The sequence below is a fragment of the Ziziphus jujuba genome, chromosome 9 (assembly GCF_031755915.1).
Source record: "Ziziphus jujuba cultivar Dongzao chromosome 9, ASM3175591v1".
Lineage (NCBI taxonomy): Eukaryota > Viridiplantae > Streptophyta > Magnoliopsida > Rosales > Rhamnaceae > Ziziphus > Ziziphus jujuba.
In genome coordinates, this window is record NC_083387.1 from 22594757 (window position 1) to 22737467 (window position 142711).

Below are 142711 nucleotides of genomic sequence, written 5' to 3' on the forward strand. Positions count from 1 at the left end.
AGGTTTTTTTTTTCTTTGGCCTCTAAAATACTTTTAATTGACAAATATCAGGTTAATGTCGTATTTAATGTCCTTTATTAGAAGAAAATTTTGACTCATAAAAGGAAATCAGTACACGATTCACAATTGAAATACCTCATCATTAAAATAAACATTCAATTTTTTTTATTTTAATTTTAAATTTTCCCTCCTTTACAGGGCTTAGATAGTAGTGGAGATTGAGCTTCATCCCTGATAGTTTTCCCTTTTTTTTTTTTTTTTTCTTTTTGTTATAGTTAGCTTCAACCTTGATATGGATTTGCTAGAAAATCCTTCAAAACAAAAAAAAAAAAAAACTAAAACCCAATTAATTATTTAATTTAATTTCTTCGGTAGGGCCGGATGATGGAGAGGCCCAGACCAATTCTGAACAAGAACAATGAACTACTACTATTGAGTACTGTCATAAGCTCGAAATTCAAGAGCCAGCTTTGTTTTGTTTTTAGCTGGGATATAATCCAAAACAGTCGAACAGACTTAAAATACAATACCGGTATTCTGGCTTTGGCCTCTGTTATACTCTCTAATTCATATTCCGCAACCCCAATAAAGCTGAAAAAGCACCCAATGAAGGCTTTTTATTTTTTTTATATATAAAAGGGGGGATAAGACCCTCATATGTACTTGAGGCATATAAAATACCTCAACTTTCTTTTGGACTATCCTCAACTTCTAATGACCCAAGACTAATCAAATCAGTTGTTTTCCCTATGCTACCTAAAAAAGAGCTCAAATTCCAAAAAATTAAAAAAAGGGCATCAGTATAGCTTTTAATCATCGTACATTTGAATTGAAGCATCTAAATATAATGAATAATGCTCTGTTCCCAAATGTCTGGTTACATTTTTTATAGTCTAAAGTAGAAGATGGCTTTTCTACGTGGTTAGTGAGGCAAGCTATATGGTAAAAAAAATATTATAGCATAAATAACAAGCCTGTGGTTTTGTGAAGATTACCAGCAAGAGAGATTGGATTTGTCTAGCTTGCAATAATAGTTTTCCCCTCCTCTTTCACACTCTTCATGATTCATGCGCTAAATGAAAGTCCCAACTCCGGGATTTCTCTTGCAAAGTGAAGATTTTTAACTATGGGAAGATCAATTAGCAAAATTCTGACCGGGTTTACTGAATCAAAGAAACCTGCTTTGAAAACTCTTGCATGGAAAGCTTAAGCAACCATGTCACTTGTGCACAAAACATGTTATGATCCAGTGAATCTGCCATCGGAGAAAAGCAAACAAGAAATGAATATTGTGAAATATTAGGTGAGGTGGACTTCTGGAAAAATAGTAGTTGACTGTCGATGCTTACAATGTTATTTTCAGGATGACGCCAGTAAAATCCCTGAATTACAATAATGGCTAGGTTAGAAGTAATGAGAACAAAAATTGATAAGGCATGAACTCCCATCCATTCTAGCACCGATGTCAAACGCCTTAAACCATAGAAATCCACCTGCAGCAGAGGGCGGAAAATGTGGTTATTTCATTGGGGTTGTAAGACTTGTTAAATAAATACCATAACATTTCAACTCATTAGACCTGCTTGAGAATGTCACACAAACATGCAATGGCAAAAGGTAAATGGCATAATTTCACTCTAAACCATTACAAATTATGCAGATAAAGACTGACTTGCATGGACTTTTAATCTTTTAGTATAAAGAGCTTCAATCATCAACAAAGTTAACTTGCTTCAACTGAGGGAGCCAAGAGTTCCATTGAAAGTGTAAGAACCAGTTTGGGAGTGCTTTTGGTATGGCTAAAAGTGCTACAAGCAGAAGGAAAAACACAGTATAAACGGTCCGAGGGAAAAAACTGAAGTGCTTCTAGAAGAAGCACCTAGCGTGCTTCTCAACATGGGAGGCACTCGGGGTTCTTTGATGAAAATTTTGAAATACCCATAATGTTATCTGTATTACCGTATTATGAACATATAGTTGATAATCATCAATAGTTGAATAAGCTGGCTACCCTTTGAATGAATTGAACCTTAAAGACTCACCAGTAAATATAATGCGCAGAAAGTGATTCCCGCAGATGCAGATGTAATTAGCATATAACTGATAGTATACAGAGATTTATTTACAGGGATTCCTGAAAAGAAAATATAACAGAAGAGAAAAGGAGTTAGCATCAAATCAAAGTATACTAAAGTACAACAATTTATCAAATTTGTCAATAGCCTGAAATTCAAGTGAACATACTGCTGATTAATCTCAACCAATATAGCTTACAAGCCAAAAGATTATTTCAGAGGGGGTGCATACCTACGAAGGCTAGAAACAGCCCAAGAATAAAAATTGAAACTGAAAACACAGACCAATTATGAAGCCGCCTTTTATGATCCTGAAAATCATTTCAGTAACATTAGATATATTGAACCAATGCCAAAATGATCATAGCTTATGTAATGTATCAAGAAGCTGGTCAAGCCAGTTAAAAGTCTGTTAACGACACTACTTTTAGATGTGATAGTCAGCATAAAATGAATAAGCTGCAGTATATAGATGAGATAATTTTTCAAAGATTCTACTTTAATGTATATTGTGTTCAACTAGAAAATGAGCTGTGCTAGATTTAAGAAAAGGGATTCCACCTGTAAGTGAGCGAGGATATGACCATATTGAAGTCCAATTATGCAGGTTATTCCAGCAGTTAGAGAGCTGAGACAACACAATCATGATTTTAAAATAAATATTTGTGATGAGCACTGCATTGCAAAAATCAGTTACAAAGGAAAGGAAGCTAACCCATAAATGCAGTTAAGAGTCAATATGCTTTCATTACAGATGTTCAAACATTCACACCGTCTGGAACACTAAAGGAACCTTTGTTCTTGTTAGTTGTTACAGATAGAAATGGATGACAGTGATTTTTCTAATAGGCAGAAATGAGAACAGAGAAAATGGTCTATCACTACAGCAGGCTGAATCATGCAGGATTTCCTTTTATGTTTACATTTCGTTGTCTTTAACTGCATCCAACTTGTTATCATTATAAAATGCTATCTCTTAAAGATGTTTGTTTACATACATTGAGGGTAGAGCAAGTTAGGAGCAAGGGAAGAATCGCTAGACAGTTTGGTAAAATATGACTGCAATGTTTTAGATGAGAAGATGGGGGATAAATATAAATTAGTCTAACATATTTACACAAAAAGTATTGAGTATATTGTAAACTAAAACAAAATAAAGATTAAGCAAATTAAGACCCTACTAAAATTTCTCTAAATTGAAACTAATAAACGCTGTTTAATAATATAGTGAAGTCATAATTCTTTAACCACTTACTACATAGCTGACCAACTTCTTTAATCTCTAGCTCTGTATATTTTGTTTTATATGCTAAATAAAATCTGTAGATTGAGGAATCTCTTTCCATGTTCTGTTCACTCTCATAAGGCTTGACTGAAACCATTGTTCAATAGTTAGTTTCTCCGACAATATTCTAATCCTAAAGTTTGTAAATTATATGTTCAGCAACAGGATCACTATTAAATTACAGTGCACCAAACAACACCTGTGAAATAGGAGAAGAAAAAGTTTAGAATGACCACCTTAAAATACCTTCAGGATCAAAAGGAGCATGACACCATGCAGGTGAACTCTTGGGAACTTGGCCATTGGAAGATATATTGCATTCCTGTAAATTAGAAATTAAATAAGGCATCAATATATGACAAGCATAATACAGCAGGTTTTGATAAGTGGTAAGGTAAGCATTATACAATAGATTAGCTCAACTTATAGATACCTTCAAGTTTCTGTACACAGGTTTTGCATACAGATGATCAACACCAAGAACATAACGATCAATCATTCCAGCAGAACTACAGGCAGGTCCAAGATCTCCTCTGACAGAGCATTTCACCTATGATATTGGCAAAGGAATAAGAAAGATAGGAAAATTATGATGTAAGTTCAAGTATCATACTACAGGCAAGTACTTACTGTATAATTGACACAGAACAATTGAATTCAAAACATATGACTAACTGTATCACTTTTATATTGTCAAATATGTAAAGAAACTAATGTAAGAAATGACTAATGCAGCTGCATATCGGACTTATTATTATCATATAGCAAATACACCTTCCTTTCCCAAATTTGTTTTAGGTAGATTACCACCAAGAAATATAACTGCTATCAGAATTCTTCTGGTGAATTACCTGCTCTATGTAGAGAGTTTGCAACCATAAACATATCATGACAACTTCAGACTAGTTTTCTCATTTGCTTTGTGATATTTTAGAACAAAATATCACTTGGCTCATACTAAATTAATGGCTTATCAGTTTAAAATTATTGAAACTCAGAAAACAAAAGCAAGTAAAAGTTAGAAAGAAAGAAGCAATAAGCATGTACTCACCTTGTAAGAATAACTAGCATTTGAAGGGAGCTCAGAGATTGCAGGTGATGCATTGAATTGCCAATCTGGAACATATAGACCGTATAATAATCCCGCATATATTGCTGATAGTGCAAACACAATACACCTAGAAAGTGGAAAAAAAAAATTGATGGTACATGTTAGCATAAAGAATAACAACAATTCCATTTCCTGAGAATACCATACTCGATGAAATACTTTATCAGAGAGAAGAAGTTCAACTGAGCCAAATAATTCATAGATATCACTTGAGTTACTTTTGGCTTTAGACAACCATGGCAGATGGACAATGCTAAGTGGCATAATTTGATTTGTTGGGTTTTATATAGTTTCTACAAGAGGAACCACAATTTCCCTGCATGGTTACATTCAACCATCTAGTAAATGCTAGTAGACAAACTGTAGATCAAGGTGGTGATTCCAATACATTATTTTTATCAAATCATCAAAGGGAATAAATGAGGTTCAAGTAGTATAATGCAGTTCGAAAACCAGTTATGTGCCACAAACAAGGGTGTGCACACACTATAAACACATGATCTTTCATGTTTCCATAATTATTTTAGGTGAATTTTCTGGTTTCTTAATTAGATCAAAAGCTCACCAAAGCTATTATCAACCTATGTGCAGAAGATAAGAATTAATCAAGGGCTGCTAGTCATGTAATCACTGCTTCACTTTGCCAGTCATTGAGATAATATGAGGAGATTATCAAGTTAAATAAATAACACTTTTTGTAGAAATAGATCATCCTTACTGTGCATCAAGTTATAAAATGCTCCCCTTTTTCTTTGGGAGTTGGAGAAAGAGAAGGGGGCAGAGAAACAGTATACTATTGTGATCAACTTTACTTAATCCTTTATTCTATTAACTTAAATACATTAACCCATTATTCTGGGCGGACAGCAGGAGAATTCTTAGTTCAGTTCTCCACCTTAACGACAGAAAAAAAGGATTGATCAAATGATAAAAAGACCTACCAATGCCAGTAATAACCCTTGAAAAGTCCTACTTCTCTCCTTGTTCGACGTGAAAGCCAGATTTCACATAAAGCAGCAACAATGTATCCAATAGAGATCCTCTGGATTAAATGACAAAAACAAATAATACCAATTTAATATTCTGCATATTTAAAATTGAAGCCGAAGTGAAGATTTAAATTCTCTAATGACTAATTCTCCAGTACATTGACTTTTCTAGCAAGGATCTAAGCTAAAGGCTAAGGCAGTTAGTGATAAACAAAGACAAGAGGATTGCAAGATACATGCAGGCATGTAGCATTACTAAACAAGTCATTAATAGTGATTTTGATATTGGAATTTATGGTCACACACAAACAGCATATTTATATGCATTTGTGTGTGTACATTTGCAAACATGTAAATGAGTATTAAATGTCTCAACAAATTTTTGAACCACATGGTTAGCACTTGTGTTCAAACTTGGTAATGTACTTGTCCAATCATTCTATCATGTAAAGTACCTCAAGAATATTGAATAAAAATACCAAACCTGTAAAATGCCAAGCCAGCGTATTCTTTTGATGTCAACACCATATGTCAGGGAAGTTACTCCATGGAAATAACCCCCTGAAATCAAAATGAATAGAGACAATTATTCATTATTTGATATTTCTTAATAATCAGTAAAGCAAGAGCAAAAATGACATAAAAAATCCAAACCAAATAACGATAAGAAAAGATCCTCAAGAGAATATATATATATATATATATACACACACATATAAATATATATGAAACGGAAAGTGAATTTCAGGATTGTGCAAATAATTCTTTCAGTTCAAAGGTGTAATCATCATCTAGATGATGGTTAAACTGTTTACAGTTTATGCATATGAATACAGATAAAAGCTGAAACGAAGGGCTCTTCAGTTTCAATCAAGAAGTTAAACAGAATATATATTTTATATGAAAGTTATTTACAAAGCTACCTTGAAGAAGAACACCTAGAAGAAAAAGTTTCCCTGCCCTTAACACTGCTTTCCATGTAGCTTCTATTCGGTTAGGCACTTTCTGCAATCAAAAATAGAATGCACGGCTTCAAAATCCTAATCAATGAAGCATTGAAATTGACAACCTTTTGACAAATGGAAATCAAATACGGGTAGATAGAGGATAAAGTAGGATCAAGATGCACAATTTTGTTATTATGATTATTATTATTATTATTTCGGACATAGCACAAAAATTCATGTTTTTTCTTGTTTGGACCGCAATGAAATTGAACTTTTTTATGGTGTTAAAGAAGAAGAAAGACACAGTATAAAATGAAAATGAAAAGTACCTTGTAGACAAGTGCCGGCGATATTCCGGCGATGAAGAGGAAAAACGGCATCACAAAATCGGCCAAATGAACACCGTTCCACGGCGAATGAGCAATTAACGGACTAATCGAGCCGCCATAATCAGCCACCATCATCAGCTGAAAGAAAGAAAATTAAGCAAAGTTACAAATATGCATTTATCTGCAGACAAAAAGAAAAAGTCGAGGGGAAAAAAAAAATCCACTCCATCCAAGCTCTGTTTTTCAGAGTTTAAAACCAAAAAAAAACAACAACAAAGAAATCAGTTTTATCTTTCCACACTTTCTTAGTAACCAAACAGTCCATCATCAGAATGTCGATGCCGTTGACAGGAAAAAATACTTCCATTGACAGAAAACAGAGCAAAGACATTCAAATTACTACCAAGAAAACAAAAATCAAAAACCGAATTTGATACAAAATTCCAAACTCTTTTGCTCAGATTTAAGAAAAATGGAGCTCACAAAGACGCAGAGACCACGGAAAACATCGAGAGAAGCGACCCGCGTGGGCTTAACGTGATCGATTATCCTCTTCTCCGGCAGCTGGCTTTCTTCTTCGTAAGACAACGGCTTGTAATTCTCCATTTTTGGAACCAAAAAAAGAAAAAAAATCTCGGCCGAGTCGGAAACCAAACGAGGATTCCGAATCGTTACAAATTTTCTGCTCCAGCTTCCAAGCGAAATATCGCGCTGTTTATTGGTCTGGCACAGAAGAAGAAGACGACGAAACACAAAAACGACGTGGTTTTTTACTGCCCTGAGCAGCAATATCCTACCCTCCGGAACATTATCCGATTGTCTCGTGGTCTTTAATAATTATATTAAATATCAAATATCTTCTCAGCTACCAAACCGAAAGTTCGGTTGGTCTCAGTGAAAGTTAGAAAAGCTACTCCACAGCCGTTCGATGATAGTGGGTCCCAGATTTCCTGATCCAACGGTGAGAAAAATATCATCACTTTCCTAAAAACAACACCTCTTATACTGGACACGAAACCATGCAATTAGTTTACATTCCACATTAGCAAAAGCATATGCTTTTTTGAATTAATTAATAGTATACTCTTGCTAATTATATATTAGTGGAAGTAAAAGATTTGAAGTAATCAGCAATTTTGTCTTTATCTGATAAGGAGTTTGGGATATATCTGGAATTATTAAAAAAAAAAAAAGAAAAAAAAAAGAAGGAAATTATAGTTTTCTAAATGCAAAATAGAAATAGAATTTTGTTGGAAGTAAAATATCTTTTTTTTTTTCTTTTCCTTTTTTAATTTGAATTAGGAAATATCTATGTATATATAAAAGAGTATAACCTAGCTAGTTTCTGAAGGCAGACACTGAAGAGAAATAGAAACTGGCGCAAGACAAAAAAAAGCATTATAAACATTCTTCGTTGTCGTCACACTGTTTTCTCAGAGCCTTTCGAGGGATCATTGGTACGTATATACTTTTCGATGGATTTTGTAAATTTAAATGCAAATTAATTAATATAGATTTTGATCAATTTGGTAATTATAGGTTGTGAGACTGTTACAATGATGTGCACAAATAAACCAGTACCCTTGGTCGCTAATGTGAGAGTGAACTTCCATTCAATCTTATATATTGTAATACTAATGGAAAAATTAGTAACTTTGAATGCCAAACTGATGTGTTATTATTTTTATTTTTGACCAATAAAAACCTCTAATGATGAATGTAATTAATTCAGTTTTCTCAGCAAGAAAACAACTATTTGAAAAAGAAAAAAAAAAAAAAAACTATAGCCAACTTATTTATTTGATTTTTTTTTTATTATTATTCTATAGGAAACTAATTTGTAGAAAGAAAAAGCAGAGGTTGGGAGTGACAAAGAGAACATGATGATGATGAAGGAACAGAGGAAAACAGAGCTGTGGATGGTTGAGAAAATATTACGTTATTCACTGGGATTTGCATTCTTGTTTATGTTATGCTTCTCTTCAAATCCAACTCATTTGCATTTTGCGTTACTCTACTGTTACGTCCTCTGGTCATCATGCTTCGCCATTCGATATTTACAGGGTCATCTTCTACCAACTGTAAGTAGTATATACTAAAGCTTTTTTACTTAATTGGCTCCATTAAAAATTTGAATTGTACTAATTTTTATTTATTTATTTATTTATGGTTTGCAGTATTATTCTAGAGTCCTACCGTTTGAAATATTGGCCACAACAATTGTGCTATGCTTCAATCGGTATGGAATTAGATCCTTCAAGGTCATCCCATCACTAGTCTTTGTTGTACCCAATTTGGTGTACATTATCAAGACCTGCGTAATACCCTACCTGGAGCACCTGAAGCAAGAATTAAATAAGGAGATAACTAATTTTATTTCTGGAGCTCCCACCAACCTAAACTCTAATAAAGTAAGTATCATATACCCAAAAAAAAAGAACAGTGCAAATAATTAAATTCCTATGTCGTGTATTATGTTTTATGTAATATAGTTTTCATTTTTATTTATCACTGAGAAAATTTTTGCAGGAATCATTGGTGAAACAGGGTTTGAAAGTAGATGCAGAGCAGCAAGTTGAAGATGTTGGGGTTATTGAAAAGAGTGATGTCTATGGCAGGGATGGCACTGAGATATCTGATGATGAGGATGTTGTGAAGGCAACGCCAACAGCAACAGCAGCAGCTAAAAGTGATGATCATTTTTTTCATGTACAAGTCGATGACAATCATCAAATAATGGTTGCTTCTCAAGAAGAAGAAGAAGATAGCGTCAAATCTTTTTCTCTTGAAGAAGAAGAAGAAGAAAAAGATAGCCTCAGATCCTTTTCGAAAGATAGCCTCAGATCCTTTTCTAAAGATAGCATCAGATCCTTTTCTCTTGATTTTAACATGGACAATGAAGGATATAGTGATGATGATCTGCTCAGCTGGCCGGAGGAATTAGTTTCGGCTCTTATAGCAGAAACTGGTGCTGCTGCTGCAAATCCAACACCAATTTCCAATGAACAACACCAAACAGCTAATTTGCTTAATCATCAACAACAAGTTGATGAAGATGATGATGATAATGACTACAAAAGATCTGAACAAACAATTGAAGATCTCAAAAAGGAAAAACAGGAATGGGAAGAAGAGAAAAAACACCTGGTGTCAGAGCTCAACGATGCCAAATCTTCCCTCCAACACCACAAGGACATGTTCAACGAAGAACGATGCAAGTGGGAAGAGGAAAAAGCCCAACTGATCCTTAATATTTCTTCCCAAGAATGGTTAGATGTTGAAAACCAGAAATGGAAGGAAGAGAGAAACCAGCTCAATGCAAAGCTCAACTATACCACATCCCTACTTCAAATACAGAAAGAAGCATTCGACAAAGATCGATGCAAATGGGAAGAGGAAAAAGCACAAGCACAACAACTAGGTGAAGATAGAAAGGAGCTCATTTCGATGCTCAACGATACCATGTCTTCTCTTAAAATGCAGAGAGAAGCATTCGAGATATATCGATCCAAGGAAAAAGCAAAACTAATGGTTCTTAATTCTAATTCCAAAAAGAAAGAAGAAGAGAAGCACAAAGAGGATATTTACTTCTTCGACAAGGAACATCGAGCTAAGTGGGAATTAGAAGACAAAGCTTCTTCTTCTTCTTCTTCTTTTTCATCCGACGAGGAAGAAGAAGAAGAAAAGCGGAAGTGGGAGGAAGAGAAAAAGGATCTGATTTTGGAGCTCAACAATGCGAAAACTCTGCTGGAAAACCACAAAGACACCGTGGATTCGTTCAACGAAGATCGATGCAAATGGGAAGAAGAGAAAGCTAAGCTGAAAGAGGAAATGCTGGAATTGACCAGCCAACACGAACAAAACGCTGCGAATTTGATCAAGGGATACCAAGTAGAAAGCGAGAAGTGGAAGCAAGAGAAAGAAGAGCTCCTTGATAAGCTGCAAGGTGCGAAAGAGAGCTCCAAGTATTACAAACGGGCAATGATTGAAGCAGAAAACCTGCGCATCACGTTAACTGACCAGTACAACGACGTCGTTTTCAGACTTTCGCATGCCAATGCGCATGTTGCGCACTACTACAGGCTTTTGCATCTGTATTATGATCGCTACTACCATTATCAGCAGGAGCAGAACCAAACCGCTTTCACCGCTCAAACTCAACCACCACCACCACAACAACAACAACAACAACAACAACAACAGCAACCTTGTGCCTATTATAATAATAACACACCCGCTTGCTATGAAGCTTAAGATTATTAATGTTGCTTAATTAGAACTTAATTATTACTATTATTTTAATTTTTTATTATTAAATTAAAATTTTAATGATGGATTGGATTGTTTTATGGGATTTTTAATTTACCTATTTTGTTCTTTTTTTCTTTTTTAAGATTTTGATACTTTCATAAATGTTTTTTAATATGTGGTAAAGATTAACTTTGATATGATCTATTGATCCGGGTTCCTTGTTCAAGAAATTCAATTTCTAACACCTTCAATATTATGAAAAAATAAAATAAAATTGTGACATTTGTGGTATACTTTTATTGAGATTTTTCTTCAATGTTAGATTTTAACTACGAAATATGCAATGAACTAATCTTTCAGAAGGCTAAAGCATCGAAGTGCTACACACACTATACCTCACCTTTTTGTCCTCTAATAAACAAATTTCGAAATATAATAGTCTTGAATGATACCTTTTGCCTAATCTTTGTGTGCATAAGTTAGAATATAATTCTCAAAGGTGACATCACGTTAGTGCAAAATAAGCTTCGGAATTTTTGAAGAAAAGAAATAGACTGAATATTCATTCGAGCACCTCTAAATCACTTTTATTTTATTATTATTATTTTTAAAAAAATAAAATACTTAATCTAACAATCGTCTTTTAGGTTATTTCAATCAATCCAATAAGATAAAAGTGTTTTCAAGACTTTCAAATATTAGTTTAACGTTCATAATAACAATATTTTCCATCAACAAATTCAATAATTCATTATGGAGATGCATATATTTAAAAATAATAATAATAATTTGTACAACACATGTATCCTTGTTTTTGACAAGGAGATCCACATAATTTGAATAAAATCTAATAAGGTCAATGTTTAATTTAAGGCCTTTGATAATAAATCTAAATTCTTTTTATTGATGATAAGAAGTAAATCTTAAATTCTAACCAAAAAGAAGTAAATCTTTAGTACAATAGACGACTTGCAAGCATACGTGGACAGTATATGTGGGGTCTACTGTATGTGAATGTGGAAGTATATTGGCACAAGACTTTTGAAGCAATAAAAGAGCTTATCAAAACTCAAACTACAATTTTGTAGATGCGATGATTGAGTGGTTTCAAAAATTTCATTAAAAATTCATATTTAGTTTATATTAATTTCAACCAATAATATATATTTGTCACATCATTTAATAAATGAATCTGGTATTTATAAAACTACTTTGTAGCACTAGTAATAAAAATAATACCTGGTTCAAACTCATTATTTACTTTTATTTTTTTGGAAAAAAATTACACAAGTGCCAAATAATTTTCAAAATTTTATCTATAAGATTGTAGAGGGAAATAAAGCACTAATTTATGTCTTGTGCATCAATGATAAAATTTATAATTACTGCTGTTCTTACAAACTCATGACCAATACATATATCACCAACAATAATTGGTCTTACAAAATTTACAGTCACTACTCTTTAGAATTGCATAATTATCTGAGCCTTCTGTCACATCATCCAGTAAACATTCTATCTTGTAATTGCACCAGAAGGCCCAAAATGTGTTTAAGCATCCATGCTCACAGCTTTGAGACTGGTAAACCTGAGATGACAAAAAGAAATTTCAGTGAAGAGAATTCCCAATGTTGTATTATGTACTGGTCTGAGAATTATTAATAAAAGCAATACCCAAGGCTTTGGCATTGACAATGCTAGGACATGCAGCTGGTGGTGGAGCGTTCTCATTGAGGAATGGTTCTACCCGGTTTGGATCTGACCAAATTGGATATCCTTTGATCTTCCCCTGAAATATTTAGAGAAGTAAAGGTTTCAGTCTTTCCGGTATAGCTTTAAGCCAGAGAATAGCAGAACAAATTATTGCTCTAGACAAAATTTGATCATGAAAAGATTTTTAATTGCATACCAGGACATTAAGAGCTGCTAGTGTTGCCATTCCTTCACGAGTCCACTGCATAAAAACCATAAGATATTGCTATTACTCTCTCAACTAAGTAACTGTGAACCTACTGCCTTGTAGTTTGATAGGATAGGACAATATTTATATTTGTAAATTCAAAAAAATGAAAAGAAAAAAAAAAAATCCACCAAAATTACCTTCGAAGCAGAAGCTATGTGAGGTACCACTATAGCATTCTTTAGGTCAGCAAGCCCAGGTTTCATAAAAGGTTCATCCTGATGCAATTAGTTGAACTAGTTATTACATAACTTAATATAGTGTTGGTGTTTATGATCCCAATTTGAATAGAGAAGGTGTGTTCGTTTACCTCGAAGACATCAAGACCAACTCTAAACATAGGATTCTCTTTCAAATGCTCTACAAGAGCTACTTCATCAATCACAGGTCCCCTACTGCAGTTGATAAGGATTGCTTCCTACAGTGCAGATTGAATATTACTTAACAAGGAAGATATATATTTGTGCATGCTTTAGCATATTTGTTTGTCTGTGTGTGCACTTCCATATAAATCTTTACATGAGAGAAATTCATCCAAACAATCAAAATTCACCTTCTTCATCCTTGAGAGACTTTCTTTGTTGACGAGGTGATATGTGGTTTTATCCAGAATAGGGTGAAGACTTATCTAGAAAGTACATAAATAACAAACATTTAGCTTGTAGAAATGAGAAATGGAAAAAGACTCCTACCATATCTCAAAAATTGGTTTTAGGGAGAACTGAGAAGAGATCAAGTTTGTTTGCTTACCACATCAGCTTCTCGAAGCACCTCATCCATGCTAGCTGCTCGTTTCCAAGTTACTGGCTTTTCACCATTGGCTTTTAAGAATGCCCCATAAGCTGCAATGGCATAGCAATGTGTCAGAGACAAGTTGGCATTGATTATTCTCAATAAATTGACTTGGACATGCCTGTAACAAACTTCTCTAGCCGTGTGGCTTGGTACAGATCATAATAGATTAGATTCATCTTGAAACCTTCAACCTGTTACAGCAATAATTTAGTCCTGTCAGTACTAATTTGTAAAGGGTACACTTGCTAAATCTTTAATCAAATGAATCACAGGTTTTGAGTACTAAGTCACTTTTAAAATTCAGCAAGGACAATTTTTTGGGGAAAAGAAATTTAAACCAACGAGACTATGAGTCACCTAAAATTTGGAGACATATAAAATAGAAAATTAAAAAAAAAAAAAAAAATTCTAGAATAGAGTTTGATCTAGTGACAATGTTCGAAAATTTCAATCAGCAAAAAGCAGCATGTGCAAATTCAAGCACTATATCTCTTATCCAAGAGTTGAGTTTAACATTTGCAACATCAAGGTTTTAGCAATACTAAATAATGCAGTGCTTCGTTCATATTGTACTTCAATAAGAAACATATTTTTAAAACTAGATTCCACACCTTGGAATTCCCTACTCTCTTCTCTATGTTTCCCTCTTGGTAAATGATATTTACTATTAATCAACTTTCTAGTAAATGAGTCTTATCAATTTTTAGTTTCAATCAATATGTCAAGGTGCATAGAAAGTCCATGAATGTTAACACATTAAGCCATTAGCAAAATACCAACTAGAGGAAATAGTTCTTAATTTTAATTATAAATTCATACTTAGTCAATTATAACACGGATTCCGATATCATTAATTAAAGCATTAAGCATAATACCATCATTCTGGCATATGCAGATCCAATACGACCAGCTCCAATCACACCAACAGTCTGTCCCTTAAGCAAGTTCCCCACAAATCTGGCATAGATAGACAAAACAAGCGATTGTCACCGTATGAAGCATTTGAAATCCATAATTCAAGAAAATCCATGTATTGTAAAGACAAATCAAGAAGTCAAATTTTTTTTTGGTTTACTGTGGTAGTCTTACAGATGAGGAAGCCATCCATCATATAAGCCTGCTCTCATAAACTCATCCGCTTCAACTATTCTTCTTGCGGCTGCTACTGATAGTGAAGCTGCCAGCTCCGCTGTAGTTTCTGTAAGTACTCCCTAAACATATATATGAACAAAGAATTTAAGTATTGATTACAATATCTCTAACATTTTCCTCACAAACCATCATACAAATTTTCCACCTATATGTGCATTTCTAGTGCATCATAGATCATTGGATTTGAGCAGACTTACTGAGAAACCAATTGAATTCCATTCCATGGGGACAAATGCATTGCCTAATGGTCAAATGCTCATGCATCTTCCATTCAATTACTTTCCATTATTGAAAATGTGTGAAGGCCCAATTAATGGAAATTAATCTTTTAATAACGCTGCCATTTTTAATAAATAAATAAATAAAACGAATCTAAGCTCCAAAATGGAACTTGACTTACAGGAGTATTCCCAACAGCAACGCCATACTTGTTGGCAGCATTAACATCAACATTGTTATAACCCACAGCCATGTTACTGAAAGCTTTGCCTCCTGCTCTGCTCAGTGCAGAAAACAAAGTCTCTCCCCAATCTTCTGTCAACTACGGAAAAACAAAAAATCAAATTCAAACAACCCCAAATTCAAACATTTACACACAAAAAAATATCATCTATAAAAAATTAATTTACCTGTCCAATAACTCCATCACACCTATCTCCTATAAGAGTAACGATATCTTCAACAGAAAGTATTGTTTTCTTCTGGGTACATATCTGAACTCAACACAAATTTGAAAATTTCCATCATTTGTGCACAGCAAAACACCAAATTTTTTCCAAGAAAAAAACACTAGAGCCTAGAGTTTGAAAAAAATAAATAAATAAATTACTTCGACCCGGCAATCTTGTTCAACTAAGAGATTGATCCAGCGAGTTCCGGGCATGGATTTGGTGCTAATAACTCTGTATTTGCCATTTGGGTTCCACACCTCAATTGAAACTGGTTTAGCCATTGAAGCATAGAGTAGCTCACTGGCTCAGAGTTTTCAGACTTTCAAGGACTGCTGCCAAAGTGAGACGAACTGTTTTTAAATTCCCAAGTCACCGAATTTTTTTTCTATGATATAGTGTGGTCCAGAACACCATAAAGATGTAGTCTTTCACTTGCAAGATTGGTCACACACGAAGACTGTTGACTTTTTATGCCATTGACCAATTGATTTTGGAATCATAGAGGTTCATATGGTAGCTAATGTAGTTTATTGGATGGTGCTTGGCTTTGGAATATACAGATAGTGTGTGGGGAATGAGAGGTAGAGATGAGTTGGAGAGTGGTCTTTGGAGCTTGGAGTTCTTGGACCTCACATAATGTATAGGATAATGGATGATGTGGCAGCATACTATGGATGACACGTAGTACGTGTGGACCCTAATGACAATGACTCCTTTTTCGTTGGTACCACTTTTAGTATAGACAGATGGCAGAGATTCATTGTTAAGAAGGTTGTACGTGGGTCATGAGATTAGATAGGGGTACGTGGCGCTATATGGTTAAACATGTGAATTGATGGTCTTGGATGAACAGCTATTCACCACATTATCTGATCCGCAAGGGCTACTGTTATTGCGTTATTTTATTTATTTATTTATATTTGGTCCTAAGGGTTCTAAATCTACAAATATAAATAATTTTTGGATGTAATTTTACCATAAAATATATATTTTGATGTGATTTTGCAGGGGGGGAAAAGCAGTGAAAAATTTTATTTAAACATTTCTAATTTTATTCTAGTTACAGTTAATTTTAAATTTTTAAAAAATTATACTCAATTAATTTATACAATTAAAATTCATAAATGTGGTTATAATAAAATTAAAAAGATTTAAATAGAATTTATCCTTTAAGAAAAATAAAAAATAAAAAAATTCCAAAACGACCTTGGGAGCAACTCATGCTAATCGCTAGCCCATTGCCCTTGGACTAGTGAGGGATCGACGTGATTGGACCAGAACCTTATATTTCATTTACAGAGTAATCATACGTCGATTCGAAGTACACCATGCAATTGTCATGGACGGTGAAAAACAGTTTGACAACCAGAGATATATAGAGAAATAGAAATGTGCCCGAAGCTTGGAATAATAACATTCTTCTCATACCAAGTACATCCTCAAGCCAATGGAGCAAGTGGGAATAGTAAACAAGATGATAAAAGCGAACCTAAAAGCAAAGCTAGATAAGCTAAAGATTTTAAGGCTGACGAGCTCCAAAATGTCTTGTGGGCCTACAGGATACCTAGAAAACATTGCGACTTGAGAAACCCCATTCTACCTGTCTTTTAATTCGGAGGCAGTCATACTGATGGAAGTAGGAATTCCAAGTTATCAAATTTAACATTTACCCCTTAAAAGGAAATGATAAGCTAATGCGCAATGGACCTCGATCTAGTTGGAGAGAAAAGGGCTCTTGCACTCATTCAACTCGCTGCATACCGACAATAATCAACCTGAATTTATAACTCAACGGTCAAGCCTAGGTCTTTTTTTTTTTTTTTTTTTTTTTGCTAGTGAGGTTCGAATCCAATTTATAGACTGAAATGTTGGTGTCTCTAACCATCAAAATTATCACACGATCTTAGTCAAACCTAAATTTTTTATTCTAGTATTGTACATAAAAACATGTCACATAAGTCCATGATTAGTTTTTAATTAATAACAATGGAAAAATAAAGTTGTCATACTTCAGGAATTGATTTAATATGAATTTTTTTTATTAAAATTAGCAATAATATGGATTCATAATTTTGGAAACGAGAAAATTCAAAATCAAATCAAACTAAATTAACTTTGCAAATTGAAATTAAAGAAGATCTCAAGACAAGGAAAATGCAATGATTATGAAACCTAGAGCATAGAATCTACCATTAGTTACTTCAATTTAATTATGAATTAAACCTATTTTACTAGCAATATTTGTTTATCAAACTTAATCCTCTAAATTATTAAAAGCTATTTCATGCTCTTTTGAAATTATTCATATAAACATAAATGAATTCCTTTCAGATGAAAAACCTAAATTTAATGCAAATATCATCAAGCAAAGATTAAATCCATATCAATCGTAAGCAATATGCAACATGTAAATTAGCATAGAGTTTAACATGTGTCATAATGTCTTCCTATTAAAAGGCATACATGAAAATTATTGAGATTTTAATATGTTTCTCTTCCAAATGCAAACAAAACTAAATCATTCCTAATTTTCAAATCTATGAAAACATTAAAAATACAATAACTCATAAACAAAAAATTGTACATTGCTGGTAAACATAGATCCAAACATATGCTGTGTAAATATTAAAATAGATTACAGAGCCACTGAACGTGGAGAGTTTTTTTGCTTTGTGAAAAATTGTGACATTTTGGGCCTTACATGTTGGCCATGTCAAACCCATGATATTTTCTGGGTAGGGGCAATGCAGTCCATTTGACAACAGTAGGTATCTGGACGAGGCTTCTTTACAATTTTGATTTAATGGGCCTGCAACCCGATTGATTAGCTTAAGTAAGCAACCATATGTAGTTATTGGACAGTTGAGCAGGCTTATATACATATATACTGAAATGATTTAGTAATATAGCTAACTCATTTTTTATTATTATTTAGAGGTAAATTAGTAAATTATATATAGTAATATTAATTTTTTTTTAAATTATTCTTGTTTTTAAACATTAAAAATGGATTAAGGAAAAGGGAATCTTTAATAAAAGCCAATTAAATTTTTATATGGTGTTTAAATAACATTAAATTTTTTTAAAAAAATTAAAACTTAAAGCATTTTTATCATTTCCACATTTAGTTTTATATCACATAATATCTAGCATCATAAAATAAGTTAAATAGTTTATTAGATCAAAAGTCTCTTTTTATTTATATATATATATATATATATATATATGTATATGTATATATAAAAAGAGAGAGAGAGAGTTTTTACGACATGATCCGTATGCAGACGATCTGCACTGTAAAATTATTATATATATATATATATATATGTATTATATAAATTGATAAGGAAGATTTTAATATTAAACTTTGGATTTAGAATTTGAAAGTTATTAGTCATAGTTAGTGCTAATTGAACTGTTGAGCAATTGATGAGAAAATACAAAGCATGGTGAATATAGTATTATACTAAATAATATAAATGCTAGTATTATATTACATATAATATAATAGTTCTTAGCCAAGAATATATATATATATATATATGTATAGAGACTATAGTCAACTTTGATATAGTAAAGAATGAAATGAATGTAAAGAATAACATCTATAATTATTAAATCTATATAATTTAATGATTGAAAATTATTATCGTTCATGATCCCTCCTAGTAAATCCATTCTTATATTAAACCCCATATTATAGAATGTTTGAATTTTTCTAGTCAAAGTCCAAAGTAAATTAAGTCCAATGGAAGGAAGCCCAAGAAAACTTCCCCCCTCCCCTCTTTTTCCCCACGAATAACCAACAAAATGACATAGAAGACTATGAATAGTCATCATCACATTCATGTAAAAGAGACTTAAATTTCCATTTGCATGATTAAAAATAATCAGTTCCATTCAATCTCAAGTAGTTTGGATAATAAGAGTCGATTGGTTATAGCTGAAAGACCATTAGTGAACCCGTTGGAATATGTTATTAAAAAAATATATATATATATCATATTTCATACAAGAAACGCGTTACTTCAAAACCCATATGCTTGAATTTAATGAATTCCACTGCCAATGTCCCAAAATATTCAGATTAATTCATTGTTATGGAACTAAATTTTTAGGCTCTTCAAACTGTTAAAAGCCTGTGGAAATATAGAAAATTGAATTGGAAATGAACCAAACATCAACCAATCTGGAAAAGAAAATCTCATTTGAAAACATCAACTAGCAACCAAAAAAAAAAAAAAGGAAAAAAAAAAAGAGAAATAACTATTTTAATAAAGCAGAACATGATTAGGTTGCGTCTGAAAATGGATATTTATTAGACTAGACAAAATCATTCATAACTTTATTTACGCAATGAATAATAAGTATAATAGAATAACCAAAAAATATAATAAAATCAAAGTACAACAGAGAATGAAGCGCTTAGATTAGCCATGTGATTAAAAGGCTGTTGTGGAAAAAATGAGGCCTCAAGTTTTTGAAGAAGAAGTCAAAGTAACAAACCAAGGTTTAAATAGAAATTTCAGGTTCATTGCATTTGAATTTGATTGATTATCCTATGCCTCTAATTCTCAATATGCCTCTCACCGTATCTTTTCTTATTGAGAGACATGAAGATTCTTCCTTTTCTAGATCAATTGACAAAAAATATTGTGATTTGTCAATTTAATTAGTATATTAAATCTTTACGGAAACATATGGATAAGAACTTCCAAAACCAAAAGCATTCAAATTGTTATGGGCACCAAAATATTTATTTTAACTTCTTTTTTTTTATAACCTATAAAACGATACAGCTCATTTTGCAAAATTAATTGACATATATTTTGATAAATCGGGAGATTTTTAATATAAGGTTTTATCAAATATAGACCTGAAAATTATTCAGGTGGTTATTGGCATCTAGTTGTCCCAAAGGAATTTGTTATTAAATAACGTAATATTATTGTTATGGGCTTGAATCCTCTATTTATTTTTTAAATGCTTGTTTATATTTACTTTTAAATTATAACCATTTATTTTAATTTCATCTAACATAATAGCTATTGTTGATGACACATTATTTAAATGGTACATGGTTTTCGCATAATCATTAAAACCCAGCAATATGCAATACACATTTGAAACTTACAAACCCACAAAAAATCAAAGAACCAAAAATCAGGGATAGAGAAGGATAAGTGTGATCAATTTGATTATAAAGGTCGATGCCATGTACAAACTTAAGAAATTTTGAATTTTCCAATTTGTGATCAAGAAAACCAAAATCTTCAGTTACTTCTCAATTTCATATTACCATTTTAATGATGACAATCAATAAGTTGAAGAGTGGAGGGAATGTAATGTGTGATAAGAGAGCCAAGTGCTACTTTCTCTCTGATAAAATGATAGTCAATAGCAATGTGTTTGGTACGGGTATGGAATATAGGATTGACTGTCATATGACGGGCACTTATATTATCACAAAAGAGCTAAGGTGGTTGATGTAAAGGAATGCCCATATCACGTAAAAGGAAGGAAATCCAAGTAAGCTCAGCGGCAATGGAGGCCATGGACCTACATTCAACTTCAGCACGGGACCTCAACACAGTGGATTGTTTCTTTGAGCTCCAGGATATGCAATTTGCACCAAGATAGATACAGAAACCGGTTGTACTTCGTCTGATAGTTTGGCAGCCTGCCCAATCGGCATCACTAAAGCCATATAAATTAATAGGATTGTGTGAGAGATACCGCAAGCCATAATCAGAAGTGCCCTATAAGTATCGTAAAATACACTTGACAGCACGCATATGGAGTGGTGTCAGATTATTGAAATGCTGACAGACTTGATTTAGAGCAAAGGTGATGTTGAGTCTGGTAAAAGCAAGGTATTGGAGAGCCCCGACAAGACTTCTGTAAGTAGAGATATCAATTGGGCCTTCATTGGTGGGTCGAAATTTTGATTTGATGGTGGTTGGTGTTGCAATGGCAGAGCAAGTGCTCATGCCTGCACGTTGAAGAAGATCTTTGATGTATTGTTTTTTAGACAAAAAAGCACCACCTGGAAAATATTGAACTGAGATACCAAGAAAATATCGTAGTTTCCCGAGGTCATTAATAGCAAATTCATAACTAAGTTGCTACATGAGCTACTGAGTAAAATTGCTTGTATTGTCAGCAATTATAATATCATCAACATATATGAGAAGAATACTAATAATGGAATTGGAATGATACACAAATAAGTAAGGATCAAACTTACTACATAGAAAACCAAGATGTAAAAGAAATTGGGAAAGACAATCATACCAGGCACGAGGAGCTTATTTGAGGCTATAAATGGTTTTATACAAAAGACAAACATGTTCAGGATATTGAACATCTACAAATCCTGGTGGTTATTCCATGTAAACGGCTCCTTTGAGAGTGTTATGTAGGAAGGCATTTTTTACGTCAAGTTGATTAAGATACCAACCTTGTGATAGAGATAGAGTAAGAAGTAGTCTGATAGTAGTAGCCTTAACTATGGAACTGAAAGTATCAGAGAACTCTTGTCCAGGAATTTGAGCGAACCCTTTAGCTACTAAACAAGTTTTAAAACGATCAAGGGAACCATCATCTTTGTATTTTAGCCTATACACCCACTTAGAGCCAATCACATTGATATTAGATAGACGCGGAACTAAAGTCCAAGTGTGATTTTTATATAAAGCACTAAGTTCATCTGTCATGGCATCTACCCAACGGGAATCCTTAAGGGCAGTTTTTAAAGTTTTCGATTCAACTGGAGAAGAGTGGGTCGTAAGAAGCATGTGTGAGGCAAAAGAAGGTTCACGATGCAGCTTATGATGAGTCACCATTGGATGAGTGTTCATTGATGGTTGTGTCTACTGTTCAATTGGAATACGGACAAATAATTGGTTAGTTAAATCATTATTGGTGTGAGGAACAACAATACTTACCTCATGTGAAACATGTGAAGTCCAGCCGCACCAACCACACCAACCTCACCAACCACTGTCAGGACCCGTCCAAAGTTCCCCACCGGAACCCTAGACAAGCCCTGATCCCAGGGAAACCCTACCGGACCCTTCTGTGGAAGATCCGGCAGAACCTCCCCTAAGGGATGGACTTACCACAAAATTTCCTGCACTGAAAACACACTTCTATAATTGTTCCCTTATTCCTCCCACAGTACGACGAACTGGTTCCATAAATTTCAGCACTCCAAAATAAAAATACAGTAATCCAGTGCAATACAAATACATAAGTGTCCCATACAGTATACAGAGCTTTATGAAGTACTACAAAATACAGAATACAGCAAAAGTGAACGAAATATTACAACTGCAGTAAAAGAAGAACAAGGTACTGCACGAACAAATACAGCGAGGAAGATCGAGTCCGCTCCGAGTGAACACCGACAACCTGGTACCTAGAGGAACGGAATTTAAGAGTGTGAGATGCTAATCATCTCAGTGAGCGACCCTACTACTCTACACTATCATACCACGGTAATAGGTATATAAATAATAATTATTTGGAAATAATAATGTCTCTCAAAACCCTTACAATTCTCTCAGTTGGAAAGGTTCCCCTTTTAAAACATTTTCACAAAACCCTTTATTCATATTTCCCGAAAACCAAGACATCAATTAAATACCAGAACAGTAATATTATATTTTTAATTCCAATACAGTTTCCAAACATTTTATTTTTAAAACACAGTTCTGAAAATCATTTGATGCACCCACTATATACCAGTGGCGCCAACAGTACCCAGCGTCCCAAGGTACCGCCAGACAGGAGGTTATAGAAAGAAACCGGCATACGGTCGCGTGGCGTCCCACTGCGCCGCTGCTAACCTGGTGTCCCGGCCAAAGGGGGGTGGCCGCCCTCTCCGATGGCATCCACAGGACACCCTCATAATATCAACCGCGCGCTACTCACACCCACCTGCGCGCTAATCACAACCGTGTGCACACTAACCATATCACATATACCATATCACATAATCAGAACACCAGTACGTGCACGGTGCATCTAAAAATTATAAAATCCATAAATTTAAATCATAAAACAAATTTCACATTTTTCATAAGCATAGCGGGCATAATCCATCCGCTTGAACCGGGAAATTCTCCACAATTTCCTTATAATCCATACCATAAATTCCATGATTTTCAAATCCACCAACTCCCAAATCCATCAATTCAAATATCCACATTTTTTTTTTCCAAGCATAAATAATTTCTCGAAATATCATAATCAAATCCCATAATATTTTATGGGCATATTTCATAAAAATTGAAATCACCAACATAACCAAATATTTTCCTTGAAATATTTGAAAATCAAATCGTGCCCAATTTACCATTAAAACCACACCAATTTCAAAATCCTCAAAACCATAAAATAATTCCACATGGCATAAATTGGTGAAATACACATTTTCTTAAATCCGATAAATTCACAAATAATTCCACAATAATTCAAATAAATATTTGGCACATAGAAATTAAATTCCAAATATTTAAATCACACATTATATATTCACCAATTAAATTCCCAAAATTAATTTGAAGGTGGGTCACTCACCTTGTGCACGTATCTCAATCAAGATCCTCCGCAGGATCGACTCCGCTACTTGCACGTGCACCTAAAACATCCACAGTACCAAAACCACAAATATTAATATTTTATTCGGGTAATCCCCAAATGGGTACCCGAGGAGCGAACACCAAACGATAACTAAAATTTACGAATGATATACCGAATCGAAGCTCGAGTGATGCTAATCACAGATCCGGTCTTAATTTCTGATGATCGTACCCGACGGGGTCGGAATTTTATCGGGAAGCTTTTCGGGTTTCGGCTCCGCAATTCTCCCAAACCGTCGCGAATTGGTGGAAACGGAAGTCGGATTTGGGTTCAGGAGGTCGAACACTGCGGACTGGAGCTGGCCGGAATTTTCAGGGTACTCGCCGGAACAGTACTTTCCGGCGGCCGCCACGTCACCGGCAACCGTCGCCGGAACAGTAATTTCCGACGGTGGCCGTTTGCTGTGAAATTTTGCAGATTTGTAGATCGTGAGGAGAGCAATCCAACGGGACCGACGGTGAGCAAAACGGAGGTCGGACGGCGGAGAAATCACCGTTTGAAGATTTTCGACCCCTCGCCGGAAAACGCTCCGATCCCGGCGCGTCGGTGGTCCGATGGTCGTGATTTTTGGTGGGTAGGCCGGACTTGAGGAGAGGATCAAGGCTGTCAGGCGCGTGTACTGTTTATAGGCCGGAATAGTGCCGATTCGCGGTGGCCGGCGGTGGAGGGGAAAAATCGCCGCCAAACTTCGGACGTCCGATCCGGGCGCGTCCGGCGGCCGTTCGCCGTGAAATTTGGAGGTTTTGCCGGAAATGAGGTGGGCAATCTGGCTGGCCGGCGCGTGTACAGTAACTAGGCCGGAAAAACGTGAAAATGGCCGGCGGCCGGCGGGTCCTCTTTCTCTCTTTCTCTCTCCTCTCTCTCTTTCTCTCTCTTCTCTCTCTTTCTCTCTCTTCCCCGAGAGTTTTTCAAAATTAAAACCCTGTGTGACACTGTTCATGCCACGTGGACCACTCAGAAGCTGACACGTGGCATTTCACTGTTCACGACCCAAAAACATTAAAATAATACGGTATCCGGTAAACTTCAAACGTCCATAACTTTTTAACCGGATGTCCGTTTTGAGCGTGCCGCTAGTCTGTGAACTCGTATCGACGAGTACTTTACAACCATACAAGAGTCAACTCACAATTACATCACAAGAAAAAGTCAACTCCCGGCACCTTTTAGACAGTTTACACTTCAACTTGTTTTGCCCATAACTTTCAAACCGTAGCTCCGTTTTCGACGTGCTACTAGTCTACGAACTCAGGGCGTCATGCACTTCGCCACGGTACCCTGGTCAACTCGAAATTCCCACCGAGTCAAAAAGTCAACTTTGACCCCTTCGGTCAACGGTCAACGGTCAACCTCGGTCAACGTGCACGGATTCCGGTGCGATTCGGGACGGGGTGTTACAGCCTTCCCCCCTTACAAAAATTTCGTCCTCGAAATTTCCGCACGTCACTGGAACAGATACGGGTACTGCTCACACATCTGTGCTTCGGGTTCCCACGTTGCTTCCTCGACCAAGTGGTTCCGCCATAAGACCTTAACTAGAGGAATAGTCTTGTTGCGTAGCGTGCGTTCCTCGTGATCCAAAATCTGTACTGGCTGCTCCACATACGAAAGATCTTCCCTTATCTCTATATCCGGACTCTCGAGTACGTGCGAAGGGTCTGCAATATACTTCCGTAGCATCGACACATGAAACACGTTGTGTACTCGAGCTAGCTCTTCCGGTAACGCCAACCTATACGCCACCGGGCCAATCCTCTCCGTAACCTCGTAAGGCCCAATATAACGAGGACCCAACTTACCTCGTCGTCCAAAACGTACTACTCCTTTCCATGGAGATAGTTTTAGGAATACCCAATCTCCTACCTCGAATTCCAAATCCTTTCTACGCACATCGGCGTAACTCTTCTGTCTATCTTGGGCAACCTTCAATCGATCCCTAATGATCTTCACCTTGTCCAAGGTCATCCTTAAATACTCAAATCCGACCGCATTAGTTGTTGCAAGGAGCCTCTCTTCTCCTACCTCACTCCAACACAAAGGTGTCCGACACTGCCTCCCATATAAAGCTTCATACGGGGACATTCCAGTACTCGCTTGATAACTGTTGTTGTAGACAAACTCTATCAGTGGCAGTTGTTCATCCCAGCTACCGCTAAATTGCATAATGCAAGACCTTAGCATGTCTTCTAATGTCTGGATTGTGCGCTCTGCTTGTCCATCAGATTGTGGGTGAAAAGCGGTGCTGTAGTTAAGTCTTGCTCCTAGTGCATCAGCCAACTTCCGCCATAGTCGTGAAGTAAAGCGCGGATCTCGATCGGAGACGATGGCTAACGGTACTCCATGAAGACTTACAATGCGTTGCACGAACAACTGGGCTAACTTCTCGGGCGAAAAACGTTCTCGTACCGGTAGGAAGTGTGCCGACTTGGTGAGACGATCAATGATTACCCAAATGCCGTCGTACCTTCTAGGTGTGGAAGGAAGCTTGAATACGAAGTCCATGTTGAGTTCTTCCCACTTCCACACGGGAATCGGTAAAGGTTGGAGTAGTCCCGAAGGCTTCTGTCTTTCTGCTTTCACTTGTTGACAAATCAAACACTTTGATACAAAGTCTGCCACTTCTCTCTTCATACCAATCCACCAATAATACTTAACAAGCGTCCGATACATCTTGGTACTCCCAGGATGCATCGCATACATCGAGCTATGCGCCTCCTCCAACATCTCCTTCTTGAGTCCTGGGATATCCGGAACGCAAAGTCGTCCTTTATACACGAGGGCTCCATCCCTCCTTATGGAAAATTCCGGATCAAGACCTTCTTGTACCTTGCCCTTAATTGTCCTCAACTTAGGATCTTCCATTTGGGTCTCTACTATACGATCCACCAACACCGGTCGTACCTGGAAGCTAGCCATGAGAACTCCTGAAGGATGCATATGCATTAACACCCCCATCTTCTTCAACTCCACCATGAGAGGTAGTTGGATGACTTGGATGTGAGCAAGGGATCCAGTAGCCTTCCTACTCAAAGCATCTGCCACTACATTCGCCTTACCCGGGTGATAGTCAATCACACAGTCATAATCCTTTAACAACTCCATCCATCGCCTTTGCCTCATATTTAACTCCTTCTGAGTGAAAATATACTTGAGGCTCTTGTGGTCGGTATAGATTTGGCACGTGGCCCCATACAAGTAGTGCCTCCACTTCTTTAGAGCAAAGACTACCGCCGCCAATTCTAAGTCGTGCGTAGGGTAATTCTGTTCGTGCTGCTTCAATTGCCGAGATGCATACGCTACCACCCTTTGATTCTGCATTAGCACGCAACCCAACCCTTGATGGGATGCATCACAATAAACTTCAAAACCTTCATTCCCATCAGGTAAAGTTAAAACAGGTGCGGATGTCAACTTTTGCTTCAACTCCTGAAAACTCTGTTCACACCTGTCCGTCCAACTAAATTCAACATTCTTTCGGGTCAATCTATGAAGCGGCCCGGCAATCCTTGAAAACCCTTCAATAAAACGACGGTAGTAACCCGCTAATCCAAGAAAACTTCGTACCTCCCTCACAGTGGTAGGGCGCTCCCAACTCAACACTGCCTTTACCTTATCAGGGTCCACATAGATACCTTCTGCCGACACGATATGTCCGAGAAAACCCACTTGATTCAACCAGAATTCACACTTGTCGAATTTAGCATATAGCTGATGCTGCCTTAGAGTTTGGAGCACTCTCTTCAAATGTCTCACGTGCTCTTCTTGGCTCCTTGAATAGATCAGAATGTCATCGATAAATACAATGACAAAATGATCCAAGTACGGACGAAACACCCTATTCATCAAGTCCATGAAAGCTGCTGGGGCATTGGTGAGTCCGAACGACATCACTAGGAATTCATAATGTCCGTACCTCGTCCTAAAGGCAGTCTTAGGAATGTCCGACTCTCGGATCCTTAACTGATGGTATCCCGACCTCAAGTCGATCTTGGAGAACACCTTGGCACCTTGGAGTTGGTCGAATAGATCATCTATCCTTGGCAACGGATAGCGATTAGGAATGGTGACCTTATTAAGTTGTCGGTAGTCTATACACAGCCTTAGACTACCATCCTTTTTCTTTACAAACAAAACTGGGGCTCCCCACGGCGATATACTTGGTCTAATAAACCCCTTATCTACCAAATCTTGCAACTGGACCTTTAGCTCCCTTAACTCCGCTGGAGCCATCCGATACGGTGGTAGAGAAATAGGCACGGTGCCTGGAATCAATTCAATGGGAAAGTCAACTTCCCTTTCCGGAGGCAATCCTGGTAACTCCTTAGGAAACACGTCCGGGAAATCCCTCACAACGGGCATGTCTTCCAACCTGACCCCACTTACTCGGGTATCTATCACATGAGCCAAATACCCCTGGCAACCTTTATTCAGTAGCTTCTTGGCGGTAAAGGTAGATATCAACCTCGGTAAGGGCCTTCCAACTCCTCCACGGAATACTACTTCTGGCAACCCTGGCCTCCTGAATGTAACTTCCTTGCTGAAACAGTCTACAGATGCATGGTTCCTTGCCAACCAATCCATGCCCAAAATTACATCAAGTCCGGACAGATCCAACAGGATCAAGTCCGCCTCCATCACTTGATCTTCGATGCTGAAGAAACATTCCTTGATTAACTGGCTAGGCCACAAGGATTCTCCTGCAGGAGTGGCTATCTCTACTAGACATTCTAAAGAAGTAGGGGTCATACCGACCCGAGTGACGAATTCCTTGGAGATGAATGAATGTGTTGCTCCCGGGTCTATAAGTACTAATGCATCATTACCAAATATATTCAACGTACCTGCCACGATGTCCGGTGTAGCTAGGGCCTCCTGCTGCGTCATCGCAAACACTCGACCCTGCCCTGTCTGCTGGGGCCTCCGTCCTCTACCCCTGCTCGGTCCAACAGGCTGTGGGACTGATCCCGATGAACCTCCTACTGCATAACTCCCTCGGGAACTCTGACCCCGCGATCCACTGGCCTGATGTGATGGTGGGCTCGCCCCTAACACTCCCGCCTCTCCATAAGGGCAATTTCTCTTAATATGTCCCGCCTGTCCACACTGAAAGCACACACCCTCAAACTGGCAAATCCCATGGTGTGCTCTATTGCAACGTCTGCAGAATGGCTTGGGGCTAAACCCAGAGTGCTGATATGAGCTCGTGCCGCCGCTGATGGAATGGCGCGCTGGTTGGGGCATACGATAGCCGCCTCTCCTCTGAAATCTGCCTCGAGGGCTGAACCCACCACTGTCTGAGCCTGAACTATGACTCTTCTTAGATGCCCCCTGTCGAGGTACCCCGCTATACGAACCTTCGAACGGTCTGCGCCTCAAGGGTCTGTGTATCTCCGCCTGTCTCTCTAGCTCGAGCGCTGCATCCCTGGCGGACTGATAGGTGGGGTGTACTGACCCAGAAAAGGTGTAGCCGATGCTCTCGTTCAACCCGTCTATGAACCTCACCTTCTTCGCGTGATCGTCGGGAATCAAGTGCATGCAGAACTCTGACAGCTCCCGGAACCTCCTCTCGTACTCTGTCACCGTCATGTTTCCCTGGCGCAGTCCCTCGAACTCTCTCCTTCTCGCCTCACGGTAGGCAGGAGGACAGAACTCAGTAGAGAAGGCAATCTTGAACTGGTCCCACGTATGCCTTCTGCGGGTCTTCTCCATTTGCCACCACTTCCGGGCGTCTCCCTCTAACATGAACCCAGAAATCCTCACCATATCCTCATCGGGGCACTGCATCCCCTCTTCCAAGATTTTCTCCATGCTGGATAGCCACTTCAAGGCTGCAGCTGGGCCTTGGCTTCCATCGAACTCCACGGCTCCTAAACGTCGAGCCTGATCCACGGATCGGTTACTAGAGCTTGAACCTCCTAAGGCTCTAGTTAGCTGAGAGACCAGATCTCTAAGGCTTGATCGACTCCCGGAACTCTCAGCCGAGCGTTCCCGAGTTCTACGTGTGTCCCGTCGACTCATCGTAGTCGATTACTGAAGAAACAAACAAGAGTTTAGAAACAGGGACACTTAAGCACGATTACAAAAGGAAGGAATTTACGGATGGGCTGTACAGCAATGCACAGTCCCTAAGGATTACAAGAACCTATGCTTTGATACCAACTGTCAGGACCCGTCCAAAGTTCCCCACCGGAACCCTAGACAAGCCCTGATCCCAGGGAAACCCTACCGGACCCTTCTGTGGAAGATCCGGCAGAACCTCCCCTAAGGGATGGACTTACCACAAAATTTCCTGCACTGAAAACACACTTCTATAATTGTTCCCTTATTCCTCCCACAGTACGACGAACTGGTTCCATAAATTTCAGCACTCCAAAATAAAAATACAGTAATCCAGTGCAATACAAATACATAAGTGTCCCATACAGTATACAGAGCTTTATGAAGTACTACAAAATACAGAATACAGCAAAAGTGAACGAAATATTACAACTGCAGTAAAAGAAGAACAAGGTACTGCACGAACAAATACAGCGAGGAAGATCGAGTCCGCTCCGAGTGAACACCGACAACCTGGTACCTAGAGGAACGGAATTTAAGAGTGTGAGATGCTAATCATCTCAGTGAGCGACCCTACTACTCTACACTATCATACCACGGTAATAGGTATATAAATAATAATTATTTGGAAATAATAATGTCTCTCAAAACCCTTACAATTCTCTCAGTTGGAAAGGTTCCCCTTTTAAAACATTTTCACAAAACCCTTTATTCATATTTCCCGAAAACCAAGACATCAATTAAATACCAGAACAGTAATATTATATTTTTAATTCCAATACAGTTTCCAAACATTTTATTTTTAAAACACAGTTCTGAAAATCATTTGATGCACCCACTATATACCAGTGGCGCCAACAGTACCCAGCGTCCCAAGGTACCGCCAGACAGGAGGTTATAGAAAGAAACCGGCATACGGTCGCGTGGCGTCCCACTGCGCCGCTGCTAACCTGGTGTCCCGGCCAAAGGGGGGTGGCCGCCCTCTCCGATGGCATCCACAGGACACCCTCATAATATCAACCGCGCGCTACTCACACCCACCTGCGCGCTAATCACAACCGTGTGCACACTAACCATATCACATATACCATATCACATAATCAGAACACCAGTACGTGCACGGTGCATCTAAAAATTATAAAATCCATAAATTTAAATCATAAAACAAATTTCACATTTTTCATAAGCATAGCGGGCATAATCCATCCGCTTGAACCGGGAAATTCTCCACAATTTCCTTATAATCCATACCATAAATTCCATGATTTTCAAATCCACCAACTCCCAAATCCATCAATTCAAATATCCACATTTTTTTTTTCCAAGCATAAATAATTTCTCGAAATATCATAATCAAATCCCATAATATTTTATGGGCATATTTCATAAAAATTGAAATCACCAACATAACCAAATATTTTCCTTGAAATATTTGAAAATCAAATCGTGCCCAATTTACCATTAAAACCACACCAATTTCAAAATCCTCAAAACCATAAAATAATTCCACATGGCATAAATTGGTGAAATACACATTTTCTTAAATCCGATAAATTCACAAATAATTCCACAATAATTCAAATAAATATTTGGCACATAGAAATTAAATTCCAAATATTTAAATCACACATTATATATTCACCAATTAAATTCCCAAAATTAATTTGAAGGTGGGTCACTCACCTTGTGCACGTATCTCAATCAAGATCCTCCGCAGGATCGACTCCGCTACTTGCACGTGCACCTAAAACATCCACAGTACCAAAACCACAAATATTAATATTTTATTCGGGTAATCCCCAAATGGGTACCCGAGGAGCGAACACCAAACGATAACTAAAATTTACGAATGATATACCGAATCGAAGCTCGAGTGATGCTAATCACAGATCCGGTCTTAATTTCTGATGATCGTACCCGACGGGGTCGGAATTTTATCGGGAAGCTTTTCGGGTTTCGGCTCCGCAATTCTCCCAAACCGTCGCGAATTGGTGGAAACGGAAGTCGGATTTGGGTTCAGGAGGTCGAACACTGCGGACTGGAGCTGGCCGGAATTTTCAGGGTACTCGCCGGAACAGTACTTTCCGGCGGCCGCCACGTCACCGGCAACCGTCGCCGGAACAGTAATTTCCGACGGTGGCCGTTTGCTGTGAAATTTTGCAGATTTGTAGATCGTGAGGAGAGCAATCCAACGGGACCGACGGTGAGCAAAACGGAGGTCGGACGGCGGAGAAATCACCGTTTGAAGATTTTCGACCCCTCGCCGGAAAACGCTCCGATCCCGGCGCGTCGGTGGTCCGATGGTCGTGATTTTTGGTGGGTAGGCCGGACTTGAGGAGAGGATCAAGGCTGTCAGGCGCGTGTACTGTTTATAGGCCGGAATAGTGCCGATTCGCGGTGGCCGGCGGTGGAGGGGAAAAATCGCCGCCAAACTTCGGACGTCCGATCCGGGCGCGTCCGGCGGCCGTTCGCCGTGAAATTTGGAGGTTTTGCCGGAAATGAGGTGGGCAATCTGGCTGGCCGGCGCGTGTACAGTAACTAGGCCGGAAAAACGTGAAAATGGCCGGCGGCCGGCGGGTCCTCTTTCTCTCTTTCTCTCTCCTCTCTCTCTTTCTCTCTCTTCTCTCTCTTTCTCTCTCTTCCCCGAGAGTTTTTCAAAATTAAAACCCTGTGTGACACTGTTCATGCCACGTGGACCACTCAGAAGCTGACACGTGGCATTTCACTGTTCACGACCCAAAAACATTAAAATAATACGGTATCCGGTAAACTTCAAACGTCCATAACTTTTTAACCGGATGTCCGTTTTGAGCGTGCCGCTAGTCTGTGAACTCGTATCGACGAGTACTTTACAACCATACAAGAGTCAACTCACAATTACATCACAAGAAAAAGTCAACTCCCGGCACCTTTTAGACAGTTTACACTTCAACTTGTTTTGCCCATAACTTTCAAACCGTAGCTCCGTTTTCGACGTGCTACTAGTCTACGAACTCAGGGCGTCATGCACTTCGCCACGGTACCCTGGTCAACTCGAAATTCCCACCGAGTCAAAAAGTCAACTTTGACCCCTTCGGTCAACGGTCAACCTCGGTCAACGTGCACGGATTCCGGTGCGATTCGGGACGGGGTGTTACAACCACAGCCACACCAACCACAGCCACCATTGTTGACAGCCACCATTGTTGACACCATTGCTGCACCGATCAACAATTGTGGGCTAAGATGTTGAAAAGTGTGGCCTTGTAAGCCTATAAATAGGCTCCTTACCTTTGCATGAAAACCAAGCCAAGAGAGCAATCTCAAGCCTCCCAAGTGAGGAGAATTGAGAGAAAACTCCAAGAGTGAGAGTTGTTTAAGTTCCAGAGAGAACTTGAGAGAAGAGTGAGCAATTCCAGAGAGAATTGGAGAGTGCAGAGAGAGGTTCCACGAGAGAATCCTCCATGAGAGAAGTTTTTATTTTTGTATTCTATTTTTAAAAGATTAATAGAATTCTTTTATTTTCTTCTCATATTTCTTCTCTAAAGTGGTCAGAGAACCACAACAAGTGGTATCAGAGACCCAGATCGAGAGCTTGGGTTCAAAATTTGAAGAAACAGAGCCATTGTTCTTCAAGTTGGTGTTTCGGAAAGTTGCTCAAATAATTAATTTGACAATCCCAGGTGAAAGTACCCGACGAGAGGAGAACAACGAAGTTCGCCGGAGAGAAAACGGACGTCCCACGCGCCCGCACGCGCCGACTGAAATTTTTCTGCAACTGTTCACGCGCCCACGCGCCGCACGCGCCGTCTGGAGGTTGAAGACGACCACGTCAGCAGCCACGTCAGCGAACCCCTGCCACGTCATCTGCCACGCCAGCCGACACGTCATCTGCCACGTGTCGCCACGTCATCTGACACGTCATCTGCCACGTGGTGCCACGTCAGCACCATCTGCCACGTCAGCAATATTTTCTGAAATTACGGAACAGCCCCTGAAGTATTGGAAATTACAGAGTGACTCCTGTAGTTTTCTGAAATTACGGTGCAGCCCCTGAACTATTGGAAATTACAGATTGACCCCTATAGTTTCTGTATTTGCAGGTTGACCCAGAAATTTTGTGAAATTACATTTTGGCCCCAAAATTTCTGGTAATTATATTTTGACCCCGGAAGAGTCAAGTCCACCATTTTCGGCCGTTCCGGACGCAACGGTTAACTCCGTTTTGCCAAATTCAGCTCCATTTTTGGTCAAGCCATAATGTCAATGGAAGAATCATCTTCGGGAGCTATGGTTAAGCTCACTGCCACAAATTATACACTTTGGAGACCTCGGATGGAAGATCTCCTCAATTGTAAGGATCTGTTTGATCCTATAGAAGCTAAAGGCGAAAACCCCGATCCCAGCAAAGTAGCAGAATGGAAGAAATTAAACAAGAAAACGATCGGTCAGATCAGGCAATGGATCGACCACAGTGTCTTCCATCATGTAGCGAAGGAAACGGATGCATATGCCCTCTGGACAAAATTGGAGGACATGCACCAGGCCAAGACTGCTCGGAACAAAGCCCTGTTGCTTAAGCGATTGGTACATCTAACATTACAGAGTGGAACTTCTGTAGCCGAGCATACCAGTGAGTTCCAGAGCTTGGTAAATCAACTATCTGCTGTGGATTACCAACTAGGGGATGAGGATCAGGCCCTCCTACTTCTAAGCTCTCTTCCAGACAGTTGGGAGACATTGGTAGTCTCTCTCAGCAATTCGGCCCCGAATGGCAAACTTACTATGGCTATGGTTAAGGATGCCCTATTTAATGAAGAGGCCAGGAGAAAGGACATTGGCATGGATCAGTCACATGCCCTCGTCACAGAGAGAGGAAGACAGCAAAGAGGTGGTCGAGATAGGGGGAGAGGCAGGAGCAAGAGCAGAGGCAGATCTACAGACGGCAGAAAATCATCGTATAAGTGCTATCATTGTGGCCTGGAGGGTCACATGAAGAAGAACTGCAGAAAGTTGTTGAGAGAGCAGAGACTCCAAGGTAATCAGCCGAAGAAGGATGGAGAGACACTAGTCACTTGTACAGGAGAAGTGGCGCTCTGCTCCACCGAAGAAGAGACATGCCTTCATATATCAACCCAAGATGTTGAGTGGGTAGTCGATACTGCAGCATCCTACCATGTCACTCCACATAGAGATTTCTTCAAAACGTACAAAGCAGGAGACTTTGGTACGGTAAAGATGGGAAATTCCAGTTTCGCAAAGATTATGGGAACTGGTGATATTCAGATAAAAACGAATGTTGGTTGTACAATCACTTTGAAGGATGTCCGTCATGTTCCAGATCTTCGGCTTAATCTACTTTCGGGAGCAGCCTTAGACAAGCAAGGCTATGACAACTATTTCAGCAAAGGCACATGGAAAATGACGAAAGGTGCCATAGTTGTCGCCCGAGGACATATTTGTGGAACGTTGTACAAGACTCATGTGAAGATATGTGCAGACAGCCTCAATATTGCAGAAGGAGAGGCGTCTCAAAATCTGTGGCACCAGAGACTCGGTCACATGAGTGAAAAAGGATTGTCCACTTTGGCAAGGAAGAAGCTTATCACTGTTTGCAAGGATGCTGCGCTAGATCCTTGTAATCACTGCTTGTTTGGTAAGCAACATAGAGTCTCCTTCAGTTCCTCTGCATCGAGAAAATCAGAGTTGCTTAGTCTGGTGCACTCTGATGTTTGTGGTCCCATGGAGGTGGAATCATTAGGTGGCAACAAGTATTTCCTGACCTTCATTGATGATGCTTCTCGGAAGGTGTGGGTATATTTCTTGAAGACAAAGGACCAGGTATTGGATTACTTCAAACTGTTTCATACCATGGTAGAGCGTGAAACAGGAAAGAAGTTGAAATGTCTCCGTTCAGATAATGGAGGCGAGTATACTTCCAAGGAGTTCGATGCCTACTGCAGAAGACACGGCATTCGACATGAGAAGACGGTCCCTCGCACCCCACAACATAATGGAATAGCCGAAAGAATGAACCGAACCATTATGGAAAAGGTCAGAAGTATGCTCAGTATGGCTAAGCTGCCAAAGCCATTCTGGGGAGAAGCTGTTCGTGCCGCCCGCTATTTAATCAACAGATCACCGTCAGTACCGTTGAATTTTGAAATTCCGGAGAAAGTGTGGTCGGGTAAGATTCCCTCCTACTCTCATTTAAGAGTGTTTGGTTGTATAGCTTATGTACATGTATCCAAGGAGCTCAGACAGAAGCTCGATGCAAGATCTACTCCATGCATCTTTATAGGATATGGAGACGAAGAATTCGGATACAGGTTATGGGACCCGAAAACCAAGAAGGTTATTAGAAGCAGGGATGTAGTATTCCATGAAAACCAGAAAATGGAAGACATTGCAAAGCCCAGAATGTCTCCTAATTGTAGTTCTAGTGCCGAGAATTTTTGTCCTAATCCAGCACCAGCACAAATAGCCACAGAGGATAATGAGGTGCATGAAGATATACCAGAAGCAGACCAGGAGGAAGAAGGGGATAATGAGCAGGGGGAGACTCAATCCTCTCAAGCAGCTGCAGGGCCATCACAGCGGTCAGATGATGGTACACCTCCTGAAACCAGTGGTTTACAAGTTCGGAGATCTGAGCGAGGCCGAATTCCATCAAAGAGATTTCCAGAATCTGAGTATATTCTGCTTACTGAAGAAGGGGAGCCAGAGAGTTTCCAGGAAGCTGTTTCTCATCAAGAGAAGGAAAAGTGGCTGCAAGCAATGCAAGATGAGATGGAATCCTTGCAGAAAAATCATACTTATGAGTTGGTTAAGCTTCCAACAGGAAAGAAGGCACTAAAGAATAAATGGGTGTTCAAGCTCAAGAAAGATGGCAGCGGAAAGGTGGTGAAACACAAAGCTCGATTGGTGGTCAAAGGATTTCTTCAGAAGAAAGGAATTGACTTTGATGAGATTTTTTCACCAGTGGTAAAAATGACTTCAATTCGAGTCATTTTTGGTTTAGTAGCAAGTCTAAACCTAGAGCTTGAGCAGATGGATGTGAAGACAGCATTTCTTCACGGTGATTTACATGAAGAAATCTACATGGAGCAGCCAGAAGGATTTGAGGTTTCAGGGAAAGAAAACCTCGTATGCAAGCTAAAGAAGAGCTTGTATGGCCTCAAGCAAGCACCAAGACAATGGTATAAGAAGTTTGACTCGTTTATGGTGAGTCAAGGCTATAAAAGGACTGCAGCAGACCAGTGTGTTTATATTAAAAAATTTTCAGGTGGAAACTTCATTGCACTTTTGCTATATGTGGACGACATGTTGATCGTTGGACAAGATGTAATGAAGATTAGTAAGCTGAAGAAAGAATTGTCTAAGTCTTTTGATATGAAAGACTTAGGACCAGCTCAACAAATTTTGGGAATGCAAATAATCCGAGACAGGAAGAATAGAAGGTTATGGCTATCTCAAGAGAAGTATGTTGAACGGGTGATAAAGAGATTCAACATGGATAAAGCCAAACCGGTCAGCATTCCACTTGCAAATCATTTCAAGTTGAGTAAGAGATTGTGCCCCTCATCCAAAGAAGAGATAGAGGAGATGGTTTTAGTACCATATTCTTCAGCGGTAGGAAGTCTGATGTATGCAATGGTGTGTACCAGACCAGACATTGCTCATGCAGTAGGTGTTGTGAGCAGATTTCTTTCAAATCCTGGAAAGAAACACTGGGAAGCAGTCAAATGGATTCTCAGGTATCTTAAAGGTACATCGAAGCTGTGCTTGTGCTACGGGGGAGGTGACCCAATCTTAGAAGGCTATACAGATGCAGATATGGCCGGAGACCCTGATAATAGAAAGTCTACATCAGGTTATCTCTACACTTTTGCAGGGGGAGCTGTGTCATGGCAGTCAAGATTGCAGAAGTGTGTTGCTTTATCCACTACTGAAGCAGAGTACATTGCCGCAGCGGAAGCGGGTAAGGAAATGTTGTGGTTAAAGCGTTTTCTCACAGAATTGGGCATCAAGCAAGAAGACTACAAGATACATTGTGATAACCAAAGTGCCATGGATTTGAGCAAAAACTCAATGTATCATTCCCGTACAAAGCACATTGACATTCGCTATCATTGGATACGCGAAGTAATAGGTCAACAGTTGCTGAAACTGTTGAAGATTCACACAAAAGAGAATCCAGCAGATATGCTAACAAAAGTTGTTGCTCAAGAGAAGCTGAAGCTATGCAGAGACATAGCTGGAATAGATGGCAGATGACCATCAGTTTTAAATGCGGCTGGAGGGGGAGAATTGTGAAGTCCAGCCGCACCAACCACACCAACCTCACCAACCACAGCCACACCAACCACAGCCACCATTGTTGACAGCCACCATTGTTGACACCATTGCTGCACCGATCAACAATTGTGGGCTAAGATGTTGAAAAGTGTGGCCTTGTAAGCCTATAAATAGGCTCCTTACCTTTGCATGAAAACCAAGCCAAGAGAGCAATCTCAAGCCTCCCAAGTGAGGAGAATTGAGAGAAAACTCCAAGAGTGAGAGTTGTTTAAGTTCCAGAGAGAACTTGAGAGAAGAGTGAGCAATTCCAGAGAGAATTGGAGAGTGCAGAGAGAGGTTCCACGAGAGAATCCTCCATGAGAGAAGTTTTTATTTTTGTATTCTATTTTTAAGAGATTAATAGAATTCTTTTATTTTCTTCTCATATTTCTTCTCTAAAGTGGTCAGAGAACCACAGCAAAACATTGGACGAATCAGTTTCTGCGTTGGAGGACAATGAAAAAGCAGGTGTGAGGAGATGCAGTAAATGATTCAAAATTATCTGCAGGAGATATAGTTGCTGTTTCAAGAACAAAACTGTCAGCTGATGGAGTGTCTACATAAGATAGATTTTGGTAAGGAAGAAATTCCTGCACTAAGAGTACTAGAAGGTGATAGATCTGTTTAAATGATATTGTCAGAAGATAAGATGTTTGTGCATGAGTTATTAGTGCAACAATAAAAAACAGATGGCATAGTAGTAGTAGAAGATACATACTTATTTGGAGAGTTGGAAGAATGCATGGAATGAGATCTTGTCCAATCACAAATATCTGGAAATTCCGTGAGTTCTAAGTTGTGATGATCACTTGAAGATTTTTAAGAGACATATGGAAGGAACTCTTCATCAAAGACAACATGATGAGATATATATACTCCGTTAGTAGGAGGATGAAGACATCTATATCCTTTGTGGAGAGGACTATATCCGATAAACACACATGGAAATGTTTTCTTTTGAAATTTATTATGATTTTGATGTCTAAGAGATGGAAAACACCTGCATCCAAACACCTGCAATCTTTTGTAATCGGGATGAGTTTGAAAAAGTTTGAAATATGGTGTATCATTTCCTATTGATGAGGAAGGCAACCTGTTGATAAGAAAAACTGTAGTAGAAAAAGCATCAACCCAATATTTTAAAGAGAGATTAGCATGAAATAGCATAGTAAGACCTGTCTCAACGATATGATGATGTTTTCTTTCGGCTACACCATTCTGTTCAGGAGTGTCTGGACAAGATATTTGTTGTTTGATTCCATAAGCATGCATATGTGAGATAAATAAATTGGAATTAAACTCACCACCACCATCACATTGAAAGAGTTTGATTTTCTGATCAAACTGATTTTCTACCAAGTTTTGAAACTGAATAAAGCAATTAAAAAATTCAGATTTCTTTTTCAAGGGATACAACCATGAATATCGTGAAAAGTCATCAATAAATAAAGCATAATAATGAAAATTTTGAGAAGAAGAAATTGGAGCCGGTCCCCAAAGATCACAATGAATTTTATCAAAAGGAAAATTTGAAGCTTTATTAGATAATTCAAATGGTAGTTTACAACTTTTGCCAATCTGACAACTAGCACATACAGAAGGTTTGGAAATCCAATGACTAATATCAATGTTTTTCCTTGCCATGAGTGTGTTTAAAATTTTAAGATTGGGATGCCCCAACCGTTGATGCCAAATGGTAGAAGAAGCTCCACCTTTTATTGCTGAAAGTGCTTCGTGTAATGATTCCTCCATAGCATAGAGTTGTCCTTTTTAAAATCCCCGTGCTATTATCTGGTTGTTTTGATCCTTAATGATAAAATGAGAGGATGTAAATTCGAAAGTAAACATATTATTAGAGGTTAATTTTCCTACAGACAACAATTTTTTCTTAAAGTTTGGAACAACTAGAACATCCTTTAATTTAACTTTACTATGCTTTGTTGATAAATAAGTATCTCCAGTATGTGAAATTGATAATCCTTCTCCATTACCAACATATATAACATTAGATCCTTTATAAAGTCATGGGTTTGAGATCTTACCAACATCATGTGTCATATGGGTGGTTGCACCAGAGTCCACATAGAAAGTATCATCAAAAGATTCATTGAGAGAGAGAGAGCAGCAAGAGCTTGTGGAGTGTTTCAGGTTGATATGAATGATCAAACCTGTTCCAACATTCTAGAGCAGTATGGTTATATTTTAAGCAAATTTTACACTATACTTTGTTATGTTCTTTTTGTGGAGACCAATGGCTTTTTTCCTGCGAGTTGAAGCTAGTTACTCGTCGTGGAGATTGATGCAGAGATGAGTTGTTTCCTCTGCCAACAGTAGGTGTAAAATCTCTTCCATGTGAATTGAATCTATTACGTCCTCCCCTGTTATTTCTCCCCCATCCTCGTTATCCAAAGGAAGTTTGTGCATGATCAATGTAGTTCTTTTCTTCTTCTTTTTGCAATAATAACGATTGTTCATGATTTTGGAGTGCCAGAACGAATTCACTAAAAGTATGATAAGGAGGCTTGGATAACATAGCAAGATGGAAGTCTTGATAGGTTGTTCCTAAGCCACGAGCCAATTGGAACACTTTGTCAATATCTGACACTGGGTGTCCAATGGCTACAAAGTTTTCACATGTATTTTTGAACCTGCAAACAGAGTCCTCCAAAGATGTTGATCCCTGTTTGGTAAGTATCAACATATTCTTCAGCTGTGCTTCTCTTTCTTTAGTGGCAGGCATCATTTGCTCTTCCAGTGAAGTCCACATTTGTCTTGTTGTTTTAGCCCCAACGATTAGATTTCAAACTTCTTCAGTCATATTTCCTCGAAGCCACGTAATGAGAAGATTATCATTACTGATCCATTCTTCATTGTGGTCAGTTTTCTCCTCTGTTTTTCCATCATCTATTAAGTGATAAAGAATTCCAAGGCTTCTAACCAATGGAAAAATCTGGGATCACCAAAGGAGGAAATTAGTCATGGACAGTTTGATTGATATCAAACTTGAACACTGATGGAAAGATTGTATGGTGAGAGTAGGTTCTTTGAGGACAGAAATAAAGGAGGAAGACGTGTTTTGCTTAGCTTGCAGGTATGGCAGCTTTGATACCATAAAGAGGTTTTGAATACTATTAAATATTTTTGTTTTGTCTTATTATTCACGCATGCCAAAGCATCATTTTATACAAGAATTGAAAGACTAACATTTATAATGTAATAAGAAAGAAAAGTAAATAAGGAACAGAAAATAAATAATTGTTAATATTGAAAGTTGATTGAATAATAGCTATTTAGGCCTTATAGGTCTAATATGATGTTGTTCCTAATATAGTCTTGTCCCCTCGTGTTGTCCTTATTTTGACTGGACCATTAATGCTTTCCTTGTGTGTTTGATCACGTTCCTTGTCTGCAATAGTTGCCTTGTTTGCTGAAATATTTGAAATAATTTCCTTATTAAACCCAACCATGTTCCTCATATTCAAGAAGGAATTAATGGTGCTTGGTAAATTCATTGAGACTTCTAATTCCACAATTTTCAACGATTCAGATTTGCATCTAAGTTGCATACTTGTAGTTTTATAGTTTCTTTACCCCTTTGAACTACCAAGGAAATCAATCACACTCATCTTTCTCTCTTTGATTTTTGGTTGTGAGTTTTTGATACTCAGACTGAGAAGACAGCAAAACCAAGAGATAGAAGAACATACAAAAGCCACAAAATAAAAATAAACAAGTCACTTGCTGGGTTGTGCAAGGGTTGTAATAATAATGCGAAAACTATGTGTCATTTAAACGATATAGCAAAATTAGATGGAATTAAAATAAATGGTTAAAACTTAAAAATAAACATAAACAGATACATAAAAAGAGAGTAAATATTCCATAATAATATTTACTAGGGGCCATATATAATTTTTTTGTCCAGCAATGTCATGTATGTTTTGGTTGCGATGGTTCTTAGAAATACTGGAATTGTAGGGGTGTAAATTCAGCTGTCAAGCCAAATCCAAGTCCGACTGTTTTCAGGTAGTTTAGGGTTGAACTATTCTTTTTTTTTAAAAAAAAAAACAAAAATTATAAATTAGAGAAGAAATCCAGTGTCTAGCTGTACAAGTACGTAGCTACACCTCTAGATCGGGCATTAGGCTCAAGTTTCCTACTTAAAGCTTATGCCTAGTTTAAAATATTATTTTATTTTATTTTTTATAATCCAAAAATTTGATTCAAAGATTTACTTTTTGCTTAAAATATATTTAATAATAAAATAAAAAATAACTTATCTTATGATATTTAAAAAGTAAAAATATGAAAAACAATTCAAGTTACAATGAATTATATCAATATCAAGCTAGCTAATAAAGTTGGCTTTCAGGATAAATTTATATTAAAAACCTAAAATGCAAGTGCAAACAGAAAAAAATTAGGCCAGATTGAGATCAAGCTTGAGCTCTACCTAAATTTGTATTGGTTTTTTACAAACATGTTTAATTGGATTTTAGGTTGTCGGGCTTTTTTTTGTAATGTCTATTCAATTTGAATGGTCCAGAGTTATGCATTTCCACAAAATAAAAAGACAATGTAATATTTCCATTTATTCAGTAGATAAGGCATATTTTTTAAAACCAAAATGGATTTTCCTTAATATATAATATTTTGAACATTTTACTAAGGGTGTTATAACTGAACTTCTTGTACCTTTAAAATTTAAGGGGCTATATTTAATTTAAAATTTAATGGATTTAAAATGAATTATAGACTTTAAAATATTTGATGGATTATTATGGAACTCCATAGATTTAATAAAGAATCTATAAAAATCTAACAAAATCTTTGAGATTAATGTTAAATTTCATATTGACAATTTTTTTCACAATTTTACTTTTAAAATCATTTCAAATCCATTATTTTTTAAAATCAATAACTTCTTAAATAAATGTAGATTTTAAAAGAAGTCTACAAAATTCTAATTAAATATACCTAGAATAAAATCTATTAAAATCTAAATTGAATATCATTGGACTTCTTTAAAATCTAAATCAAATACCACTAAACTTTTAAATATTTTTAAAATCCTTTAAATTCTAAACTGAATACATCCTTCTTAGATTAGTTGGTTTGGTATACGGTTTCCACAATTAATTTGAGTGATTCAGTGATTCAATTTTATAATCTTATTAAGAGACCTTATTAATGCAACAAATAAAAAAAAGTTAATTAAAAAATGAAATAAGTTTAAAAATAATTTTGATTTAACCTAGCAATTTTACCACCAAAAAAAAAAAAAAAAACCTTAAAGAAAAAATGTCTTCATTTAAATGTAACTAAGTAGCGTCCAATAAAAGTTTAAAAAAAAAAAGAGAAAAGATTTTAGCATAATCCTAACTCATTCAAAAATTGAAAGTTATCTCTAATAATTATTATCCCATGAACTATTTTAAAAAGATAATATCTTATATAAATTATTGATGATTAATCTCAAATATATTAGAGGTTAAATAATTTTAATCCAGTGATATCCAATTCAAGTTAATGAAATATTATCATATCATTTATAAATAAATTTAATAATTAAGTTGATGTAAATAATATTATCCATATAATTTCACCAATAAATAAATAAATAAATAACGTTATCCATGTAATTTTAGCGTCCGTGGCATTGTTTACCTGCGTAATATTCAGGCCTCTTATTTACACGGATGTAGCCCAAGCGGCCCCAAATTTGAAACAGTGTCCGTTGCGATTTGAGTGCGTGTGGCGCGCGCACGCAAGCGCGAGCAATGTTTGTGCAAGCGTGAGGGGCAAGCGTGGGCGGGTTTTGTGTTTTGAGCTTCATAACCGACATGTGGACGTGATCCAATTGTATTTTGAACTTGCTCTTCCAAAATTCACCATCACTTATTAATCACTTATCCATCACTCCCACCACCTCCATATTAATTTCTTTTCAAAGCTCTTATCTGCCCACTTAATTGCATATTGTCTGCCAACTTTTATTCCAATCAGGATGGGATACTATTCTCACCCTCAACTACCCATAATAAATTCTATTCTCAACATCTTTCTTTTTCAAGAAGAGATTTGTCTTCCTCATTCTCACACTATACATGCTTCTAGTTGTTATTTTAGCTTTCTAAACTTTTTTTTTTAATTCAAAAGTTTACTATTTATAATTGTTAATAATGATCACTAATAAAAAAAAATTGTTTTTAAATTTGAAATTGAGAAATTTCATAATCAAATCTTAAATCCAAAATTTAAAATTATCACTAATAATTATTTCTAACTAGATTGTGAAAAGAACTGCTAATAAAACTTTTTGTTAATTGGATTGGTTTAAATATTTTTTCTTTTATTCATCATTTTTGCAAGAATCACTTCCTGAAGCTTCAAACCTCACTGTGGATTTTGATTCTTTAAGGTTTTTAATGTGAATATGAGATTTTATGAATTTAAAAAATGCTCCTTGAAAATTACTTTTTGTGGTAAGTGAAGGGTCTCATTGTTTTATATGGATTTTTGGGCATATTGAGGCTATTTTAAAACAATCTTCCCTTAACAAATTAAACTCCACATCGCTTAAGAAAATGGAAAGTGAATAGAGTGTCACAAAAACAAGGTGAAAGGTCCAAATTGTTTGGAAGGATATTCTGAACCACAATGAGGTGGAAAAATGGACACATGGGAGAATTAAGTCATGGCGTCATGGGCACAAAAACTTTGACAACTAAATCATATCAAATAACTGGGGGAAAAAAAAAAAGAAAAAGAAAAAAGTATATTCCAAGTCATCCATTAGAATTGATAGGAGGACTATACCATCATTTTCCAGCTTCTTTTATTTTATTTTTGGTAATAGGCTTCCAGTGCGATATGTCGCTCCGCAACAATGAATGAGCACTAGTGGCAATTTTCAATTTTTATTTTTATTATTATTTTTTGTGTAATTAGCTTTCTTTGTGATTAAAGATTTTGATATTTGACTTGTTATTTTGTTTTCTTGAAATAGTACTACAGAAATGGAAAGATGGCATTAATATTATTAAAATTTCTTTGGTCATGGCATCACCAATGCCTAAACTTTTGTACCCATTTAATTTAATTACTTATTATTATCTTTGTTTGTTCATTTAATTATTATTAGTATGCAATATGGACTCATTTAACATGGTTTATCATGTATGATTAAAAAAAAAAAAAGTTTAACATGTTAAGTGAAATTACTTAAGTGGTAAATGTGTCATACCCACAGTATAAGGTGGAAAATTGAAACATATCTTGTTTTTTTTCTTTTTTTTTTTTAAAAAAAAAAAAAATAGATAGCAGTTTGGCAAAGATATAAAACAAAGAAAATGTTCAATTTTCGGTTAACCCTTCTGACCCAAACTTTATCTTCAACAACTCCAGACCTACTCTCTCTCTCTCTGTCTCTGTGACTCTCTCTTTCTTTCTCTCTCTGTCTCTGCAAAAATTTTAAATCAGAATCCAGAAGCTATTACAGAGACAGAGACAGAGAGAAGACTCTCAGAGAGGGGAAGAAAGAGGCCATGGAAAGGCTTCTATCCTCTTCATCTCCAATCCCTTTGAAATTCCATCATCTCAAGCCCTCCCCCTTTCTTCCTCGACTCGGCCGTATTGACTCAGCAAGACTCAATTTCGCTTCCTCATCTCGCCCCGATCTCAGGCGCCTCGGCTCGTTGTCCTGCAAACATGGAAACCCATCTAAGTCTTCTTCTTCTTCTTCTTCTTCTTCTCCCTCATCGTTGTCGACGCCATCGAATAGTTTACCGTCTCTTTCATCTTCCCCAACCTCCTTGGCAAATGGGTCGGTGCCCAAACCAGAGTCTATCAAGCAGATCCCAATTGGGGTTCCTGACCAACGCAAGGTATTGCTTTCTGCAATTTATTCTTTTCTTCTCAATAATTTTTATTTATTTTTTTTTTTTTTGGAACAATTGCCATCGTATTATTGAATTGGAAGCTATCCTTAATCAGACGAAGCAAGTAGACTTTGAATTTTGGAAAACTTATATGGAATTAGGTGAGAACTAAGAAAACTGGTTTGCAGCCTTGTTTGTTTGATAAAGAAGTGCAATGAAAATGGAGATTATTATGAAAACTGCCTTACAGAAATTCTGTCTGCCTGAAGTTTTTATGGATCATAATAGTATATTTTCATAAACTGAAATTTGTCTCTCTACAAGATGAGAACTGGCATATGACATCTAGCTTTACAATTGTTCTTGGGTTGGCTCTTTATTTTTTGCTTCTTTCCCCCAAAATGCGTGTAAAGATGAAGGTTAAGTTGTTGACACATGGGAAATGGATTTGATTATCTCCCTAACAGTTTCATTATGTTTCAAGCAATATTGGATAGAAGACAAAGGTTGGAATCTAAAGAAGTTTAGAATTTTTAAACTCTTTATGACTTGGTTTTCTGTTTCACTACCGCATAACGGATTTGTTTGTCCGCTCTTTATTTTTTCACTTGGTTTTGCAGTCCAGTTTTGGATCCTTACTATCGCGGTTTTCGTTTTACATTTATTGTGTTTTGATGGCGAGAATAGAGAAAGAGAGATGAAAAATGCAGTTTCAGTGTTTCCTTCTAACATGATATAAGTGATGATGATCTCAAAAATAGGCCTTCTACGCTCCTTTTTTTTTCTTTTTTTCTTTTTTTTTTTTTTTGGGTAAAGACGAGGAAAAAAATTCTGTTTACTACAGCTACGGAGAATTAAATTATCACACTACTTTCTTTAATTATCGATGAGGTAGAATTGGCAAACAGTATAGGATGGTGCATGAGTTTGTCTATTATATTCTTAATAGAGTGACCGGCTTTTGGGATTATAGTAATGTACCATTATATTCTTCATCATTAACCTTAATCTTTTATTCCAGCTAAGGTGTTCAGCATAGGAAGTTAGTTCTGCCACAAATCATAAAGCTATTTGTTAATCCTTGATAAGATTCTTTTTTTTTTCTTTTTTTCTTTTTTTACCTCCCTGTAGTGAGGTCAATCTGTAGTCTTCAAATTTTTATCCCAAGTTTGATGGAAGTTAGCTGGACAAAGTTTGTTGATGATGTTATTTCTCTATGTTAGTATCCAAATATAAATTATCATATGCATTAAGACTGTGCTAAGACTATGTATCAACGTTTTTAGAAATTATTGAGGAATTTCTAATCAATGCAGCTCTAATTTCTGTCGCACTTTTGATTTCAAATCGTTTTTTGTTTCATATGATGAAACTATTAGAGCCCGTTTATTCATTATGAGATTTTATGTATAGTTTGAGGAGGAGGAAGATGGGGTTTGCAAAGAATTCTGATATTAGTATCACCTTTAAAGTTTAATAAATTGCCTGCTTCAAGCACTAACGAGATGCTCATATTCCAAACATGTTTCAGGCCATTTCAGTTGGAACATATGTTGTGATTTCTGCTCTTATTATGATTTTAGTCCAGCCAGTTTTTGCACCAGCAGCTTTTGCTTCCTTCCAAACTGCAGCAAAGACCGGTGCTCCTGCTGCTGCTGCAGTAGGAAGAAGACTGATCCGGACTGAATTATTAAGTAGTGCTTGGACAGGTTTTTTAGCTGGTTGCTTACACACATTATCTGGGCCAGACCACCTTGCTGCCTTGGCTCCGCTTTCAATTGGTCGTACCCGCATGGAAAGTGCTGCTGTTGGAGCCCTTTGGGGCTGTGGCCATGATGCTGGTCAGGTTATTTTTGGCCTAATATTTTTAGTACTTAAGGATCGGCTTCATATTGAAGTTATCCGCACTTGGGGCACAAGAGTTGTGGGCCTCACTTTGCTTGCTATTGGTGCAATGGGCATTAGAGAAGCTTCAGAAGTCCCCACCCCATGTGTTGCCTTGGAGAATGGTGAGTGCGATGTTAGTGTATATGAAACACTTGAAGCCCCTCAAGTTGGGAAAAAGAAGATTGGTTTTGCAACTTTCGCCACTGGTATTATCCATGGTCTGCAGCCGGATGCCCTGATGATGGTCTTGCCTGCACTTGCTTTGCCTTCTCGCTTGGCTGGTGCTGCATTTCTTATTATGTTCTTAGTTGGAACAGTAATTGCAATGGGAGGCTATACAGTATTTATAGGTTCATGTAGTCAGGCATTAAAGGATCGGATACCTAGAATAACGGAGAAACTGACTTGGGCTTCTTCCCTTGTAGCAATTGCTCTTGGATTTGCCATTATCATTAGCCAGTTCTTTGGGTATAGCCTGTATTGATTTTTATCAACCGGTTTCAAGGTTCACATTTTGCAAGCTTCTCCTGCAGTGTTATAAAAAGTACTTAGTAAGGACCATTCAAATTGTTTACAGAAAAAATTCGTCAGCGCAGCATCTTTTCTCAGCGAGATTAATCAGCTTTGCTTTCTTATTTTTCTTTTCAAAGCTTTTAGAGTTTTAATATAGAGAGGAAGCCTACTGCGTTTGTAATTCTTTTATGGTAGAGATCAGATTGGCTTAGTGCCTTTACTTTTATGTTGTTTGGTTTTTATATTTGATCATGAAATTATGCAATTAACCGTGATGCAGTCAAATTTTGTTGTTTTTGTACATTTTGCAGTTAATATAGTCTTTGGTTTATTACCTCTCTTAGCAAGACTTTGCAGAGTTATGTAGGCTTTGCGGGGTTATGTGAGGTGTTTGCAAAATGAAAGCAGGAAAGAAAATTACCATTTGAAAACCGATGCAGCCAGCATTTGTCAAAAGCCATCGTTCCCTATTCAAATGTTTTGACTTTTGACCGAGGCCAAGAACATCCGTAACCATAAACAGACCTTTGAATATATAATTTTTCCTTGTCAAGTTCTGCATGGCCGCCACAAATGTCAGACTAGAATATACTTGTAAAGTAAAATTTGAATATAACGGACTTTTCCAGTTGATTGATTTTTAGAGTCCGTTTGGAATGCTAGATTAGACTAATACTATATTAAAGATTGGTTTAACAAAAATTTAAAATACTTCGATCCAGTCCCGTGCATTTCAACAGTTCCCCATTGGACCGCTATAAAGCCATATACAGCGAATATGAAACGTTTATTTGGACTGTAAATCTCACATATTCTTATAGATAGTAAAACCCTAAACAAACTAAAAATGGTATTGGATGCAGATCATTGATGCAGCCCAGCTAAACATCGTAGACAAAACATTGAATAAGCTACATTTCATTTGAATTTATAGCCGATATTCATTCCAGGCTTATGTTGCTGTCTTTGTACTTTCAAATAATTGTTTGCATTAGCTCAATGCCATCACTGCACAATTTATCAACTTCCAAATTCCAAAGTGATAGCTTCAAAACAGGTTTCAAAAACTAAAGAACTACAATTGATGAAAGCAAAAGCTGTGGTATCAAATATCAAACAAAAAAATCAAATTGCAATTACGTAATATCACCAAGGAGCTCTGAATTCGCTGTATAAATAATCCCAGAAGGGGAAATGCAAAATAGAAGTAAAATGAAACGTCCAATGGATCATGTCACTGAAGTTTTTAGTCCTTTTTTCTGTTATGTCACTAAATTAATACCCATCTACATTAAAACATACAGAAATTTGAACACAAAAAAGTGGGCTCCAGTTGTTCAAAGGATGCCATTTGTCGTATATGTAGTTGATGCAAATTAGGGCTTCTGCTTTTTGTCAATGTCGTAAAGCACACAAGCATCAGCTGCTGTCTTCAACTAAATATCACAACATACCAATAAAAGCAATCATTTGATATGAACTCGATAAAGTGAATAAAATAAAATAAGGTAAGCCAGTTGAATCAAAGTTTGAACAAAGATTCGAAAACAGAACTACCTTCATGATTTAAAAGTTGAGTAGCGACTACAGGCATCTCAAAAATTTCATAATCAGTCATTTATTATACTAACAGGTTCCTAACGTAATGCATGCACTCATGTCTCCGTATCCAGATACAGTATAGCTTCAACAGCACTGTTGTTATTTCCCAACTAGAGTGGAGAGGAAGAGGGAATGTATACCTATAAATTAATCCATCATGACTTTTTCAATATGGTTATATCCATAGTACTCACAAATATGTAGTGCAACAAATTCTAGTTTCACTTATTTTACACAGACAAGTCCCAAATTCTGATTTTTATTATTATTGTGTTGTTGTTGTTGTTGTTGTTGTTCTAGTTTGTCTATTTAGGTCATATATCTGCATACTGCCTAATGTCCGAATTCTTAAAACCATCTAATCTATCAGTATATATCAAAAACTATTCCACTTTCAGATGGTAAATGGATACCTATAAATTGCTCTATAGAAGTTACGGAAGTATAAATCACTACCTGGATGACATTAACAGCTTGCTTAACTGCCCATCCAAATAAACTTGACGCAAGTAGAGCACACAATGGTGTACTCTCTTTCACAGACCTTGTTAAAACCTGAAATGAAACAGAAACCAGGGTATCTAGCAAATCCTCTTTCTCATCATTGGAATACTTGAATCAGTAACAAGTTGCGAACTTACATCCATCAAGTTCTCCGTTTCATTCTTTGCAAGAAGAAATAGAAGAATATAAAGAACCTGCAAGCTTAAACAATGAGACTATGAGAAAAGTAGAAAGTAAATAAAACAAATGCCTGAGTCAACTTAATGAAGTTGAAATTACCTCACATGCCACACAACAGTAGGCCATAAACATCCTATTCCCATAGTATAACTTAAAAAGCCAACTGGTGCTGTCTTTTACATCTTTATGACTAACCTTCCCTGCTAAGAAAGTACTGCATCAAAAGTATTTAAGATTCAACTGAAGGAACTCCTGTGTAAGAAAAAATTTCAGATTCCCATACTAAATCAAATTGATTAAAAAAAAAAAATTACCTGTACATCTGCAGCCAGTGGCTGGAAATGTCTAAGGCAAGCAATGAGAGGAAAATCAAGCCAGGCCTGCATCACACCCACCAATAGCTCAGATATCCATGCCCCAGTAAATTGTATGGACTTTTATGATCATGAAAAATACCATAAGTAATTTTACCGGTATACTTGGGAAAGAATTACCAATAGACAAGCAGTGCTAATCCTGACACAAACAAGAATATAAATCAAAACCTCAAACAGGTCAAACAGAAGAATTATTCTCAGAAAAATATTTTTTAACAAACAAATGAGTATCTAAATTCAATTAATCAAGCGATAAATTGAGAATACATGCATATTTGGAAAGAGAGCTAGCTTAAGAAGGTTACCTGTCTGTTATCATGTCCAAAACAGCACCAAAGGTTGAAACTGAACCAGCAAGGGGAAAGAAGGTGAATTAAATGTTCAATTAGTTACTGCTATATGATCAATCACCATATTAGCACATAAATCATATTACAAGCTAAGATATTTAATTCATAGTTTGCAAGAACAAGATACATTTATTATTTCACAAAACCCCAAAAACAAAGAACAGCTTTTAAGTAATAGTACTCAAAAAATTAATAAAATGAACTTCTACTAATTTCAGACATAAGAGTACAAATGCTGTTCATTAGTACTAAGCTCATTAGTACAATAAGGCTTCTAGCCTTCCACCCAGAAATATGTTACCATCTCTCAAAAAGAGAAGGCCTGAGATAAATCAATAGTATTTTGCACTGCTATTATCAGATATAATAGTAGAAGGCTTGCTAGTACAACATGTTGCTATCTCTGAAATAAGCCCTCTAATAAATAAATAGCATTTTGTATAGAGATTCTAAATATGGTGCCAATTTCAATTTTGAGGTCTTGCTATCTTTCACCGAGCTCAATATAAATTTAAACATGCAAATCATTAGCTGCATTATTTATTAGTTATTATTAAAAATAAAAAGCTAAAAGATAAATGTATGAAGTTTAAACCAATAATCTCAAGAAAGACATAGAGTTTTGTCTTTATTTTTGTATAAGATTTTGACTATTGGACTGATGACATTCCAACTTGAATATATAGTTGTCAATGACAAATGATAGGATTCTGTACCTTGATTGAATTTGCGAGCACACCAGCCATCTATGCCATCACACACAAAGCTGAAAAGAAAATTTTAACCTTGGTATTCTTTCAACAAACGTTTTTAAGGAAAACAAACTAAAAACTAGAAGCACCAGAAGAATCGATTATTACCTGACAAAGTAAAGAATGGAGAAAAGCTTTTTGTTGGAGAAGCATTGAGCAAAGGCAATTATGTTCATAAGAACCCTAATGTACCCTGCATCCCATTAAAGCATAAAATCGGTCAATGAACTCGCATAATCAACGAAAGAGAGAAGTAATAACACGCCTGGAATTCAATCAGGCATTGCTGGCAAGCTCTCATTAAAGATGACACTAACTATTACACAATCTGGTAAGCGATAAGATGGATAAGAATAGAAAACAAGTAAAACCAGGCTGAATTTTTTCAGTTTTGAAAAGCAGAGATGGGTGTTTCCAAAAAAATGTTTTTACTACAAAATTCTCAACTCAAAGGCTGGATTTGTTCAGTTTTGAAAATCAGAGTCGGGTGTTTCCAAAAAATGTTTTCACTACAAAATTGAACTCAAATCATTTTCAGTTGACAAAAATTGAAGTTTTGCAATGATACAGTTGCAAATGAAACAGTGAATTTTCACTTAAAAGCAACACGAAGATAGTGAGTTTTCAGTGTATCCATGTTCACAAATTTCAAATAATAGATCATTTGTTGCCTCAGTATCCGAAGGGGGGGAATTGGTTTTAAACACTATATTAAAAACATGCAAGAAAGAAAGCCCAAAAAAAGAAAGGAAAAAAAAAAAAGAAAAAAAAAGAAGTAAATCATATCAAATTACCCACCAATAATATTGGGAATGTAAAGATACACAGCTAGTTTTCCTGGTCTTGGTACAGCTTTTCTGGCCATTGAAGTTTTAATCTGTAAATTCAAAACTGCATGGAATGCATTGGTTTACCAAGTCAGTTGTGCTCCTGCACACACTAAATTCTTGTTATAAACCATTTCCACTGTCCTACCAATACAATCACACAATCAATAAATGAAACAAACATATAGAAACACTAAATACCCATTCCTTAGAAGAATTTAGACCAATAAAGAAATCGAACCAACAATAAACAAAAAAAAAAAACAAGCAAGCCCTTTTCACACATAGGAATCATTTGGAAACTCAATCAAAAATGAAACCAGAAAAATTTAATTTCATTTCTGGAAAAAACAATCAAAAAGTTACCAAAGTGACATGAAAAAGATTCAGACACATAATATAAAACTATTTACAATAACGGTTAATTAGACCGAATTCAAATCGAAAATGGGAAATGGGTTCGCCATAGTTAAGCGGGAAAAACCCAGTAAGGCCATTCAGATCTTGGCCATATCAGATGGGACCCCAATCAGCCTACGTGGCAGGATCTGGCGGAGAAGGACATGAAAGCAAAATTCGAAAGGAATTTGACAACACAACGAAGTGATAGAGACAGAACCTTGCAGCAGAGAAGCCTGTAAGCTGGAAGCAGAGCCCTTCAATGAACGACCCAGTGGACTTCTCTATGTTTCTTCTTCTTCTTCTTCTTCTTCAGCTTCTTGTAGTTTGCTCGGTTTTCTTCGACTCGGAGTTATTCTCTATGCTTTTTTCTTTTTTATATTCTTCAAAAATTTGTTTACAAAATTTAAAAATTGGGCTTCAAGATTAATTTCGTATTCTTTAAGGGACCCCATGAAAAAAAATTAGATGCCGGTTTGGGCCTACATTTTATGCCGTTGGGTCCACACCCTTGTGGGTTTTGCCGTTTTACCGAAGCAACAAAAGTCCTATTTATATTCTTTTAGTTAAAAAATTAAGAAAAATAAATTATATATTATCCTTATAATTTGTGATGGTAATCCTAATGCTAATCTTTCACAAAAATTTTGAATGGTAAAGAAATTAAGAATTGAAGGGAAAATTTGCTTTCTTTTTTTCCATTATGTATATCCCTTTCATTTTCTATATCTAATAGACATAATTAATATGGTTGTCGTGCTTTTTGAAAAAAATTAATTAAAGTATTTATTTCATCCAAATTCCATCATAAGTATATATTCTCTATCTTAAATCCTTTTTACAATATTATTTTCATTCCCACACAAATACAAAAACATGTGTATGTTTATTCTATGACAAATGTAACAAATGTATGAAAAATGTTATCCTGTGAAAAAAATCCAGCCTTAATAGTCATTGATTTTGACGAATGAGAATAAATAATTTTACTCTTAATTTATATACATAATTGACCTCTTTATCTTATGAAAAAAAAATTTTCTTTGATATTGAATAATCATTATTTAATATTGTATCAGGATATAAATCCTCTTCTCATATAATCTTTAGAAAACATGTGGCAAATAGCAAAGGAAGGGTCATGATTTAACCTTGTAAACTTTGGAGACATCATTGAAAATTATTTCACTTTTATTAATCTAAAGTCTATCATTAATTTCTAACAATAGATCAGATCTTTTTTTTTTTTAATGAAAATTCAACTATCATAAATGATGGATTTTAATTTAATAAAATAAAATAAATTTTATTTAATTCGTAAAAAAGAAAATTCTATGAAATAAAAAGATTTTAAAATTTTGTAGGACAGATTAAAGAAAAAACAATTTTTTTGGGAAGTAATAAAATAGTTTCAAAATCTGCAAAGTAAGATAATGATTAAAAATATATTTTTTCCAATAGAATTACAAAAAAAAAAAAAAAATTGAAACCATGTTCATGAAGTAGATAAAAAAAAAAATCAAATATATATATATATATATTTGTTTTTTTGGGGTACCTTTTGGAACCATCTACCCTGAAAATTGTATTTTTTAATAAAATATTTGTTATATATATATATATAACAATATATTATAAATTATTAATCAATTTATAAAAAAACAATACTTATGAATTATTTGTTTCTCATAAACTTTCTGTTTTTTTGGGGCCCTAGACTCCTTTTCTTTTGTTCTTTTCCCCCCAAAAAAAAAAAATCTCCTTTGTTTTTATATATTTTATCTTCTTCTTTTTTCCCCTGCAAGACCACCCCAAATTAAAATGGTAATTTAAACAACGTAATATAAATGTTTATAGAAATAAAGATTTTTAAAAAAAATTATATAAATTGAAATAAATTATTAAGAAGTAATTTACGTGGATCTTTAATTAATTAATTTTATTTATTTATTTTTTGTAAAGTAACATTTGGATGAACAAAATAACCATACTACGTGAAAAGGAAAAATATTAATGAAGTAATCTCAACCACTATATTGATTACAACCATATGAAATTAGACGTTTAGAAACCTAGATAATTCTTAGATTAGAAGTAGATTCATATATATATATATATATGTATATATTCTTTTATGTGAAGGAATTCAAATTCTAGGACTCAAATATGTATTCTAAAGTTCCTTTAACCTTTTCAATAAATTAAGTTTATAATCTTCAACTTTTACTTTATTTATCACTAAAAAAAAAAGTTACCTTGTTATTCTCAATTCTAATTTCAATAGATTAATTAATCATCTTGTTAGATACAATATCGTATCCTTCACGGGGACCTCCTCTATGAAAATAATCATCTATTTCTTGTGTTTAATACCAAGTTTTGTTGAGATCTTCGTTTAAAATTGATGGTTGATTTGATTGATAATTTTGGCACAACTAATACAATGTTGCTAAATGATGGATCTCTATTGGCATGGAATTTGTGTGTTTGGTAATAGGCATGAAATTTGTGTTACAAAGAAAAAGTTGGTAGATATTGAATTAGTGTTAGTCCAACCCTTCATTGTCGGGCTTTTGTCAAGATTTGAAAACCAAGGCCTCTATCAAAAGTAGTAGCAACGTTAAAAATTGGGCCTTCTTCGAGATTGGGATGGTATAGTTGTCTATTCATTCATCATTATAAATTATCCCACAATAATTTTTTTAAGAAAAATAAAAAATAAAAACAAGTGTCGAAATCTCAAACCTCTATCAAATTGGATTTATCAAAAAAAGAAAACAAAAAAAAAATTATCATTTACGAAATTGAAGCATTATTTATCCTAAAAATCTTAAACAATTAATGAGGTGGACTAATATGTATATGTACTCAGTATTAATAAATTTTAATATTTGTATTATTATAAATTTTTTTAAAATAAAACTTTTTATTTTTTTTTATTTTTTCGTATGGAGGGGTCAAAAAAGTCTGTCGAAACAAACAAAGTCTTGAATATCAGTCAGCAGCAGCAATATATACAATTATGGAAGGCCAACAGTAATGAGTACGTCAATGGACCCAGTAGAAAAAACCAGGAAATTGCTTGAAAATGATGACGTGGCATAACCGAGTGCCACACAGTGAAATTCCATGTCTCTTACCCGTGCTCTCGCTCTCACTCTTTACTTTTTTTACGTTTAAACAAAGAATACCAAATCTCCAGCAGGACCCACACGAACGTAATCAGAAATAACAGCGAAATATCAGACACAACCCCACACATACACACACGTCGGATCATTCGAGACCCTGTGGGACCCACATCACCCCATCACCGACTACACAACTCCCATTGCACTCTAGAAAAACGAAAACGGAAAAAACCCACTGTAAAAATAAAATAAAATAAATAAATAATAATAATAAAAGGGTGTACGGATACTGAAAAAATCACCGGATTATTAGGAGGACAGCTCCCGGGGACCAGAATCTCCTGTCAACGATGCCCGTCCTTTTCTTCTTTGCCCAACTTTGGCTCTTATCTTACTCTCTCCTTTCACGACTTTTTCTCCATCTCATCCAAATTTTCTCTTACAATAAATTGCCCAACTCATCACATTTTAATTAATTTATTTTTTAGCTTTTTCTTATTGGATTATGACAGATTTTAATATATATATATATATATATATATTTTATGTGTTGATTAATGCTATTAAAAAAACGTTATATATTTGTTTAAAACCATATGAAAGGTTGAAATGGAGAAGCAAATTGGATATGATTTGTTTTTTTTTCTTTTTTTCTTTTATTTTGGGTATTAGAATAATGTTGTAATCTTGATTGTTGACTAAGAAAGGAGATTTAAAAAAAATACCCAACAATACTTTGCCAAAAGCATGCTTGTATTGGTTTTAAAAAGGTTTGGGAACCCATTTAAAAAACAATAACGAAACAATCTTCAAGGCACCCCAAAAGATGACAAGTACAAAACCACCAAAACTAGGAAAAAGTGTGCACTGCAAGATGCTATGACATTTTTTTAGCATTATAATTAAGAGGGTGTCCTTTTCCTATTGCTGCAGACATTTTTTTTTTAACAGAACCAAATTTATATATAATATGAGTAGTAAATAAAACGTTTTTTTTTTTTTTTATGCAAGAAGTAAAATTTCTTTTTTCATGTTTGTGAAATGCATGCTGTTAAATCTGACATTGCTTTCAATTCCTTCTTTGTGAAAAAATGAAATTGCAAAGCTTGCTCTGGCAAAAATGCAAAGAAAACTGGTACACAACCCGATATGAATAATCAAATCAATCTCCTATGGTAAGAAAACAAAATAATAATAATAATAATAATAACAAACCCATGAAAGATAAAGATGCTCTGTACTATAATTTCTGTCCATTTTGATTTTGGTTGTCTAAAAAGTACAAAATAAGTCTAAATTCACAGACCCCTAAACCAAAAAATCAAAAAAAAAAAAATCAAAGAAAATTTGATTGCATTATGTAATCTTATGTTCATGATCCATGCTGATCCTCTTTTTACTGTTTTTTCTTTTTCTTTTTTCTCTTTTTTCCCTCGGAAAATTAAGCCTAGAAAATCAAAGCCTCAATGCTAGCTTTCTTAGGCATTCGACAAACAGGGCAAGAATCGAGAAAAGCTTCACAAGCTTTGCATGAACAAAGATGTCTGCAAGGAAGGAACAGAATGCACGAACTTCGAGAATTACAGCCTCTGCAAACCATCATAGACATCTTTAACCCTTTACCTTCCATATCACTGTCCCCTGTTTCACCTTCTTCTTCTTCTTCTTCTTTTTCTCCTCCTCTGTTTTCATTCCCAATATCACAGCACGACTCTGCATCTTCTGCTTCTTTGTTGACCATACAACAAGAAGCTCTCTCTCTCATCTGCTCGAGCGTGTTGTTCAGAGAAACAACCATGGCTTCGTTCTCTCGTGCAACTCTTTTCCATGCCTCATTCTCCATCTCCAATTTCCTCAGCAAATCCTCAAGTTGCATTACTCTGCAAGCCCCTCTGGCAATTTCTTCATCCTTCTGTCTTAGAATGGCCTGAGTTTTCAACTCTACTTTCTTCATCATTGTCGTTATCTGTTGCTTTCTCTGTTCTTGCAGTATCAATCTCAATCTCTCATTCTGCTTTTTTCAATATATAAAACAAATAAATTTAAAAATCTTGAAAAAATTAATTTAATAACTAATTTCGAGAAATTTACAGTGATGGGTTTGGATTACTGGAAAGGAAATCTTCCTGACCTGTGATTTGAGATACTGATCGATTTCTTGTCTGTGCTTTTCAACTTGAGCGACTAAGCTATGAGAAGGACAAGCCATTGAAGGATGCGTACTGCTGTTGTCGGTGGGGGTGGTTGTTGTGGTTAACAAGTTGTTGTTTTTGGAAGCAGAAACAGGGTAATTGTTTTCAGAAAACCAGAAACTCTGATTCCTCTGCTGATGCTGATGCTGATTTTGAATCTCTTGCATGTGTAATTGTTGCTGTTGCAGTTTCTGTTGTAGTTGTTGTTGTTGTTGAACATTGAAAGCAAACTGACCAAATCCACCACCACAACCATTATCCATCATCATCACATCCTGAGAACCACACAATGGAAAGCCTAGATTCTCCGAATACAACTGAGCTTGAATAGCCATTCCTTTTTTTTTTAACCACTCCAAATAATCACACACTCACCACCCACAAAAAAAGTCCCAACAAAAATTCAGAATCAAAAAGAAAACCCTTTTCTTCAAAGATCTTTCAGAACATAACCCAGATCGATTTTCGCTTCAAATCCCACAGATGGGCATAAAAAATTTGCTCTTTTATTTCTCTGTCTTTTGTGTTTTTTTTTTTTTTTTCTTTCTTTCTTTTCTTCTGGTTCTTGGTGGTTCTGCTATGGATTTGAGGACCATATAAAAACAAAGGTGGTGGAGTAGAAGTGGGCAAACATATTTATATGGGAGAAGAAGTTGTGGGGTGGTGGAATTTAAGAAAGTGAATAATAAATACAAAATAGGAGAAGGGATTGTGATTGAATTAAAAGTGAATAAAAAAATTAGGAAGAGAGAGAAAGAGAAAGAGAAAAAAGGCCTAGGATGCTGACCTATTTAATTTTGTGAGGGTTTATTTTTTGATTTTTTGCCTTTTATCGTGTAATCTGTGAATGGGTGGTATAAGCATTAAAAGAGATATGTATGGGACGCGGTAAGCAACGACGTACACATGCAGATTTTGTGACTAAACTATCGGGTCAGAGATTTCAACAGAGAGAGAGAGAGAGAGAGAGAGAGAGAGAGAGAGAGAGGCGTTTGTTTTTGAATATTAATAATAATAATAGTAATAATAAAGAAATTCAATTCCAAGTGGGTGAGAGGCAGAGAGTCTGTGAATCAGTCAGTTTTCAATTTTTATTTTATTTTTATTTATTTAAGAGAGAGAATCACAGATTTTGTCAGTTTTGGTCATCTGGAAAGACTGAAGAATAGGATCCTTATTTCTCTCTCTCTCACTCTCTCTCTCTCTATCTCTTTCACCTTTTTTTTTTTTTTTGACAAATATAATATGGAGAGAAGAATTTACTGATATGTTTTGGTTTGGTGAGTATTTTGCTTTTTGGTAGAACAAGCTAGCCAAATAATATCTTTTTTATTTTACCCCAAAAAAAAAAGTTAGGGTGAAAAAAATTATTACCTTCAAAAAGACAAAAATCTCTTCTTTTTTTTTTTTGGTAATCAAAAATCTCAATTTTTTATTATTTATATATTTTGGCTCTTTCATTTATTATGGGAAAATGCTAATTACACTTGAGAATTTTTGGCAAGTTATTAATTTGGTGAAAGTTTGAAAATCCGAAGAGTAAAGTTAGACAATCTAATTTGTTTTTATCAACTTTTTGACTGTTAATTAATGATATACACCATAACCATTTGGTATTTAATATATTTTTTTTTATTCCGGACTAGATTTGGTATCTAAAAGTAAGTGGTTATAACTTTATTGTGTTAATTAATGCTATGATTTATTTCAATAGACAAAGAGTATTCAATTTTGAGAATTGTAAATTTTTAATTCAATAGAAGTTAAACACTTTCCATAAAAGACAAGGCAAAGAAATAACTCAATTTTTCCTTCTTAATTAGCTATTTTTATGTAAGTTGAGTGTGTGAATAATCAATTTGTTATTTATCTGAAAAATAAGTTACTTTTAGTTTTAATTATTTAACTAAAACATAGATGTTATTTAGTTTTCAAATTTATAATTAAAAACAAATATACTCCAATGAGTTTTAATTTATTGTTATTAATTATTTTAAAAAGATACGTTTACTACAAAAAATTAATAGAATGCGTTAAATTTAATTCAAAATTTTAAAAAATATTTAATAAATCAAAATTTAAATTTAAATCTTCTTATCCCCACAAAACCCTTAAACTCGAAGCTTATTTTATTTTATTTTTTAATTATGAAATTGAAGCCTTTTTAATACTTTATTATGTGACTTGTGCAGTACACAACCTTAATATGTTTTTTTTTTTTTTTAATTTCGAAAATAAACTTCATTGAATCTTAAGTAAATATATATATATATATATATATATATATATATGCCCGTCTACAACCTTTACCGGTGCTTCAAATAAAAATAATATATATACAACAAATATATTCATTATAGAATCCAATTATTGTATTTAATCAAAAAAATATCTTAATATCATGTTCAATCCAATAAAAATATACAATGTGTTTGAAGGTATGTATTAATAATATTTATACTATAAATATTCATCATTAATCTATCACAATTAAATTTAATAATTGATCATATTTGATGAGAAAGACAATTATCCAGTTTATAGCGTGTTAAGTGAATAGATAATCCAAAAATAAAAAAAAATAAAAAAAAACTAGATTTTAGTTTCTTTTCCTACTTAAAGGCATATATAATTTGACTCTTCAAAATATTTATTTGAGCAAATTAAACATTCAATTAGAGTTGCTTCAATCACTAAATCTAATCTAGTTTCAATTTTCATTTATCTATTTCATTTTTGTGATGTTCGGCTGCTGTATTGTCAGGGTCCTAAATATGTTTTGTATCTCGTAAAAATGAATTATTTTTTTTGATAAATGCAAATATGGTATTTTTAATTCAGAATCAATTTTATTATTTCAAAAATATAAAACTATGATTGTTAGATAATTTTGTTAACAATAATTAATGACTAAAACTTAAATATGAGAAATATGTTTGGTAAGACAATAAATCAAATATATTTCTTGATCGATTTCAGTTTTTTTATTGCAATTCACAAAATGTCTGTGAAATGTTTTAATTATAAATATTTAATTAAATAAGCAAGAAATTGCCATATGCAGTTTAAATTATTAATCTCCAATGAAAAAATTGTTTTTTTTTTTCAAATTTTATACATTTACGAAATTAAATGGGAAGAAGTAAAAATATATATATATATATATATATAAATAATGTTATGGGAAACAAATTGTTCACTAAATGATATAGTAAAATTTGGTGTTTGTACCACTATTCAAATATATAATCTGAATATATATATATACATATCCTGTTTATAAATATAAATATATGTATATATATTTATAAACAGGATGTATCCTCTCCTTTTCTTTTGGGATGGAGAATTTTAACTTGGATCAATAGAATTGTGCCATGTCAATAAATTTGATCAAAGGGTTTAGACTTGAACATGTCATCAATGCTAAATTTGATACAACTCTAATGCCCATCAATCAATATTAATTTCCTTTTTATGGTTTAGAATTACAAATAAAACTATCAACTATGACAACACCAAATAAAAATATTTTTCATCCGCACAACACTAAAAAAAATTGCTAATTTATAACTTTTAAAGGAAAACAAAAAACAAAAAAAAATCCCAATGCATATCCACAATAATATATAGCTTCTCAATAATTATCTTTTTATAATATTAAAGATTAATAAAACAAGTGAAATGAAAAATTAAAATAGTAATTATATATAGGATTTAAATAATTGCCAACCAATTTTAGTGCCCACAGAACTATTCATGAAATATTTTATTGTCATTTAATCCATTAGCTTTTCTTACATATTCATTATAAAAACCATATGTGATTAGTTTGATTCAAATATTTTACAATCCAAAAAATGAATTTTTGAGTAGACTTTGCAGCAGGACATGACAACCAAAAATATTTCTCCTTCAATTTGATTTATTATTTAATTATTGAGATTATTAAATAATTATTAGGTATATAATATATTATTTTGGTTTATTTTAGAATTGTTTTTTTGGGTAAAATTAATAAATTAGCAATTCTATTTAGTTGTCATATTTGATTGTTTAATTTTAAATTCTAAACCATAAAAGGAAATCAGCACGAATTGAGGAATGATAGAGTTGTTTCCAATTAACAATGATGACATGATATAAATAAAATCCTTGTATCAAATTTATTGACATGGCACAATTTGATTAACACAAATCCTCTAATTATAAGCATCCTTCGATAACACATCCAATTTAATTACCATGCTGGATCCTTCTATAAACATGTAATCTGTTTACCATGCAGCAAAAATAATGGATTATAAGTTTATTGGTTGAAAAAATAATATAAACTAAATATAAATAAGTAAAGTATTAAAAAAATAGGTGAAATTCAATACAAAACAGTAAAATAATGACATATTATTTTGCTACCTCTTATAGGATTTTTGATAATAATATAAGGTTTTTAATACCATTACTCCTTTTGATAAATTAATACCATTACTCCTTATAGTTTCAATACATTTGCAATTTATCTTGTAGAATTGAATTAGTATCAACACTCTAATTTTATTTTAAAGATATTATTATATTAATACCATTCCTCCTTTTGATATCTTGACTTTTTAATTGTTAAAAACATGTGCGCCCCATGTAATGAGGGTAAATTATAATTAAAAAATTATTTTGATTAATATACAATTTACCAGTTAAAATACCAAGGTATGAAGATTTTGAACTAATATTGCAATATTTATAAACTTAAAAAAAACATTGACTGTAAATGGAGATTATGGAGGATAAAATATAAAAAGCTGAAACTATAAACAAATTGATGACAAAGTGCAACATTATATGGTATCAAATAAAAAATCATTGTATATGGTTATATCATAACTTTTTTTTTTTAAGATAATAAAAGTGAATAAATATTTCCTTGTTAAGTTTTTTTCTAATGCTCATGATAAATGGTAGAATCTTCTAGTCACTAAAAGCTCACATCCAAAATTTTTATTATATCCTTCTGATTTCTCATCTTTATCAACTTTAAATTGACAGAAAGTAATAATTTAGACCATAAAAAAATTTTAAAATGATAGAAAGTAACATTTGAACAAACAATGAAAATTAATAATAGTTGCAGGACAATTGTCATTTTTTGATTGCATTATCCATTTGTTTTTCTCCTTTTTTTTTTTTATCAACTTTCTTTTTTCCATCTTAAATTTTGAACCTGACGCATGTCATCAGCAAAATCATAGAAATTGTGAAGTATGATCCAATTTCTAAGTTGCTCCAAACCCAAAAAACAAATACACTGTTACATTTCCCAAAGCACCACTCCCATTGAAAGGAATCACCATAGCTATATAGCTCATTTTCTTTATTTTGTTTGTTGTTTGGTACAGAAAAACATAGTAAATTTACCATCTAAAACAGAGAAAGAAAGAAAATGATGATGGTGTATGGTGAAGGTGGTGGTGGAGTGTGGACCCATGTGCTGGCCACCCACCATATCCCACGAGCCCTTTCTCTTCTTGGGCGGCTCTTCTGCAACCAATGGTGCAATCCATGTGAACCCATTTCTCACTTCATTGACTATGTCTATTATTAATTCACCTCTCTAGTCTTTACCTTTTGCAAAAATCCAAAACCCCCATTTTTCTCGTATTCCATGTCCTTTAACTCTCTCTTCCTCCACCTTTCCCCATTTTTATTTTTTTTAAATTTATATATATATTTTTCTGTTTAAGCTTTTTGCTAAGGGGACTTGAGAAACACGCTTCTAGCTTTCGGTGAAATTTTTTTTACATGCAACGGTGTTATATCATGTCATCAGTTCAATGGCTTATTTATAATTATGTACGAAATAATATGGACATTCTATAGTCATTGGCCTGGAAATTTATTATTGGATGTTAAAATATAAATAGTATATGGGTAAGATTTTGAGCATCTAAACACCGTTGTCCATAGAGTTACCATGTTATTACCATGTTATATGTGCAATTGCTAATAATTACATGCAAAGTAAATCGAATAAGCTTATTTCAACTATGAGTGATGCAATCATCATATCATTAATTTTGTACAATGATTGTCGTATACAAGGTTTTGTCCAACTAAACGCTTGAATATGAAAATTCCAGGATATTCATGGTTCAAACAAATCATGATTGACCTTTTCTGGTAGCCTAATAAAATAATAAATTAGTAGATTTAAACCACGAGGGTAGGGATAAGTAAAAAAATTAAATGTCAAGTTTCAACGCCATGGTTGAAGGAATATGTTGGTGAAATGACATACTAGAGTTCCATGATGGTGGCAATTCAAAGTTCAAAGTGGTCATATATGAGTTCCATGAAGTTTCTGGGGTAAGCAAGCACTTTCCCAAACCTAATTTTTCTTTTCTTTTCTTTTTTTTTATTAAAATCAAGAAACCGAAAAAAATAACATTAAGGAGTTGATGAACTGATACGGCATAGAGAAAGACTACATATATATAGGTTTTAGCTTAGCTTAGGTCCAAAATTCATTAAAATTACAAAGATTCCTGACCTTCACTTTTTATAAACCCACCAAAATTGCCCAAGATACATGGTCTAGTCTATTTAAAAATCAATCTCAATATGGCCCCACCAAAAGAAAAGAGAGCATTTTTTAAAGGCATGGCATATATATATATATATTAAATAAGAGGAAGACTTTAAAAGGTGAAAATTAAATGAGCAAGACCACTTTAGCTTGGTTGGTCTGAGAATGAGAGGACCACCTGAATGGTTTTTTCTGACGGAGCATATGAGCACAGAGAGCCTAAGTGGGTTTTTGTCCACTTTTTAGGCTGTATGGGTTTACCAAGTCTTTTGTCCCACAGCAACAACATCAATATGAGTTTGCTCTGTTTCTTCCTTTTTCTGCTTTCAATCCTTTCTTTTGTCTCTGTTTGTGCAGCAGCCGTATGTGGGCTTTGTACAAATTGATGTTTTAGCAAATCAAGTTCATATATATGTATTATATATCTTTTTCCTGTCCCACAATGCACGTTATAAGTCTATAATTTGGACATGTGGATCTGTTCGTCAACAATTATATCATAGAGACCTTTAAAAATTTTATTTTAATTGGTGAGGTGTATTTGGATCCAAATATCAAGTGGGTGTTCCACTGTCTAAGCAATCATATCTCTTACCTATCATACAAAAGAGAAATTAATATATGTTTTCACATTTGTAACCTTGTAAAAACTTTCTAATAATAATTATTAAAATTCTCTTTGTAGTATTTGTGATAAAAAAAGTTAAATTTGTTTATTTCATTTTGTCTGTAATGAACAACTTGGCTGACGGTGTTCAAACCAATTTCAAAAGGTCTATAGCTTAATTTAAATTCATCTTGTTATGTTTCATAGTAATTGATTTTTCGTTCAGAATTCTTTATTTGCACTTTGCAAAGCAACTTGATGTTCAACGTAAAAAATCAATCCTCTCTGTAGTAACGTGAAGAATCTGAACTAATACTTTCTATTTCTCTCTCTCTCTCTCTATATATATATATATATATGGATATATTCTAACAAATTCTTTTTTCTTCCCAGTCAGCACGTTCAACCCTGCACAAAAGCCCTAAAATAATTGTCAAAACAAAAAGACAAAACATACAGATTAAACATTTTGCCTTTTTTTTTTTTTTTTGGTTTTCGTTGGGGGGGGGTTGGAAATTTCAATATAGTTTCCTATTTGTTTTGCATTTTTGCGCGGAAATGCTTTGGAATATTTTATTATGGCCCTTCAAGTTGTATCATTTATTTCACTTTAGTCCTTCATATTTTATCTTTGTTTCACTAGCCTTTTTAATAGTTAATTTTATATATAGCCTTTTTTACTAGTTAAAACTATTAATCAATTTGTACATTTAACTTATAAAACACTTTTTAAGGTCTGTTCTCTTATTTACACAAACAACCCGTTAATTACTTTTATGTTATATTTGCTTCAAACAATAATTACAATTTACTAGTCAATAAATAAATAAACCATAATAGTTATGTGAACGGGTTGCTTGAATATTTGAACATAAGGGGCATTGTGAAAATAATATACAAGTTGACTAAAGTTTTGACTAAGAAAAGATTAAATTGAAACAATAATGGAATATTACTATAACAGAATTTTCAAAAATAAAATTTGCATTATCAAAAAAAAGAAAAACATTTTACGAGTTTGAATAGTTTTTGGGCAAAAAGGCACAGCTAAAATTTTGGTCCATGTGGTATGCAGAGGATTTGATAAAGGAGTTGGTTAATGTGATAAATAATGTCAGATTTGATTTTCACGTTCTCTAACATTTGGAGACCCACACACGCAACTCTTGTGAAATTTCTTTAGAACAAGAGCCTCTCTTTCTTTCTTTCTCTGCAAAATTGTCTCTTTTTTCCCATGCTTTAAAAATATATATTTAAAAAAAAATAGAAAAGGAAAGAAAGAAAGAAAAATACCCCAAAAGAAAACAAAGAAAAAGAGAGAAAAAAGCCACAGCTTTTTGAATTTTGATAATTTTTTTTGATAAGTTTTGAGTCTGCTTCTCGTGCATCTTTGACTGTATCCCATCCATCCATCCATCGGTTTTGTTTTTCATTTTGTTAGCAGTCAGTAGTCGGTAACGTGGCTATGTGTACAATATGTATATGGGTGACTCATTGAGTGGGACTTTTCTTTTTTCTTTTTTCTTGTTTTTTGGTTGGTAATATATAAATATTTGAAATTAATGAAATCATACACTTTGTCCGTTTGTGCCGTACTAATTAATAAGGCTTTTTGATAAGCTAAGCTAAGCGGTTTTTCTTTAAGAAAATCAACCAAAACTTTCTCCCTTTCTTTTTTTTTGTTTTTGTTTTCGTTGGTTTTCAAAAATGCTGACTTGAGGTGTAGTTGGGTTATGGTTTCCAAGAAGCTGAATTCCAACACAACGTAACGAATTGCCGAAACAATGTTTTTTTTTTTTTGGTTTAATTGAAAGATGGGGTTTTGAAATCTGTGTTGAAAAATATATATGAACACATTGACCACCTTTGTTGGCATCATAGAGGGTCTCTGAAGACTCTAGTTTCCTGCCTTTTTTCTTGGTATATAATTTGGGTAGTAGTGTTATATGATGTTTTCTTTGACAACTACTATTATAAGAGTAAAAATCTTAAATATTTTCCATCAACAATAACAGAAGAAAAAGAAAACGGCCTGATTAACTGGATCATATAACTTTTCTTTCTTAATTTCTTTATTTCTAGGTTGATTGAAAGTTTAGAGAGGAATTTAATTATGGCAAAATATAAAAAGTAAACGACATTATTTGACACCGAAATAGATAAAATAATGTCGGTAAACATTTTAATGCCTTTAGAATTGTTGAAATATTAACTACCAATTACCAAACTAACCATGTCCTCTCAACCAAAAAAAAAGAACTAAGAAGATATATTATTATACATACTAACTTATCACCAATAATTTTTATCCCTACCAATGTGATGCTATTTTATTGTTAATCTTTCACAGATTGTCACATCGGTTGGGCTATATAGGTATGATAAAAGAGTTAATCCAATGGCATTGCTTATAAAGTTTGTTTTTTATTTGTATAAAATAGTAATTATAATACGATGCAAGAGCATTATCTGGCAGGTTTATATTGGATTGAAAACAGATCTTTTTCCAAATAGGACTCAACAAAAATCAAGAGAGGTAAATTTGATTAAATGGGTTGAATTAGAAAAATCCACTTTTAAATCTGATTTTGGGTACATAATTGATAAGAATTGATGGTCGTTGCAACTTTTAAAAGATTTAATGGGAAAACAGTTACATTAGTTGGTTTCAAATGCTACTGATTGTGTTTTTTATATTAAGGTTTTTTTTTTTTTAAATCTAAATATATTTTTCATTATTGGAAATTCATTCACAGATCCTTAACCTATAAAATCTTCATAACCAAACATGGCTACTCCAAAAAACAGAAATCTAAACTGCATATCTTTTCTTCGTTTTTTCCTTTTAGGAAAAAGCAAACATAAATGTTTTGATAAACTGGAAAAAAAAAAAGAAAAAAAAAAGAGATATATCTGTTCTCATTTTCTTTTAAAAAAAACGATAATTTTTATTTTTCCACTGTTAGATTAAAAAATAAATATGTGACATATGTCTCTCTAAAAAACATTTTTTGTTCTATACGAAATAAAAATCAATTCTGGGCCGGGAATGCACATAGAAAGCTATTTTACGAGAGAAGTTCCAAATGTAAAGCCCAGAATTATAAGCCAGCCCATATCTGATTGAGGCTTAAATGGTGGTAAAATAAGATTCTTATCTAAGTCGCAAAATACAATAAAATTAGTTCTTTGAAAGTAAAATACTTTCCAATATAATAATAAAATAGAATTATACAATGAAGTTTGAGCTGTTGACACGGACAAGTTTATGTTCCCATTATTATTGTTTATTATTATTTTTGTTGAACAAGTTTACGTTCCAATTGTTTTGGTGGGATAGCGCCATGGACTTCCATGTGGCAGCAACATATATTGAAATTTGTTTAGCCTTTGAACCTAGACGGCAAAAACAAGTCGATTACTTTTCATCATTGAATATATATATATATGTTTTTTTTAAGTAAAAGGTTCATCATAAAAACATGGTATAAATAATTGAGCACATATAATAATATATTTGATTTATTCAAACCCATATTATATTTTTTTTCTTGTAGATTGTAGTTCTACATCATTTGCTATTTTATATAAAGAGACAGATGAATACGATGACCTCGGGTTGTTTATTTTCCCATAATTGAATTGAGCATTTATATTATAATATAATAAAAATTAACGGTTTACATATCCCCATTACTCACCGTTTTATATACTATTTGCGTATGGGACAGGCACCAATTTCCAACGGTCAAAATGTTTTTAAATTTGAGAAAATTTTGTACATTCCGAAACGTCCGAGGAAAAAAGCATAGGTTTTTAAGCGTATAGATCATCTATGTTAATTAACATGCAACAATGACGTTTGCCACAATATTTGTCAAAGAATTATGCAAATGGGCCTAACTTAAATCAAATTATAAATACAAAAAATAAAAATAAAAGAGCAAACTTGGCGTTCACACATTCCATTTTGCAAATTTTATGTAATTTTTGTATTAGTGGACGAGGGGGTTTAGGGATGGTAAATAGATAGATGGTTTGATTATTTTGAAGTATGTCAATCAAATATTTTTCTTCTTATTATTTTTTTAATAACAAAAACTTTTGAAAGAGAGAAGAGAAAAAAATAGAGGACAAGAAACTTCTATATATTTCTCTTTGAGAGGCTGGAAAGGGATTGAATGCAGTCCTTGTTGAGGCCCATGCACAAAACCCAATAAGGGGGTTTAGGCACTTTTTGTTACATTAACGATTTTGTTGGTATTTTAAAACCTAAAAAGGATAGAAAGAGTGAGACGGCTAGTACAAGTTTTTACCTTATTCCAAAAATTTTACACATTGCCTGCCTAGACTATTTACTTTAAGTAAGAAAAGCCATACTTGTAGTCCTTTGATAGGAATGGAAAGTTCAGGTCTCTAGGAAAACAAATTCTTGTACACTAGATGTCATAGGCAGTGTAACAAATAATGACTGCTTTTGTTTTTTGGTGAAAATAAGAATAATGAGAATGAGTTATAATAATATGCAATATCAAAATAAAATAAAATATATTTGACAACAAACGGTTTGTTACACACCTCACAACTCCTATAATTGTAAATTATTTTTTTATTGGAGAGAGAGAGAGAGAGAGAGAGAGAGAGGACCCCTTTGGGATATTTTACATTTTCTTGAAAATTTATGTTTCTCTAGGTTTGTTATAAGTTGTTATTGAAGAAAGCTATCCAAATATTCTTAGAAACAGTTTTTGAGCCTTAAAAACCAAAACCGACATTTCATAAATGACACTTAATAGGGACCAAAAGCTTAAAGAAGGACGTTTGAATTGTCGCCTAAGAGGGTGCAACAAACGTGAAAGAACCCCCAACCAGTCGTATGGTCATGTGTTTGGATGCTTGCATAACCAATAATGAGGAGTATGGGTCATTCACCCAAAAAAGAAGAAAAAAGAAGAGGAGAATGGATCTTTTAATTTGGTTTGCATGTATAAATCATGAAAGGAGACAGCCATAATTTAGGAGTTGTCTGTTCCAACTTCCATAAAAATAGCTTAATGTGCACTTAAGCCCTCTCTTGAACATCCACAACAAAATTGCATTTTGTTTACTAAATACCACGAATACATAAGCTAGTTCTTTCTACGGTGGGAAAGTTCTTATTATTTTATTAGATATATATTTTAAAAGATGATAGTTTTTTCAAAAAAATCACAATAAATCATCAATAATATTATACAAAAACAACAATTTATTTAAAGGCCATTATTTTTTTAGAACATCTGCACGATAAAGAGATATAGATGGCTGTACCAGTGTTCTAAAAAGCATAAGGCGTCGCAAAACAGCAAGGTCAAATTTTAAGCCTTACGAGCCTATGTATGAAAAAACATTTCATAATTATAGTATTATTTTAATTATTATAATACTACTAAATAAACAAAATAATTCATATTTTAAATATCAAAATATATATAAGTCTATATTATTTTTATATGTGCAATAAATATAAATTAATATGTAATTGATCATAATAGATTTATGAAAATTCATATTTTCTAAGTTTCTAACAACAGATTAGTTTCAAAATACATAAATTATAAATCTATAAGTACCTAATAATTTCTCAATTAATATATATTTTAGATATTATCATAATCTAAATTCTTGTCTAATTCTTTATCGGACTCCAATTTAATATCTACATTTTCATCAAACTCATCTTCTGTGCTATCCGATACAAAATCATGTTCCTCGTGCTCTATAATTTCAACTTGAGCATTTTTAGAATTTTTTTAGGTGGTAACATATCATTCTCCATTTTATCATTATTACAACCTTCGGAATTCATGATTGTGCATTACTAGCATCATTTGCTAGTAGAGTCTCTAATTTATTACTTTTCTTTTTCTTATTCATCATTTTTTTTTTGGTTTAAGAAAAAAAAAAAACTTAATCTTAAATTTTTTTTTTCATTTTTTAACAATATCTTTTAGTTTTTATTTTTATTTTTTAATTCTTATGGATTGTTTTTTAACATTTTCTAAAAAATAATCTTAGGAAAAAAAAAAACTTTGAACAAAAAGGCTGGCGCCTTTTAGCTCATAGGCACGCATTAGACGGTTAACACAGCATTGACCGTTTTTTTCTAAATTTTACTATTATGCGAGATGTTATCTAAAAACATCATGCTGTGCCCAAACATCGCCTTTTCCCGCATTTTAGAACACTAGTATGTACCATTGAATTTCCTATATAAGCAAGAATAACATTTTCCAAATATATACACAGATTTAGAAAAAATGAGTAAAAATAACATTGACATATTTACAATTGCAACGATACAACAAAATATGTTAGTGCTGCACAAGTATCAAAAATTTTGTCAATTTGTTTATTAGTTACATGTTATTATTTTATTAATTGAAAATCCAATAAAAATTAGATATGGATAATTCAATTAAAACATAGTAAAATAATCCATTTTACAGTTACCAAAAAAAAAAAAAAGTGAAAATAAATATACAAATTAAATGAAATGATGATATATTAAATGTGTTTAAAACATTATTATTACAAGATAGTGTGGTCCAATTATGCAAAGTACAAAATTGAAAAAACAAAGTGTAGAATTGAAAAAGAAAAGTTAAAAAATACTTACACATATTTTCACGAAATATTAGAAGTTGCGACATAATTTTTATTTTTTATTTATGCTAATTTTCAAAAGTTGTAAAAATATAATTTTTTGGGATTGATATGGTTTGCTTCTCTTCATACATTCTCTCAATTAAAACAATAAAACTTAAATAGTTTAATAAATATTTTTTTACCCAATTCAAAATAAATGAATTAACGTTACCGAAATCTTAGCCTTAATTAATTCAAATGTTTTGTATCTTTCAAAAGAAAGATTGTTAGGCCCACTCCTAGTCCTGGCGAAAGGTCCATTCAATGGAAAAAAACAAACAAAAAAGAATAAAAAAGAACTAGCCGCACATGTTTTACCATGTTCTCCCATATCCATGGTTTAAAGTATTGATATGGATGGGAATATCCAACCCTTTCAAAACATGAAAATATTAATAGAAGTATCACAAATTATTATGATATATCAATAAAATTTTATAAAAAATAATAAAAAATTATAAAAGAATATTGTTATTAAAATTTTAGAATTATTTTATTTAATTAATATTTTATCTGTTTAACTAACAAATTGAAAAAATATTAACAGAATAATACAACACCCATTCTCATATGTGGACTAGTGTCATGGACATTACCAATATACTATTATAATACTTTTGTCTAGTTTCTCTCATATACTCTCTTTTACAAGTACTTTCAGTATCTTTTTTTTTATTTAAATTTTTATATATATATATATTCAATCAGATTTTTAAATTTTAATAAAATTAAAATTCAGTAAATATTTTAAAAATTGTATGAAAAATTATAGTGAAAACTTTGAAAATATCGGCACATATTATAGAAATTTTAACTAAATTGTGAAGGAATGAAAATATTTTAATAAATTTTTTCATAAAATGTTGAAAATTTTGACATAAATTATAAGAACTTAATCTATTAATTTTTTTATATAAATTTATGAAAAAACAAAAAATTGAAATCCCTGAGAAACATAGCGGAAATTATCAACATTTTAGATCTTTCCCTTAACTAATCTACAATCACAAATGCATGTACCCAAACACTCTCCATCGTCTGACTACACCACCGTTCACCCAACAAGCGGGACCCATCTTGAAAGCCCGCGGTCCCTAACCCCGAAGCCAACCATCCAATCACACAAGTACACCTTGACTCGTAACTGTACACTTAAAAAACAAAATATCAAGCGCGTATTTTATGTGTGAATGCTCCGTGGGGTCCACACTTCCCCTAAATCGCGCCAAAATAGAAAAAGGACCCACTTGGTCGGTGTATGGAGTCACTCAGTGGCTGCATGGAGTAGCCTCGTCAATCGGAAATAACCTCCCCACATTACCTTCTCCATGTTTATCCGAGCCTGATATGGACACGTGGCGTTGAACCACACCAACGGACAAAATAACCGACGATCCAGATCGTTTGTCTTTTTTCTATTTTTTTTTATTTTTAACTTTCGGTTTTGTTAGAAACAAACTACGACCCGGATTCCGAGACAAGTTGTAGTAGCAGTAATAGTAGTAGTAGTAGATCATAGAATAGTAAAGATAGTGTGTATGGAGTGAAGCCGAGCGTTGCTTATATAAATTGAGGACCCCTCCTTCTCCCACCTTCTCATTACTGTCTAAACGTTTCTATCATTCTCATAGTGTGCTAAAACAAAGCTTCTCAAAATATTTTCTAGGGTTCCGCAGCTTCACATTAGTTTTTTCCTCTTTAAATTCGTATCCAAAATCTCTCTGTTTGATCCAAAAAAGTGATATACAAAAATGGGTGCTCTCGATCATTTTTCTTATCTCTTTGATTGCTCCCATGGTCGTAATAAGCTCAAAAAGCGCAAGCAATTGCAGGTACACCTTCTTAAACCAATTCCTTAATTGTCTTCTTCTTCTTTTTTCCTTTTTTTCCCATGCAATTCAAAAATTGAGCTATCTTCTGCTCGATCAGATCTTTCAATAACGCTTTGATTTTACTGTTCTTTTTTTCTTTTTTGGTCTAATTCAATTTTAGCAAAAGAAAAGAATTGAAATTATGCTGGGCAAAAAAAAAAAAAAAAAAAAAGGGAAATTATAGTGTTTTTACTTTTAGCTAGCTCTGCTGTTTGGTTTTTAGGAATTTTGTGTTACCAATAAAGCCAAAAGCAATGGTACTTTTGCTCAGTTTTCTGAGACAGCCAAATCCCTCTGATATCCGTGCTTTTTTTTTTTTTTCTTTTTTTCTTTTTTTCTTCTGCTAACTATCAATCGAAGTCCATCAAGGAAAACTTTGTATTTAATTCTGAGCGTTTGATTCCGTGACCGCGTGTAATCTGATGTAACTAACCGACTGATGTGATTTGTATTTTGATCAGACGGTGGAGATCAAGGTGAGGATAGACTGCGAAGGGTGCGAGAGGAAGGTGAAGAGAGCGGTGGAGGGAATGAAAGGTGTGAAACAGGTGGATGTGGAGCGGAAAGCTAACAAGGTCACAGTCATCGGATACGTAGAGCCGTCCAAGGTTGTTGCCCGCATGGCACATCGGACGGGCAAGAAGGCCGAGCTGTGGCCCTATGTGCCATACGACGTCGTCGCTCATCCATACGCACAAGGGGTGTACGATAAGAAAGCTCCGGCTGGGTACGTGCGGAATGTGCAGGACCCTCAGCTTAGCCAGCTGGCACGTGCGAGCTCCACGGAAGTGCGGTACACTACAGCTTTCAGTGATGAAAATCCCGCCGCTTGTACTATTATGTAACCGTGCTCACATTATTAATATGCAATCATATTTTTTTAAGAAGCCGTAGATTCCTTAGTGGTCCTTCGGAATATTTGTAAGGTTGTGAATTTTTTCAATTTTTATATGTCGGTCAAGTTTGTGATTAGATCTGTTTGAGAATCTTATCAGTAACTAATTGGGGGAGTTTGTTTGTATCTTTGATTGTAAATGGAATTGTCGAATTTTAATTATATATATTTTTGCTGTAAGTTTTGACTTTTTTGGGTCTCCATGTTGAAAAAATTGCGTTTTATGGGGGATAATGCGATGGAAGCCTGGAGGATGTGATGCATATGGCCATGCGGACCACAACTTTTATGTCGGGAAGGACTTTTAGGTCCATCTGAAATATATAATTTATAGTCGAATAAGGATTTTTTTTCCATTTTAAGTCACAAAAAAAGAAAAAAGAAAAACTCTAGCTCTCTTGGATACTAGCTTGTACTTTGAGAACATATACTTGCTATAATGCCATGGGGGATTTAGTATCAAATTGCATTTACACAGAAAAATCCTGTTGGTTGAGTAGGTATATACTGTTTCAAATGGCGACTCAACTGACATATGAATATTGCGTAGGCAAAATTCAAATGAATAATAATTGAAGAACAATAACTTTGAGATTCAACCACCATTTTTGTATGATGTGATGTGCACCAAATTTGACAAGTCAAGGGATGATTATGGAGCAAAGGAGTGGGGGTAATGTGTTGTAAGCAACCAAGTGGTTAAGATTTAGGATAGCCTTAGCACCATAGCATTCCTTTTTATTTGGTAAAGGTCACAATAGCATTCCTTGTAGAGCTTGAGAAATGGAGTTTTTTTATACGGGAACCATTCCCTTTTCAAAACACCATCAGAAAGAACACCCTTAAGTTAAAACCTTGAGCTACTCTACACAATGGCGAGATAAAGGTACCAGATGCAATGGACAAATCAAGTATTGTATTTTTTTATTTTATTTTATTTATTATTATTATTATTATTATTTTTTGTAATCTTTAACAGATTTGCAAGTATTGGTGTAGACATTATTTTAGCATTCAAACACATATATTATCAATAATTTAGGCTCCACTTTCTTTTAGACTTCTTTTGGAATATGATGTTGCTTCTAGTTCTAGACTCTACATGTTGCTAATATTCATAGCAATTATGGGAATGTATGAAGAAACTTTATATATTTATAGAGTTAATCACAATTTAATATGAAGTAATTGCAATTTAAATTTTCAAAATTCAAAATATATATTTTAAAATTTAAAATTTTAATTTTTTATATTTTAGTCCCGTCAATTTGTTTTTTTTTTTTTTTTGCCAAATTGTAGTTAATAAGAGTCCAAATTAAAAAAAAAAAGTGTATTACAATGCAATTTTCTAAAACTAAAGGGTGTAAATTGCAATAAGTTAAAATTGAAAAAGCTTAATATTGCTATAAATTAGACCGAACTACTTTTTAATATTTATTAACTACAATTAATCAAAAATCCAACGCAACAAAATTACATATTTTCGAGGGCTTAAAGTGTAGTTATCTTGAATTAAAAAGTACTAAAATATAGTTAACCATATTAATATCTTTAAACTTTTTTGGGCCGTTCTTTATTAAATGGGTGTCAACAAATTATTATTATTATTATTATAAGTGACAACGACTTTCAAGTGAGTTACAACCATTAGATGGCAAGTTGGAAAAAGATAGGCAAAACAGACATTTAGAATTGCGTATTTTTTCAAAAAAAAAACAAAAATGATGTTGTCCATATCTTTTATTTATTTATTTATTTATTTTCGATAATATGAATTTGTCCATATACCTTTTTTTTTTTTTGGTTGGTAAAGACTTTGTCTATATGCATAAAACTGTTTTAAATGCATCAACTACCATCAATTTATTTTTATTTTTTCATCGCTTATAATAATTTTTCCACTCATTTCAATGTTTTAAATTTACTATAGAAAGTGACTTCTCACTTGACACTATCAATTTAATTTGGTTCCTTCAATTTTTAGTTTTGCACAAGTCCATATTTTTATGAGCCTGCTAACCATTGTTACTAATGTCCTCGGCTGAAACAAATTAGAAAAATGAAAGTTTTTTTTTTTTTGGGGGGTTCGATATTGTAAATATTAAAATTTGATATTCAATTTAAATGGGTCCAAATTAGAGTTACTAAAATGTTGAATTGTGGGCACAAATTAATTCCCTACATCCCCAATATCCACAAAAAAAAAAAAAAAGTAAAAAATGAAAAAAAAGGCAGAAACTAATTTTTTAGTTCAATACCAAACAAAATGCATTTTCCTTTCTTCTTTTTATATGAGTCAAGAGTAAAAAATTTTAAAGCTCAAGTTAATGGATATTCGAGATATTTTCAGTCGTTTTTCTGGGTCAACCTTTTGAGCTTTATTTTAGAAGCATTTTCACACTGAAAAAAAACAAAGGAACGATAACGAACACCAGAAGCAAACTGAAGCGGGCTTTATGGATTTGAGCCATTTTGTTCAACCCCCCTCAACACAAAGAAACAAGTCCAGCCCAAACTTCAAAACGACATCGTTTGTCAATTCTATAAAATCCGCTAAACTCTTCTCTGTTCACCGGCTTGGTATTTTTTGGCGCGCTCTATAAGTCCCTCTTCCTCAAATTTGGCGGGAAAGAGCTCAGAGAAAAAGAAAACGCAGGAGTGAGTGCGCAGCAAAGTCAATGGCGGAGGAGGAAGCGGGTGTCGATCAGGTGGAGGAGGAGTACACCGTCTGGAAGAAGAACACACCGTTCCTGTACGACTTCATCATCTCCCATCCTCTCGAATGGCCATCTCTCACCGTCCATTGGGTACCCATTTCGCCTCAGCCCCACCACACCCACCACCCATCTCTCGCCGTCCACAAGCTCATCTTCGGTACCCACACTGCTAATGGTTTCCCCAACTTCCTCATGGTCGCCGACGCTCTCCTACCCACCAAACAAGTCGAAACCAAACTTGACAGCGATGGCTCTAACCCTATTCTACCTAAGGTACCTTATCATGGTGCTTTCGCACTTCTTATTTCTTGTGTATATATATATATATATATATAAGGAATTGTAATATTATTTTTGAATTATTTTTGTTTGATTAAGTCATTTTGCAAGAAATATTTAGTGGGTACTAACTGTTTGTTAAAATTTCGCTGTGAAATCTGATATGGGGTTTTAATGTTTGTTGTGCTTCTAGATAGAAATAACTCAAAAGATACGTGTTGATGGGGAAGTGAACAAGGCACGGTGTATGCCGCAGAAGCCATCTGTTATTGGTGCTAAGACTAGTGCTTCTGAAGTGCTTGTGTTTGATTGTGCCAAACAGGGGGTGAAACCCCAAGGTGGTGAGTGTGATCCTGATTTGAGGCTAAGGGGTCACGATAAAGAAGGGTATGGGTTGTCCTGGAGTCATTTGAAGGAAGGTTACCTTTTGAGTGGTTCACATGATTGTAAAATATGCTTGTGGGATGTGTCTGCTCTGGCTCGTGATAAAGTGCTCGATGCAATGCATGTTTATGAGGTACTCATTTGACTAATTTAAAAAAAAAAAAAAATTTTATGCATTATAGGGTTACTGGAACGTGTAAATTCCACTTCAGGGTCATAAAGATGTGGTTGGAGATGTATCGTGGCATTCGAAGAATGAGAATTTGTTTGGTTCTGTTGGAGATGATTGTCATTTGATGATATGGGATTTGCGCACTAACCAAATCGAACATTCTGTCAAAGTTCACCAGAAAGAGGTAATGCAATCTGAAGTGAACCATACGACTTGTATTATAGTTGCTATTCGATATGATGGTAGGAATTCTACTATACAAGCTGCCTGTTCTTCTGTATAGCATGTTCTCTGGATATATTGTATTAATCTTCATCAATTTGGCTGAGTAGCCTGTAGGTTGTATTTGTTTAGTCTATATGCTGCAAATGCTAAGTTTGTTTATTATACTGTTCAATGTGTATATATTATGTCTAAGAAAGCATTGATGGCCAATGCTAAGTTTGCCATTATGCAAGTGTTGGTGTTATACCATGGATAAAGAGTTGAAAAAAATTAGATGAAGTTATTTTATGTGGATAGATGTGGATCTACTGCCTATAATATCTTTTGAGCCTCCACATGGAGACATGGTAGGATTTACTGGGACATTAGTCAGTTTTGCTCATATTTCTGGATAGAAAATATTTTTGCATTTGTTGAAGATTCTTTTGATTTTTGCATAAATGGCTTCGCTACAAGCTAGTTTCATCTTTTCAATTTGTACTGTGATATTCATTGCCATCCTCTTTTTTCTCAATACCATTTGCAATTTGTTTCTGACAAAGTTTCTTTCCTTGTTTTTTCTTTGCATTGTGGTCCCAGGTGAACTATCTTTCTTTCAATCCATATAATGAGTGGATTCTGGCTACAGCGTCTTCAGACACTACTGTTGGTTTGTTCGACATAAGGAATCTGACAGAGCCATTGCATCTTTTGAGTAGTCATTCGTATGCTCTGCTTTCTCCAGCTTGAAATCTTTTTTGCAATGATGTTAACTTTGTTGCCTAAGAACCATGTTCTTTCCTTTCCATAACACAACCAATCACTGTGCTTATTTCATCTACTTTATTCTCCCAATATCATTTGTGTGCTTCATGGAAAGATCTAGTTGAGAAGATTTGTTTATACAGTTTGAGAGATTGGTTTGACCGAAATTTGAACATGATTTAATACCCTACTTCTATTGCACGTTGAGTCCTGATTGTTATATTTGAATTCACTGTATCCATAATATACAAATGGGTCTTCACCGTACAGTCAGCTTCAGGGTTGTTCTTTTTTTAATTTTTTTTAATTTTTTTTTAATTTTTATCTTTGTGTTTCAGCTTTGCTTATTATTTACTTTTGTTTGCAGTACAGAAAACAACATTTTAAAGACTGATGTGTTAGCAGTATACCAGATGTAGGAGTTCCGTTTTTATGTTTGATTTAATATATGTGATGCTTGTGATGACAGCGTCTATACGGTAATGATACTGCTAAGTAAAATAGAAAGTTAAATGCTAATACCTCGGTTTGCTGTCATCGATGCTTTTATTTTTTTAGTGATTTGCACTGTTGTTTGAATTTGATGTAATTAGAGGAAAGGCTTACCTTCCCTTAAAAGTTTGTTTGAAGTTATACAAATCCCTAAATTTAGATCTAGTTGGAGCTTGGTGAATGGTTTTGATTAACTAATTATGAGCAAATAGACTGAAGTATAAGTTCTCCCAGGATCATCTCAGTGCACTCGTCTTTCTTTTGTTTGGTTCTCCATGTCATTTTTTCCACTGGTTAGGTGACCGCATTCTTATTATGTATTTGGCAGAGAGGAGGTATTTCAGGTTGAGTGGGATCCTAATCATGAAACAGTGTTGGCGTCTTCTGCTGATGACAGAAGGTTGAATGTTTGGGACCTTAACAGGTAATTGATGCTACAAGTTGCCACTAAAAATGTTTTAGGTTTACTCTTTTTTTTTTTTTTTTTTTTTTGGTGCCTTAATATATATGCATCATGCATCCTTTTGATAACCAACTGCCAATAGATAGAAAAGATCAAAATGGTTGTCCTTATTATTTTAATCTTTCTATTATTTTTTCTAACCAGAATGATATTTAAGTTAACGGAAGATGTTTTCACAAGCCGCTTAAAAAGCATTTTGGACAATGCATAATTTTAAAGTAATGATCATTGATTGCCCAACTTTGCATTCTTATTGTTTTCTTCAACTGTGATGAACCTTGATAAACATACCAATTATTCTCCAAATGATTAGAATTTTCATCGGTTACTGCTATGTGATGGAATTTGATTAAATTTCATCAAATTCCTTTTCAATGCATGGATAATCCTTTAAATGTTAAGATCCTTTCATGTCAATTCTGACATTGAATAACTGACCTAACTATGTTTTTGTGCGTACAATATTCAAACTTCTGATATATATTTTAGTATCCCCAACTCAAATGGTGGATGTTTTACTGGTTCAACTTTTGTAATGAGCATTCAGGATTGGAGACGAGCAGTTAGAGGGAGATGGTGATGATGGGCCCCCCGAACTTCTGTTTTCTCATGGAGGTCATAAAGCTAAGATATCTGATTTCTCATGGAATAAATATGAACCATGGGTCATTTCAAGTGTAGCTGAAGACAATAGTCTTCAAGTTTGGCAAGTCGCTGACAGTATTATCCATGATGATGAAGATGACGATGATGTTCAAGCTGCTGATGATTAAATCAAAGATGCTTATACGCAGACCTATCTCATTGTAACAGTGAGCTTTGGTAGTCTCAGTTTGAGACCTTTATCTAAAAATGCCATCTGACTTCGAGAAACTTGTGGCAAACACCTTTTTCTCCTTTCTGTTGCTTGAGAAAGTATAGTTTCACAAAATTGACTCAAGCTACCGACTTCTATCTGATCTTCTTGCTATTCTGTGTAATGTTTGGTCTGATTTTACACCTGAGTTACTGAGCGAAATATTTTTGGCAAGATCTTGAATGTACATTTGAGTCTTTGGAAGGTAGAAAGATTACTGTCACAGTAATTATATTATTTTGAATAGTTCAACCGATGTGGCAAAATATGGCATCATACCATTACTGGTTGACAAATAAAATAAACTAAATTGAATCCAATATAAACCAGTAAAATATGATTATATTATCAAATTAATTGAAAAATAAATTTGATAAACAAATTTGTGCTTCTAGTATAATTGTATTATTAAAAATTTCAATATATCGGATGCATGCATGTGGTTGTATGCATGTGGGTCCCATGGCCTATGTAAGAGTGACCTATGTAAAAGGGAGAATGTACTGAAGCATCTCTCAAAAATCACAATCAGAATACCTTGCTGCGGAAGTATGAACCTCAAAAATTTTCCCTTATTTTTCTTTATTTATTTATTTATTTATTTTTTTAGTGGATCGTCAGTGAAAACATGGTGGAATAAGTCCATAATGAATCCGTCAAAGCACGTTTCTTAAGGCTAAAGCTCCTTTAATCCCCCAAAACCCAATGAAGACCAAAAAAGAAATGCAAGAAGAGAAAGAAATATCTACTCCATCACCGAGTCTCGTTTGACGTATACTGTGGTCCTTCCCATAACAGAAAGAGAGAGAGAGAGAGAGAGAGAGAAAGAGAGCAAACAGACAGAAAGCAATTGTGATATTATTGACTTTTCTAATAATTGAGGTCTGCCAAGTGAAAACTACTTTATGGTGGGATGCAAACAACGTATCTTTTTTTTTTTTTTTTTTTTGATAAAAATGCAAACAACGTATGTGGTGCCCAAAACAATGTCAAAATCAAATGTAAATTAGATAGACTTCAGAAAGTTGCCTAGTCAGAAGAGAACAAAAGATCAAGGGGAATCAAAGTGGCAAACAGCTACGCTGCTACCAATTCTTCTTTTAAAACCAGCAACCAATTCCGGCCATCTGTCTTATGCACACAACCTCAAAAGAAGCACCAAAAAACTCAAAACAGCTTCACATATTCTTCTCCTCAAACCTAGAATAACAAATCATGAACAACTACTACGATAACGCTACCCTGTTTCAAAAAAATTGTAAAACACATAATAGTAACTGCATTAAGACTTAAGTCGACCTCTAAATACCCTCCAACTTTGATAGGTTAAATCTTCTCCACCAACCATATTGGACACTCATTCTTACAATCATTTATGCTCTTCAAGACTTCACGTTCAGCAGGCTAATTGGGTTGCTGTTTGATTAGACACCTTCGTATTCATTTACTGTTCATGAATAATTACAAAATGTAGCTTGGGACATTGATCCCAATCAAGCCACCCAAATTTGAATGGGCCCAGAAAACGTTGTCTACATCATAATTGAAGCCTTTTGAGCGGAGTTTTTAATTTTTTTGCCAAGCCTATCTCACTTTAGCTTTGGCCATGATACTATTACTAAGGCACCAACCCTCTCACCAAATCTTAGCTTTTCAAAGACTAAATTCTGGACTTGCAAATAACAATATTCTCCCCTTCTCTATGTCATCCTCCCTCATTTTCAAATAAATAAATTATCCTCTTGATAGGTAAAACGGTAAATTTAGTAGAACTGCATTTTATACGCAGCCAATTGAATCAAATTTTTCTCTTTATATTAACCAGGAAACATCAAATGGATGAAAACTCAAACAACACCTCTAACATTAGGTTTAGAAAAGTTTACCGTCCAAATAATACTTGTTCGGACAAACAAATTAGCCAGCATAAGCACATCATTCGGTGAATTAAACAACCATTGAAAGGCCATATGTGCCTACACAGAGATCTTTGTTTCTGCCATCTTCGTTTTTCACCCAATGGTGGCAAGAGGTACCAATGATCAGATGCATAAATATATTACATTGTGCGATCAACCCATCCATCAATCATTTACTGTGGATGGCATAACTCTGCTGGCAAATTCTTCAGTTAGAAGACAATACTTCCTATCAAAAGGGATCTGGCATTCTTTCTCAACCAAAAATGTTAAAGATAGAAGCAAATTTCTTGTGTCAATTTGAGATTGAGCCACATAGAAGAAATGTTGGAAACTGAACAAGCTAATTTTATTCTTTCATAAAAATGGCAAACATGGATCCTCACAAAGTGAGATTCGTGACTCACCTGTTTACAGCTCATATTATTGAAACATGAAAGACATTCCATCTTCCTATGTCTGTGATTCAGCAATCAAGGTTCAAATTGCTCAGAAGGAGAAAGAATAGATTAAATAAATAAAAAAAATTAATTAAAAAAAATCACCTCAAAAGTAATTAACATAACAGGACTACTTAAAAATTAACCAAATCCAATCAAAATCAGCACATTAGCATGTATCAAATGCAATTATATTTACAAAATTACGTATGGTTAAAGAGTAAGAAGGTTGAGACTAAAAATGGATTTTAAGCATTAAATAAAACTGTAAAGTTGGTCTCTGCCACAATTTCCACTGGCTACACATTGACTAAACATTCAGCTCTATAAAACATGCAGATTGAGATCACTAGGCTGACCAAACCACCACAACCCAGAAAAACTTCTGGCCGTTGTAATAAACTCTACCAGCTCAAAGCACCCAATAATGGGTTCATGGAAAAGGAAAAACAAAAAGAAAAAAAAAAAAAATCAAAAAACACAAAAAGGACCTGAGGGAAGGATGATGCTGCAGGCTGACATACTGCTTATTGAAAGAGAATATGTACTCTAGATGATTAGGACAACACCCCTTATCAGCAATTCAACTGGCTGTTGCTGCATGAGCCCCTCCTAGCAACACAAACCAAAATGATCAGAGACACAACAAAAGGCTTAAAAGTCGCAAAATTGCTAAAGCTGAATAATGGACAAAATATAGTTAGGAAGGGAAAAGAACAAAAACAAGATATCATATAGCTCATCCTATTAAAATGTTAACCTTGTAAAGCAACTTATAAAAGTCAGAAACAGACAAAAGGACAAGCTTATGCCATGGGACCCTTACATGCTAACCCCTGAGTCAAATGCACCAAAGTGCAATAGCACGAAATCTCTCTCCCTCTATCCCTCCCCTAGGATTAATCATAGAAGATTCCTCTGCGTGCAGCCATACTATACTCCAGGAGGCTCAGAGTATTTTAAAAACTCTCAACTAACAAGAATCATAAGGTTGATCTTGTTCCCATGAGTTCAACTCAAGAGGCCTACACGATATGCATGTTGAGATATTTCCAATGAGCTTGTCTTAAGGATGTGCATACCAAGTGATATGAAACAGCCACACAGATGTTTTTGACATGAAACAGTTACATAAATATCTTTGATATGAACCAAGCACATAAAATCTGTGTGCCCAAACCATGCCATACCTAGTACTGTGCTCAACATGAAACAATCATTTAAATGTGCTATCAAAACCATACTATACAGGCTTGACAATTTGTATTCCATTTGATGCCAATCCAAAAGAGGAAACAAGTAAAGATTATTGAAGATAACCTCAAGAATAGACTACACGACTTGCCGCTCTAATACACTCTTGATTCATCTTTGGTCATGAAAAGCAGCATCGAAATAAAATGCAACAACATAATTGTAGTACCATATGAGCAACAAGCTTATTGACAATTTAAGAAACATAATCCCGTATTTCTACGTAATAGATTAATAGGAACCCGAACTCTTAAATGCCAAATGCACATAAACTAATAGGAATTAAACCCCACATCAATTAATAACTTAGTAAACTAACAAGACGAGTAAATAAACTCGTGAAAACACCAATAAAAAGAAATTAAAAATTACTTAAAGTACGAAGTTAGGTATCACCTTTCCTCTTATTTGAGCTAGAGGAATTGGCATTAGATGCCACATTCCGAACTCCACAACCAGTAAGCTCCTTCCCCGGGTTCTGATTCGCCAGACATTGAAGACTCTCAAATTCACAACCGCTTAAACCTTGACCATTCAATGCAACACCATCTCCGCATTTGCCATCCATCTCCGGGTGCAGGCAATAGACCTGGTCTTCACACTGTACATTACATGGATTCATCACATAAGCATGTGCACCGGTCATGCTTTGGTTAGGCATGTTGGGACTAACAGATTTCTGATAAGGAAAAGATCCAATCTCCCCTTCAATCCTCCCTCTAATGTCCACAAGCAAACACTTAAGCCTCGCAATCTCAGCCTCCAAAGCAGCCTGACCCTGTAACCTCTTCAACAGTTGCTGATTCAAAGCTCTCAATCTCACAACTTCATCTTCCAAAGAAGCTGCCCTTGCCTTCTTTTTCTCCCTATACTTACGAACCGCTTCACGATTGCCCATAGGGCGTTTCTTGGACTTCTTCTCTGCTGATTCCGCAGTGTCATCTGTTGCAGCTTTGTCTTCGGATGAAGCAGGGACAATCTTGGTGTGGACATGGAAACAGGTGTGGGTATGAGAGTAATCAGGGCCTGGAGGGTTGCAAGTGTGGGTGTGAGTGCAAGCGTGAGTGTCCTTGAAAAGCTCATCGAAGAAGCTGTCCATTGAACAACTGCTGGGAAGCTCACCACCTCCCATGTTTGGACTCGAAAACACTTCTTGGTTCGAGAAATCCAGCTCCCCGTCGTCCATTACGAGATTGAAATTGCAGAACAGAGCAGGTTTTTCAGCGAAAGTTCAAGACTTGACCCTGACCCAGATGAAATTTCGAGCAATTTTCTTCGTTTCGGAAAGAAATTACCATTACCTAGATGGGAAATTTTATAGTAGTGCAAATCCAACAGATTCCCAAATCACAAAATCGTTTCCAACAGCAAACAAAAGAGTCTGATAGCCAATTTAATCCAGCTATAAACCTAAGATTTCCACGAACAGCTCAAAAAAAAGAAAAAAAAGAAGAAATAAATTGCGATGAAGATTCAGATAGTGAGAGATTTATCGAATAAATAGATTCGATAAAGTTCTGTGGCTAAAAACGAAATTGGGGGCAAAAGAAAAAATAATGGATTTGATATCGAAACCGCAGAGAACAGAAAGCCGCCGATTATAGCAAGGTGAGAGAGATAGAGAAAGACAGTAGAGAAACCCTAGAGAAGGGAATATGGCGACATTTTGATGGTGAAACTCCAAATATGAAAGTTCTACAGAGATGTGCGATTGGTTCAGAGAATCCACAAGGGCTTTTCTCTCTCTCACTCTCTCTCTTGGAGGGCTCAGAGAACTCAGAATGTGAACTGTCACCAAATTCTCAATTTATAGGTATTTGCGGCCCTTATTTGTAAAATCATAGGGGAAATGATAGAGTACTTCAACAGAGTAGGGAATTTGTGAACATTGTGGGTCCACTAAAAAAAAAGGACCAATCGTTCGATAATCCTATCTTGAACGGTCCTATCAGATTTAAGCTATGGTCTACATCGCATTCTTGACCATCATGTATGTGTGTTATACATATACAATTGTATAATTTGTGATATAGTGAGAGGTTTTATAAAGTGGAAATTTGACCATAACCATATTCACATATTTACAGTCTTGATGGCTATTGATATCATTTTTTACAATGATATATAAGATTTTATTTGTTTTGATATAATGGGTTTAAGGAAAAACAAAGATATAATGGGTTATGCACCTTTAGTGCACAATATTGATATGCTACAATATTAAATAATGAAAAAAAAGAATTTATTATTATTTTTTAAAATTAGTATTATTTATTGTTAAATAGTTTACTTTCTCTTACTAATTAATATGATTGTATATAATTTATCTATTTTATTTTTAAATAATCAATAAAACTAGATAAAAGTAACTCTAATGTCTCACTCTATTGTTAGAATTTTTTTTGCCACATCTAAAAAATAAACGGTCATTGAAATAGAACTTCTCCAATAGATTATCTAAACACCTTGTTAAACTTATATGGTAAGAAAAAAATATATACTGTTAAGATGGCTATCTACTTCTAGAGGTTTTGTAAGACTATGAAGTTTTCTTTAAAATTTTTTTTTTTCAAAAAATAGAAAAATTTATTCAAATTATTTAATTAATTAATAGTTGCAAATAGCCTTCTATATAATATCATGAACAATTTTAAAATTAACTATATATTTATGCCATATACATTTTTATAATGTCAATTTCAATAATTTATATTTACTATTAGAGATGCTTCAAGAACATTTAAAACATTTCTAATCATCTGTCTATTACAAAATGTTTTTTGCACATTAAAAAAATCTATCTAATAGATTTATTTGAACATCTTATTAAGCCGATGTGATAAAAAAGAATAAACACTATCAATATGACCCTCTAAAGATTCTGTTAGATATTTTAAAAATTTTCTTAAAATGAAATATATATGATTAATTAAAACATATAAATAATCTTCTGCTGAAGAATAATTTTAAAATTAGCTATATATTTAACCATCTATATAGATAACAATCTATATTTATTATTGAAGATGTTCTAACTCACTAGATTATTACTGACGATTTTATTACCCCAAATATATATATAAGATATGTTTTAAAAAAATTTTTTTTAACTATTTTCAAATAATCATTAAAAAAACTACTTTAAAATAGCATTCATTATTTAAATGTCAAAAGTTTTGTAATACTGTTTTATATTTATTATAGCATTTCTTTTTTGTCTTAGATAGAAAAATAGGCTTTTATTTTATTTTATTTTTTATTTATAAATTGCGAAGAAAATTTTTAGCACCACTTTGCCATCCAGACAAACCAAAGGGAATAATAGAGAAACCGGTTTGAATGGCAGTTTTTGCATCAAATAAAAATCTCTTCTACGATGTTATACATACACATACTGATAAGTTTAAAGATTTTTTAACAGATTTCTTTTTGTTAAAAAAAAAAAAAAATATCCTGCTATAAGGTTAAAAGCTCGAAAGTAAAGATGGCAATTTCAGTCCAATCATCTAAGCAAATACACTGGATTTAGGACTCCACTGAAGTTTGACATGGACCATAGCTTATAAAGTCTGCTGGTTTTATATGGGATAATAAGATAATTACGGTCATTTGTTTTTTTTAAAATGATAATGACAGTTGGTTTGACATTTTGTTATTTTCTGTCTTTTTTTTTTTAGCAAAAATTAAAAAAAAAATTCGTTCTTATCAACTCTAGGAGTTAATCAGAGAAGACAATTTTTTGCTCAAAAGAGAAGAAAATTAAATTTTATAACCCAGATATATGTTATATTCGCTTATAAACATATAAATATAAACGAAAGTTCAAATTTGGACTTGTTTAGCTGAGCTTATTTTAAAAGGTTGAATAGGCATATGGGCACGAAGCTGGTTGCTTTGCATACATATTTTCTAACTTTTTTTTTTTTTAAAGAAGTTAATTTCCTGTGCATTTGCATTATTATATGCTACTTAATTTCTAAATAAAATAATACACACACACATACGCACACACATGGAAAAGAAGACGTTTTAATAGAGTGAAGTTCATGGTCCACAAAACATTTCTTTGTGCAAGCAACTCTTCAACTTTTCAAAGTTGAAGCCTTTTTTATTTTTTTATTTTTTATTTATTTTTTTAACTGTAGTCAAAAAATCTTTATGCACCACTTAATGCTACAACATAAAATACTTTGAGATACGGCAATGGTTTGAAAGGAACAAAGGGAAACTAAGATTCATTTATTTATTTTTTTAAAGGTTAGAAAAAGTATCAATTTTGTTGTTGGTGGGGAAAACTTTTTTAGAGTTTGGATTATTTTTGGTTGGGAATTTTATTAAAGTGTCGCATGCAATCTTGTTTGCCATATGTGGTGATCAATCATTTGGACCTATAGCACAGGACTGGGAATCTAACAAGAAAGCTGGCTTTCCAGTGGAATCACCCTAATGCCTAATTTGACCAAATTAGGAAAAACCATGTTCCATGCAAATTCTTCAGGCAGAGCCCTATTAAATATCGATTTAAATAACATTGGGGGACTGAGGCACTTCGGAGTCTAATTCTTAAGAGCTCATCCTAAACCTAATTTTTATAAGTATTGGCATTAGTCCAAATGAAATTTTCTAGGCTTTGTTTTGTAAGCCTACGTTTGTATCTCAGATTTTGGCAGGGATAAGGGTGAAAAAAAATTGAAATGGATTTTGTTTTATCTTGTTTAATATAAGATAATATGTGGGGAAAAAAGAATGTGGTATGGAAAAGTGTAAGGGACCAAACAAATTTTAGGGGAAAAGTGGAAGGAAGAAAGGAGGTGGGATATGAGAGGAAGGAATTTCCATCTCCTCTTGATCAGTAGGAGGGAGAAGAGAAAATAAAATTAGTTAAGCAAGTTTGTTTACATTTACCTTTTAATCCTTAACAACTTATTTCAAATTAGTACAATAATAATTTGTATAGCATTGATATTGGTAAAGCCTATAATAATAACTTAGGCATAAAAAGAAACTTCTTTTCCATTCACTTTTCTATCCTTCTACCAAACAAAGCACATGTAGCACATTTGCTTTCCTTCTTATCATTACCATGCTTCTCAAATCATGTGGTCAATGTTTTCTTGGAGGGTGGCCTTTTATAATGCCCATCTTCATCTTTGTGACTTGAAGAAACCAAACAAAAGAATTCATTTATAAATTATCTTACCAAACATACCCTAAATAATTAATTTTCATTACCTAAATTCTTGGTACCCTGCAGATAGAATCACAGTCTAGGTAGAAAAGTTGTGAATCTGATTCATTTTGTCCTTTCAGGTCCTCAACACTATCTATTTACATGAGAGGTTGACATTTATAAACTTACTAGTATAAGGATATTTTATTCATCTATAGCCTGTTTGTTTCATAAAATTTTTGTTTCGGTTTTTAATTTTATTATTATTATTATTATTATTCTTTTTGAGAGAGAGCTTATTTGAATGACAGATGATAATTTAAGTTTATTTATTTTTCTCAAAAATACAATTGAGTAAAAAGTTTGAAGAGGAAAAGTCAATATTTTTACAAAAAAAGTAAAAGCTCTAAGCACCAAAAACTATAAGTAGAACTTATAGTGTAAACCAAAACTATAAGAAATGTAAACCAAATTTTTTAATGTTTCCTAAAGGGTTGTACAACATGTACATCTCTCACTCAGACAGCCTTGAACTTATAGTTCAATCTAAATGTGTGTTTGTTTGTACTCGATCACTTCAAACCGGATCTTTTTTCAGACATCTAAAATTACAAACCACCTCACCATCGGGTGCTCAGATTTTTGTCTCCTAAAACTGTACAAATATAAACTTCATGTCCCAAGATCTATGGCATATTTTTGTGTTTGAAACCCGTCCCCCCCCCCCCCCCCCCCAAAAAAAAAAAAAAAAAAACAAGCAAAACCAAGCAAGAGTACAAAAAGAGGCTAATCAAAACTTGATGATTGGCTCCATCTTCCTTTGAAGTATTCTTCTAATGAAATGCTGGTGCGACGGTCCACACTGCTAACCGATGTTGTATCATCATCAACATCAAGCAATGCAAGACTCAAATGTAATTCTGCACTTGAATTTGGATAAACCTCATCATCATTCTCATCCTGGTTTTCGGAATCCTGTTGATGATTATTTTGGGAGTTCATCCACTTCTTAACGTCTTCATCCCCTTTTAGGAGCTTCAGTACCTAAAAGGAATAGAAGGATGAGAAACACAATGAGATTTCACTCTAACACTAGGGCTATGTTTGGTAATAACAGGCTATGTTTGTCCCAACATGGATATAAACTCCAAACATAGCATGACATAAACTTGTTATTTAGAATAATTATACTGGGAATATGAAATTTTCGCATGTGTCATTACCTCGCTCATGTTGGGACGAAGCCGTGCTGCCTGTGTGATGCAGAGAGTTGCTGCAAGAGCCATTCTCTGCATCTGAACTTCATCATATTTTCCATCCAAATCTGGATCCAGTATGTCTTTTAGATCTCCCCTCTCTATTATAGGTTTTGCCTGAGCTCATCAATTTCATAAAAAGCCATCAATCCAAATTTCTTTTGTAGAAGTTAAAAAATATAAGATATACGGAGGTGTCTCTTACCCACATGACCAAGCTCTCTTGTCCTTTCGAAGTATCAGAGCTGATTGGTCCTCTCCCTGATAACAGTTCAAGTAGAACAACACCAAAGGCATAGACATCAATCTTGTCACTAACTTTCCCATACATGAAATATTCAGGAGCTAGATAACCAAATGTTCCTACTACATTGCCTTGAGTCAGAAAAGATGAATTCGTCAGTGCCCATATTGCAAGCCCGAAATCAGATAGCTGTAACATGGAAGAAACTAGAGTCAATATCAATGACATGAATAATTAATATTTTCGATTAAAATCTGCCTAAGTCCGGTCAATCACCTTTGCTTCAAGCTCATTGGAGAGAAGAATGTTTGAAGACTTGATATCTCTGTGAATAACAGATTGAGGACACTCTTTGTGAAGGTAATTTAAGGCTTCAGCAATCCCAACAGCAATATTAAATCTCACTTCCCATGTCATTTCAGACTTGTCATTCTTCTTGCCTATATATCAAGCATAAATATCAGGGTCTTAACATGTTTTGATCCAATTTTGGAAAATCAAAAAGTGAACCAAAAATGAAATTTTACCATGTAGGTTTTCCTCTAAGCTTCCTTTAGGCAGGAAATCATAAACAGATATTAGAAATTTATCAGCAACGCAGACACCGAGTAGAGGTGTAATATGCTTATGATTCAAGGAAGATATAATATCAACTTCATAGGCAAAATCCTTCCATGCTTCTTTTGATGACTTCATGATCTTTACTGCTACTGGTTTGCCATCAGGAAGAATTCCCTTATACACGCGGTTGCACCCTCCTTTTCCAATCAGATTTTCTGTAAAATGAACGAGGAAGTTGGTAAGTGCATGTAATTCAAGCATAGTGAGGAAAATTGACTTGTCTCAGGGAAGAAGCAAAAAAGACCTGAAGAGAAATGAGAAGTTGAAGTTTTCAGAACCTCAAGACTGAACCATTTACAACTAGAGGAGTTAGTTTTAAGGAGGTGTTCAAAGCCTTCTGGTACCTCACACAAATTAGATAAATTACTCTTAATACTATCATCATCAATGTCATCAATCTCTCTCTCTACTGGACTCTCTTTAATGGTTGAACAATGAGGAGATTGATGCGGGGAACGATCCGGTAAGCTCATAACCCATTGAACCACAGACATTTTTCTTGCATTTTGGGATGGTGGAAGCAATGAATTTGCTTTACGAAGTAAAGGCCAACCAAGCCTCTGCTCTGAGGTGGTTTCTCCTCCTGAAACAAGAGAAGTTGATCTTGAAATGCCTCTCTTCTGTTCATGGACGAGGCTAAAGAATTCATTCCTCAAATCCTCACTGCCATGTCCTGATGATGAACTGTCTTGGGAAGTGGGAGTTGTTTCAGGATTGGATTTCACAGTCTCTGTCTCAGCTTCAGAGTCACCAAATTCAGATGGATTTTGTCTAGGACTCAGACTTGGTCTTGGATCTCCAAGGACACCTAACATAGTTGGAAAAGAAAAGGAAAAAAAAAAAAAAATCAAATTTTCCTGCTCTTTAAAAGATTTTCGAGTGGGAGGTTTTCCTAGGAAACAAGCAGACCAAACCTGATAGTTGATTGCTTGTAAACCTTCTGTAGACGATTCTACCATTGTGTATAGCAACAACATCAGTGCTATGAGGCAATTTCTTTGCACAATATTTTACAGTGGAACCACCCCAGCCTCTGCAAATTGGTATCTGTTTAGGCTAAGCAGAGAAAAACCCAGAATCTAAAATGATGGAAATTTTTTATCATTTTTTTCTTACCCAAGAGTGCATTGCTTGTCTATGCCCACAACTAGAGCCACAGCAGCATAATTCTTTGCCTCTCTCACCAGAATTTTTCTCACAGAATTTCCTCTCAAGATTTGACCCTTGAGATCTACCTGAAATTTTGATAAACCCTTTAAACAAATTCAATTCCAAACTAAAAAAAAATAAAAACCCAGAAAAATTCACAAACCTTCTTTACAAACCTTCTTTACACTACATAGGCCTTCATAAACCTCTAAATAATCATCTAATAAGGGTTTGTCTTTCAATGAGTGATCATCTGTAAGGAAACAACATAATCAAAAATCAAGAACCCATAAATTCTGAAAACACAAAAAGTAGTTCCCAAAAAAAAAAAAAAAAAAAAACAAAAAGCATTAAATATATTACCTGAACTTCGACAAACATGAACTGCAATAACACTATCTCCTGGCTCTGCAACTTTAACGAGAGCCCAACTAAGAACTTCTCTACTATGGCTATCGATCCTAATCCCCACCAATACATTCTTCTTCTTCTCCTTCTTTTCGACACCATTAAATTCCTCATCAACCGTCATTGTGGGGAACCGATTTCTCTTCTCAAAATTATGCAGAATTTCTCTTCAAAAAACCCAAAAAAAAAAAATCTTCCAGTTGGAGGGGGGAAAAAAAGAAAAATATCTCAGTTAACAAAAAATAAAATTCCGCAAAAAGAAGTGGCTGCCATGGAGATCTAATGCGCCACCATGTGAGTTATATAAATGGTGTCGGATTCTGAACCATTATTATTTATTAACAGTTTCCCATTTTTTTTTTTTTTTGAAATACGCAAAAAGAAAAAGAAAAAAAAAATGAAAATCGAGATGATTTTTATGAAAAAATACAGTGTAAAAGACTAATAAAAGAATTTGAAAATTCATAAGCCCACCAAGAGATGATGGAAGTGCATGAGAAACGTAAAAGTTGTTGCATAAGATATAAAATAAAAAAAATCAATTTAAGAGGATGAAGATGAAGAATGTTGAATAATATTGGAGAAAAAGATAAATACGACCCGACAAATAAAAATTCACCTAAAACTTGTTTTATTATACTTTCGCTGTTCAAGCACACCATGTTTTTAAATCCAAAATGCCGCCAAATACCATCACATTCTTCTACCTACTGCAACTAAATCAATAGCACCCAGAAAAAATAATTAAATATATATTTATTTTAATAATATTAGGATTTTTAATTTTTAAATATATATTTTTCTTTTTTTTGAAAAATGTATTGGTTGGTGATAAAGTGAACATAAAGATTAGTTAATGAAGATTATATAAAAAAAAATTTATGAAATTATTAAATTTTTTCTGGGAAACTGGGAATTTGGAGGAAGAAAGTGTCGGCAGAAGAGTGGATTTTTGGGAATAAAATTTAAAAAAAATGAAAAAAAAAATTATTTATTTATTTGGGAGAGTGGGAAGGTAGCAGTTAATTACTGTTTGAGTCAGGTAAAAAAACCGGAAGTTTTTGCGGGAAACCCATGATATCCGGTCATTGGCCTTGGACCGACAAAGTAGGACAAAAGCAATCCACCGGCTATTGCGGGTTTGACGTACAGGAGGCCGTATTTGCATGTATTTGCTATCCAAAAAATAAATAATATGGTAAATATTTTTAAGATATAAATTAGTTAACTAACAGGAAAACTCATTTTTATTCACCCCCCAAAAAAATAAAAAAATAAAAAAATAAAACAGAAAATTCATGTTACACGTTTCATGGAGAGATCAACATCTAACTTTATACAATTCAGATATTACTTGACAAAAATCATATAATTTATCTATTAATATAATATAGTTATAATCCTTTTTAGGTTGGGATTTTGTATACTTGAACAATTATCATTAAAGTACTAATTAAAATTGGTTGAATCGTCAAAACAATATATGTTTTTGGTTTTTTTTTATATTTTTTTTATTAAATTACAATATGAATATTATTGGACACTGTCCATAACAATTGGACTTGATACATGGAAATTGAACAATTAGTTTTAGTTGGTCTTTTTTTTTTTTGTTCTAATTATGCAAGTTACCAAAGTTTTGGAAACTTTGATTACCAAAATTTTGTATATATATATATATATATGGAATTGATTAAGACGACTTTAGCTATATTATTAGAAGTAGTTGATACATATAATCATAAAATCACAAGATGTTTATTACGCTACAACCACAAAAATATTTACATTTTATTGAATTAAGTACAACATCTAGGAATATTTCCCCAATAAAAACAAAAAAAAAAAAAGTTCATAAAAGTGGCTTCAATTAATTTTTTCAAAGTAATTAAATTAAAAAAAAAAAGAAATAGATGTCACGAACACGAAATTTACAAAATTAATGAGAAAGCTACAAGTTTACAACACTTGCAATGGAGGCAATGCCATGGCTAATAAGGCAAAGTACACAGTCCACTTCAGTGGCTGATTGAATACCATTCTGATGAGAAATATCATGACTCTCTCTCGCATATTTATATAACAAGTGATTGGTATAAGGACACATGCTCATCAATTAATTAGAATGATATATCATATTTCTAGTGTAGTAGCGAGCAATTGATTGTGGTCCATTTATTTCATTTTTGCATCTATTTTGGGGCTTGTGAACATTCTTCGCAATTACGTTCAGTAACATTCCAAACCAACCTACATGATTGGACCAATCCCCCCCCCCCAAAAAAAAAATAATAAAATAAAAAAAAATTAATGAACGCATGGACAATCTTTTAAAGCAACTTATTTACGTAATTTTGTGCTCTTAATTAAAGTATACTTTTTGATTATAAATGAATTCGTTTATTAATACAATTACAAAATGAATTAATTTTTTTATTTATAAGAAAGGTAGAATGTACTCTTAATTATGTTTTTCTAATGTACTCCTAATTTCTCTATCCATATAATCTCTGATGGAATCTTTGATTTTATTAAATAAGATATAGATAATGTGTCAAGTTTTAAGGTTATGGCATCTCATCTAAATTTTTATGTTTAAATTTAGATAATATTTGATGATTTATCATGGCTGGGGATAAATATTTTACTATGTAAATATCGATGATTTTACCTTATAAATCTAGATTCCTAGTAAAGGACTAACTCTATGAACATTTATTCTAACTACTCTGTGAACTATCTCTCCGTTAATTCTAGAAAATATAAGATATGGATAATCTATGTTGACCAATATATTTGTTTTTATATATTACTCTTTTTTAAAATCTATATTTTTAATAATAAAAATCTAAAATAGAAAAGTGAGCTTTTTGAAGGTAAATACTTAAATTTTTAATAAGATTATGTGGGTTTTTTTTTTCATTTTTATATTACCACGTCTTATAGAATAAGTTGCGAGATAGTTTTTGGAAAAACATTTAACCTATATAGTTTTAATCCAATTAAGATATTTTAATTTTATAAATTTAAAATATAATTCAAATTAATCATATCAAATTGATTATTTTCATTACAATTTGATTTTTTTATATTATATTTCAACTTTATAAAATCAAAACATTTATATATATATATATATATAAAATTATAATTATTATATATATATATATATATATATATATAAAATTATAATTATTATATATATATATATATATATATATATATAAAATTATAATTATTATATATATATATATATATATAAAATTATTAACACTATCGGCAACAAAATAGTTAACTTGTTTTTAATATAAGTTTATTTTGTAAATTAAAAATATGGATTTGATAGATTTATAAAAAGGATTTGTAAGAGATAATCAATTACAATTATTATATCATGTAGATTATATACATTCGATGATCATATTTTATTAAATCCGATAAACATGTAGAGATCAAAGGCAATTTTAATTACAAATTGTAAAAACGTGGAAAAGTAGTAGTTGCCTAGTCAACCGGAGTAGTCTGTTGCGATTTAATAATTATCATAAAATAAACGTGGACTCGATGTGATTTTACATTTTGAACGCAGATATTTTGGCTGAAAGAGGCAAAGTGTTCAACAAGCATCTTATTCTTGTTGGTTAGAAATCTAGAGGTTTTACTATATTCGGTAATTAAAAATGAATTATTTATTTATAAGAATTCAATAATTTAAAAAAAAAAACTAATTTAATATTCTTACAACTATTTGTTATACATGCATGCACAAAGAACATTACCCCTTTTTATTATTTAATAATTTACATTTTCCAAAAAGATGACCGGGATCGATGAAAAAGTAATGATCTTCCACGCAACCATTTTCTTTTTAAAATTTTTCTATTACTTTTCTGAAAATTTAATTTTAAAGGATTAACATGTGGTACCCCTTTACTGATATATATATATATATATATATATTTAAGCAACGATAAGAACAAAAAGACAAATGAATAATGACTAAAATGAATTGAATTTTATGTTCTTTTCAATCAATTATAGATCTCCTTTATTCCTTTCATGTGGCAGCCACAACAAGTGCATGAAATTCCCCGTTGATTTCTACCAATTTCTCTGTTTCTCCTATTATAATATTAATTAAGATAAAATCAAAATTTGATATCAAAACATTAAGGTCAAATTTTGACTAAGTGAAAAAAAAATTCTTAGTACACTTGATTAGTTTTTAAATTTTTTTATCTATGTGCCTAATATCATTATCATAGTTTATTTGGATAAGGATCAAGTTTAAATTCTCCTGATATATATATATATTTTTAATAAAACTAATACTAATGACATAAAAGAAAAATCTATAAAAATATATAATAAATAAAGAGAAATTATTATTTTATTGATTTATATTTATTTACATAATCTATATTTTCAAAGATTTACTTATACATGTTCAAATTATATTCATCTTTTATCAATAAAATAATAATATTTTATATTTTAACCATTTGGGTTTTTACTTTAAAAAAAAAAAAAAAACAAAAAAGACATTTGGTAGACAGATTTCTTGGTGTTCAACTGCTTATAAGCATTGCCCTTTCAATACTCAAATTTTTTGTTTTAAAATATTTTGAAAACCATATAAAAATAAGTCCAATAAATAATTGGAGCGGATAAATAAGGTCTAAATCCCGAGTTGTTTTTCATATTTTACCATTTTCCCCAAAAACAGAATGTTAAACTTGGATTTTGATCGTTTTTACCTTTTTCCGTATACATGCAACTTTTTTAACATTCATATGACATGTGTCGTGGACTCATGAGATTGGTGAGATGTCTCTTTCATCACAAGCAATTCCACATCATCAGCGATTCCACCGACCGAACTAAAGATCGGGACACGTGTAAGAAAAATTCTGGATAGGAGTTCGTGCGGTGGATGAGCCTCATTGAGGGGAAAATTTCAAGTACTTCCGGACTCTTCAGTTGCTCAGCACTCCTTCCATTCATTTTATGCCATTTGGAATTTTCTTTTTTACGTAGGAGAACATATCTACTCACAAAGAAAACTCTCTCTCTCCTTTCACACATATGCAAAATTTCCAAGAAAAGTCTAAAATCTTTAAATTTGAGGACGAATATTTGCACTATTGAATTTGGCAAATGCTCAGTTCCTCCCCGATTTGTCTTGTTCCTTCTTTTTTCTATTTCACAAACTAGACAACCATTTCTCTCTCTCACAAGCACTCCTCTTCTCAACAAAAATAAAAAATCTCACCACTCCCTTTTATATTGTTTGTTATGAATTGATTTAATTATTCCTCCATTTGGGTTGATTTAATTGTTTCGCTTTTGAAAAGTAGAAGGCAGATGTTTTGGTTGAAGGAGATTTTTGTTTACACATTAAGAGACTTTTGTCCGATAATAATTTTTTAATTTTTTACTGTGGAAAGAACAGTGAGAGGTGAAGAAAAAGAGGTGTTTGAGAGAGAGAGAGAGAGAGAGAGAGAGAGAGAGAGAGAGAGAGTTTTCTTTTTAGGTAACTGTTTTATGATGTGAAAAAAAGATCCCATATGGCATAAAATGAATGGAAGTAGTACTGAGCATTTAATATACACTTGAAATTTTTCCATCATGCGGATCAAAGATTCGCCATATCTCTTATGATTTTTTTTTTTTTGTTGGCTTGCTTCCATTATAAAAAGTTCTTCCTGGAGAGGCAAAGTGTATGATTATTAGTTTATGATAATGCCAAGTTCAGAGCAATTTCTCAACTATAAAAATCAATTTCCTTATTAAACACAAGGTGCATTACCCTAATCGACCACTTTATTTTCTCAATTTTGCGTTTGCCACTCGCAAAGGCCCGTAAACTTTGGTTTTGTCAAATATGGTCAAAAATTGAATCTTTAACGTTACCTTTTGGAAAAATAATTTTTTTTTTTTTTTGGGGGGTCAAACTAGAACTAAGCAAAATGGAATCTAGATATTTAAGTAAGATACACCAACTACATAATCAATTTTTTTTTTTTTTTTTGGTTGGGTAAATACCAGCTACATAATCTTTGAAATGTAGTACAGCATATATATATGCATATGTTAATTGGATGGTTCCTAATAGGGGTTGGAATTGCAGAAAAGGACATGATAATGATAAACCATATTTAGTGGATGTGTAAAAAAATTGAGTTCTCTTTTCTTTTTTCAAATTGAGTTCTCTTTTCTTTTTTCTCTTTTTCCTTAAGGTCAAATTAAAATGAAGCAAAATGGAATATCTTGATTAAAAAAGAAAGACATTTGATAACCTTTGGAGTGTAGTATAGCATATATATATATATATATATGTATAAATTAATTGGATGGTTCCTATGAGGGGATAAACATGTAGAAAAAGGACATAATGATGATGGATCACATGCCATCACTTTTTAGGTGGAATTTGTAAAAATTAACCACTATCTTTATGTAGCTATATGTTACTAGCTAGTGTTGGGCATTTAGTTAATTTGGCCATGTGCAACATAAATAGTAGGTTGCTTAGCTAATTAAGCAGTACGCTAGGCTAGCTATCTCTTTCAATTAAAACCAAATAGACAAGCCATATGCTAACAACTAAAGTATCATTTATATAAATTAAGTTGGCAAAAAGCTACCATTTAAGACATATATACAGCATCCTGGGTTTCCTCCATTGTAAACCTTACAATTAATTAATTAATTCTTCCCACAAAATCATATTAATGCTCAATCAATAGGGTTTTTGGAGCCATGTATAAAATTATTTTGATAGGAGAATATATATATATATATATTGATATTGGGGATTATAGAAGAATAAAAATTAGGTTATGATTATGAAGTATTTTTAAACACATATTTTTCCCTAGCTTCCACCATACACATTTTATAATAATGTCAACTCTAATGCACACTCTTTAAACATATGATTAACCCATATATATATATATATATATATGTATATGCAAATTAATTTGCTACAGTAAGCATGCACGCCTACCATATTAGTGTGCATAAGCAACATTTCGATATTGATAGATTCATTTTCATATGGATTGTATGTAATTGACAGTTTTTACATGTTAAAAGATTGTCCATGCCTACACTATGACTATGATGAGTAAGCACATCTATTATAGCGAAACTATATATATATATATATAAACACACACAAAACAAATATCTTATCAGATTGACTTGATATTATTATTAGATCTGACAATATCTCGTAGTGAATCGTATTTATGTCATGTTCGTGTGAAATTTAGTTAATTTAAATATGATCTGTTAAACTTTCATATGAAAATAGATAAATCCGAATTTATTTGTTAAATTATCTTATAATCCGTTATCCGATTGTTAACCCATTAAAAATATATACAAATTTAAAAATTTAAATTTGACGTAACTCTCAAATAATAAAATAATAATTTTTCAAATAAATTACAAAAAAACTTGCTCGTTTTTAGATTTTTTAAAAATTAAACTAAAGAGAACAAATTAATACATACTTAATAATAAATTAAATAATTTCAATACTATAAAATTTGCATAATTATAAAAATACCATTTTTATTGGGTTTAATGCATTTATCGTGTATCATCGTGTTTCACTCATAAATTTATTGGGTCATATTAGGTAATATTGATATAAATCCAACACGATATTGTTAATCCCAACTCGTAAATTATCATGGGAGTTCATATCGTAGTATCATATTGTGTGAGATTTTGCCAAATCTAATTATTATGCTGAAGTTTTTAATCCTAACTATTTGAACAATTTTAGTTTATTTAATTTGGATTGGATCTATTTTAAAAACTAAATCTAAAAATCTAAAAATATAAAAGTATAAATATAAAATTATTACCATAAAGCCTTTAATTCAAATATAAATTGTTTTTACAAAAATGGAATGAATTTCATTTATATTTTTAAATATATATAAAAAAAAATCTCAACCGTTGTATGTTTTTTTTTTTTTTTTTTTTTGTTATACTTATGGAGTTATAAACCAAGATTATTTGAGTATCATTATAGTTTATTTTTTATTTTTTATTTTTATAGTTTTTATTTATTTGTTTTCTCATTTACATTTAAATTTTTAATTTTGATTTAATCTCACATACAATATATCTGTTTAAAAATTTGCTTTTCCTCTACATGGCCCCAAGCTAAACTTCTTGACTTCACAATCTCTGTGTATGTGTGTATATATATATATATATATATGTATGTATGTATGTATAAGGAAAATATTGCAGTCTCACTCAAGCCCTCCATTTGGCGGGACAGGAGTACAAAACAATTGCAATGACATAGTCACACAGGTTTTGACTGGTTGAATATATTTAAGTGATGATAGATTATGTAAAAATGCATGCATATTGCATTTATGATAAAAAAGTAGCCAATAATACACATTAACATAACAGTTTATTTGTTTTCAATATGTATACTCTCATTTGTCTGATATTTATTTTATTTTTGTAGACATGTGATGGATCTAATCTCAGACATGACAATTATCCCTTAAATTATCTCTAAGAAGTAAGATAAGAACCTTTTACAATATAAATTAGTGTAGCTTTTACTGTGTCTGTATATTTGTTTATTATTTATAGTATGTAACTTAACAAAATCTATATTTTTTTGGATTTGGTAGGTAGGTGAAGAGTGACGATTATGATCGAGTATGGATGGAATTGATATTGCGAGAAAATTGTATTTGTAGACTACATTATTTATTCACGAAACTTGCATTATTAACTAGAGGCCACATCATAGTCGGCAAAGTTTCTGATAATATTATTAACACCATCGATATACCAACAAAATAAATAAATAAATTGAATATCAGTTGGATAGCATTTTATTGGCGTTCATTTATCAAAATCCTTAGGTCTGATTATTTGCAAAGTCATGATTTTTTTCAGAAGTTGAGTCTCGAATCAGGAAGAATGGTTAGGTTAAATTAATATGTTCACACACACACACACACACACACACACACACATATATATATATATATGGTGTGTGGATAGGTTTTATTCCAAGCAATATATATATCCTCCTCCGACCCAATAAGTGTCTCGGATGGTGTTAATAGTGGTGTTCAGAGATTGATTACCTTGGCACGGTATTGGGTTGAACTGAGCAAGCATCTTGGTCTTTCCAAGGTTATTGTTCGAGAAGAACATCTAAGAAACAATTAATAGCTTCAGTTATTTTTTCTCCCTTATTAAACTTTAGTCTTGGTTCGTCCAAGATTTAATGAAAGCGTCTCCATTAGATTGTCCAAGGAATAATTATTATGAAATCCAAGAATCATATATCAGATAATTACCGAATCCCGTGAAATATGCTAAATAAGATCATTTGAATCGCATAGATAAGGAAAGTCACTGTTTTTTTAATATTCGGTTTTGTGATCCAGCCCATTAGGATTGGTCAGCTGGTTTCTTGAGAAACAAGAAAACCTAATGACAATAATCCATAAATGCCTCGTTATTCTTCTCCATCCAAGTATATGCTTAATTTTTATCCTTATCATTCGAAGATTGATTTCTAACTTAAATGTTGGAGTGTTTTTGGCTATTACATAATGATGCTACAAAGATCTTCATATTCTCTCTGTTTTGCAAGAAACAATTAAGTATCATTTCTTCTAAAAGTTTAAACTAATAGAATATAATTTTTATTTTTTATTTTTTTCTCTAACATTTTCTTTTATATTTCTCCCAAATGTTTAAGTTAACGTGATGTGATTTTCTTTCATATGTACACAGAATATTTTGGATTATTAGCTTTGATATTAAATTGATTACTATTTTTTCTAAAACTTAAACTAATGGGATGTAAGTTTTCATTTTTTTTTTTTTATATTTTTATCTAACATGTGACGATATACGGTGGTGTAGCTTTGTGTTTCAACATGTGGTCCATAATTCTTGTAATTAAGATAGTTTATAAATATTTGAAATTATTCAATGATATTATATAATGCATGTATGTACAAAATTTATGAACTCTCCATTTATGTATTTTTATGGCCAAATTTTCAAGTAAATTAAATAATTTATACCTGTATATACCTTTTACATATTTTTACCGTTTTGAATTAACTATTACTGAATCCTTGCAGAGTATGATCCTTTTTTTTTTTTTTTTTTTTTTAAGTGATTGCAGGAAATGTATGGAGAAGGTGTATGACAATCCAACGCTTCTAGAATCAGCGATCAGCAGCTTGCCAAAATGTATAGACTTGCTAATTAAGTTATATATACATATATATATATATATATATATACATATGCATGGCTTTCAAATTTATGATGGTGGTGCCCATAATTAAGTTTAAATTTATTATTTGCGAATTTAAAATGTTTATAAGACTTTAAGGAGTTTATCAAAAAAATAAAATTAAAACTTTAAGGAATTAATTAATTAGGACCGGCCCTTTGAATATATATCATGACTAGATTTGTGGTAGTTTAAAAAGTTTTTAATCACTCCGACTACGTGATCGGTGTTTTAATTTAAAAAGCACAAGTTGGAGTTGGAGGTGAAGGCAGTTTAACATATAAAGGGTTCCTAGCTACAGAAACAGCCCAATAGCCTTTCCTTAGGAGATGATTTTGAATAGTTGAGTTTGAATCCTCATCCAAATATCAATAAAAAAATAATACATGAGTTATTAATTATATATAACCATAGAGCCTCTGCATCATTGATAGGATTTCTATTTTTCTTCCTTTTTTTTTTGTTTTTTTAAATTATATTGTTAAAAAAAAAGAAAGATATTATTTAAGTGTAATTAATGAAAAATAAAAGTTACAGATGAATTGGACAACCTAGGGCCCTTCGGTATTGATTCAATTTTTTTGCAAAACAATTTTTACAAATCAATAAAACTGTGTATAATATATATCTATATTGTACTAAGATATATATATATTTATATATTTTTATTTTTTAGAATAATAAATATAACTATAAATCTTTAAGATGTTTTTTAAATTTATATTGGCGAGTGCTTCTAATAATCCAAACTCTATATACCATGGCCCAAAAAAAAAAAAAAAATAAAAAAATAGAGAGATTATTTATTTGAATGCTATTTATTTCAAAATGTAAGGCCTTTCTGTATTGTAAATTTATTTAAATATTATTAATTTATTTATTTTAATAATTTTAAATATACTGTATATTCTTTTTAGGTTTGAATAAAGTTTATACCTTTAGAAATATTAAGTAAACTCGTTATCATTTTGAAGTTTAAGTACTAATAATATCTAATATCAAACATATGTTTTCACTTTCAATGAAATTAACTTAGTTAGTAAACCACTTATATGTAGAAGAAATTATTGTAAATATTAAAAAAAATATTTAAACCTTTTAAAGTATAATACCCTTTTTTTTTTTTAGCGCATGTAGTAATGCTAAGGGCAATAAGCTGTTTGCCATGTAAATGTAACATGTTATACTTCATCGATTTAAATATTAATATAACTTAATTAGGGATAAGTAAATTTTTAAATGTATAAATATAACTAAATACAAGCTAATCAAACAATAACATATAACTAAATGTAACTACATCTCATCACTTAGTAAATATCTAGTAGACTAATGGATATCTTTAATATTTTTTCATTAATCAACTCGTAGTTCTAGAAATGATAATACTACATGCAGAAGTAGTTAACCACCTTGTTTACCAAGTAACTGGTAAAATGAGACGTCAATATCTTATTAACTTATAAATAATACTAAAAATACTAAGAAGTTTACTAAAGATGTTTACCAAGTCATGTGATCACTATTTTATCAAATTAAAAAAAAAAGTTAGCTAGTCAAAAATTAAAAAAAGAAAAAGAACAATTTTATCAAAATAAAAGAATAAATAAATGAAAGTCAAGATGATTATATGAAGTAAACATTGACTTATAGAGAAAAAAAAAATATTAAAAATAATCTTTATAAGAAAATAATTTAAAAAAAATAATTGATATATTATTAATTAATTAGGATATATTAAAAAAAAAAAGGTAAAAAAAAAAAATTGTATTAAAACAAAGCCAAGCAAAGCACAGTGAAGCAGAATTAATGTTTAGAATAGTTGTAAATCCTGATGGTAAAGCAATGTCCGAATCATAAAAGATAAGTTTGCTTCTTACTGCTTTTGCCTCCCAGTCTGCTGCCTTGTTTGATTCCTTTGGAATAATCCCACCATTCCAAGGTGAACTGGGTGCTTGCGAAGATATTTCGTTCATAAGCCCCTTCGAATTACCTTAAAAAATAATGTTATTCCACCCCATATATATATATATATATATATTTACAATTCAAATACACGCATGGAATAAAGCTAAACGCTCAACTTCAAGACTTAAATCAAATAGGTTTACCTCATACATGCATTAGATTTCTTGTCCCTTTGAGTCCCTTCCCACCATACAGACTAGCTTCCTTTGCTCCACTAACACAAAAGCCATCCACGATAACTTAAACTTCTTCGGCAATTTCCAGCTTTGACTTCCATTCTGCGGATTCATAAGTACTTCACTTTTCTGATTCTTTGGAAATTCCATCCATTGATTATGGGTTGAGATCAATTTTTAGATTCAATGTGTATTAAATAAATATTTAGGTCAAATAGACTTTAATTCCTTTTAATCTCTCTACCACAAGGATAGGAATCCGCAAAGTCAGTTAAAGATGTTCTCAGTAATACTTATTGAATTGCTTTTAGTTAAATTCACCAATCTTTTTAAAGGTTTATACTATCATCTTTTTATATCATATTTATAAAAAAATAATAATAATACTTTAGTTTTTTCAATTTTTTCCTTTTTATAATTTAAGCTTTTAACTTTTAAAAATTATAATTTATATATTGATTTATAATTTTTTTGCAATATCAATCATGTTTAACATCTGACCAATGGATTCAATGCATTTTAGCATCCCCTAATACTAAAAGTTCATACTCTAATATTTTTTAATTGAAAATTTGATACAATTAATATTGATCATTTAATTTGTACGTGAGATGACGATTAGTTAAAAATAAAATAAGACCTAAATAGCAACAAATTGTAAATTAAATGCCTTAACTGCATAAGTGCAAAAATCAAGGGCATACAAATGTAATAAATCTTTTTATCCCTTTTTTTTTTTTTTTGTTTGTTGGTAATGCCTTTTTATATCACTTAGTAAACAAATAAGTTGATAATTAGCATAAAATAGAGAATAATCCAAGTATAACTATTCATTTTCTTTCATAACTAAAAAATATTTTAGTAAAACTGAGAAATTTATTATCAAAGACCCAATGCCGTAGATATTGTAAACTCTAGTTACTTCCATTTAACCTATCAATTTAACAATGCATTTATAAGTTGAGGATTTTTCTCTCTTCACTTTTTTTTTTTCTGTTTAATTGCATTTTTAACTTTTAAATTTAAACCGTTTCAATTTAAGTGTTCAAATTTCAATTTCTCATACTTTGATCTAATTTTATTTTTAGAAAATAGTATTTTAATGATATGAGTAATTAAAATGCAATTTTCTTTTGTCAAGTAAGGTTAATTCAGTAAGTCACTCATATATACAATGAAAAGGTCATAAGTTCTATAAATCAAGGTTTTAAAATATTGCAACAAATTAAAACAACGACATAATTGCAAAAATTGTATTTTAATATGCTGGAACCGTTAATTATTGTTAGTCAAAAAAACAATTGGATCAAAATGCAACAAATTAAAACTTTAGAATCTAATTGAATTGGTATATTTTAAATTTGAAAGTTAAGAATATAATTTTCTTAAATTAAAAGTATTAAAGTGTAATTAATCTTTTATTATTATTATTTTTTCTTTATTGAGTGCTCAAAAGTGAAAAATTATATACGGTTGAATTTCAAAGGCAAGCATCTCTCTCTCTCTCTCTCTTTCTCTCTCTCTCTCTCTCTTTATTTTATTATTTTATTATTTTATTTCCTCAATCTACCAGGGACAAAATCCTCCGTCCTCCCAAGGGTAAAAAGGAAAAGAAAAAGAAGAAATCAAGATTTTATTGTTTTTGTAGGTGACTCAAATGAAACCAATTAGTACATTCAACTGAAATAATTAGGATTGATCGGATAAATTGATAGGTTTAATCAATATAAATTTTTTTAATCAATATATATATATATATATATATATTTGTTTTTGTGATTAGTTTATTCTATTTCTTTACCACCCCCAACTGTTAGCCTGTAAAATTGGACCATTTGAATATAACTGGTGCGTGTTCTTGCCATCAAGTTGCTCCCTCAATTGCGGTTATTGGTTAATGCTATTGTTTTTTCGAATAATAATTCTTAATTAGAGTCCTGTTATTTTTGGAATATCATTCGAATAATAGAAATGGTACAGAGCCAGCTATTAGTTTAATCCTTCAATTAAAGACAGTGATTATGGTGTATGCATATATATATATATATATATACACGCGGCATAACAAATACACATCCAGCAAAAAAACATCACAAGGTAATTGAAATATTAGATTTTTAAAACTCTGTTTCAGGGCATTTTTTATTTTCAAAGCAAACAAATGCTCAAATTACTAGTTGTTTTCAGTAAACCTCAAAAGAAGGTAACAAAAAAAAAGATAATGGTGACAGTAATATTATAATAGTTATTAAGAGATTATATATATTTAGCCCATGGCATACTTCTGGGTCCAGCTCCGAGCTGTTAATTCATATTTGACCTTATCACTCTTGAACATATGGGCTATCTCTGGAACAAGTGGATCATCTGGGTTTGGATCAGTAAGCAAGGAACAAATGGACAATAACACCTTGGATATAGTAAGTGCTGGACTCCATTGCTCTTTCAAAATGTCCAAGCAGATGTTTCCATTGCTGTTTATATTGGGATGAAATACCTTGGTCCTGAAGGCAACCTACAAAATTGCATCCAATTAAAAAAAAAAAAAAATCCTATCATATATCATAATTATATATTAAGCCCATATATCAAATCAGCCCTTCAAGTTTGATTTTAGAAGGTAGTCAACGGCTCTGATAAGAAACATCAGTTTAAAATTATCAAAAGTTAGACATGATAAAAGACGGGATTGTATCTGTATATAATGGTAGAATGAAGATGAGGAGCTAGAAATGTAGAAATTGGATAAGAAGTATACCTTTGGAGGCTTGAAGGGATAATCAGGAGGAAAATGGATATTGACAAGGAATATACCACCAGTATAGGGACTGTCATTAGGACCAATAATGGTAGCTTGCCAATGGAACATGTCCTCTGCTGCTGGACCTGCACTGCATGAAGTTGGTGGATCTCTTTGCAAGTCCTTGTGCTCCTTCAATATCCTCTTCAAAGCCATTCAACACCTTTTCACCTTGCTCAAAAACTGATCTAAAATGCAAACAGAATAAGGGAAATATGGGTTCGCAAAATGAAAGAAAATCAATCTACAACACACCCCTGCAAAAATCTGAGGGCAGTGATGCTATTTAAAAGAGGGGAAAAGAAGGTGTCGAGGATGAGGAATGGGCATTGAAGTATAGGTCCCTGAATTTTTTTGTACTGATGAAAGTGGGAACAGAATAAATTCTATAAATAAACATATTATAAACATAAATAATAATTAAAAAAAATGATTGAAAATCAAGAATCAAAGAAATTTATAAATAAAAAACTAGAAGATATTTACTGTATTGAATTCTTTACCTAAGCAAATAAAGTACTTAATTCGGAGTCTTTATCATAAATTTCAAGGTTGGAAAACTATCTTATCCACCATAGGACCATTTACTTTCATCATGTAAATTTCATGGAGCAAAGGAAAAGATACAATAAAAGTGCATTAAGTGGTCATTTTGGCAAAGGGACACTATTAAGTCCTATTATTGATTATTGTAGCAAAGGGATTGGTCACTTTCATTTGGTGGCTGAAATTGAACCCGAAGTTCCTTTGAATACCCATTGTTTTTAATTCAAGTTTCTATATAAACTACTCCTATGGCTAGCCAGTCAAACCCATTTCCCCAAAAAAATAATAAAAAAAGATAATGAATAAAAGATATTCGAGCTTACCTCTAATTAGCTGGCCCATTGAGAATCTGGGTCAATTCAGGAAAACTGACACATTTAAAAGAACAAAAGTATTTAAAAAATCTTCCACCAATAATGATACAAACGCAACATTCCTTCTACCATTTACACGGTTTTTAGCCCCATTTTATTCTTTTTGTGTGTTCTACGGAATTTCCATATCCTTTCTTTATAGTTCCTTTTAAAAGGTCTGTTTTGACCACTAATATTCATCTTTTTTTACTCGGTTAAGCTTTTGAATTTGCAACTCATAAAAATGCAAAATATTATTCGACCGACTCCAAAGAAATGGACCAAATAGATTACAAATCTTTAGCTTTTGTTCAAATTACTAAAATCACCTTCTAGAAAATGGTTACATAGAAACAATGTAAAAATCAGAGAGACATTTTCAAAGGGCTTCTTAAAAGCTGAATTTGTACTAACTCAGGTTGAGTATGGGTTGACCTACAGGAGTAAACAGTCTTAGTACTTTCAGAGTGGATATATTAGGAAAATCCTAAACCCCAAAGAAATGCTATCAAATCCAATGTAGTGAATCCTTAATATACAATACAAATCATAAAACACCCTGGAAAGAAGAAGCAGTTGATGCTGAAGGAGAGCCCCCTAGAACTGTCAGTCGAAAACTATGAAACCAAACTGCCGCATCCACGAGTCTATTCAGAATCACAATATGGAGCAGGCTTTCTGTGCCTTTCTCTTCTTTTTTTTTATCTGCTTAGGCGGCTGCAGAACCACTTTAATTGCCGCATCAAAGACAGCTTTTACATTCTGCATTCACAAAGCAAGGATTACATAAACCTCAATAACAAAGCATCTTTAGAACTTATTACCCTAACAAAACAAAAAAAAGAAAAAAGAAAAAAAAAAGCATCTTTAGAACTTTCACTTCATGGTTTCTTGTAATGTGGATAGGATTTAGGTAACTGCTGTGTTTTCGAACTGCATTCAATGTAAACTGGCGCCCCTATCAGCGTCCTCAATTCCTCCCCCTTTGAAAAGAAAAAGGAAAGAAAATCAGGCATATATCTTAGTGGATTGCAGTTTGGTGATGAGCAACAAAGAGAAGAGAGCAAGATATGACAAAGAACTTGAAATATAGTAGTTTTGAACTTAAGATGCACCGGGAATTACCTGGGCTGTGGTGATGGCACTGCCCCAGGATGATCTATAAAGAATTGCTTATCATCCCGAAGATCTATAAAAAGAAAATTTTGGCTGTCATCAAAACTACAAGGACTACTAATAGAGCCTAGATAAGAATAAATTTATTGACGATGGCCAAAATAACAAGACAATAAACTAGATCTGGTGGTAGTGCGGTACCATCAGACTTAACTATTAGACAACCAATATTAGACATGCTTCATCATATCCAGACTCCAGAGTATGATGGAATAAGCAGAAGACATCGAGTGTCCAAGTTGAATTACACAGTACTACGAGACTCACATATAACAAGAATTTTGTAATTTTTTTTTTTAACAATAAGTTCATGGTAGAATAAAGGAAAAAGTATGTACAGCTAATATTCAGCTCATGAGAAATTCAACAAGTTCATATGTTCACATAATTATCAAAAGTTAACCCGGTGATATTCAAATAGTTTACTGACATAGTCTGCAGACAAAAGTTGTATAATGATATTTATATATTGAAATATTCATCAACAGGGTATTTGAAAATTCAAAGAGATTGATAGTCATAATAGAACATTGTACATAACCATAGGCCAGTAAGGCTACAAACCTAAGAAAAAAAATTCATTCATTTGACAAATAAAAACTACAGCAGCATAAAATAACAAAAACCGCGGATAACTGAAAGTATAATTTTACCAGAGGGGGGGAGAGAGAGAGAAAGAGAGAGAGAAAGTCTAACCAAGCTTAGTTCCAACAAGAATGATTGGAATACCATGTGCATAATGCTTCAATTCAGGAACCCACTAAACAATGAAACAGAAAGACATCTTATCAGCACATCAACATAAAGAAGGAATTATCATTACAAAGAGAAACGAGAACAAAAAAGTTATGTGGATAATACTGTTTTTTCTTGGCCACATTTTCATAGCTAGCCTTGCCTATGAGAGAAAATGCAAGTAGGAAGACATCTGCTCCTCGATAGCTCAATGGCCTTAATCTATTGTAATTTTCCTGCCTGTTTGATAATTTTTGAACATGGTGAACAAAAAAAAAAAAAAAAAAAAGAAACTTTAACTAGGAATAACCAACGATTCCGAACTTACCAGCAGTATTCCATAACCACAAATTAACAGTGCTCCCATCCACAACAACATTTGCACTGAAATTGTCAAATACCTTTTTTTTTTTTTTTTGGGGGGGGGGGTAAATAAGACTGCATTAAGGACAAAAGAGGGGACCGGATACACGGTTTGTTAGAGTTGGGCCTAGGCCCACTAGTGTGAATGATTTGGGTTTTTTTTTTGTTGTTGAGTTTTGTTATAATAATTTTAAATCAAATAATATTTTGATAATAGTGGGAGAGAGTTTTACGGGAGAATAACTCCTTATGAGAGTTTGAAGGTTACACGAACAAAAAACGTTCTTCTCAATTTTAATTTTTGAAAGGAAATACAGAAAAAAAAATAATGGTAAAGTGAAGGTACATAGAGAGTTCGAAGAGAAAAAGCTTCAGAGGTGCTGAATCTGAAAGCTTTTGCAGCCGTTGTATCCTGGGAGACGTTAGCTACAAAATTCCTGCACCGGTGGGCGTAAAACGTCTTAAGGACACTGTGGTATCACACAGGCCTCGGTCAACCTTTCTAGAAAGTAGATCAATTTCAAAGACCTACAGGTTCTAAAATGTTTTATTTATTTTGTATTAAATTGTCCACATGTATTTACATATATTCATCTATGATATTTTCTCAACAATCTTAAGATGTTTTACCAATTTTTATATATGTAAATATAATATGGAAATTTAAGTTGTTTATTATGTTATTGTTTACTGTGTATATATTGCATTTTTATGCTTATATATATATTGATTAAATATTTCCATGTGTGTTTCACCGTTGAAACAAGAGAGGAAAAAAAAAATTATTAAACCCGTGGGTATAAAAAAAATAAAAACTTTATGGGTAATTATTAATTTTTTGTTTTTGATCAAAAATCTTTCCAAATTGAATTGCCCATAAATTTTTAAACATTTTGATGTATTTTTGGTAATTTTTTGGCCACTGGGAGAGTGGAAAAGAGAAGAAAAATTGTTGCTGGGTTGTATGACCCGTTTACCAGAGAAACCGGGTCAAAATGACCCGGTTGAAGGTTGAAGAAGAAAAGAAAATAGGGTTTGGGCTGTATCTGAAAGACTGGGCCGGTTTTTCTACTGTTATTGGGTCAGGCCTAGGTCTAAAGCCCAGACCAGGTTAGAACAGGCTACTGTTCAACCCAGGACCCAGGCTCGATTGAGATCAAGGCCCAAGAGAACCAGTCCAATGGCAAATGGGCTTACCACGTGTCGCCAAAACAATGAGCCACATGTCGCCCAACGGATGGAACACGTGTCGACCTAACACAAATGACACGTGTCTCATTCTCGGATGACCACGTTTCATGCTCTGGACAGTCCACGTGTCGACCTGACACAGATGACACGTGTCTCATTCTCGGACGGCCACGTTTCATGCTCTGGACAGTCCACATGTCGACCTGCTACAGGTGACACATGTCTGTCTCTAGTAGCGACACGTGTCATAAATAGTGCCAACAGGATCGCCACGTGGCATGTCCACGTCATCAATGTGATGGTGTGGCCTAGTGCCACGTCAGCATGCTTATGATATGGCGGTGACACGTCACCAGGATGATCACGTGGCGGGCACCACGTCAGCGGTCTGATGACGTGGCATGGTGCCGCGTGTGCTGAGCGATGACGTGGCGTGGTGCCACGTCAGCACTGTGATTATGTGCGGGTGCCACGTCAGCGGCATGATGATGTGGCATGGGTGCCACATCAACCCGTGGCCATGCCACGTCAGCATGGGACACGTTGCATGAACAGTACAGATGAATAGTGGCTATGAATAGTATTTTTGGGGTGTATACAGTAATTTTTTGTGGTGTATTCAGAAACCCTAAAAATCATTTTTTGTGTGTTTTCCTTATGGAAATTGCATATAATTAGTTTGTTAATATAGAAAATAACAACTAATTGATTTTTGTTTTGTGATGTTACAGAAATGGCAAGTGGAGACAACAGGACTGTGCCCACTCAGACTTCTGGAATTCAGATGCCTCCTTCTGCTAGTCATGCAGAGAAACCTGAGAAGTTTAATGGAGCAAACTTCAAAAGATGGCAGCAGAAGATGCTATTTTATTTGACCACCCTGGGACTTGCGCGGTACTTGACTGAAGATGCGCCACCCAGTAATGAAGAGAGTGATAAGGAGACTCTCATGGCGGTGGATGCATGGAATAATTCCGATTACTTATGTCAGAATTATGTCCTGAATGGCCTGTCTGATGCCCTGTATGGTGTATACTGTGGCACGAAATCGGCAAAGGAGCTGTGGGAAATACTGGACCGAAAGTACAAGACCGAGAATGCGGGTTCAGGAATGTTTATTACAGGCCGATTCTTGGATTACATGATGGTGGATGCAAAGCCAATAATGAATCAAGTACATGAGTTGCAAGTGTTGATTCAGGAAATGCTTGCTGAAGGGATGATAATGAATGAAGCATTGCAAGTGGCCTGCATGATTGAGAAACTACCTCCGAGTTGGAGTGACTTCAGGAATTATCTAAAGCACAAGAAAAAGGAGATGGATATGGAGGCTCTTATTAGCAAGCTTCACATAGAAGATGACAACAGGAAGTTTGATAAGAGAACTTCGAAGGCCGTGTTGAAGGCTTAATGTTGTGGAGCATGGTCAGGGCTCCAAGAATAAGAAGCAAATTGGAAAAGCTTCTAAGCTAGGGCCAAAAGGAGGAATCTCCAAGAAGGCCAAATTTCAAGGCAGGTGCTTCAACTGTGACAAGATGGCTCACAGAGCTACTGAATGTAGGCTGCCAAAAAGAAAGAGGAACCAGGCACAAGTGATGGAGGACATCACTAAAGAGGTTGACGATATTGACCTAAGTGCTGTGATATCTGAGGTGAACTTTGTGGGATCTAATCCTAGAGAGTGGTGGATAGATACTGATGCGACCCGCCACGTGTGTTCGGATAGGAGTATGTTCACTTCCTTCGAACCAAAGAAGAATGGGGAGAAACTATTTATGGGTAACTCCGCTACCTCAGAAATCCAAGGTGAGGGCAAAGTAATCCTGAAGATGACCTCGAGGAAAGAGCTGACTCTGAATAATGTATTGTATGTTCCAGACATTCGCAAGAATCTGGTATCTGGATCGCTGCTGAGCAAACATGGTTTTCGCTTAGTGTTTGAGTCAGACAAGGTTATTTTGTCTAAATTTGGGATGTTTGTGGAAAAGGGCTATGTAGTCAATGGTTTATTTAAGCTGAATGTAATGACTGTAAAGCCTAAAGAAATGAATACAGCTAGTAGTTCTTCTATTTACTTGCTTGAGTCTTCCATTTTATGGCATGGTAGACTAGGACATGTTAATTTTAATTCTCTGCGGAGATTAATTAACTTAAATCATATTCCCACATTTGAAATTGATTCCAATCATAAGTGTGAAACTTGTGTGGAAGCAAAATTAACGAGGTTATCATATCAAACAATTGATAGAAATAACGAACCTTTGGATTTAATACATAGTGATATGTGATTTAAAATTCGCACCGACTAGAGGTGGTAATAAGTATTTTATCACCTTTATTGATGATAGCACGAAATACTACTATGTATACTTGCTTAAAAGCAAGGATGAGGCTATAGAGAAATTTATTCTCTATAAAACGGAAGTTGAGAATCAACTCAACAGGAAAGTTAAAGTGATCAGAAGTGATCGTGGTGGAGAGATTGTAACTCCTTTCGGAGAGTATTGTGCTCAATATGGCATAATACATGAAGTTACTCCACCATATTCGCCACAATCAAATGGTGTGGCTGAACGGAAAAATAGAACCTTCAAAGAAATGATGAATGCAATGTTGATAAGTTCTGGAGTACCTCAGAACTTGTGGGGGGAAGCCATTTTGTCGGCAAATGACCTTTTAAATAAGGTGCCCCAGAAAGATAATGTAAAGACACCTTATGAGGTATGGAAGGGAAGACAACCCTCCTACAAATATTTACGAGTGTGGGGGTGTTTAGCTAAAGCAGTAGTACCTACACCTAAGAAGGTGAAGATAGGTCCCAAAACTGTTGATTGCATCTTCATAGGATATGCACAGAATAGTAATACATATCGGTTTCTCGTGTATAGGTCAGAAATTTCTGATATACACAAGAACACAATAATGGAATCGAGAAATGCATTATTTTTCGAACACAGTTTTCCATATAAAGTGGAAGAAGGACCGAGTACATCTAAACGAACTTATGATACTATTTATGATGATAATCATGATAGTGATCAAGAACAAGAAACTGAAGTTGTGCTTAGACGTAGCAAGAGAGTAAGAACTGAAAATTCCTACGGTCCGGATTTTCTTACTTATATGCTAGAAAGTGAACCTTAAAACTTCCAAGAGGCCATAAATTCTCCTGAAGGGAATTTATGAAAAGAAGCTGTTAAAAGTGAAATTGATTCCATCCTGCAGAATCACACTTGGGAGTTGGTAGATCTTCCTCCAGGTTGTAAACCTTTGGGTTACAAATGGATTTTTAAAAGAAAGATGAAAGCAGATGGAACAATAAATAAATACAAGGCAAGGCTTGTAATTAAGGGATACAAGCAAAACGAAGGCCTTGATTATTTTGACACTTATTCTCCAGTAACGAGGATAAATTCCATAAGGATGGTACTGGCAATCGCAGCATTGCGAGATCTTGCAGTACATCAAATGGAAGTGAAAACAACATTTCCGAATGGAGATCTAGAGGAAGAGATCTACATGGAGCAACCTGAGGGTTTTACTGCTCCAGGACAAGAAAGGAAAGTTTGTAGATTGGTAAAGTCCTTATATGGACTTAAACAAGCTCTAAAGCAATGGTATCAAAAATTTGATAATGCCATGCTAAAAGATGGGTTCAAAATAAATGAATGTGACAAGTGTATCTATGTAAAAGATACAGAGAATGGATATGTTATTCTATGTTTGTATGTAGATGACATACTCATAGTAGGTAGTGACGACAATATGGTCCGAACTACAAAAGCCATGTTAAATTCTAAATTTGACATGAAAGATATGGGGCTTGCAGATGTGATTTTAGGTATGAAAATCACGAGAACTTCGAATGGAATCATTCTTAGTCAAGCTCATTATGTAGATAAAATACTGACTAAGTTTAGTAATGATGATACTAGTATAGCCAGAACATCCATAGATATGAGTTTACGCTTATCCAAAAATAAAGGAGAAGGTGTATCTCAAGTAGAATATGCTAGGGTGATTGGAAGTCTGATGTACTTGATGAGTTGTACCATACCAGACTTAGCCTACGCAATAAGTAGACTAAGTAGATACACGAGTAATCCAAATGAAGATCATTGGAAAGGGATCGTTAGAGTACTAAGATATCTACGATATACTCGTGAATACGGACTGCACTATACAAGATATCCTGCTGTATTAGAAGGATACAGTGATGCAAATTGGATATCAGATATAAAGGATTCAAAATCCACTAGTGGCTATGTATTCACATTAGCAGGTGCAGTTGTGACATAGAAGTTCTCGAAACAAACTGTGATAGCTCGATCCACTATGGAATCCGAGTTATTGCTCTAGATAAATATGGTGAAGAGGCAGAATGGCTACGCCAATTTTTAGAGGACATTCCGAGGTGGCCTAAACCTATGCCAGCAATAAGTTTACATTGTGATAGTCTGCGATTGGCAGGGCACAGAGTATTATGTATAATGGAAAGTCTAGACACATTTGTCGTAGACACAATTCCATTAGACAATTAATCTCAACTGAACTTATCTCAATAGACTATGTAAAGTCAAAAGATAACATTGCAGATCCGCTAACCAAATGGTTAAATAGAGAACTAGTTGAGAAGTCATCGAGGGGAATGGGATTGAAGCCCGTGAATAAAGTCAATACGATGGAAACCCAACCTAGTTGACTGGAGATCCCAAGATCTAGGTTCAATGGGACAACTCAATTGTAAAGACTAGTATGGATCACTGTGGGAGGTTAATCCTCTGCCCATTCCTATGATGAAACAATGATAAAAAGAGGTTAAGCATAAAAGTATGCTTTTAATGATTCCTACAAGCGTGTGTTTAGTAATCTATGCATAGGTATGCTGATTATAAAAGAAATAGGAATCACCTATGTGAGAGAGAAGAGTGGCCGCTTCAAAGGAGAATTGTTTATGGCACAATTCTTTAGAAACTCTCGCAGAACCAGGGAGGTGTTCAGGGCCAAAAATGAACACAACAGTGAGAACTGAAGTGTATCAGGAAGGAATCATGTGTGGGCTATGTTGTCATTTACACAAAAGACGAAATGGTTCAAAGATATCGCTTCTACCATAAGTCAGTAAAGAAAATGTAGTCTCTCAAGGGAAGGTTCAAAGAGTAACATCTACCTATCCTATGCAGGTTCCAACTGTAGAGCTTTACCACTAGAGTCATGTTTGTATTTTTAAATCAAATCATTCATGTGGGGGATTGTTAGAGTTAGGCCTAGGCCCACTAGTGTGAATGATTTGGGCTTTTTTTGATTGTTGAGTTTTGTTATAATAATTTTAAATCAAATAATATTTTGATAATAGTGGGAGAGAGTTTTACGGGAGAATAACTTCTTATGAGAGTTTGAAGGTTACACGAACAAAAAACATTCTTTTCAATTTTAGTTTTTGAAAGGAAATATAGAAAAAAAAAATAGTGGTAAAGTGAAGGCACATAGAGAGTTCGAAGAGAAAAAGCTTCAGAGGTGCTGAATCTGAAAGCTTTTGCAGCCGTTGTATCCTGGGAGACGTTCGCTACAAAACTCCTGCACCGGTGGGCGTAAAACGTCTTAAGGACACTGTGGTATCACACAGGCCTCGGTCAACCTTTCTAGAAAGTAGATCAATTTCAAAGACCTACAGGTTCTAAAATGCTTTATTTATTTTGTATTTATTTTTATTTATTTTGTATTAAATTGTCCACATGTATTTACATATATTCATCTATGATATTTTCCCAACACGGTTTACCCCTAGTTACAAGCCAAGGATTCCTCTGAGGCTCTGAGATGATTTGAGCCAAAACATTGGGAGGGCAATTACAGAGAGAGGGTTAGAGCAAAAAGACAATTTATTTTCTTTGAAAGCTATCTTAGCTAAAAGGTCCGCACATGTGTTAGCTCTCCTTGAGGTCCATAAAACCTTTCAGTTGTTAGATTCAGCTTCCCTCTGATTAAAGATATCAACTCTGCGGATTCCCATAGGCACGGATCATCTTGTTCATTTAACTGGTTTACCACAGCTTGTGCATCACATCTCCAATCCACATTTTTCCAACCAAATTCTTCTGTCAGGTTCAAAGCCCATTCAGTAGCTTTGATTTCGGCCAGTTCAGCTGTCATTGGCTTCATAGGCTTTGTTGCTAACAGCCAGACCTTTCCCTTGTCGTTTCTTGCAACCAAGGCTATCGCAGAACCATGAGGGTTGCAGGCTGCATCAGTGTTAATACATATTCTACCTTTTGGTAGTGGGAGCCATTTTTCTTCTTTCTGTGTAGATGAGGCTGATTCTTTTTTCAGAGAGACCAAATCAATGCCTCCACTAAGGACTCCCATCTTTTCGTGGCCGTATTGATGTTGCTCTTATTCTCAAATAATTTATCATTATGAAATTCCCAAATCACATACATCAGTGAAGCTATCAGCAAGGTTGTGAATTCCTTACAGCCTAGTAGGGGGCTCAGTTGAGCGGAGAGATTAACACACCATGTCACCAAGTCTTGGGCATTTCCTGATTCCACAGCATCCAATTTCAAACCCCATTTGCTGTTGAAAACTACAGCTCTAGTTGCTGGACATATTAGGAATAGGTGAGTAGTTGTCTCACTGTGATAATCAACAGCAATCAACAGCAACTACATATTTATCTTAGAGATAATTCTTATCATCTTGTTATCACATAGTTAGGAGTCTTATCACTGTTTTACATCCTTGTATAAATACCTTCATAGTGATCAATGGAAATCATCTGAGTAAATCATATTATTCCAACCTTCTTCATGGTATCAGAGCCTTCCGAAATTCCAACCATCATTTCAGCAATGTCTCAGATTATTGTTTCTTCTCAAAAACTTTCTCCACTGAGTGAAGTGACATTACCAAATTATAATTTTCCTTTTCAACTACAAACTGATAATTATATTCTATGGAAAACACAGATCTTGCCTGCCATTATTGGAAGCAACCTTGAAGGTTTTATCAATGGTGTCGTTATTGAGCCACCCGTGGAGATAATAGCAAAGGAAGGCGGCAGCAGTCAATCAACAGTTAATCCTGATTATCTGCTGTGAAGACGATTGGACTCTGCTCTCCTTGGCTGGATGCTCTCATCAATTTCCAAAGAAGTGCATACTCAAATTACTAAGCCAAAAACTTGCTTACAACTTTGGAGCTCATTAGAAAAGCTTTTCGGAAATCAGTCAAGAGCAAAGTTAATGCAGCTAAAATTATAGCTTCAGTCAACCAAGAAGGAATCACTTACCATGACTGCTTATTTGTCAAAAATGAAAAAAATTGCAGATAACTTGTCACTGGCAGGTTATGCAGTGACAGACGATGATTTCATAATGTATGTTTTCCAAGGTCTACCGATGGAATATGATGCTGTGATTGCAAATGTCAATTCTAATCCTGATCCTATTCAACTTGAAGATGTGTAAGCAATGTTGCTTAGCCAAAAAAATCAGATTTCTCAACAGAATGGACCTGAATTTATGCCTGTAGCACATATTGCTGATCAATCAAAGAAAGACAACAAAAACAAATGGATTGAAAACACCATAAATTGTGGTGGTGGAAGTGGAAACTGTGGAGGCCGTGGAAGAGGATGCAGTTACACAGGAGGCCGTGGACGTGTTTTCTATCAATTATGTGGTCGAGGTGGCCATGTTGTTGCTGAATGTTGGCATTGATTTGACAAAGATTTTGTTCCTATTTCGCATAACAATAACAATAATGCTGCATATTATTCCTCCAGTGATCTTGCAGCACATGGTGACTGGTTGATGGATAGTGGTGATACCAACCATGTCACTGCTGATTCTTCAAATCTTCAAAACAAAACAGAGTATGACGGGATGGAGAAGCCGGTAGTTAGCAATGGAAAAGGTTTGCAAATTAAACATACTGGATCCTCTCTTGGATCCTCTCTTGTTAATGTTCTTGATAATTTATTCCTTCAAAAAAATTTACATGTTCCAAAAATTAAAAAAAAATGATCAATATTGCGAGGTTAACCTCTGATAATAAAGTGATAGTGGAATTTAATTCTTGTTTTGTTTTTGTCAAAGATCAGGTTACGAAGAGGGTTCTTTTGCAAGGAGTACTTAAGGATGGATTGTATCAAGTTTTGTTACTTGGACTTGGTTCTCACAAATCGGCATCTTTGGCTCATTTAGGAAATAAGACTGAATTTTCCAGTTTATTTTCAAGTTGTAAGTCTTCAAATTTATCGGATAATAATCTTTGGTATTATCGCCTAGGACATCCTGCTTCATCTATTCTCAAAAAATAGCTTCACAATCTAAAAATGTTTCTTTTACAAATATTACCGATTTTTTTCATTCCTATCAATTAGGAAAATTGCATCGCTTACCTATTTCTTTATCTAATTCTATCAGTAAAGCTCCTCTTGATCTTATTCATTCTGATGTGTGGGGTCCTACCCCTGTCTTATCAATGGAAGGTTATCAATATTATGTCTTATTTATGGATGATTTTTCTCGTTTCTCTTGGATTTATCCCATGCGGTTAAACTCTGACGTAACAAATTTATTTTTACAATTTAAGAAAATGGTTGAAAATATTTTTCAGACAAAAATAAAAACATTTTGTTCTGATTGGGGAGTTGAATTTAGACCTTTAAAAAATATTTTTGCACAATTTGGAATTATTTTCAACATCCTTGTCCTCATATTTATAATCAAAATGGCATAAATGAAAGGAAACATCGTCATATCACATAAACAACCCTTTCTTTACTTGCTCATAGTTCTATGCCATTCTCACATTGGTGGCATGCTTGTTCTATAGCCACATTTTTAATAAACAGATTACCCACCAAAATTTTAAATTTTCAATCACCTTTTAAAAAACTATTCAAAAAAAATTTTGATTTTAATTTTTTAAAAGTTTTCGGGTGTGAGTGTTTTCCTTTCATAAGACCATATCAGACAAATAAATTCTCCTACCATTCAGAACAATGTGTTTTTATACATCCTTGCATGGCACCCTCTTCACGAGATCTCTTTTCAAACCAATAGATAAGTCTTTGCACTCCTTTATTATCTGATAAATCCAATACTACTCTCTCACGGGTCTTATCATTAATCTCTCCACCTTTTACCTCTTGTTTACCTTCCAAAAATCTGACTAGGTCCACTGCTCCATCTTTTTACATCCCAAGTCCCAACCTCCCTTCTCATTCACCATCTCATCCTACTCCCCTGTTGACCACAATACCTATCACAGCACCTATACCTGCTGCACTGTCTCCCAACCCGATTCCTCGGCATACTATGGTCACTCGTTCCAAATCAGGAATTTAAAAAAAAAAGAAAGCTTTTGCCTGTGCTCTTGATCCTCAACAGGAACCAACTACAACTTTTCAAGCTCTCCGCTCTCCTCACTGGACCCGTACCATGGAAGAAGAAATGCATGCTTTGTCCAAAAATAACACTTGGACTTTAGTGCCAACAACAACAACCATGAATATTCCGAATCAAGGGACATCCTGATGGCTCTATTCAGAGGTACAAAGCAAGTCTTATAGCCAAGGGATTTGATCAAAATACAGGTGTTGATTTCAAAAAAACATTCAGCCCGGTGGTCAAACCAACAACCATTCGAGTGGTTCTTTCTCTTGCCCTTGCTTGTGGTTGGTCTACAAGGCAAATAGATATAAACAATGCCTTTCTAAATGGTGTACTCTTAGAGGATGTATACATGAAGCAGCCTGATGGATTCTGAGACAAGGAACATCCAGATTATGTATGCAAGCTTCATAAATCTCTTTACAGATTGAAACAAGCACCACGTGCTTGGTTTGAAAGATTGAAATCCTCACTCCTTAAATTGGGTTTTCAAAACTCCAAGATGGATACTTCATTGTTCATTCTCCGCACAAAGGCCGGCACTTTATGGGTCCTTATTTATGTTGATGACATACTAGTCATTGGTTCATCATTCTCACTGATTCACTGGTTCATATCTCATCTTGATAAATCTTTTTCCTTAAAGGATCTTGGCCCTTTGTCTTATTTTTTAGGTATTGAAGTTGTTCGGAATGACACAGGACTTCACTTATCACAAACAAAGTACATCGCAGATCTTCTTCACCAAGTTTACATGTCTTCTTGCAACTCAAGTCCAACTCTAGCAAGTGTTGGTACTCATTTAAGCAAGTCTGTTGGTGGTCTTTTCAAAAATGTCCATCTCTATCGTAGCACTATTGGGATGCTTCAATATCTGACTATCACAAGACTTGAGATTAGTTTCATTATAAATAAACTCAGCCAATTCATGCATCAGCCCACTGATGTCCATTGGGCAGCTTGTAAAAAGGTGCTTCGATATTTGCAAGGGACTAAAACTTTGGGATTACAATTGCATGTCTCTCCTCAGCCCATGTTATATGGGTTTACAGATGTTGTTTGGGCTTCTGATGTAGATGATCGTCTCTCCACAAGCAGCTACTACATTTTTCTTGGCAAAAATCTTATTTCTTGGTCTTCAAAAAAACAAAATGTTATAGCATGGTCAAGCACCGAATCCGAGTATCGACAACTTGGTAATGGTGCAGCTGAGCTTCAATGGTTGCAGCATTTGTTACAAGATTTGAATGTTCAAATCCAAGGCATCCCTATTTTATGGTGTGACAACATCAGTGCTGGTTATCTAGCTTCCAATCCAGTCCAGCATCAAAGGACTAAACACATAGAGATTGACATTCATTTTGTACGAGATCGTGTTGTCCAGAAGCAACTATGTGTTCGTTATGTTCCTAGCTCCCAGCAACTAGCTGACATCTTAACTAAAGTGCTTCCTACTGCTCAATTCCTATATCTCTGGTCCGAGCTCAATCTCACACCTATACCGTTTCGCTTGAGGGGGGATGATAATCAGTAGCAATCAACAACAACTGTAGTTAGTTAGTTATTCTTGTATATCTGTAACAACTACATGTTTATCTTAGAGATAATTCTTATCATCTTGTTATCATATAGTTAGGAGCCTTATATAAATACCTTCACAGTGATAAATGGAAATCATCTGAGTAAATCATATTATTCCAACCTTTTTCACACTGGAACAACTACACAGGGAGCAGTTAGGGTCTCCTATTCTTGGTCTTTGATGAATAAGGGTCTTTAGGTGGAGGACTTTCGAGGCTAGCCTCCATAAAAATAATTTAACCTGTCATGAAGTTTTGCAGATCAAATTTCCTTCAAAAGGGTTTCTCTGGTTTCTTGATTGGTGGCAAGGTAACTTTTCACGGAAAATCTCCCATTAATGGTACTTGTCCAAAACAGCTTGTTCTTCGTGGATGGCCCGTGAGTACTTGTCCAAAACAGCTTGTCCTTCGCGGAGGGCCCATGAATGTCTACTCTGCTGATGGCTTTTATTGTCTCTTGGTCACATAGCTCCTGAAGCTTAGAACCATCCCAGCCTATAGAAATTGGATCCAAAAGATTAGCCACTCTTATAGCTTGTGAGTTGTCTGCACCTTCTTTTAGTTTAGGAGTCTTGCCAATGACGCCTGGAATCTAAGGATCATTCGAAGGGTCTACTGACCAACCATTGCCAATTTTATAGCAGGAGCCTTTTTTAATGACTTCTCTTGAACTGAAAATGCTTTTCCAGATGGAGTCTCCAGCTTTGTGTTTGCATTCGAAGAACCACTTGTTGCTTAAATATTTAGCTCTTCAGAGGCGTGTCCACAGGCTATCCTCTCCTTTGGCTATTTTCCACCCTAGTTTTGCTAGGAGGGCCGTATTGATGTTTTTAAATTTTCTAAATCCAAGACCATCAAAAGCCTTAGGCTTACATATACTCCTCCCCTCCTTGAATAAAGAACACCATTTGAGATCTCCATCTCCTAAAAGCCCCTGATCCTGATGGTTTTTCAGGAGTGTTTTATAGGACCTATTGGGATACAGTAAAAGCCCAAGTTATAAAGATGATTCAGGAACTTTTAGGACTAAGACTATCTCGAGAGGAATCAACAAAACAAAATAATGATAGTCTTAATCCCGAAAACTAAACATGCTAGAGACTTCAACCACTTTCGGCCTATTAGTCTCTGTAATTTCAGCTACAAGATAGTGGCAAAAATAATTGCTACTAGATTAAGGCCTATTCTTCCCAAAATAGTCTCTCCAAACCAAGGGGCCTTCTTAGCGGGAAGATGGATCACAGAAAACACAGTGGTAGCACATGAATTGACTCATAAAGTTTACAAGCATAAAGGGAAGAATAGGCTAATACTAATCAAAATTGATGTGAAAAAAAGCTTATGACAGCCTAGAATCGACGTTCATCACTAAGGGCCTGAAACTGTGGGGTTTTTCTGAAGATGTTAGAAGAGTGATTTTCAGCTGCATAAGCTCAGTGGAGTTTAACTTACTCATTAATGACAGCAAGGCTGACACAATTGTTCCAGAAAGAGGGATTCGCCAAGCAAACCCTCTCTCCTCGTTCATCTTCATCCTGCGTTCTAAAATTTTATCAAGACTCATGGAAGCTAATAAAAATATCCAAGGTATCAAAATTAGCAGGGAAGCTCCGACGATTTCCCATCTCTTCTATGTGAACAACATCCTGGTTTCCCGTTGAGCCAACATTCAAAATGCGAAGGAGATTGGCAAAGTACTAAATTCCTATAATCTTTGGTCCGGCCAAGTGCCAAACTTAAATAAGTCTCAAATTCTTTTCTCTAAAAATACTCCTGGATTTACTAAGAAACTTATAAAAGATATCTCAGGCTTTAAAGAAATGAAAGCAGGTGCCTTATATCTTAGAAACTCGCTTATTTTTGGGAAGCACAAGGATAAGGATTTTTATAAGCTCAATGAAAGACTACAATGCATTTTAGAAGGCTGGCAGAGTTAATTACTTTCGATTGTCAAATACTGTTGGCACATAATCCTGATTCCTAAAACTATTGGAAACACAAAGCAAGATATTAAATTACAATAAATTTTTCCAAAGTCAATTTCATACATAAGATAGTATTTCTTTTAAAAAACAAAAAAGAAACATCAAAACAGTGTACAATGATGATTTTGATGCAAATATCTATTAATAAGTTTCAATCAAGTAAAAATTTACACCGATTGCAAATTTTAATTGCAAAATCACAAAAACCATATTGGAGGCACCGATAAAATACTCTTATACTACGTAATTGGTATAAAGCAAAAAGCTTTCAGTAGCATCATTAGTTTATATTACAAAAAGTGCAAAAGAATGAAGTAAAAGGGGAAAGAAATTAGGAATGTCAATTTATCCCACATACCTCGAAAATCGCAGTGCATTGCCCCTAACGGGGTGATTTTTTTCTGAAAAATCGAGACTGTGAGATGGGTTCGGGATAAATCTTTAAGGCCTGAATTGGAGACGGGACAAGACCGGGGAATAAAGAACCTAGCCCAGACCCACCCCGTATATATTTACTTATTTTTTTTTTTATATGTCTTATATATTTGGACTATTATATTTTTTTAAAAATATATTTTATTATAATTGTAAATTTGAATTTTGATGTATTTTATTATATTTTTATTACATTTTAGTCACTTTATTTATATTTTATTTATAAAAAAATTAATATAAATTTTTTAAAAAAATTATATCAATTATTAAAAAAAAAAAAAATGGAAAATCGCCCAATCTCCTCCCTGATTGAAAAATCCATGTTTCCATTCCGCCTCTAAAAAAATAGGATGAAAAACTTCCAACGGACACAGAAACAAGATTTTAAAAATCGATGCCACCCCACTCCATTTGACATTCCTAAAAGAAATTGGAAATATAATAACATAAAGTTTTCTTATTTCTAACTCTACTTAGTTTCTCGAATTAGTTGAAGTGGGGTTTATCATAGGTTCTGTAAAGACTATGACAGCACATCAAATCAACAGATTAACAGAAAAGATCCAGGAAACCACATTCCCATACAACTTACAGAGACATTGACCCCTTCAAGTTTAGAAGAAAACATAGATTCATCTCAATTTATCTTGCAAAAACCAAATTAGATGGTAAGAAGACCAAAATAAAATTAAATGGTAAAGAAAATGAACCAGATAAATAATTAACTTTTCTAGTCCTTTACTTAGTTCAGAAAGTGCCCCAAAAACCTTCTGAAAAGGATACGTATATTCTTCAAGAATGGTCGGCCACAAAACAACTACGAATCAAGAAAAAGCTCTTAAATTTCATCTGTTTTCATTTCGCAATTGGCTCAAATTACGACAAAAACCATAGTAGTAAAAAGGTTTTACATTTTGGAGGTCCGGTTGGGCTGTTCTCTTCTTCTTCAAATTTTTGTTTGAGCTTGTTGACGTCTAACTCTATTTTTTTGTTAATCAAACTTTTATACCAATTGTTGTGATCTTTTTATTATTTATTAGAAAAAAAAATACAAAATATTGAAAAAAAATATTATTTCTTTTTGAAAAATTAATACACAAATAAAACTTTTTTAAAACCTTTATAGAATCTTTAAAAAAATTGTGTTATGTCTAATATGTATAATGTGATATAAAATTGAAAACTAAACACCTATTTATATGGTTTTAAAATTGATTTTTTTACAGAAACAACTTACCTTAAACTTAATTAAGTGAATTTAAAAAACAAGTAAAAATCTTAACGGGTTAGGCTTTAGGAGAAGACTTGATCCACACTCTCGCTCTCTCTCTTTTCACCGATGTCATGCTGTTTTTCCTACTGTTAGCTTTTTTGTTTTTTTTTTTTTAATTAATTCCTTTGTGAAAATTGAGTGAAGGAAGAAAGCTTTTGACCAGAGAGCAAAATGGTCGGACTCAATATTACAATGGCCAACCTATGTTTCTAGGCCAAGAACAATATTATTTATATTGAATACAAGTAGAGTTAAAACACACAGAGATTCCAAGAATATGCTTTAAAGTAAAACACATCATGCTATACAGCTGTTTCTTGTACAACCCTTCGGTAAAACCAATTTTGCCATTTCTTAGAGAAGTGCAATCTCTCTGCTCACATTCCTCTCAAGTCCACGGCTCATAGGCTGTAGGAAGCAACTTTGGTCTCTGTTTTATTTATTTTTTTTTTAATTTTAAAATTTTTATGGACATTTAATTATGAATATTGAAGTGTGGTGAAGTGATGAATTTATGTGATGTCAAGTGGAATATGTTCAATTTTGATTTGTGAAACTTGATATATGATATGTGATTTGTGAAAGCTGATGAAAATATAAGCCGAGTTCAATTAGTTGGGTTAGCAAATGGGCCAAAAATCAAGTTCATATCTATGTTGTTTAAATTCAACTAACATAATAGTCACCATGGCAACAATAGTTGGTGTTCCTGCGGCACTAACAAAATAGCAATTAGTTGAAAATGATTAGAGAAAAAAAAAGATAAAGTAGAATTTGAATTTTAAAAACTGAAAAAATAAATATATTATAAATATTTTGATCATTTTAAATGTTTATGAGACTTGTTTTTACATTGAAAAAAAAAATTGTTCATTTAATTATTATGAATCTCTCATAATTTTTTTTTTAATAAATTCCACATTATATTAAACCCGATCAAGATGCAAAGTTAACTATAATTACAAGTTGTAAAAATAAAACTTAGAAAAGTAGTGGCTGCCTAGTCAACTAGAGTAATGTGTTGCGTTTTAAAAGTAATCATAAAATACAGAAATTTTATAGTGAGGACGGTCTGCATAAGGACCGTGATAATTTTTTATAGTATTAATGATAATTTTTTAAAAAATTATTATCAATACTATAAAAAATTCATCATCAATATTAAAGACCGTTCACATCATAAATAAACTGTTATAAAATAATGATGTGATTTTACATTTTGAACGCTACGACAGGAGGAGGAAAAAGTGTTCATTATTCTTATTGGTTAGAAAGCTCGAGGTTTTACCATATTTGGTAATTAAAAATTAATTAATTATTTATAAGCATTTTGAAATCATTTTTAAATGATGAATTCAAAAAAAAAAAAAAATTGTAATTTAATATCCTTACAATTATAATACTTACAACTTTTTTGATAAAAGGTGAATCCTTACAACCACTTGTTTACATGCCAGGAGATAGAATATTGGCCCTTTTTTATCATTGAATAATTCATTTCTTCCAAAAAGTTGACGGGATCGATGAAAAGGTAATCTTCCACGCAATTTTTTTTTTCTTTTTTGCTTTTTTTTAATTTTTCTATTACTTTTTCTGAAAATTTAATTTTAACGGATTTTCTTTATAAATTTATTTATTTATTTATTTTCTTTATCATTGTGCCTCGTATCATCATCATCGTTTTTTTGGATAACGATCACGTTCAGATTCTCTTCCTATTTTATTTTATTTTATATAAATAATACTAAAAACATCAAAAAAAAAAATCTATAAAGATATATTACAAATAAAGATAAATTATTATTTATTAATTTTTATTTATTTACATAATCAATATTGTGGAAGATTTACTTATACATGTTCAAATTATATTCGTTTTTTATTAATAAAAATAAAAATATTTCATATCCGTTTACTTGATAATCATTTTGGTTTTTACTTTTAAAAAAAAAAGAAAAAAAAAACATTTGGTACCCAGATTTCTTGGTGCTCAACTGCTCATTAGCATTTAGCATTGCCTTTCAATACTCAAATTTTTTGTTCTAAAATATTTTGAAAACCATTTAAAAATGAGTCTAATGAATAATAAGAATTTGGCCTGATAACCATTCAAAGTAAGAACGATGGATATCCTTCATTTAACATAATTTTTATCCTACCCAGATGAAAATATTAGTATTATGAAAATACTAAAAATATAATTTTTTAGAAATATCGATATCAAATAAAATATCGATAAAATTATAAAAATATAAATATTTAATTTAGAATATAAATTTTTACCTATAAAATAATAATATTAAAAAATATTAAAAATATAATAATTAAAATACAATAATAATAATAAAATAATTTTTATATATTAAAAATTATTATAAATAAAAATATATAATATTTATTAACATCAAAATATAAAAAAAATTAATAAATAATACTAAAACACATAAAATTCTGTAAAAGAATGTTCACTTTTATAATGGTTACTTTGCTCATAGTGAAAAAAATCTTTTAGTTCTAAAAAAATTAAAAATTAAAAATTAAAAGAAGAACCCACTTATGCATCAAAGAAAAACAAACATAAAAAAAGCAATTAATTTAAGAGGAATTTGGCCCATTGTCCCTATTGGAAGGGCATTGAGAATATTTACGCATCAATTCATGAAACTTTTGTTTTATCTTTTAATATCGATTATACATTTAAAAAAATTTTAAAAGACATACATATCTTTTTATGTTGAATTCTTGAAGGTTTTCATCGATAATTATTGATGGACCGTTGTTAATCAACTTTATTTGTAATTTTCTCACTTTTTTTAAATTTTTAATGGATTATTTTGTTCAGAATCATTAATAAAGTTATATTTAATATGTTCTTGGTAGAAACACATATTATCGAAGTTGTCAGATTGAATTGTGATAATTTGCTTCGAAAAAATTGGACAATTGTAAATTACCGATGAAAAACGTCAGTAATTTTTTCAGTGAGTACGTGGATACCTATATTGAATTAATGACGGTTTTCATTGGTAATTACCGATGGACCATTGATAATTAACTATGTTTGTAATTTTATCACTTTTTTCAAACCTTTTATGGATTCTTTTGTTTAGAATCATTAACAAAGTTATATTTAGTATGTTACTGATGGAAACACACATTATCGAAGTTGTCAGATTAAATTATGGTGATTTGCTTTGAAATAATTAAATAAATGTAAATTGTCGACGGTCCATTGGTAGTTATTGATAAAAACCGTTGGTAATTTTTCCAACAAGTACATGTAGACCTATATTGGATTAACAATGGTTTTCATTGATAATCAACTTTGTTTGTAATTTTCTTACTTTTTTCAAACCTTTTATGGATTTTTTTGTTCAAGATTATTAATAAAATTATATTTAGCATGTTCTTGATGGAAACAATTATTGAATTTGTCGAATTCAATTGTGGTTATTTGTTTTGAAAAAATTAGACAAATGTAAATTACCGACAACTCATCTGTAATTATCGATGAAAACCATCGGTAATTTTTTCAACAAATACATAGAAACCTATAGTGGATTATCGATCGACCATTGGTAATCAACTTTGTTTGTAACTTTCTCACTTTTTCCAAACCTTGTATGGATTCTTTTATTCACCAATAAAGTTATATTTAGCATGTTATTGGTGGAAACACATATTATTGACGTGGGCGAATTGAATTGTGGTGATTTGCTTTGAAAAAGTAGGACAAATGGAAATTACCGACAGACCATCAGTAATTTTTCCAAGAACTATATAGAGACCTATACTGGGTTACCGATGGTTTTCATCGGTAATACCGATAGCTCAACGATAATTGTCGATTTTCAAATTTTTCAATTCAAATCACCACATTTCAATACAAATACAATGATAATGTGAATGTGGACGAAAAATATGCTTAATACAACTTTATGTAAAGTTTAATATAACTATTAAAATTAGATAACACAAAAAGTGTGTAAATAAAGCAAAAAAATCCTAATTTACTTGATTACTGATGGACCATCTGTATTACCGATTTTGTGCCATCGGTAATTGCCAATCTTTTATTTTTCATTTTGAATGATTACATTTCAATACACTTACTTTGATAATGTGTATTTATGGCGAAAATAAATGATTATTTCCAACATAATTCTATGAACACATTATTCCCGCAATTTTTCGAAGGATTATCGATGGCTTCCATCGGTAATACCGATGGTCCGTGGCTAATAAACATTAAATGACATTTTTGCCCCTTTTCAAGTCTTTTTATTTTTTCTTCTTTTCATCATTTTATTTTTCATTAAATAATGTTACAATTAACATGTTATATGATGAAAATACATATTATAGAACAAATTATATGGAATTGTAGTGATTTGAATTGAATGTTTCCATCTATAATACCGAAAGCTTGTCGAGAATCAACAATAGTCGAGACTTTGGCACTTTTTTGCCTCTTTTTGTCACCACTTTTCTCCTTATTATGTTATAAGTACATAAATGAGATTGTAATGAACATTATAGAAGTTGTGTTGAATTGAAATTATTTGTTTTGGAAAATTTAAATGAGAAGTTCTAGTTACACTGCAAAATAATGTTTATACAGTTTTAATTTTTTTAATTTCCTAAACTACCTTTTTTCAGTATCTTCATATTTTTTCTTTTTCTTTTTTAAAAAATTTCTCTTCCTACCCTATTCACTGTTGGCAACCATTGCTGCAGTCCTAATGTGCTCGACCGGGTATGTGACTCTGTATTCCACTCCACTTGTTCCCGGGCCAGACTTTTTTTTTTTTTTTTTTTTTTAATTCTCTTCCTACCCTATTCACTTTTGAGTTGCTACAACTTTTAGTTGTAAATCCAAGAAGCTCGAATTTAGATTCCAAAAAAAAAATCATTTTTTTTTCTTCGTTTTGGAATAATTTCTGGAAACCCACCTCAAGTAGAGAGCCTTTGATGAGTTTTTTTTTTTTATCATATATATATATATATATTGAATATTTTTTTCAATAAAGTTTTGAATTTCTATGAGATAGGTTTTATCATCAAAAGAACAAATCACAAAAAAATTTATCATTTTAGATCTTGAAATGGTGGATTAAAACTGCTTAAAAAGAGCATAACATGAGAAAGAACTCAATATATTTGAAAATCCATGCAAGGAGACGATAGAAGAAAAAAATATTTTTTAAAATATGTAAATGGAAAAAAACAAGAAAGGTGAAGGGATTTAAGTCATTTCACATAAAAATAGAGTGTAAAAAGCAATTTGAGTCGTGTGAAAAGAAACTCAATTTAAACATGCCGAATGTCAATTGTAATACCGAATGGTTCCCCTTAGGCATCCATTGTGTATAGGTTTTCTATTCAAATTAACATTGAAAATGCAGATAAGCTTAAACTGACTGTTGTGAATAGTATTGTGTATGGTACAAGTTTCTCTTTGAATTTATTTAAAAAACTAATGCGAAATTAGCAATTTAAGTGAGTTCTGAAAAATTCAGTTTCTGAATTGTATAAATTAGGCAAAGCAAGCTCCAAATGAACTTTTAAGGTGAAATATTTTTGCAGGACAGCATTTTAATGACTTCACTCTCCAAATCCAACCTGTCCATCTCCATTTTCCGCATTAAGGTGGATAAAGTGAAGTTGTGAATTCAGCATAAAAGTAAAAAGAAAAGGAATGGAAAGCAAACTTTTTCATTGCTAATTTAAATTAACTTCCCCCGGACTTACAGCAAGGAATATAATGAAATAACTGCATAAAGGAAAGACACTATGTTATACTGCTGAAGCATGTAAAAAAGATTCCACAGGTAACAGAGAGATTGGTTTTATAATTTGATACCAGAAATAGTTATTTGAGGACTTTCCACAGAAGAATTAATTTGGTACCAGAAAGAGTTATTTGAGGACTTTCCATAGAAGAATCAGTCTTCAACTCCTGATAGCTCGCTCTCGGCTGTCATGACGATCACACAGATGGGAAATCTTTGTTGAGGTTGAACGGCCGTGAGTAGAACTCCTCGCTCCTTGTATCACCCTTGAAGACCGAAATTTGTCCCATCAATGTTTACCTCTGTCTTTCCTGATTCCACCATCCTTTTGATGCAAGTTATAGTCCAGGAAATAGGCCAAGCAGCCAGCAACAAATGCTTTCTATTGGAAAGGGACATTAATTATATCATTGAACTGCCAAGTACAGAATAACAAGGTTAAGTTAGTGGAGCTTATAACATACTATCATATGATCTTGATAGAAGCTCATTAAAGGTTAAAAAAAATTAGGATCTTCAAATACTTGGTTCATACCCATCTTCCACCAGTGTGAACTAGACCATAACCATTGGCTAGAGTGTATCCATTGAAATACTGTGGCACAGATAAACCCAAAAAGATACAGAAGCCTAGTATGAACTTTGTTCTGAAACTGTTGAGATTGCAAAAACGAAGAAAGCTAAGACCTCCAGAACCTACACATATTTGAACAATAAAACAGTACACCATTCAATTAGACCAAGTAAAGGAATCAGAAGTCTACATATGGAATGGTTAACTTGTTAAATCGGAGACATGTAACAACATAAGCAAAGAAAAGGCAATATAAAGCGACAATAATGGGTGCTAGGACTGAAGCAAAGAGCGCTCCAGAAATAATGTATAATAACGAGTATAATTTGTTTATGAAGTAATCAAATACAGAATGGTTTCCATCATAAAATAAAAAGGAAACTACTTACCAAGAATGGAGAAAAGATCATGAATCCAGCCGAAATCTGAACTACCCTTCGACTGCCAACATGTGTCAAGGCCAAAAGACCAGCATTCTTTCTGCTCAGGAAAAAAAGGTTCTCAGATAAAGGTGGAAATTCTGTGGTTTGGTAAAATAAAGTAGAAAGCTAAAGCATAGATATTAATTTGAACATTGTTACACAGATAATGAGGATCCATTAACAGTTCAAAACAAGCCGGAGATCAGAATGCCAACTCCCTGTGTGTAGAATGTACAATTATACAACAATGAAAGGAATTCAATGTTGACCTTAATTTGAAGGTCAGCAAATATGAACTGAACAAGAAGAATATAGGTAATAATATTATTGCACTACTTTGACCAATATAGGAACCAAATGGACCTCTAAAATTCAGAACATCTAAATTTTGTAGTCTGGCTAATGATGAAATGAGGAAAAGCAACATCTAAATTTCGAAGTGCATGTAAATGTTGATATCTGTTTATGCAATTTCAATTGCTTTACTCGTTTTTTCATATGAACACCTTATTTTACTTCATAGTGATTTTGCCTGTTTTCTTATATCTTTTCTAGGCTTTTTTCCCCCAAAAGTGTATGTATTTGTCAATACAATAGATACTAAAGTGGTGGCTAACTTCCAAAAAGCACAACTGATCCGCAGCCAAACAAAGGAACTCACACAAAATGTCTTCCTTACACAGCTCCCACAGTTATCCATTATTATCATACGTTAACCTATCATTGCATCTTTTAACATGAAGTACAGATGGAAATGATTCCACAACATCATAACTAGAGTTTGAGAAAGGTCTCACCAACAGTCTAGCTTTCTATAAATTCTGATCAAATTGTTTCTATATGGAATGACAAGCCTTTCTTACATACCTGCCAACCAACACCATGGCTGAGAATAGAAGGTCGTAACATAGTTGCACTTGAAAACCTCGACACCGCAATAAAAGCCCCAGTGGACTGTTTAAATCAATAAACATGTATGAGAGATGACTAAATTAGAAGGGAATGAATACAATAAATATCAACAAAGAAAACAGAGAACAATTTTTGTGAAGTATCTCTTTGGCAAAAAGAGTTCGTAGGACAAAACTATTTTGGAGAAAACATTAAAAAGCATCAGTGCAAACACTCAACAGCCTTAACAAATATTTGACAATAGTCTTTGTAGTCGAGTGCTATTACTTCTCTAGTTCCCCTTTAGAATGAGAAGCCAGATTTCAGAGCTTCAACCTTTTAGCTTCAACTTTCCTCACTTCCATCTTCTCACTTCACTTCCCAAGTACAACATATGTGTTAAACAAAGTTCCATATGTAGATAGTTCCATATGTAGATATTGGCTTAGGATTTAAACTATCTTCTTTGCTAGACAACATTATATAAGGTTAAGCACATTCAAACACAAGACCAGTTAACATTAAATAATTATCAACCTCACAAAAATTTAAACTTTAAGAAAACATATACGATTTAATGAAATAGTAAGTGGGATGCTTATTGTTTATTTTTATCATTTCTCTGTTCACTACCATTATTATGGTTTTTTTAGTTTTTGCTCACCCTAAAAAAAAAAAAAAGGAAATGACCTAAAATGGGGTCTGCAGCCAAAAAATGAAATAGGAATAAAAAATTGAAACAAAAATTGTAAAGCCTTGAGAAAATGTTCCACCAATAAGTGGTGGTTTTAAAATTTTAATAAAAAAAGTGAGAGAGAAGTGTACCATAAACATTTATAGTGTCCTTCGGTGGCTCCATATCAAATTTCTTCCCTGTGGGATCAGCACAGACGACGGCATGAATTTTCTTGTACAGTTCTTCAAGGTTATCTGCCTTAATTCCTTTTTCTATGTACTCACTAAAGGATTTCACTTAAAAAAAAAAAAAAAAAAAAAAAACCCATTAAGATCTTCAAAACACAAATCAACCCAACAAAAAAATTCAAATAAACCTAACCCTTAACTAAAACCCAAAAATTATTAATAAAACAGAAAAATTTCAACAAGATAAACTTACCAATGATTGAGAGGGAGAGACGGAGAGACGAGATCGCACCCCAAGAGGAAGAAGAGACTTTAGTGTTGTTTTGTCTTCCGCTTTTCCATTTAACTTTTCTAGAAAGGGTATTTTAAGAATATTAGAAAATAAAAGGTTAAAATAAAAAAGATCACAGGTCCGTGGGTAGATATCCAAAAGGGGCTTAAATTCCCCTTAATTTAAATATGAATCAACATCATTTTTTTTATTTTTTTATTTTTTGTTTTGGTGCTAACCCCTAAGCTCCCCACCCATGGTGCCTCGAACTTGCGCGCCACTAGCGGTTTGCTGACCACCACCAGGCCAACCCACTGCACAAAAACAATACTGGTTGGCTTGTGGATGAACGGGGGACGTGTCACGTGACTAACTTGTCAATCCTCACACAAAACACAAGCAGATAATAATAATAATAATAATATAAAAAAGAAAAACAAACAACCACAGCCTCTCATCCTCTCTCTCTCTTCTCTGTAAAAACAAGAGAAGAGAAAGAAGAAGATTATAGGGATCTGAGCAGAAATCTCTTTTACAGAGAACCAACTCTCTCTCTCTCTCTCTCTCTCTGTGCAAACTTGTTTTTACACAGGCTTTTATCGGAGGCTTTCTTCACCTAAATGGTTTTCGCCGACATCTCTTTCCCCCTCGTCGGTCTCTACCAACGCCGAAATCCGATCAATTGAAGAAGAAGACCCCCCCGCTCAATCCCATCACCTTCGTCCTCTGAATTCGACTAATCGAGGTCTCTCTATATATTTTTTTTTCCTATAATTTTTTTTTTTTTTTTTTTAGAACGATAGCTCTAAAAACATTGAATTTGAAATATAAAAATGTTAATCTTTCTATCGACTTCAATCTCTAAACTAGTGCATTGTTGGATCTTGAGACAGATAAAATAACATATTGACTGTATTGCTATTGCATCGTTCTTTGATTTGTTGTTTTGTTATAAATATATATATATATATATATATAATGGGACCTGCTATTGGATCTTCTTTCGCAAACATTATGATTAGTTGACATAATATGAGCTCAAAGGAAAAGCGACTTGTACTTATTCTACTGTCAAATTTTGAAATTGATGATTTTTCATTATTTTGTTTTCACATATAATGTTCAACTAAGCAGTGATAGATTTAAAAGCTGATTCGAGCGAGCGACTTCTCGAGCTAATAATTTCTTCTTTTAAATTCTATGTTATATGCCTTTTTACTCTCTTCAACTTTTTTATGTCTCAAATTTTGTTGCAGGAAAAAAAAAAAAAATGGGCTTGCTGGGGATTTTTCTTATAGTCTTTTTCTCAATGGTGTTGTGTGTCGTCGGAGGTTGGAGCAGTGGTCATGCCTCTTTCTATGGTAAACGTGATGCTTCTGGAACAATGGGTATGCTACAAATTCTGGTACTCAAAAATCTAAAATCAATTTTGTTTTGTTTTCAAAAGGCAAACAAAAAAATTCTTTTCAACTTCATTTTTTGTTACCTTTGTTTGATTTGGGATTTATATCTAGGCGGGGCTTGTGGTTATGGAGACCTACATAGTGAAGGTCATGGAAGTAACACAGCAGCACTGAGCACTGCATTGTTCGACAAGGGGTCGAGCTGTGGGGCATGTTTCGAGATCAGGTGCGACGATGATCCTCAGCGGTGCTTGCCTGGTACCATTGTCGTCACCGCCACTGATTTCTGCCCACCAGTTGGTTGGTGTGGTCCTCTCAACCACCATTTCCGTCTCTCTCAGCCTGTCTTCCAACACATTGCTAAGCCCGAAGCCAGGAATATTAGCGTCTCTTATCGAAGGTAATTAATTAATTAATTAATTAAATAACTTGCGGAGATCCACACCCCCCCTCCCGATAATTTTAATGATCTTTCATCCTTGGTAAAAAAAAAAAAATAGGCATGATTCTTGTTTTTTTTCTGCGCAAAAGAGATTGGCTTTTTGTTAGGACCCTGTTTTGGCATGGGACGTGCATGCCTACGTGGGCAGTGGGTGGCTTTGCCTATTTTCTTGTTGTTTGGGTATTCTGCTATAGTAGGTGAATTAGTGGCTGGTATGTAGGGAATTAGTGGCTGGTATGTAGGAGTTAGTGGCTTATATGTAGGAACCGTAGGTAGCCTAGCTTTTTAAATATTGTTAGATCTATTTTTATTAGGATGATGAATGAAGTATAATTCCTCCAATTGCTGCTTGTGATCTTCTTTCTCTCTTCTCTCGCGGTCTCCTCTCTTCTTCTCTTTCTCTTTGTCTCTTCCTCTGTTTCCTTGCTGCAAAACAGGACTCTTTCTTCCCTGTTACAACCTTTATTCTCTTGATACAAAATAGGAACATATTGGCTAGGGCCTCGCTAACTTCATTCCGAAACTCGGCATTGGTTTTGCCCCGAGTGTCCATTGGAACTAGGTTTGAAAACCAATGATGAGAGTGTTGTGTATATGTGAGGTAAGCCCCTGTTTTGGGCAGTAAAAGCAGGGCCAATCGGAGTGGAAAGGAAGAGAGTAGAGAGAGAAGAGGTGGAACCTGGCTCTGATACCAAATGTTGGGTTTAAGAATTTTGAGACAGTAGAAAGAAGGGAATAGAATAGAGGAAAGTTTATAAAATATCATCTGATGCCTTATTCCCTTTCCTACGGTATAATATATACCCTCTACAAAACAAGAAGCGAAGAATGACTTACGGAAAAATAGGCCCCCTTACCAGCAGTAAGGTAATGGTCACAACAACTAAAACAAATAATAACAAATTAACTACTAATTTTATTGGTCCTAATCCTAAGGATAACTGCACCAGCACTAACCTACTCCTAATAGCAACACAACCCCACGTCCCCACTTGCTGCCTTGAGGACTTGCATGGCCATGCGTCCATAACACTTTTGTATGAAGTTTATGATGTGGGTATTTTTGTAGGGCTATATGCAGAGTAAGTGGAGGCATAAGATTCACAATCATTGGGCATTCATCCTTCTTTCTGGTGCTCATAACCAATGTTGGAGGTGCTGGAGACGTTCAGGCCGTGGCCGTCAAAGGTTCGAGAACTGCGTGGCAACAAATGTCAAGGAACTGGGGGCAAAAGTGGCAGAGCGATTCCTCCCTCATTGGACAAAGCCTCTCATTTCATGTCACAGCCAGCGATGGACGCAAAGTGATTTCAAATGATGTTGCTCCTGCTGACTGGTCATTTGGAAAGACATACACTGGAAGACAGTTTCGCTATTAATTAATCCGTCTCTCCCCCTTTTTCAGGCCCCTTTTTGTACTTTCTATATATATATATATATATATATATATATATATATTTATATTTATATATCTCTCTCTCTCTCTCTAGGAAATAGGCATATATTGTTGTTAAAAACCGATGATTTACGATAGGAGCCGTCCGATCCGTATTTATCGTATGTTTGAATCGATTTTTGTTTAAGTCGATTTGTAGGTTGCACGTAATTGAATAGCACGATTTGAATCGTGGATGATGATCTACTGGAGAAATCGAAATGATGGAGATGAAGACGATAATAATCTACTGCAAAGGTCATATAGGATTTCATTGGTCAAAGAAAAAAATAACATTTATTGTTATTGTACATTTCTGAAGACGAGAAATTTATTATTATTTTATTTGTTTCTTTTTAAGGATTTCTTTTAAGACCCACAAGCGAGTAAAGATCCATTATTTTAAATAAATAATAAAATAATGTGTGATACATGCTTTGAAGATCCACGTGCAAGTGTAATAAAATCCTTTTTATTATTTTAAATAAATTAAAAAAATAAGATGCCATATATAAATAATGCTAAAAATGAGTACCTGGTAAAGTGAGGCTTCATTATTTTATTAACTTATAAATAATGCTAAAAATACTAAGAAGTCTACCAAAGATATTTACTTAGCGACAAGTGTCATTATTTTGTCAAATTAAAAAAATTGACAATGTCAAATAAAAAAATAAAAAAAACTTTGTCAAGCAGATGTAACATAAAAATAAATAAATAAAAGTCAAAGTGAGTGCACAGAGCAAACATCGGCTTATCAAGAAGAAATCCATTAAAAATAATCTTTATAAGAAAATAATTTTAAAAAGAAAAATAATTGATATATTATTAATTAATTAGAATTTAGAAAAAAAAAATTTTTTTTTTGGGTCAAAGTAAATAATTGTATTAAAACAAAGCCAAACAAAACACAGTGAAGCAAAATTAATGTTTAGAACAGTTGTAAACTCTGATGGTAAAGCAATGTCCCAGTCATAAAAGATAAGTTTGCTTCTTACTGCTTTTTGCCACCCAGGTGAAGATATTTCATTAATAAGCTCCTTCGAATTACCTTTTAAAAATAATGTTACCCAATATTTACTTACCATCCAAATGTACATGTATGGAATAAAGCTAAACGCTCAACTTTAAAACTTGAATCAATCACACGGAGTTGCCAAAAGCTAAACGCTCAAGACTTTGAATCACATGGGCTCACCTAATACATACACTAGATTTCTTGTCCCATTGAGTCCCTTCCCACCATACAGGCTAGTTTCTTTTGCTCCACTAACATTAAAGCCATCCACAATAACTTTTAATCTTCCGCTTCAATTTCTAGCTTTGATTTCCATTCTACAGATTCATAAGTTAAATCTTCCGCTTCAATTTCTAGCTTTGATTTCCATTCTACAGTACTTCATTTGTCTGATTATTTAAAAATTCTGCCCATTGTTTATGGGTAGAGATCAGTTTTTGGATTCAATATCTATTAAATAAATATTTATGTCAAATAAACTGTAATTCTTTCTAGTCTCTATATCATAAAAATAGCAATCCACAAAATTATTAAAGATGTTCTTAGCAATACTTCTTGAATTACTTTTAGTTAAATTCACCAATCTCTTTTAAGGTTTTTTTTTTTTTTTTTTTTGGGGAAATAATAACAGTTTAGGATTTTCAAATTTTTTTCTTTTTACAATTTAGACCTCCAACTTTTAAAAGTTGTG

General features: G+C 33.7%; 13 protein-coding genes and 2 long non-coding RNA genes across 25 annotated transcripts; 5 read left to right on the forward strand and 10 right to left on the reverse strand.

Moving 5' to 3' along the window:
- Window positions 1-803: 803 nt before the first annotated feature.
- On the reverse strand, window positions 804-7564 carry LOC107427291 (uncharacterized). 2 transcript variants are annotated; one of them, XM_048480394.2, is made up of 14 exons: window positions 7220-7564; window positions 6737-6874; window positions 6384-6465; window positions 5945-6021; window positions 5413-5513; window positions 4412-4538; window positions 3794-3910; window positions 3597-3682; window positions 2791-2850; window positions 2637-2703; window positions 2308-2386; window positions 2043-2134; window positions 1350-1493; window positions 804-1255 (listed from the first exon to the last, which is right to left on the reverse strand). In XM_048480394.2, exons 1-14 carry the CDS (start codon window positions 7340-7342, stop codon window positions 1220-1222), a joined length of 1329 nt encoding a protein of 442 aa, XP_048336351.1. In that variant the 5' UTR covers window positions 7343-7564; the 3' UTR covers window positions 804-1219. The 2 variants fall into 2 exon arrangements, with proteins under 2 accessions (XP_048336351.1, XP_015893157.2); XM_016037671.4 differs by lacking the exon at window positions 2791-2850 and having other exon boundaries at window positions 7220-7562.
- Window positions 7565-8586: 1022 nt separating this feature from the next.
- LOC112492774 (uncharacterized) lies at window positions 8587-10990 on the forward strand. The gene is made up of 2 exons (XM_048481426.2): window positions 8587-8817; window positions 8914-10990. The coding sequence occupies exon 2, from the start codon at window positions 9473-9475 to the stop codon at window positions 10988-10990; it is 1518 nt and encodes a 505-aa protein (XP_048337383.2). The 5' UTR covers window positions 8587-8817; window positions 8914-9472.
- Window positions 10991-12320: 1330 nt separating this feature from the next.
- Window positions 12321-15906, reverse strand: LOC107427284 (glycerate dehydrogenase). Its single transcript, XM_016037664.4, has 13 exons — window positions 15724-15906; window positions 15524-15607; window positions 15295-15435; window positions 14832-14953; window positions 14618-14699; window positions 13861-13933; window positions 13698-13789; window positions 13501-13575; window positions 13258-13365; window positions 13088-13165; window positions 12897-12941; window positions 12662-12776; window positions 12321-12575 (listed from the first exon to the last, which is right to left on the reverse strand). Exons 1-13 carry the CDS (start codon window positions 15844-15846, stop codon window positions 12553-12555), a joined length of 1161 nt encoding a protein of 386 aa, XP_015893150.2. The 5' UTR covers window positions 15847-15906; the 3' UTR covers window positions 12321-12552.
- Window positions 15907-20735: 4829 nt separating this feature from the next.
- Window positions 20736-22520, reverse strand: LOC132799495 (uncharacterized). Its single transcript, XR_009634163.1, has 2 exons — window positions 21860-22520; window positions 20736-21611 (listed from the first exon to the last, which is right to left on the reverse strand). It is a non-coding gene; the product is annotated as an uncharacterized LOC132799495 (long non-coding RNA).
- Window positions 22521-45940: 23420 nt separating this feature from the next.
- On the forward strand, window positions 45941-49149 carry LOC107427340 (chloroplast protein FOR GROWTH AND FERTILITY 2). The gene is made up of 2 exons (XM_048480761.2): window positions 45941-46470; window positions 47996-49149. Exons 1-2 carry the CDS (start codon window positions 46132-46134, stop codon window positions 48833-48835), a joined length of 1179 nt encoding a protein of 392 aa, XP_048336718.2. The 5' UTR covers window positions 45941-46131; the 3' UTR covers window positions 48836-49149.
- An 825-nt stretch (window positions 49150-49974) lies between these two features.
- Window positions 49975-54235, reverse strand: LOC107427341 (CDP-diacylglycerol--inositol 3-phosphatidyltransferase 1). Of its 4 annotated transcripts, XR_007243003.2 has the most exons (12): window positions 54076-54235; window positions 53428-53559; window positions 52738-52822; window positions 52594-52643; window positions 51833-51872; window positions 51622-51666; window positions 51465-51530; window positions 51250-51364; window positions 51108-51164; window positions 50923-51021; window positions 50422-50606; window positions 49975-50300 (listed from the first exon to the last, which is right to left on the reverse strand). XR_007243003.2 is itself a non-coding variant. In XM_048480763.2 (11 exons), exons 2-11 carry the CDS (start codon window positions 53492-53494, stop codon window positions 50241-50243), a joined length of 684 nt encoding a protein of 227 aa, XP_048336720.2. In that variant the 5' UTR covers window positions 53495-53520; window positions 54076-54233; the 3' UTR covers window positions 49975-50240. The 4 variants fall into 4 exon arrangements, 3 of the variants coding, with proteins under 3 accessions (XP_048336720.2, XP_048336719.2, XP_048336721.2); XM_048480763.2 differs by lacking the exon at window positions 50422-50606 and having other exon boundaries at window positions 53428-53520; window positions 54076-54233; XM_048480762.2 differs by lacking the exon at window positions 50422-50606 and having other exon boundaries at window positions 54076-54233.
- A 3971-nt stretch (window positions 54236-58206) lies between these two features.
- LOC107427333 (probable BOI-related E3 ubiquitin-protein ligase 3) lies at window positions 58207-59978 on the reverse strand. Of its 2 annotated transcripts, none has more exons than XM_025076960.3 (2): window positions 59118-59978; window positions 58207-59000 (listed from the first exon to the last, which is right to left on the reverse strand). In XM_025076960.3, exons 1-2 carry the CDS (start codon window positions 59511-59513, stop codon window positions 58434-58436), a joined length of 963 nt encoding a protein of 320 aa, XP_024932728.3. In that variant the 5' UTR covers window positions 59514-59978; the 3' UTR covers window positions 58207-58433. The 2 variants fall into 2 exon arrangements, with proteins under 2 accessions (XP_024932728.3, XP_015893200.3); XM_016037714.4 differs by having other exon boundaries at window positions 58207-58997; window positions 59118-59973.
- Window positions 59979-74609: 14631 nt separating this feature from the next.
- On the forward strand, window positions 74610-75998 carry LOC125424360 (heavy metal-associated isoprenylated plant protein 26). The gene is made up of 2 exons (XM_048481563.2): window positions 74610-74884; window positions 75385-75998. Exons 1-2 carry the CDS (start codon window positions 74804-74806, stop codon window positions 75766-75768), a joined length of 465 nt encoding a protein of 154 aa, XP_048337520.1. The 5' UTR covers window positions 74610-74803; the 3' UTR covers window positions 75769-75998.
- A 2308-nt stretch (window positions 75999-78306) lies between these two features.
- On the forward strand, window positions 78307-82402 carry LOC107427343 (WD-40 repeat-containing protein MSI3). Its single transcript, XM_048461737.2, has 6 exons — window positions 78307-78808; window positions 79008-79331; window positions 79411-79554; window positions 80175-80299; window positions 81160-81255; window positions 81842-82402. Exons 1-6 carry the CDS (start codon window positions 78497-78499, stop codon window positions 82065-82067), a joined length of 1227 nt encoding a protein of 408 aa, XP_048317694.1. The 5' UTR covers window positions 78307-78496; the 3' UTR covers window positions 82068-82402.
- Window positions 82403-83943: 1541 nt separating this feature from the next.
- On the reverse strand, window positions 83944-87548 carry LOC107427517 (basic leucine zipper 19). 3 transcript variants are annotated; one of them, XR_007243026.2, is made up of 4 exons: window positions 86160-87548; window positions 85001-85121; window positions 84477-84528; window positions 83944-84262 (listed from the first exon to the last, which is right to left on the reverse strand). XR_007243026.2 is itself a non-coding variant. In XM_016037896.4 (2 exons), the coding sequence occupies exons 1-2, from the start codon at window positions 86947-86949 to the stop codon at window positions 85093-85095; spliced, it is 819 nt and encodes a 272-aa protein (XP_015893382.1). In that variant the 5' UTR covers window positions 86950-87548; the 3' UTR covers window positions 84739-85092. The 3 variants fall into 3 exon arrangements, 1 of the variants encoding a protein (XP_015893382.1); XR_001582293.4 differs by lacking the exon at window positions 83944-84262 and having other exon boundaries at window positions 84395-84528; XM_016037896.4 differs by lacking the exons at window positions 83944-84262; window positions 84477-84528 and having other exon boundaries at window positions 84739-85121.
- Window positions 87549-91385: 3837 nt separating this feature from the next.
- LOC107427493 (protein kinase STUNTED) lies at window positions 91386-95236 on the reverse strand. Of its 2 annotated transcripts, XM_016037870.4 has the most exons (10): window positions 94567-95236; window positions 94380-94456; window positions 94171-94289; window positions 93969-94087; window positions 93299-93862; window positions 92961-93209; window positions 92710-92873; window positions 92395-92622; window positions 92157-92306; window positions 91386-91977 (listed from the first exon to the last, which is right to left on the reverse strand). In XM_016037870.4, exons 1-10 carry the CDS (start codon window positions 94733-94735, stop codon window positions 91720-91722), a joined length of 2097 nt encoding a protein of 698 aa, XP_015893356.3. In that variant the 5' UTR covers window positions 94736-95236; the 3' UTR covers window positions 91386-91719. The 2 variants fall into 2 exon arrangements, with proteins under 2 accessions (XP_015893356.3, XP_048317777.2); XM_048461820.2 differs by lacking the exon at window positions 94567-95236 and having other exon boundaries at window positions 94367-94383.
- A 13926-nt stretch (window positions 95237-109162) lies between these two features.
- Window positions 109163-110221, reverse strand: LOC107427494 (ubiquitin-conjugating enzyme E2-17 kDa). The gene is made up of 2 exons (XM_016037871.4): window positions 109829-110221; window positions 109163-109585 (listed from the first exon to the last, which is right to left on the reverse strand). The coding sequence occupies exons 1-2, from the start codon at window positions 110024-110026 to the stop codon at window positions 109337-109339; spliced, it is 447 nt and encodes a 148-aa protein (XP_015893357.2). The 5' UTR covers window positions 110027-110221; the 3' UTR covers window positions 109163-109336.
- Window positions 110222-111759: 1538 nt separating this feature from the next.
- On the reverse strand, window positions 111760-113069 carry LOC132805370 (uncharacterized). The gene is made up of 4 exons (XR_009640752.1): window positions 113009-113069; window positions 112807-112920; window positions 112642-112705; window positions 111760-111958 (listed from the first exon to the last, which is right to left on the reverse strand). It is a non-coding gene; the product is annotated as an uncharacterized LOC132805370 (long non-coding RNA).
- A 21540-nt stretch (window positions 113070-134609) lies between these two features.
- Window positions 134610-137869, reverse strand: LOC107427336 (nucleobase-ascorbate transporter 6). 3 transcript variants are annotated; one of them, XM_048480749.2, is made up of 7 exons: window positions 137705-137869; window positions 137413-137559; window positions 136876-136959; window positions 136564-136650; window positions 135664-135754; window positions 135236-135396; window positions 134610-135115 (listed from the first exon to the last, which is right to left on the reverse strand). In XM_048480749.2, the coding sequence occupies exons 4-7, from the start codon at window positions 136603-136605 to the stop codon at window positions 135083-135085; spliced, it is 327 nt and encodes a 108-aa protein (XP_048336706.2). In that variant the 5' UTR covers window positions 136606-136650; window positions 136876-136959; window positions 137413-137559; window positions 137705-137869; the 3' UTR covers window positions 134610-135082. The 3 variants fall into 3 exon arrangements, with proteins under 3 accessions (XP_048336706.2, XP_048336704.2, XP_048336705.2); XM_048480747.2 differs by lacking the exon at window positions 136876-136959 and having other exon boundaries at window positions 137705-137863; XM_048480748.2 differs by lacking the exon at window positions 136876-136959 and having other exon boundaries at window positions 137413-137546; window positions 137705-137859.
- A 323-nt stretch (window positions 137870-138192) lies between these two features.
- Window positions 138193-141362, forward strand: LOC107427516 (expansin-A15-like). The gene is made up of 4 exons (XM_016037895.4): window positions 138193-138467; window positions 138979-139110; window positions 139237-139525; window positions 140637-141362. Exons 2-4 carry the CDS (start codon window positions 138993-138995, stop codon window positions 140944-140946), a joined length of 717 nt encoding a protein of 238 aa, XP_015893381.1. The 5' UTR covers window positions 138193-138467; window positions 138979-138992; the 3' UTR covers window positions 140947-141362.
- Window positions 141363-142711: the final 1349 nt, after the last annotated feature.

Coding starts and splice junctions, on each gene's coding strand:
- LOC107427291 (XM_048480394.2), bottom strand. CDS start 7,342: ATGGAGAATTACAAGCCGTTGTCTTACGAAGAAGAAAGCCAGCTGCCG. Junction 3,911..4,411: donor ATGCTAGTTATTCTTACAAG/GTGAGTACATGC, acceptor CCAATATCATAG/GTGAAATGCTCTGTCAGAGG. Junction 2,704..2,790: donor ACTCTTAACTGCATTTATGG/GTTAGCTTCCTT, acceptor GTGTTGTCTCAG/CTCTCTAACTGCTGGAATAA.
- LOC112492774 (XM_048481426.2), top strand. CDS start 9,473: ATGGTTGCTTCTCAAGAAGAAGAAGAAGATAGCGTCAAATCTTTTTCT.
- LOC107427284 (XM_016037664.4), bottom strand. CDS start 15,846: ATGGCTAAACCAGTTTCAATTGAGGTGTGGAACCCAAATGGCAAATAC. Junction 14,700..14,831: donor GATGGATGGCTTCCTCATCT/GTAAGACTACCA, acceptor TATCTATGCCAG/ATTTGTGGGGAACTTGCTTA. Junction 13,166..13,257: donor TTGGTCTTGATGTCTTCGAG/GTAAACGAACAC, acceptor TAATTGCATCAG/GATGAACCTTTTATGAAACC.
- LOC107427340 (XM_048480761.2), top strand. CDS start 46,132: ATGGAAAGGCTTCTATCCTCTTCATCTCCAATCCCTTTGAAATTCCAT. Junction 46,471..47,995: donor GGGTTCCTGACCAACGCAAG/GTATTGCTTTCT, acceptor AACATGTTTCAG/GCCATTTCAGTTGGAACATA.
- LOC107427341 (XM_048480763.2), bottom strand. CDS start 53,494: ATGGCCAGAAAAGCTGTACCAAGACCAGGAAAACTAGCTGTGTATCTT. Junction 51,873..52,593: donor TGCTCGCAAATTCAATCAAG/GTACAGAATCCT, acceptor TTGCTGGTTCAG/TTTCAACCTTTGGTGCTGTT. Junction 51,365..51,464: donor CACTGGCTGCAGATGTACAG/GTAATTTTTTTT, acceptor CTTTTGATGCAG/TACTTTCTTAGCAGGGAAGG.
- LOC107427333 (XM_025076960.3), bottom strand. CDS start 59,513: ATGGCTATTCAAGCTCAGTTGTATTCGGAGAATCTAGGCTTTCCATTG. Junction 59,001..59,117: donor ATCAGTATCTCAAATCACAG/GTCAGGAAGATT, acceptor TATTGAAAAAAG/CAGAATGAGAGATTGAGATT.
- LOC125424360 (XM_048481563.2), top strand. CDS start 74,804: ATGGGTGCTCTCGATCATTTTTCTTATCTCTTTGATTGCTCCCATGGT. Junction 74,885..75,384: donor AAAAGCGCAAGCAATTGCAG/GTACACCTTCTT, acceptor TATTTTGATCAG/ACGGTGGAGATCAAGGTGAG.
- LOC107427343 (XM_048461737.2), top strand. CDS start 78,497: ATGGCGGAGGAGGAAGCGGGTGTCGATCAGGTGGAGGAGGAGTACACC. Junction 79,332..79,410: donor ATGCAATGCATGTTTATGAG/GTACTCATTTGA, acceptor ATTCCACTTCAG/GGTCATAAAGATGTGGTTGG. Junction 80,300..81,159: donor CATCTTTTGAGTAGTCATTC/GTATGCTCTGCT, acceptor TGTATTTGGCAG/AGAGGAGGTATTTCAGGTTG.
- LOC107427517 (XM_016037896.4), bottom strand. CDS start 86,949: ATGGACGACGGGGAGCTGGATTTCTCGAACCAAGAAGTGTTTTCGAGT. Junction 85,122..86,159: donor TAGCTCAAATAAGAGGAAAG/GTGATACCTAAC, acceptor TTGTGTTGCTAG/GAGGGGCTCATGCAGCAACA.
- LOC107427493 (XM_016037870.4), bottom strand. CDS start 94,735: ATGACGGTTGATGAGGAATTTAATGGTGTCGAAAAGAAGGAGAAGAAG. Junction 94,088..94,170: donor GACAAGCAATGCACTCTTGG/GTAAGAAAAAAA, acceptor ACCAATTTGCAG/AGGCTGGGGTGGTTCCACTG. Junction 93,210..93,298: donor AACTTCTCATTTCTCTTCAG/GTCTTTTTTGCT, acceptor TTCATTTTACAG/AAAATCTGATTGGAAAAGGA.
- LOC107427494 (XM_016037871.4), bottom strand. CDS start 110,026: ATGGCTTTGAAGAGGATATTGAAGGAGCACAAGGACTTGCAAAGAGAT. Junction 109,586..109,828: donor ATCCCTTCAAGCCTCCAAAG/GTATACTTCTTA, acceptor GCAATTTTGTAG/GTTGCCTTCAGGACCAAGGT.
- LOC107427336 (XM_048480747.2), bottom strand. Junction 135,755..136,563: donor GCCATGGTGTTGGTTGGCAG/GTATGTAAGAAA, acceptor TTTCCTGAGCAG/AAAGAATGCTGGTCTTTTGG. Junction 135,397..135,663: donor TGATCTTTTCTCCATTCTTG/GTAAGTAGTTTC, acceptor AAATATGTGTAG/GTTCTGGAGGTCTTAGCTTT.
- LOC107427516 (XM_016037895.4), top strand. CDS start 138,993: ATGGGCTTGCTGGGGATTTTTCTTATAGTCTTTTTCTCAATGGTGTTG. Junction 139,111..139,236: donor TGATGCTTCTGGAACAATGG/GTATGCTACAAA, acceptor ATTTATATCTAG/GCGGGGCTTGTGGTTATGGA. Junction 139,526..140,636: donor ATTAGCGTCTCTTATCGAAG/GTAATTAATTAA, acceptor GTATTTTTGTAG/GGCTATATGCAGAGTAAGTG.